This window comes from Choloepus didactylus, assembly GCF_015220235.1.
Source record: "Choloepus didactylus isolate mChoDid1 chromosome 25 unlocalized genomic scaffold, mChoDid1.pri SUPER_25_unloc1, whole genome shotgun sequence".
Taxonomy (NCBI): Eukaryota; Metazoa; Chordata; class Mammalia; order Pilosa; family Megalonychidae; genus Choloepus; species Choloepus didactylus.
The window spans coordinates 1,122,856-1,260,376 of record NW_023637606.1 but is presented as its reverse complement, the minus strand read 5'-3'; the positions used below and the strand labels follow the sequence as shown (position 1 = coordinate 1,260,376).

General features: G+C 53.3%; 4 protein-coding genes and 1 long non-coding RNA gene across 8 annotated transcripts; all 5 read right to left on the bottom strand.

Moving 5' to 3' along the window:
- Positions 1 to 41,931: 41,931 nt before the first annotated feature.
- Positions 41,932 to 66,435, bottom strand: CSNK1G2 (casein kinase 1 gamma 2). 2 transcript variants are annotated; one of them, XM_037823828.1, is made up of 12 exons: positions 66,340 to 66,435; positions 49,844 to 50,275; positions 44,795 to 44,835; positions 44,585 to 44,654; positions 44,362 to 44,510; positions 43,870 to 44,104; positions 43,702 to 43,787; positions 43,532 to 43,616; positions 43,316 to 43,464; positions 43,134 to 43,217; positions 42,949 to 43,055; positions 41,932 to 42,865 (listed from the first exon to the last, which is right to left on the bottom strand). In XM_037823828.1, exons 2-12 carry the CDS (start codon positions 50,028 to 50,030, stop codon positions 42,811 to 42,813), a joined length of 1,248 nt encoding a protein of 415 aa, XP_037679756.1. In that variant the 5' UTR covers positions 50,031 to 50,275; positions 66,340 to 66,435; the 3' UTR covers positions 41,932 to 42,810. The 2 variants fall into 2 exon arrangements, 1 of the variants encoding a protein (XP_037679756.1); XR_005214935.1 differs by having other exon boundaries at positions 42,823 to 42,865; positions 43,341 to 43,464.
- LOC119525206 (basic proline-rich protein-like) lies at positions 65,948 to 81,646 on the bottom strand. Its single transcript, XM_037823807.1, has 7 exons — positions 81,524 to 81,646; positions 79,299 to 79,463; positions 78,884 to 78,947; positions 78,093 to 78,341; positions 66,907 to 67,358; positions 66,340 to 66,785; positions 65,948 to 66,233 (listed from the first exon to the last, which is right to left on the bottom strand). The coding sequence occupies exons 1-7, from the start codon at positions 81,644 to 81,646 to the stop codon at positions 65,948 to 65,950; spliced, it is 1,785 nt and encodes a 594-aa protein (XP_037679735.1).
- Positions 81,647 to 85,142: 3,496 nt separating this feature from the next.
- On the bottom strand, positions 85,143 to 119,248 carry SCAMP4 (secretory carrier membrane protein 4). 2 transcript variants are annotated; one of them, XM_037823964.1, is made up of 7 exons: positions 119,167 to 119,248; positions 105,723 to 105,773; positions 98,768 to 98,896; positions 98,262 to 98,418; positions 96,156 to 96,257; positions 89,352 to 89,469; positions 85,143 to 86,784 (listed from the first exon to the last, which is right to left on the bottom strand). In XM_037823964.1, the coding sequence occupies exons 2-7, from the start codon at positions 105,727 to 105,729 to the stop codon at positions 86,605 to 86,607; spliced, it is 693 nt and encodes a 230-aa protein (XP_037679892.1). In that variant the 5' UTR covers positions 105,730 to 105,773; positions 119,167 to 119,248; the 3' UTR covers positions 85,143 to 86,604. The 2 variants fall into 2 exon arrangements, with proteins under 2 accessions (XP_037679892.1, XP_037679893.1); XM_037823965.1 differs by lacking the exon at positions 96,156 to 96,257.
- On the bottom strand, positions 107,600 to 119,248 carry ADAT3 (adenosine deaminase tRNA specific 3). 2 transcript variants are annotated; one of them, XM_037823962.1, is made up of 2 exons: positions 119,167 to 119,248; positions 107,600 to 108,792 (listed from the first exon to the last, which is right to left on the bottom strand). In XM_037823962.1, exon 2 carries the CDS (start codon positions 108,774 to 108,776, stop codon positions 107,766 to 107,768), a length of 1,011 nt encoding a protein of 336 aa, XP_037679890.1. In that variant the 5' UTR covers positions 108,777 to 108,792; positions 119,167 to 119,248; the 3' UTR covers positions 107,600 to 107,765. The 2 variants fall into 2 exon arrangements, with proteins under 2 accessions (XP_037679890.1, XP_037679889.1); XM_037823961.1 differs by lacking the exon at positions 119,167 to 119,248 and adding an exon at positions 118,023 to 119,042.
- A 405-nt stretch (positions 119,249 to 119,653) lies between these two features.
- LOC119525287 lies at positions 119,654 to 134,978 on the bottom strand. Its single transcript, XR_005214952.1, has 3 exons — positions 134,581 to 134,978; positions 126,136 to 126,195; positions 119,654 to 119,694 (listed from the first exon to the last, which is right to left on the bottom strand). It is a non-coding gene; the product is annotated as an uncharacterized LOC119525287 (long non-coding RNA).
- Positions 134,979 to 137,521: the final 2,543 nt, after the last annotated feature.

The following is a 137,521-nucleotide window of genomic DNA, read 5'->3' as shown; positions in this document are numbered from 1 at the left end:
AAAAACCAAATCAACGAGTTCAGGGAAGATAGAACGAAAGAGATGAAGGCTGTAAAGGAAACACTGGGCGAATATAAGGTAGAAATCGAAAGTCTGAAAACACAACTGGCAGAGGGGCAGAGCTAAGATGGCAGCATAGAGAGGAGTGGAAGCCTGTTAGTCCCCCTGGAACAATTCATAAACATCAGAAAAATTAGCAAATAACCTGGAATAACTGTGGGGAGACCAACGTGACTGTCCACTCATCATACACCAACCTGAATTGGGAGGAATGCCCGAGATCGCAGCATAAAATCTGTAAGTAAAAACTGCAGATCCGAGCGGAGAGCCAAGAGCCCTTCCCTCACAGAAGCCGTGCGGTGCTAGAGAGCAGCACTCTCTCAGCCCAGCTCCAACTGGGGTTTTAACATTAACTGCTCAATACGGACAGTGAATCCTCAACAAGCAGACTGAGGCTTTTGATGACAACTGACCTTGGGAGAGTCGGGGGACATATCTGTCTCAGGATGGGGAGCCCAGAGGATCAGGTGCTATCTCTGGCTGATGGGTTAACTGGGAGCTTTCTGTCCCTTTCTCTTTCTGTGGAGAAAACCTCAGCCGTTTTCAGCCCGCAGCACTTTGCAGTAGAGAAAGCCTCAGCCATTTTTAAATCACCGCACTCTGACTAGCAGAGTCAGAGAAACAAAGAACTTACTGATATGCAGATGACCTCTCTGGAGGGAGCATAGCTTCCCAAGAGGAAAGGGAGGGGCCCAGCTCTACTGCCTGCCTTTCTGGAACCAGACCCCAAAGCCTGGGGGAGGAGAGCCATGGGCCACACCCTCATACACCAGCCGGCGACAGGCTGACAGGTGCACCTGCCAGGCAGAAAAGCACAGGTGTATCAGTCCTCTAAGAAAAACCATCAGAAAAACCAGATACTGAGTATTTCCTCCTTCTGTGGCCTGAGTTTGTCTTCATCAGGGAAAACCTGATTGGGGTGGCCTGGGAGGTCAGATGCCTAGACAACAGAAAACTACAACCTACACTAAGAAAACCGAAGCTATGGCCCAAAGGAACAAACGTACACTTCAACTGAGATACAGGAATTTAAACAACTAATGCTAAGTCAATTCAAAAGTTTAAAGAAGATATGGCAAAAGACATAAAGACTGTAAAGAAAACACTGGGCATACCTAAGGCAGAAATCAAAAGTTCAAAAAAAAAAACTGGCAGAATCTATGGAAATGAAAGGCCCAACACAAGAGACGAACGACACAATGGAAACATACAACAACAGATCTCAAGAGGCAGAAGAAAACACTCAGGAACTGGAGAACAAAACACCTGAAAGCCTACACACAAAAAGAACAGATAGGGAAAAGAATGGAAAAATATGAGCAATGTCTCTGGGAACTTAAGAACAAAATTAAATGTAAAAATGTACGTATCATTGGTGTCCTAGAAGGAGAAGAGAAGGGAAAAGTGCCAGAGGCAATAATAGAGGAAATAATCAATGAAAATTTCCCATCTCTTAGGAAAGACATAAAATTATAAATCCAAGAAGCTCAGCGTATTCCAAACAGAATAGATCTGAATAGGCCTACGCCAAGACACTTAATAATCAGATTATCAAACATCAAAGACAGAGAATCCTGAAAGCAGCAAGAGAAAAGCAATCCATCACATACAAAGGAAGCTTAATAAGACTACATGCGGATTTCTCAATAGAAACCATGGAGGCAAGAAGGAAGTGGTATGATATATTTAAGATACTGAAAGAGAAAAACTGCCAACCAAGAATCCTAAATCCAGCAAAACTGTCCTTCATATATGAGGGAGAGCTTAAAACATTCTCTGACAGACAATGACAGTTTGTCTGAATACACAACTATAGCATGGTACTGTGAACAGTTGATTGTACACTATGGATGATTGTATGGTATGTGAATATATCTCAAGCTGAATTTTTTTAAAAAAAGGAAAAAGGGAATATATTGGTCCAGCTGTGTAAATCCTGACAGAAGTGTCATCCTCCACACCAGAGTGTAATTTTCTACTCAATCTCATATTCAGTTATCAGAAGCAGTAGCACCCCTTTCTGAGCGGAGGCTCTGAAAGGTGGCTTTGTTTTGTTTTTAAGAGCTGTGAATATCAGCTAACCTGTTTACTTCTGAAAGGAGATAGTACTGCCTAGTGTTAAGAATATATAATCTGGATTAAGTTCTAGGTTTGGTACCCAGCTCCAGAACTCACTAGCTTTAAGTCCCTAAGCTAGTAAAACAATAGCTTTTCTGCTCTTGGAATCATCATCTGTTAAACGGGGATTATTATAATGTTTACTTTATTATAGGGTTCTTATGAGGAGTAAATAAGAATTTTTATAAAGAATTTAGTATAACACCTGGCATAAGGTTAAAGCACTGAAAATATCTTATCCATTATCTTCTATTATTGTTGTTGTCATTAATAAAGATATTTTCCCCTAAAAAAAATATGAGGGAGAGTTCAAAATAATTCTCCAACAAACAGACAATGAGAGAGTTTGTGAACAAGACACCTGTCCTACAGGAAATACTAAAGGGAGCACTACAGACTGATAGGAGAAGACAGGAGTGAGAGGTTTGGAACACAATTTTGGGTGATGGTAGCACAGCAAGGTAAGTACACTGAACAAAGATAACTATGAATATGGTTGAAGGAGGAAGGTTAGGAGCATGTCGGACACCAGAAGAAAAGAGGAAAGATAAAGGCTGGGACTGTGTAACTCAGTGAAACCTAGAGTGTTCAACAATTGTGATAAAATGTACGAATATGTTTTTTCACAAGAGAGAACAAACGTCAACCTTGCAAATTGTGAAAAATAGGGGAGGCACTGAGGGAAAAATACAATCAATGTAAACTAGAGACTAAAATTAACAATCATTGTATTTTGCTTCCTTTATTGTAACAAAGGTGATATACCAAGGTAAATGCAGGTAAGGGGGGGGCATAGGGGAGGGGTGTGAGACACTTGGCATTGGTGGTGTTGTCTGACTCTCCATTCTACTTTGATTTAAGGTTATCTTTCCTTTTGCTGCTTCCTAGCTGTCACATTTGTTTGTTTGTTTTTTCCTCTTTTTTCTTTTTCTTTTGCCTCTCTACCTTCTCTGACTCTTCACCAGAAGGAAAGTTGGAGGTCAGAAGATGGGAATGTATAAAACTGAATCCTATGTTGGGCAATGTCTGTGACTAACTGTACAAATATTAGAAATCTCTTCCATGAACCAGAACAAATGTATGACAATACAACTAGAAGTTAATAATAGAGGGGCATATAGAGAAAAAATGTATACCTATTGCAAACTAGATGCTACAGTTAGTAGTATTTCAACGATCTTTCATAAACAGTAACGAATGTACTATACCAATACTACGAGCCAACGATGGAGGTGGGGTGGTTAGGGATATGGGAGGATTTGAGTTTCCTTTTTTTTTCTCTCTCTCTTCTTTGTCTTTATTTCTTGTCTGTAGTAATGAAAATGTTCTAAAAATTGAACAAAAATTGTGGTGATAGATGCACAACTGTATGAGGGTACTGGGGGCAACTGCACACTTTGGATCTTTTGATAATTGTATGGTATGTGAACAATCTCAGTAAAAAATATTAAAAAAAACTGGCAGAATCTATGGAAATGAAAGGCACAACACAAGAGATGAAAAACACAATGGAGACATACAACAGCAGATCTCAAGAGGCAGAAGAAAACACTCAGGAACTGGAGAACAAGATACTCGAAAGCCTACACACAAAAGAACAGATAGGGAAAAGAATGGAAACATATGAGTAATGTCTCAGTGAATTGAATGACAACACGAAACACTTGAATGTACATGTCATGGGTGTCTCAGAAGGAGAAGAAAAGGGAAAAGGGGCAGAAGCAATAATAGAGGAAATAATCAATGAAAATTTCCCATCTTGTACGAAAGACATAAAATTACAGATCCAAGAAGCGCGGCGTACTCCAAACAGAATAGATCTGAATAGGCCTACGCCAAGACACTTAATCAGATTATCAGACGTCAAAGACAGAGAGAATCCTGAAAGCAGCAAGAAAAAAGCGATCCATCACATACAAAAGAAGCTTGATAAGACTATGTGCGGATTTCTCAGCAGAAACCATGGAGGCAAGAAGGAAGTGATGTGATATATTTAAGATACTGAAAGAGAAAAACCACCAATCAAGAATCCTATGTCTGGCAAAACTGTCCTTCAAATTTGAAAGAGTTTAAAATATTCTCTGACAGACAATGAGAGATTTGTGAACAAGATACCTGCTCTACAGGAAACACTAAAGGAAGCACTGCACACAGAAAGGATAAGACAGGAATGAGAGGTTTGGAACACAATTTTGGGTGGTGGTAGCCAGCAATGTAAGTACACTGAACAAAGATGACTGTGAGCATGGTTGAAGGAGGAAGGTTAGGAGCATGTGGGACACCAGAAGGAAGAAGGAAAGATAAAGACTGGGACTATATAACTCAGTGAAACCTAGGGTGCTCAACAATTGTGATAAAATGTATAAATATGTTTTTGCATGAGGGAGAACAAATGAATGTCAGCCTTGCAAGGTGTTAAAAATGGGGTGATATTGGGGAAAAATACAATCAGTGCAAACTATAGACTATAGTTAACAGAAACATTGTATTATGCTTCCTTTAATATAACAAAGGCAATATACCAAAGCTAAATGCCTTTAAGAGGGGGACATGTGGGTGGGGTATGGGACTCTTGCCGTTGATGATGTTGTCTGACTCTTTCTACTTTAGGTTAACTTTATCTTTCCTTTTGTTGCTTTTTATCTGTCATTTTTTTTTCCTTTTGTCTCTACCTTCTTGGACTCTTCCTCCTTTGTGGAAGAAATGGAGATGTCCTTATATAGACAGTGGCGATGGTGGCGAATACATAAATGTGTGACTACACAGGGAACCATCGATTGTTTACTTAGGACGGAAAGTATGGTGGGTAAACAAAACTGTCTTTAAAAAACGGATTGATGAAGAAACATTGAGGACACTACATTGAGTGAAATAAGTCAGACACATAAGGACAAATATTGCATAGTCTCACTGATAGGAACTAATTATAATATGTAAACTCAATAGACATGAAAGGTACGTTACCAGGATATAGCACGTGGTTAAAGAATGGGGAGCGGTTGGTTATTGTGATCAGAATGTTTAACTAGGTTGAACTTAAGTGTTTGGAAATGGACAGAGGTGATGGTAGCACATTATTGTGAGAATAACTAACAGTGCTGAATGGTGTGTGAAGGTGGTGGAAAGGGGAAGCACAGAGTCATGTATGTCACCAGAAGGAAAGTTGGAGGTTGCAAGATAGGAATGTATAACACAGTGAATCTTGTGGTGGACAATGTCCATGATTAACTGTACAAATATTAGAAATCTCTTTCATGAGCTAGAACAAATGTATGACACTATAACTAGAAGTTAATAATAGAGGGGCATATAGGGAAAAATACACCTATTGCAAACTACATACTACAGTTAGTAGGATTTTAACATTCTTTCATCAATAGTAACAAATGTGCTATACCAATACTATGAAGCAATAATGGAGGGGGTTGGTTAGGGGTATTGGAGGATTTTAGTTTTCTTTTTTTGTCTTTATTTCTTTTCTGAAGTAGTGAAAATGTTCTAAAAACTGAAAAAAAAATAATTGTGATGGATGCACAGTTGTATGATGGTAGTGTGGGCAACTGTGCACTTTGGCTCTTTGGATAATTGTATGATATGTGAACAATCTCAATAAAATTAAATTAAAAAAAATCAACAAAACAAAACAAATGAAATACAAAGAAAATCAGCAAAACCATGAATTGGTTCGTTCATGAAACTGTAGCGAAGCTTTGAAAGACAACACAGTTACCATATCAGGACTGAAAAGGGGATATTGCTAAAGAGAGAATAAAAGGGATTCCATGTCTGTTAGGATGTAGACATTCAAGGCAGACCATTACTTCCATCGATAAGAACAATAAAACTAAACAAGAAGAGATACACTGCAGAAATTATATATAAAGTTATCAGAGATGTGAATACAAAGAAATCTGCAGGATCTAATTCCCAGAGAGGGAAGGGCCCTTCCCAGGTGAGCAGACAGTGGGCATTTTCTCCCAGCCCTACCTGCTGAGTCCACGCCCTGCTGAGGGCAGGGTCTGCCACGCTCAGGGCATTCTCTGGGGGAAAAGAAGGCGCTGAAATGTTCACAGTTCCATTGGGTGGCAAAACGGAGTGGGATCTGGAGGTCAGACAGCTCAGCAGATCCCCCATGGGGCGTGGGCTCGGTGCTAGGGTGTGGAGGTCAGCGGGGTGGCCGTGGAAACTCCCTCTGTCTTTCGGGGCTTAGACATAGTCCTGCTGGAATGCAGAGCTGGCAGTAAATGCAAGGCAGGGCTTGACTTGGATGCATTGGATGCAGAAGGGAACTGAAGTGGGAACCCAGCCTAGGGAGCCAGCTCAGCTCCTAATTAGAAAGAAGAGATTAGCCCCTACTCCAAGCTGCCTGAAAAGGGGAGTGCCCTCTCTGGGGGAAGTGATGTCTTGTGAGCCTTTTACACACAATGGGTGGCATACAATGAAGACTGTGGGACATGAGAAGGAGGAAAATGGAACCCATCGTGAAGAGGATGAAAGAAAACAGTCCATAGAAGCACAAGTACAGACAATATCAAATGGTCCTATATGTAAATAACCGCAGTCCTGGGGAAACAGAAAGAAAACGAGGCAGAATATTTTAACAGCTCCAAATACTCCAAAAGCGATGAAAGACATCAATATACAGATCTGCGAAGCTTAGCAAATGCCAAGTAGAATAGATACAAAGAAAACTACACATCACATTCAAATGAAAACCAAAGATGAATTCCTAAAATCAGAGAATAGCACTGAGAACTGGCTTCTCAACAGAAGCGATGGAAGGAGGCAATACAACAATATCTTTAAAATGCTGAATGGCAGAAGCAAAAACCATAGTAAAAACCTGTCAACTCGGAATTCCATTCCTAGCAAAAACATCCTTCATTAAAGGGACTTCTCAGGCTAGAGGGGGACAATCACAGAAGGAGTCACTGATAGGTGGGGAGAAATGAAAAGCATTGGAGAAGGGTTAATAATTGGGTACTTAAAAACTTTTTTTTTAAATGTGTTTAAAAGACTTGGCTGTTCAAAGCATATATATTAACAGGGTGTTGTGGATTTATAACGTAGAAGAAAAATAAATGGCAACAGTCATACAAAAAGTAGTGGGGTCAATGAAATTATATTCTGTGGTGAAATCCTTATATGTATTTTTGTGAAATGGTAAAATATTAAGGATGCATACTGAAGTCAGAGAAACCACTAAAATAATTAGAGGTATAGCTAAAAAGCCAATAGAGGAGATAAAATAGAGTACTTCAAAATACTCAACACAGAAGAAAGCAGGAAATGAGTAAGAAAAGATCAAAGAACAGAACAAATAGCAAATATCAACAATATCCACAATTACATTAAGTATAAATGAGCAAAACTCTCCACCTGGAAGGTTGCGGACTGAATAATGAAGCAAGCCCAGCTATAAGCTGCTAATAAGAGACACACTTTAAAGGTTAACACAGGGATAGGTTGAATGTAAAGGCAGAAAAACGCATCATGCAAACACTAGGCAGAAGAAACCAGTTTCACTATTTGAACGTGACTAAGTGACTTCAAGGCAATTACTAGAGATAAAAAAAAGAATTTCATAATGATAAAAGGACATCAGAGGCCTAAACATGTATGCACCTAAGAACATAGTTTCAAAATGCACAGAGCAAAAATTAATAGAACTAGAGAAGTAAATCAAATGTATTAGGAATGCATCCTAGAGTAAGGCTCATGGCAGAGTATACTTTTTTTCCATTTAGTAAAACTGAGATGGAATGACTTAAGTCAGGTAATTGATTTCTCTATGAACATCTATTTCTGAGCTCTTTCCTGCCTTGAGCTGGCCAGGTCCCAGGTGACCTAGAATGGGTTCTTGAGCACACCCCCCTGGTTCTGGGTCCTCTGCAGTTGGGGCCTGGCTTGGGAGCTGTGCGGGGTCACCTTCCTGACTGAGACCCTCCCAGTGGACAGGTGACTAGAATCCGCTCGCTCCTGCAGTGGAGCGTGGGAATGGAGACTTTGTCTTTATGAGAGCCAGGAGAACAAAGAGAAGAGTACACGCATACTGGAAGAGCCTGGCTGCACCGGGGCTCGGTGTGCACCACCACCTCCCAGCTGGTGGCCCCGAACGTGCGGGGAAGACGCCAGCCACGTCAGAGCTGTTGCGACTCGACTGAGGTAAGAGAGACAAAAATAGAAATCACTTTAACAACTTTAAGTGGGCAGTGCCTCGACATTCAGTACATTAACAAGATGTGGAACCTTCACCCTGATCTGTTTCCAGACGACTTTCATTTAGCAATAACTCTCCACTCCCCCGTGCTCTGTCTCTATTTGATTATTCTGAGTCTGGCTCTTTTCACTCACCACGATGTCTTCAAGGTCCATCAGGGCTGTAGCATGAATCAGAACTTCATTCCTTTTCATGGCCAATTCATATTTGATTGGATGGACATGTTGCTTGCCCAGTCGCCTCTTGACGGACCCTCGGGTGGCGTCCACAGTTTGCTCTTGTGAATGATGCTGAGATGAACAGTGGTGTGCAGGTAAATCTGTCCCGGTCCTCCTTGCAATTCCTGGGAGTGCAGTTGCAGGGCCAGATGGTAATTCTAGGTTTAACTTTCTGAGGAACTGCCAGACTGATTTCCGCAGAGGCTGCACCCTTTTACGTTCCCAGCAATGCTCGTGAGTTCCAACTGCTCTGCGTCCTTGTCAGTGTTTGCTATCTTCAGCTTTATAAAATAATAGCCATCCTAGTGAGTGTGAAGTGGGGTCTCATCGTAGTTTTAATTTGCATTTCTCTAAAGGCTAATGAGGTAGAGCATCTTTTCGTGTGCGTATTAGCACTTGAATATTTTCTTTGGAGCAATGTCCGTTCAAACCCCTGGCCCATTTTTGAAGTGAACTGTCTTTGTTGTTGAGTTCTTTATGTATCTGGATGTTAAACCCTTATCATATATATGGTTTCCAAATATGTTCTCCCACTCTGTAGGTTGTCTTTTGACTTTCTTGATAATGTCTTTTGATTGACTTAAGTTTTTAATTTTGGTGAATTTCGTTTTATCTCTTTTTGTTTTGTTGTTGCTTATGTTTTGGTGTAAAATATAAAAATTCGTTGCCTATTACAAGTTCCTGAAAATATTTCCCTATGTTTTCTTGTAAGTGTTGTATACTATTGATTCTTATATTTAGGTCTTTGATCCATTTAGAATTACCTTTTTTTTTATTTAATAAATTTTATTTTGAAATAAATTCAGTCTTACAGGAACAGTTGCAAAAGTAGTACAAACCCCATACATAGAACTCCATCATACCCCGATCCACCACCTTTAACATCCTGCCACACCACCGTTTCTTTCTTTCCCTCCCTCTCTCCCTCCCTCCCTCCCTATCACCCATCATCTATTGCTCTGTCCTCTGAACATATGAGAGCTAGCTGCACACACCCTTGAACAAACACTATAATTCACGTATACATTTCCCATGGACAAGAACAGTCTTTTATGCAATATCATTAAGTGCAGCTAAGAAGTTCAAGAAGCTCAACATTGATATAAAGCTGACATTCAATGTTTCCTTTTTTTCTCTTGTGTTCCATCTGTGTCCCTTTGAGCCTCCTCTCCTCCATCCTCAGATCCCATCCAGGATCATCCTTGGCATTTAATTGTCACCTATTTAGACTTTTTTTTTTTTTCAATTGTGGAAACATATATAGCCTAAATCTTCTCATACCACCCCCTCCCTAGCATTCCATTAGTGGATTAATCACATTTAGATTGTTGCAATGCTATCACCTTCCCACCATCCATTTCTAGAAGTTTCCCTTCACCCCAAACAGAAACGCTACTCTCATTTCTTAACTCCGGTGCCAGTTTGAATGTATTGTGTCCCCCAAACGCCATTATCTTTGATATAGTCTTGTGGGGCAGACGTTTTGGTGCTGATTAGATTTGCTTGGAATGTGCCCCACCCAGCTGTAGGTGATGACTCTGATGAGATATTCCCATGGAGTCATGGCCCCACCCATTTGGGGTGGGACTTGATCAGTGGAGCCATATGAATGAGCCGACTCAAAGAGAAGGAACTCAGTGCAGCTGTGAGTGACGTTCTGAAGAGGAGCAAGGTTGCTAGAGAGGAACGTCCTGGGAGAAAGCCATTTTGAAACCAGAACTTTGGAGCAGACGCCAGCCACGTGCCTTCCCAGCTAACAGAGGTTTTCCAGACACCATTGGCCATCCTCCAGTGAAGGTACCCGATTATTGATGTGTTACCTTGGACACTTTATGGCCCTAAGACTGTAACTGTGTAGTCAAATAACCCCCCTTTTTATAAAAGCCAATCCATCTCTGGTGTTTTGCATTCTGCAGCATTAGCAAACTAGAACAACTCCCCATTGCCCCTTCCCCCACTTCTTGGAACCCCTACTCTACTCTTCATCTCTATGGTCATATTCTCTGATACCTTCTTTGTATTTACCTTGGGGCTTAAATTTAACATCTTAAATCTATAACAATCTTGTTTTTCTTTGATACCAACTTAACTTCAATATGACACATAAACTATGTTCCTATACTCCATCATTCCTCCACCTTTATGTAGTTCTTGTCAAAAATTACATATTTTACATAGAATCCAAAACCACTGATCTATCTTTGTAGATCCTGTAGGAAGTTAGTAGTGGAGTTATAAATCAAAAATACAGTAGTATTGATATTTATATTTATCATGTGATCTTTACTGGAAATCTTTATTTCTTCATGTAGTTTCAGTCAATTGTTTAGTGTCCCTTCCTTTCAGCCTGTTCAACTCCCTTTAGCATTTCTTATAGGACTGATTACTGGTGATGAAGTCCCTTAGCTTTTGATTATCCGGGAATGTTTTCATCTCCCCCTCATTTTTATCCTCCAGGTGTTTGTGAATTCTCCAAGTCTCTGATGGTTATTGACTTCTATTTGTATTCCATTGTGGTCAGAGAATGTGCTTTGAACAAATTCTTTTTTTTTTTTTTTTATTTTATTGAGGCTTGTTCTTATGTCCCTGCATATGGTCCATTTTGGAGAAAGATCCGTGATCACTAGAGAAGAATGTGTGTCCCGGTGACCTGGGATGTAATATTCTATGTGTCTGTTAAAATTCTCTATCTCTTTCTCTTCTTTCTTTGTTTCTCTGTTGGTAGGGCTCCCTTTAGTATCTGAAATAGGGCAGGTCTTTTATTACCGAAATCTCTCAGCATTTGTTTGCGAAAAATTTAAGCTCTCCCTCAAATTTGAAGGAGAGTTTTGCTGGATAAAGTATTCTTGGCTGGAAATTTTTCTCTCAGAATTTTAAATATGTCATGCCACTGCCTTCTCGCCTCCATGGTGGCCGCTGAGTAGTCACTACTTAGTCTTATGTTGTTTCCTTTGTATGTGGTGAATTGCTTTTCTCTTGCTGCTTTCAGAACTTGCTCCTTCTCTTCAGTATTTGACAGTCTGACCAGAATATGTCTTGGGGTGGGTTTATTTGGATTTATTCTATTTGGAGTTCACTGGGCATTTATATTGTTATATTGTGTAGAAGGTTGGGGAAGTTTTCCCCAACAATTTCTTTGAGTACTCTTTCTAGACCTTTACCCTTCTCTTCTCCTTCTGGGACACCAATGAATCTTAAATTTGGACATTTTCTTTTATCTGTCATATCCCTGAAATCCATTTTTATTTTTTCGATTTTTTTCTTCATTCTTCCTTTTGTTCTTTCATTTTCTGTTCTCTGGTCCTCAAGGAGGCTGAGTTGTTGTTCAGCTTCCTCTAATCTTGTATTACGAGTATCCAGAGTCTTTTTAATTTGGCCTACCGTTTCTTTAATTTCCATAAGATCTTCTATTTTTTTATTTACTCTTGCAATATCTTCTTTATGCTCTTCTAGGGTCTTTATGTCTTTTATATCCTGTGCCATGCTCTTCTTCATGTCCTTTATATCCTGTGCCATGCTCTCGTTGCCTGTCTGTAGTTATTTAATAAATTGTGCCAAGTACTGTGTGTCTTCTGATCTTTTGATTTGGGTGTTTGGGTTTGAGTTCTCCATATCGTCTGGTTTTATCATAAGCTTTAAGATTTTCTGTTGTTTTTGGCCTCTCGTCATTTGCTTTAATTGATCTTTAATTTGTCTGAATTGCAGCTTGGTGACATACGCTTTCTCTAACTAACCAGCAGATGGCATTCATGAGTCACCTATTCCCCTCAAGTCAGTTCTCCCCAGCTTTGTGGTGTGTGGGGATCTGATTCTTGTGGGGTCCACTCGGTGCACTTAATTTGGGTGTGTTGTCGGTGCTGTCCGCCCTGAATGAGGGGCGTGTGTCTGAGCAGTTAGGGAGACAGGGCAGGTTTAATAATCAAACCTCCCAGGTGTTCCTGGAGATCTAAGCCTGTTCTCTGCCACTGACCCAAAAGTCCTTGGTATTGGCGTAGGGTCCCTGGGATTTCCGAGTGGTTCCCCCTTCCCTGCTGTGCTCTTCCAGGACCTCTGCTGAAGCGGGGAGGGCCGCACCGGCCTCCAGGGAAGCTCTGGGATGCTGGGCCGTGCAGGGGCGTTCCCAGCCTGCTTCAAAGATGGTTGAATGGGACACGTTAACTTCCCCCTTCTGCACAGCTCCGCCCTCCCAGCTCCGGGACAATCAGCCATGAGTGTATTAAAGGCCACTGTCCATGGCTGATATTGTGGTGTGTGTGTAGTGCTGCAGGAAAGACTCCGTCACACTGGGTTTCTTGGTGTGGCTCTGTGCTGTGAGTTCAGTCCCAGGCAGGAGTGCCCCCACCCACCGGGGAGATGGCTGTAAGTCGTGCGTTTTTTTTCTCCTTTTGGCTCCCCTTTGCTCCCCTGGGCCTGAGACAATCAGCAGTGGGTGTGGGAAGGGTTATCCTCCACACCAGACACCGAGGTGTTAGCCCATCCCACTCCCGTCATATCTGCAGCTGCTCCCTGGAAGAACTAGTCCATCTCCAAATGCCAGCCCACCATTTCCCCACACTGCAGCGCGGCCGAGGGACTTTCAGCCGGCTCACTCACTCGTTTCAGAATGCAGACTCCTGGTTTCACCAAATGCACGGTCCCTGTAGATTTAGCAGAGCTTGTCTGGCTCGTGCTACTCTGGAAGTGGTGTTCTGGGTCAATTTCTGGTTTTTATCTAGTATTTTTCACAGAGGTGTTTTTTTGCCCTGTCTCACCTAGCCGCCATCTTAGGTTCTCCCTAGAATTCCTTTTTTAATGCATTTTTTATTTTGAACTTTGACATATATACATAACAGTGATAACTTTCAATGTACAATTTAATAAATAGTTGGAGGGCAAATTTCAAAGAATGTTATAGGTTACAGTTCCACAATTTCAGTTACTTCCATTGTAAAATATAACATATATACAGAAAAGTGTTAACTTTCGAAGTACAGCTCAACAAGCAGTTATGTAGGTAATTTCAAAAAACTGTTACAAGTTACCATTCCACAATTTCAATTCTTTCCTTATTGTGAAATATAGGATATATACAGAAAGGCACTAACTTTCAAAGCACAATTCAACGAATAGCTATACAGGAAATTTTAAAGAATATTATGTTACTTTTCCACCATTCAGTTATTTCTGTCTAGCTATTCTAAAACCCTAGCATCTATATGTGTGTGTGTGTTTATATTAAGTGTGCCGGTTTGAATGTATTATGTCCCCCAGAAAAGGCCATGTTCTTTGATGCAATCTTGTGGGGCAGACATAATAGTGGGAATTAAGTTGGAATGTTTGGATTGGGTTGTTTGCATGGGGATGTACCCCACCCAACTGTAGATGATAACTGATGGGATATTTCCATGGAGGCGTGGCCCCACCCATTCGGGGTGGGCCTTGATCAGTGGAGCCATATAAACGTGCTGACTCAAAGAGATGGAACTCAGTGCAGCTGTGAGTGACGTTTTGAAGAGGAGCAAGCTTGCTAGAGAGGAACGTCCTGGGAGAAAGCCATTTTGAAACCAGAACTTTGGAGCAGACGCCAGCCACGTGCCTTCCCAGCTAACAGAGGTTTTCTGGACGCCATTGGCCATCCTCCAGTGAAGGTACCCGATTATTGATGTGTTACCTTGGACACTTTATGGCCTTAAGACAGTAACTGTGTAGCCAAATAAACCCCCTTTTTGTAAAAGCCAATCCATCTCTGGTGTTTTGCATTCTGCAGCATTAGCAAACTAGAACAGATTTTGGTACCAGAGAAGTGGGGTGCTTTTGCTGCTGTGTTTGCAAATACCAAACATGTTGGAATGGCTTTTTAAATGGATATGGGGAAGATTCTGGAAGAATTGTGAGGAGCTTGATAGAAAAGGCCTAAACTGCTTTGAAGAGACTGTGGAAATATGGACTCTAAAGATACTTCTGATGAGGCCTTGAGCAGAAATGATGAATGTGTTGTTGTAAACTGGAAGAAAGGCGATCCTTGTTTTAAAGTGGCAGAGAATTTGGCAAAATTGAGTCCTGGTGTCAGATGGAAGGAAGAATTTGAAAGCGACAACCTGGAATACTTAGCTGAGGAGATCTCCAGACTATGTGTGGAGGATGTACCCTTGCTTCTCCTTGCAGCTTATAGTAAAATGCGAACAGAGAGAGATAAACTTAGAACTGAACTCTTGGGTTCAAAGAAACCAGAAGCTGATGGCTTGGAAAATTACAGGCTTCCAAGGGGTGGAATCCCAGAAGCTACAGCCAATGTGAGGATGTAACCGAACACGGAACCCAGCCGCCATTTCAGTACAAGCCAAGATTGGAGATGGAATTATCCAGAAAGGATTTGTGGAAAGTCCTATTGCCTGACGGCTTTGACCCCTGTGTGCTTCATGCAAAGCCAACAGAATTTTTATGAGATCTTTACCGACAGAGCCATTGCCAGTCTGGACTGGAGAAGACAGACAAGGAACAAACTGAAGGAAAAATTTCTTCAAAGACAGAGCCATGGAGGTTGAGGTCTGGAGTCAAGAGGTCTCGGGCTGGGAGAGCGGAGCAGCCCACATGCATGGAAAGGGTGAGTTTGCCCTGGAGGTTGAGGGTGGGCCTTCCGCCTCGATGCTCAGGTAATGTTCTGCCATCCCAAGCCCCAAAGAGGGTGGAGCACATTCCCAGGGAATTGGGGAGAGCCTGGCTGCCATGCCACTGTTCTGAAGGAGTTGAACATGTGCCCTGGAGATGGAAGGGAATATGGGTGCTGCCCCGATGTTTGAGGAGGGTGGGGCTGAGAAGGTGGTCTCCCCAGTGTGTGGATATGTTGGAGCACTCACCTAAGCATTTGGAGAGGAGAGGACTGCCAAAAAAGCCCTTAGGAAGGGTTAGGCTCCCGCTCTCTCAAGCCCCAAGGATGTAATGTTTCTCTAAATGACTCTCAGACTTTGAAATCTAATGGAGTTTGTCCCGCAGGTTTTAGGAACTGTTTTGGTCCTTTTAACCCTGTTTTCCTTCCTCTTTCTCCTTATGGCAATGGAAAGGTTTAACCTATGAATGTCTCTCCTTTGTATATTGGAAGCAGATAACTTGTTCTAAGTCCACAGATCCAAAGCTAAAGGAAAAGTATGCCTTAGGACTGACCATGCCTGTATTTGATTTTGATGGGATCTTGTACTTAACTATTGTTACTGAAATGATTTAAGTTTCTGTGGTATTGTGGGATGAATGTATTTTGTATTTGGAAAGAATATGTTTTTCTGGGGTCCAGGGGGTGGAATGTGCCGGTTTGAATGTATGTGTCCCCCAGAAAAGGCCATGTTCTTTGATGCAATCTTGTGGGTCAGACATAATAGTGGGGATTAAGTTGGAACGTTTGGATTGGGTTGTTTGCATGGGGATGTGCCCCACCCAACTGTAGATGATAACTGATGGGATATTTCTGTAGAGGCATGGCCCCGCCCATTCAGGGTGGGCCTTGATCAGTGGAGCCATATAAATGAGCTGACTCAAAGAGAAGGAACTCAGTGCAGCTGTGAGTGATGTTTTGAAGAGGAGCAAGCTTGCTAGAGAGGAACGTCCTGGGAGAAAGCCATTTTGAAACCAGAACTTTGGAGCAGACGCCAGCCACGGGCCTTCCCAGCTAACATTGGTTTTCCGGACGCCATTGGCCATCCTCCAGTGAAGGTACCCGATTACTGATGTGTTACCTTGGACACTTTATGGCTTTAAGACTGTAACTGTGTAGCCAAATAAACCCCCTTTTTATAAAAGCCAATCCATCTCTGGTGTTTTGCATTCTGCAGCATTAGCAAACTAAAACATTAAGTTTCAGCGTTTTTAATCCTTGATTAAATCCTATCTTCTCTGTCTTGTCTGTTGCTACCCCTACCTCTCGTTTGATTACTGTCTGAATCTTCAGGGGTGTCTGGGCAGTGACCACCCTAACTTGTTCATACTGAAAGGGGGTGTCGACAGTATGGGGAAGGGGCTGACTTGAGTTGTTGAAGAGGCTATTGCCTCTGGGTTTTAGGACTTGTCTGGCATAGGAACACTCTAGTGGATTTAAGTTTCTGAGAGATAAAACATAGTGAGTGCATCTTTTATAGAATCTCAGGTAGGGATCTAGGTATTTGGGGACTTCTTTTGGTAAGGGCCTGGCATGCTGTGGCCATTTGGGATGTCTAGCTGGAGCTTGCATAAGAGAAACCTCCAGGACAGCCTCTCAACTCTACTTGGGATCTCTCAGCCGCCGTGACCTCAGCTTGTTACCTTTCTTTTCCCCTTTTGGTCAAGTAGGCATTTTCAGTCCCTCACTGCCAGGGCTGGGCTCATTCCTGGGAGCCGTGTCCCGCGTCACCAGGGAGATTCACTCCCCTGGGAGTCATGTCCCTCATGGGGGGAGAGGCTGATGAGTTTGTTTGCCAAGTTGGGCTCAGAGAGAAAAAGGCCACATCTGAGCAACAAAAGGGGTTCCCTGGAGGTGCCTCTTAGTCATAACTATAGGAGGGCTCAGCCTCCTATTTACAGCCCTAAGTTTCACAAGAGCAAGCCTCAAGTTGAGGGCCTGATTTATTGAGTAGTGGGTTCCTAATTTCACACAGCATATATTCCATTCCAAGATAAACAGTTTCTCACATTATGTTCAGTGAGTTGTACAATCATCATCACTCTCAACTTTAAACAATTATAATATAAAACATCACAGAGCTCTTATCAGCCAGTAATTATTCATCCCTAGTATTAGTGTATTGCTGGTAAGATACCCCTATTAATATAGACTATAATATTAATGGGTAGTTTTTCCATATACCACTCTGTTGTTATCCCTCTGACCAGTGATATAACTTATTAGTATATCATGCTAACACTTATTTATTAAATGTTTGCAGTGCTACTCTGTGGGTTACATGCCTTTAAAAAACCATTTTCGAACCTGTCTTTTCATATCCTTTGTGCATTTTATAATTGGGTTGTTTGTATTCTAATCATTGAGTTGTAGGGTTTCTTTATATATGCAAGTTATTAGTTTCTTATCAAATACATGGTTTCCAAATATTTTTTCCCATTGTGTTAGCTGCCTCTTCACCTTTTTGACAAATTCCTTTGAGATACAGAAGATTTTAAGTTTGAGGAGTTCCCATTAATCTATTTTTTCTTTCATTGCTTGTGCTTTGGGTGTAAGGTCTAAGAAGCTACCTCCTAATACTAGGTCTTGGAGATGTTTCCCTACGTTATCTTCTAGGATTTTTATGGTACTGTCTCCTATATTGAGGTCTTTGATACACTTTGAGTTAATTTTTTAAAGGGTGTGAAGTAGGGGTCCTCTTTCATTCTTTTGGTTATGGATATCCAGTTCTCCCAGCCCCATTTGTTGAAGAGACTGTTCTATTCCAGTTCAGTGGATTTGGGGGCTTTATCAAAAACCATAGATCTGGAGGTCTATTTCTGAACTCTTGATTTGATTCCATTGATCAATATGTCTCTGTTTGTGCCAGGACCATGCTGTTTTAACCACTGTGGCTTTATAGTAGGCATCAAAGTCAGGAAGTGTTAGTCCTTCCACTTCGTTTTTCTTTTCTAGAATGTTTTTAGCAATTTGAGGCCCCTTTTCTTTCCAAATAAATTTGATAACTAGCTTTTCCAAGTCTGCAAAGTAGGTTGTTGGAATTTTGATTGGTTTTGCATTGAATCTGTAGATCAGTTTGGGAAGGATTGACATCTTAACCATCTTTAGCCTTCCTATCCATGAACACAGAATCTTTCCATCTCTTTAGGTCCCCTTTTATTTCTTTTAGTATTGTTTATGTAATTTTCTGTGTAGAGGTCTTTTACATCCTTGGTTAAGTTTTTTCCTAGGTACTTGATTTTTTTAGTGGCTATTGGGAATGGAATCTTTTTCTTGAGTGTCTCTTCAGTTAGGTCATTTATAGCGTATAGGAACATTACTGACTTATGTGCATTCATCTTGTATCCTGCCACTTTGCTGAATTTGTTTATTAACTCAAGTAGCTGTGTTGTTGATTTCTCAGGATTTTCCAAATATACAATCATGTCATCTGCAAACAATGACAGTTTTACTTTGCCCTATCCAATTTGGATGGTTTTTATTTCTTTGTCTTGCCGAATTGCTCTGGCTAGAACTTCCAGCACAATGTTGAATAATAGTGTTGACAGTGGGCATCCTTGTCTCGTTCCTGATCTTCAGGGAAGGCTTTCAGTCTCTCAACATTTTGTACTGTGCTGGCTGTGGATTTTTCATGTATGCTCTTTATCATATTGAGGAAGGTTTCCTTCAATTCCTACCTTTTGTAGTGATTTTATTAAAAAAGGATGCTCAGTTTTGTCTAATGCTTTTCAGCATCTATTGAGATGATCATTTGATTTTTCCCTTTTGATATGTTAATGTGTTGAATTACACTGGTTGATTTTCTTAGGTTGAACCACCTTTGCATGCCTGGGATGAACCCCACTTGGTTATGGTGATAATTTTTTTAATGTGTCATTGGACTCGATCTCCAAGTATTTCATTGAGAATTTTTGCATATACATTTATTCAGGAGATTGGCCCGTAGGTTTCCTTTTTTCTACAATCTTTAACTAGTTTGGATATTAGTGATGTTAGCTGCATAAAATGAGTTAGGTAGTGTTCCCTTTTCTTCAATTTCTTGAAAGAGTTTGAGCAGGAATGATGTCAGTTCTTTCTGGAAAGTTTGGTAAAATTCCCCTGTTCTAGTTTGCTAATGCTGCCATTTGCAAAACACCAGAAATGGATTGGCTTTTATAAAAAGGGGGTTATTTGGTTACACAGTTACAGTCTTAAGGCCATAAAGTGTCCAAGGTAACACATCAGCAATCGGGTACCTTCACTGGAGGATGGCCAGTGGTGTCTGGAAAACCTCTGTTAGCTGGGAAGGCACGTGGCTGGCGTCTGCTCCTGAGTTCTGGTTTCAAAATGGCTTTCTCCCAGGACGTTCCTCTCTAGGCTGCAGCTTCCCTCCAAAATGTTACTCTCAGTTGCTCTTGGAGGTGTTTGTCCTCTCTTAGCTTCTCTGGAGAAAAAGTCTGCTTTCAAAGGCCATCTCCAAAATGTCTCTGTAAACTGCAGTTCCTCTCTCAGCTCCTGTGCATTCTTCAGTGTCCCTCTTGGCTGTACCACGTTTGCTCCTTCTGTCTGAGCTTATATAGTGCTCCAGGGAACTCATCAAGGCCCACGCTGAATGGGCGGGGCCACACCTCCATGGAAAGTATCCAATCAGAGTCATCACCCACAAATGGGTGGGGCACTTCTCCACGGAAACACTCAAAGAATTACAATCTAATCAACACTGATACATCTGCACACACAAGATTACATTGAAGATAAGGTGTTTTGGGGTGCATAATACATTCAAACCGGCACATCCCCTGCAAAGCCACCTGGCCCTGGATTTTTATTTATGTTTCTTCTATTTATATTTATTTTCAGGTCAGTTTTGGCTGTTCATGTGTTTCCAGGAAATTATCCATTTCCTCTAAATTGTCTAGTTTGTTGGCATACAGTTGTTCATAGTATCCTCAGACGATTTAAAAAATTTCTTCAGGATCCACAGTAATGACTACTCTCGCATTTCTGATTCTGTTTATTTGGGTCTTCTCTCTTTTTGACTTTGCCAGTCTAGCTAAGGGTTTGTCAATCTTGTTGATCTTCTTAAAGAACCAACTTTTGGTTTTATTTATTCTATCATTTTTTTTGTTCTCCATATCATTTATTTCTGCTTTAGTCCTTGTTATTTCTTTTCTCCTACTTGCTTTAGGTTAGTTTGCTGATGATTCTCTAGAATCTTCAGTGGTTCCATTAGTTCTTTGGTTTTAGCTCTTTATAATGTAGGCATTTAGAGCTATACATTTCCCTCTCAGCACTGCTTTTACTGCATCCTGTAGGTTTTCATATGTTGTGTTCTCATTTTCATTTGTCTCTAGATATTTAGCAATTTCTCTTGCAATTTTGTCTTTCACTGACTGATTATTTAGGAGTATGTTGTTTAACCTCCACATATTTGTGAATGTTCTGGTTCTTTGTTGGTTATTGACTTCTAATTGCGTTACATTGTGGTCAGAGAATGTGTTTTGAATAATTTCCATCTTTTAAAATTTATCGAGGCTTGTTTTATGCCCCAGCATATGATCTATCCTGGAGAACGTTCCATGAGCACTAGAGAAGAATGTGTATCCTGGTAATTTGGGATGTAACGCTCTGTATATGTCTGTGAAGTCTGATTCATTTACCACATTTAGGGTCTCAGTTTTCTTATTGGTCCTCTGTCTGGTTGATCTATCTATAGAAGAGAATGTTTATTGAAGTCTCCCATGATTAGTGCAGAAACGTCTATTGCTTCCTTCAGTTTTGCCAATGTTTTGTCTCATGTAATTTGGAGCACCATGATTTGGTGCATAGACATTTATGATTGTTATTTCTTCTCGGAGAATTGTCCCTTTTATTAGTCCTTCTTTGTCTCTTATGACATCCTTGCATTTAAACTCTATTGTGTCTGAAATTAATATTGCTATTCCTGCTTCCTTTTGGCTGCAGCTTGCGTGGAATATTTTTTCCATCCTTTCACTTTCAATCTCTTTGTGTCATTGGGTCTAAGATGAGTCTCTTGTAAACAGTATATTGATTTTTTGTAATGAGTCGTTGGATTCAATTTGCAAGTACTTTGTTGAGAATTTTTGCATCTATATTCATATTTTTTATTCCCTTCTGCCAATCTATATCTTTTAATTGGGGAGTTTAGGCCATTCACATTCAATTTTTTTTTTAATCATCATTTTATTGAGATATATTCACATACCACGCAGTCATACAAAACAAATTGTACTTTCGATTGTTTACAGTACCATTACATAGTTGTACATTCATCACCTAAATCAATCCCTGACACCTTCATTAGCACACACACAAAAATAACAAGAATAATAATTAGAGTGAAAAAAGAGCAATTGAAGTAAAAAAGAACACTGGGTACCTTTGTCTGTTTGTTTCCTTCCCCTACTTTTCTACACATCCATCCATAAACTAGACAAAGTGGTGTTTGGTCCTTATGGCTTTCCCAATCCCATTGTCACCCCTCATAAGCTACATTTTTATACAACTGTCTTCGAGATTCATGGGTTCTGGGTTGTAGTTTGATAGTTTCAGGTATCCACCACCAGCTACCCCAATTCTTTAGAACCTAAAAAGGGTTGTCTAAAGTGTGCATAAGAGTGCCCACCAGAGTGACCTCTCGGCTCCTTTTGGAATCTCTCTGCCACTGAAGCTTATTTCATTTCCTTTCACATCCCCCTTTTGGTCAAGAAGATGTTCTCCGTCCCACGGTGCCAGGTCTACATTCCTCCCTGGGAGTCATATTCCACGTTGCCAGGGAGATTCACTTCCCTGGGTGTCTGATCCCACGTAGGGGGGAGGGCAGTGATTTCACCTTTCAAGTTGGCTTAGCCAGAGAGAGAGGGCCACATCTGAGCAACAAAGAGGCATTCAGGAGGAGACTCTTAGGCACAAATACAGGGAGGCCTAGCCTCTCCTTTGCAGCAACCGTCTTCCCAAGGGTAAAACTTATGGTAGAGGGCTCAACCCATCAAACCACCAGTCCCCTATGTCTGTGGTCATGTCAGCAACCATGGAGGTGGGGTAGGCGAACACCCCTGCATTCTCCACAGGCTCCTCAAGGGGGCACTACATCTTTTTTTTTTTTTTCCTTGTTTGTCTTTTTTCTTTTTTCTTTTTTTTTTTTTTAACTTTCCCTTCTTTTTTCAAATCAACTGTATGAAAAAAAAAGTTAAAAAGAAAACAGACATACAATAAAAGAACATTTCAAAGAGACCATAGCAAGGGAGTAAGAAAAAGACAACTAACCTAAGATAACTGCTTAACTTCCAACATGTTCCTACTTTACCCCAAGAAAGTTACCTAATATAGCAACATTTCTGTGAACTTGCTCCTACTACATCCATCAGAAATTAACAGACCATAGTCATTTCTGGGCATCCCCAGAACGTTAAATAGCTTATCTGTTCTTCTTGGATTATTGTTCCCCCTTCCTTAATTGCTCTCTACTGCTAGTTCCCCTACATTCTACATTATAAACCATTTGTTTTACATTTTTCAAAGTTCACATTAGTGGTAGCATATAATATTTCTCTTTTTGTGCCTGGCTTATTTCGCTCAGCATTATGTCTTCAAGGTTCATCCATGTTGTCATATGTTTCACCAGATCGTTCCTTCTTACTGCCGCGTAGTATTCCATCGTATGTATATACCACATTTTATTTATCCACTCATCTGTTGAAGGACGTTTGGGTTGTTTCCATCTCTTGGCAATTGTGAATAATGCTGCTATGAACATTGGCGTGCAGATATCTGTTCGTGTCACTGCTTTCCGATCTTCCGGGTATATACCGAGAAGTGCAATCGCTGGATTGAATGGTAGCTCTATATCTAGTTTTCTAAGGAACTGCCAGACTGACTTCCAGAGTGGCTGAACCATTATACAGTCCCACCAACAATGAATAAGAGTTCCAATTTCTCCACATCCCCTCCAGCATTTGTAGTTTCCTGTTTGTTTAATGGCAGCCATTCTAACCGGTGTTAGATGGTATCTCATTGTGGTCTTAATTTGCATCTCTCTAATAGCTAGTGAAGCTGAACATTTTTTCATGTGTTTCTTGGCCATTTGTATTTCCTCTTCAGAGAACTGTCTTTTCATATCTTTTGCCCATTTTATAATTGGGCTGTCTGTACTATTGTCATTGAGTTGTAGGATTTCTTTGTATATGCAAGATATCAGTCTTTTGTCAGATACATGGTTTCCAAAAAAATTTTTTCCCATTGAGTTGGCTGCCTCTTTACCTTTTTGAGAAATTCCTTTGAGGTGCAGAAACTTCTAAGCTTGAGGAGTTCCCATTTATCTATTTTCTCTTTTGTTGCTTGTGCTTTGGGTGTAAAGTCTAGGAAGTGGCCTCCTAATACAAGGTCTTGAAGATGTTTTCCTACATTATCTTCTAGGAGTTTTATGGTACTTTCTTTTATATTGAGATCTTTGGTCCATTTTGAGTTAATTTTTGTGTAGGGGGTGAGGTAGGGGTCCTCTTTCATTCTTTTGGATATGGATATCCAACTCTCCCAGCCCCATTTGTTGAAAAGACCATTATGGCTCAGTTCGGTGACTTTGGGGGCCTTATCAAAGATCAGTCGGCCATAGATCTGAGGGTCTATCTCTAAATTCTCAATTCGATTCCATTGATCTATATGTCTATCTTTGTGCCAGTACCATGCTGTTTTGGCAACTGTGGCTTTATAATAAGCTTCAAAGTCAGGGAGTGTAAGTCCTCCCACTTCGTTTTTCTTTTTTAGAGTGTCTTTAGCAATTCGAGGCATCTTCCCTTTCCAAATAAATTTGATAACTAGCTTTTCCAAGTCTGCAAAGTAGGTTGTTGGAATTTTGATTGGGATTGCATTGAATCTGTAGATGAGTTTGGGTAGAATTGACATCTTAATGACATTTAGCCTTCCTATCCATGAACATGGAATATTTTTCCATCTTTTAAGGTCCCCTTCTATTTCTTTTAGTAGAGTTATGTAGTTTTCTTTGTATAGGTCTTTTACATCTTTGGTTAAGTTTATTCCTAGGTACTTGATTTTTTTAGTTGCTATTGAAAATGGTATCTTTTTCTTGAGTGTCTCTTCAGTTTGTTCATTTCTAGCATATAGAAACATTACTGACTTATGTGCATTAATCTTGTATCCCGCTACTTTGCTAAATTTGTTTATTAGCTCTAGTAGGTGTATCGTTGATTTCTCAGGGTTTTCTAGATATAAGATCATATCATCTGCAAACAATGACAGTTTTACTTCTTCTTTTCCAATTTGGATGCCTTTTATTTCTTTGTCTTGCCAGATTGCCCTGGCTAGCACTTCCAGCACAATGTTGAATAACAGTGGTGACAGCGGGCATCCTTGTCTTGTTCCTGATCTTAGAGGGAAGGCTTTCAGTCTCTCACCATTGAGTACTATGCTGGCTGTGGGTTTTTCATATATGCTCTTTATCATGTTGAGGAAGTTTCCTTCAATTCCTACCTTTTGAAGTGTTTTTATCAAAAAGGGATGTTGGATTTTGTCAAATGCTTTTTCAGCTTCTATTGAGATGATCAATTGATTTTTCCCTTTCGAGTTTTTAATGTGTTGTAATACATTGATTGTTTTTCTTATGTTGAACCATCCTTGCATGCCTGGAATGAACCCCACTTGGTCATGGTGTATGATTTTTTTAATGTGTCTTTGGATTCGATTTGCAAGTATTTTGTTGAGGATTTTTGCATCTATATTCATTAGGGAGATTGGCCGGTAGTTTTCCTTTTTTGTAGCATCTTTGCCTGGTTTTGGTATTAGATTGATGTTAGCTTCATAAAATGAGTTAGGTAGTGTTCCATTTTTTTCAATGTTTTGAAAGAGTTTGAGTAAGATTGGTGTCAGTTCTTTCTGGAAAGTTTGGTAGAATTCCCCTGTGAAGCCATCTGGCCCTGGGCATTTATTTGTGGGAAGATTTTTGATGACTGATTGGATCTCTTTGCTTGTGATGGGTTGGTTGAGGTCTTCTATTTCTTCTCTGGTCAGTCTAGGTTGTTCATATGTTTCCAGGAAATTGTCCATTTCGTCTACATTATCCAGTTTGTTGCCATACAGTTGTTCATAATATCCTCTTATAATTTTTTTAATTTCTTCAGGATCTGTAGTTATGTCACCTTTTTCATTCATTATTTTGTTTATATGGGTCTTCTCTTTTTTTGATTTTGTCAGTCTAGCTAGGGGCTTGTCAATCTTGTTGATCTTCTCAAAGAACCAACTTTTGGTGATATTTATCCTTTCTATTGTTTTTTTGTTCTCTATGTCATTTATTTCTGCTTTAATCCTTGTTATTTCTTTTCTTGTACTTGGTTTAGGATTGGTTTGCTGTTCATTTTCTAGCTTCTTCAGTTGATCCATTAGTTCTTTGATTTTGGCTCTTTCTTCCTTTTTAATATATGCGTTTAGTGCTATAAATTTCCCCCTTAGCACTGCTTTTGCTGCATCCCATAGGTTTTGGTATGTTGTGTTCTCATTTTCATTCGTCTCTATATATTTAGCAATTTCTCTTGCTATTTCTTCTTTAACCCACTGATTGTTTAGGAGTGTGTTGTTTAACCTCCAGGTATTTGTGAATTTTCTAAGTCTCTGATGGTTATTGACTTCTAATTGTATTCCATTGTGGTCAGAGAATGTGCTTTGAATAATTTCAATCTTTTTAAATTTATTGAGGCTTGTTTTATGTCCCAGCATATGATCTATTCTGGAGAAAGTTCCGTGAGCACTAGAAAAGTATGTGTATCCTGGTGATTTGGGATGTAATGTCCTGTAGATGTCTGTTAAATCTAATTCATTTATCAGATTGTTTAGGTTTTCAATTTCCTTATAGGTCTTCTGTCTGGTTGATATATCTATAGGAGAGAGTGATGTGTTGAAGTCTCCCACAATTATTGTGGAAACATCAATTGCTTCCTTTAGTTTTGCCAATGTTTCTCTCATGTATTTTGTGGCACCTTGATTGGGTGCATAGACATTTACGATTGTTATTTCTTCTTGCTGAATTGCCCCTTTTATTAGTATGTAGTGGCCTTCTTTGTCTCTCAAAACATCCCTGCATTTGAAGTCTATTTTATCTGAGATTAATATTGCTACACCTGCTTTCTTTTGGCTGTAGCTTGCATGAAATATTTTTTTCCATCCTTTCACTTTCAGTTTCTTTGTGTCCCTGTGTCTAAGATGAGTCTCTTGTATGCAACATATTGATGGTTCATTTTTTTTGATCCATTCTGCGAATCTATATCTTTTAATTGGGGAGTTTAATCCATTTACATTCAACGTTAAAACCGTGAAGGCATTTCTTGAATCGGCCATCTTATCCTTTGGATTATGTTTGCCATATTTTTCCCTCTCTCTATTAATATCCTTTATTGTACCCATACCGAATCTCTTTAGTACTGAACCTTTCTCCAAGTCTCTCTGTCCTGTCTTTGTTTCTCTGTCTGTAGGGCTCCCTTTAGTATCTCCAGTAGGGCAGGTCTCTTGTTAGCAAATTCTCTCAGCATTTCTTTGTCTGTGAAAAATTTAAGCTCTCCCTCAAATTTGAAGGAGAGCTTTGCTGGATAAAGTATTCTTGGCTGGAAATTCCTCTCACTCAGAATTTTAAATATATCGTGCCACTGCCTTCTCGCCTCCATGGTGGCTGCTGAGTAGTCACTACTTAGTCTTATGCTGTTTCCTTTGTATGTGGTGAATTGCTTTTCTCTTGCTGCTTTCAGAACTTGCTCCTTCTCTTCTGTGTTTGACAGTGTGATCAGTATATGTCTCGGAGTGGGTTTTTTTGGATTTATTCTATTTGGAGTTCGCTGAGCATTTATGATTTGTGTATTTATGTTGTTTAGAAGATTTGGGAAGTTTTCCCCAACAATTTCTTTGAATACTCTTCCTAGACCTTTACCCTTTTCTTCCCCTTCTGGGACACCAATGAGTCTTATATTTGGACGTTTCATATTATCTATCATATCCCTGAGGTCCATTTCGAGTTTTTCAATTTTTTTCCCCATTCTTTCTTTTATGCTTTCATTTTCCATTCTGTCATCTTCCAGGTCACTGATTCGTTGTTCAACTTCCTCTAGTCTTGTACTATGAGTGTCCAGAATCTTTTTAATTTGGTCAACAGTTTCTTTAATTTCCATAAGATCATCCATTTTTTTATTTAGTCTTGCAATGTCTTCTTTATGCTCTTCTAGGGTCTTCTTGATTTCCTTCATATCCCGTACTATGGTCTCATTGTTCATCTTTAGTTCTTTGAGTAGCTGCTCTAGGTGTGTTTCTTCTGGTCTTTTGATTTGGGTGCTTGGGCTTGGGTTATCCATATCGTCTGGTTTTTTCATATGCTTTATAATTTTCTGTTGTTTTTGGCCTCGTGGCATTTGCTGAACTTGATAGGGTTCTTTTAGGGTTTGTAGACCAGTTGAAGTCCTTATCTCTAATTTATCAGATCTACAGCTTCGTGGAGTACACTTTCTCTAACTAACCAGCAGGTGGCGTCCACGAGCCACCTGTTCTCCACAAGCCAGATCTCCCCTGCTTAGCCTTTTTGGTGAGTGGGGGAGTGAGTCTTGTGGGGCCCAATTGGTGTCCCAAGCTTGCGTGTGTAGTTGGTGTTGCCTGCCCTGTATGTGGGGCGTGTTTCTGGGCAGTCGGGGAGGGGGGGTGGCCCTAACAATCAAATCTCCCTGATGATCCTAGAGTTTTAAAGCTGCTGCAATAGTCTAATCCTTCAGTTCAGTCCTGCCACAGTTTGTCTCTGCCACTGACCCACAAGTCTTTGGTATTGGCGTATGGCTCCTGAGACTTGCCAGTGGGCCCCTCTTCCAGGCTGTGCACCCCGGGTCCTCTGTTGAGGGATGACTGTGCTATGTCACAGGTGAGTGCCGTCCGCCCAGGGCAGTTCTGGGCTGCTGGGCTGTGTTGGGAGGCTCCCAGTCAGCTCAAATGATGGCTGAATGGGGCTCTGTTAATTCACACTGCTCCCCCTTCCCAGCTCTGGGACATTCAGCTGAGGTTGCAGGGAAGGCTAATGTCCACGCCCAGTTTTGTGGTGTGTGCCTGTTATTTGAAGCACTTCCGTCACACTGGGTTGTCTGCGGCAGCTCTTGGCTATGGGGCTGGCGATGGGCAGGAGTGTTTCCTGTCCACCAGGATGGTGGCTGTGAGCGGACACCCCCCTTTTCTTGGGAAGTTGTGTTGTTTAGTGAATTTTCTCAGCCACTGGATTATTGCCTTTTGTCTCAGAGCTCTCTTAGTTCTGCTCTTGACTTGACGTGCCCAAATTTCAATTCTTTGAAGCTTTCTGTATTGAGCTTCTTAGAGTAATTGTTTTAGAAAAAGCAAAAAGGATTTAAAAAAAAAAAAAAAAACGGCCCTCCTCAGAGATCTAATGGGTTATTGAAATGCTAATAGACAAAGCAACCAGGGCCATTAAGGAAAGGTGCACAGGGCAGAGAGATCAGCCTTGCTTTGGGATTTGCATATGCGCCTCAAGGCCTGATCTCCGCCCTTCCCCTTTCTGTGTTCACCAGAACTCCAAAAATCCTCTGCTTTTATTTTGGAGTTTTTCGTGTTGTTTTTTTTCTATGCCTGTCTCCTCTCTGCTGGGCTGGCTGCTCTCAGAGTCTCTGGTGTCTGGTCTCAGTCTATCTATGGTTGGAGTTTGAATCAGTAGAATGAGTTTCCTATAAGAGCAGCCACTGCAATTCTCCCTTCTCCTTCCTGGAGCTGACAGCCCCTCCTCCCCCGGGACTGAGCCTGGCAGGGAGGGGCGCGGGTCCCCTGTCCGCAAAAACTTACAGATTTCGCTGATCTCAGCAGTTCCACGTTTTCATGAGTGTTGTATGAAGTATGCCCAAAGACAGATTGCTCTGTGGTGTCCAGTCCACGCAGTTCCTGGCTTTTTACCTACTTTCCTGGAGGAGTAACTAAAACATACAGCTCACCAGTCTGCCATCTTGCCCCACCCATCCTCCCACATTCAATTTTATTACTGTGAATGCAGTTCTTGAATTGCTGTCTTCTCCTTTGGTTTTTAGTTGTCAGATCTATTTTTTCCCTCTATTTCCTATAAGTTACCCTTACTAATACTCCTCAGTTCTGTGCCCTTTTCCAGTTCTCTTTCTTTTTTTCTCAGCCAGTAGAGCTCCCTTTAATATTTCTTGCAGGGCAGATCTCTTGTTAACAAATTCTCTCGGCACTTGTTTGTGAAAATTTTAAGCTCACTCAATTTTGAAGGAGAGCTTTGCTAGATAAAGAATTCATGGTTGGCAATTTTTCTCTTTCAGAATCTTAAATATGTCATACCACTGCCTTCTCGCCTCCCTCGTGCCTACTGAGTATTCACTGCTTAGTCTTAAGTTGTTTTCCTTGTATGTGGTGAATCAGTTCTCTCTTGCTGGTTTCAGAACTTTCTCCTTTTCTTCAGCATTTGACAATCTGATCACCATATGTCTCAGAATGGATTTACTGGATTTATTCTATTTGGAGTTCATTGGGCTTCTTTTATTTGCATACTTATGTCTCTTAGGAAGGTTGGGAAGTTTCCCCCAACAATGTCTGTGAATACTCCTCCTATTCCTTTACTTTTCCCTTCACGTTCTGTGACACCAGTGATTCTTATATTTGTGCACTTCATGTTGTCCCTCATTTCTGAGATCCATTTCAAGTTTTTTGATTTTTTTCACCATTTCTTCTTCTGTGCTTTTGCAGTCCACCAGTCTGTCTTCAAGTTCAATAATTCTTTCCTCTGACTGTTCAAATCTGCTGTTGTGTGTCTCAAGTATATTTGGTTTGATCAACAGTATCTTTTATTTCCATAAGATCTGCTATTTTTTAATTTACTCTTGCAGATTCTTCTTTCTGCTCTTCTGGGATCTTCTTCATGTCCTTTATATCCTGAGCCATGACATTGGTGTTTGTGAGTACTTCTTTGATTAATTGCTCCAAGTTCTGTGTCTCCTCCGGCTTTTTAATTTGGTTGTTTGGCTTGCTAGTATCTTCTGGTTTCTTCATATGCTTTATAATTTTCTGTTGTTTTTGGCCTCTTGGCATTTGCTTATCTTGATAGGGTTCTTGTAGGATATACAGGCTTATTTGAACACTTACCTACAATTTGGCAGAGCAACAGCTTGGTGGAGGGCACTTTCTCTGAGCTATCAGCAGGTGGTGCCCCTGAACCACCTCTTACCCTCAAGCCAGTTCTCCCCAACTTAATCTATGCACTGAGCAGGATCCAACCGGGATGGAAGTTCAATCAGTGCACCAAATTTCCATGTGCACTGGGGTCCACCAGCCCTGTGGGTGGGGAGTGGATCCTTCATTGTTTGGTGGGGAATCCGCTCCAGGCACAGTGGTCCCATCAGTTCCCAGGGCTGCGAGCAGACCGCACCAGGGCTGTGGAGCTGCTCGTCTTCCCCTCCAGCTCAAATACACCGCAGTCTCTGAGCACCGTGCGCCCGTGACTCCCTGGGATTGAGGAGGGCTCCTGGCACTTCCATGCAGTGTCCTTGCCTCTAGGCTGTGAACACTGTGGTATTCTGTGGAGGAAGAGTGGATGCTGTCACAAGTCCACTGAATCCTGAATTCCCTCAAAGGAGCTCTCAGTTTCAAGGCTGTGATGGTGTTTTTCTTCAGCCAGCTGCTGAGAAAGGTGCATGAGGCATAGAAAGCTGCCTCCTTCCATGCTCATCAGCCAGCTCCAACCACCAGTCCCCAGTAGCAGTTCAGGCTGAGCACTCACCTGTACTAAATGCGGTGTCTCTGCCTCTCCAGCTAGGTCCTTACTCTGTGGTGTAGAATTCCGTCTGGCCAGTGGCACCCTGGAACTGCTGTTCTGGAGCGCTTTCTCTCCTTTGTCTAGCGTTTCTCATTTTTCATTTCTCCTAACCTGCCATTTTCCTGGAAGTCTGAAGTTTTGTATATAGTGAGAGGTATGGGTCTACATTCATTCTTTTGCAGGTGGCTCTCCAGTTTTCCCAGCACTATTTATCGAAGAGACTGTTCTTTCCCCATTGAACAGACTTGGCACCTGTGCTGGTTTGGATGTATTATGTCCCTAAAAAGGTCATGTTCTTTCATGCAATCTTGTGGAGGCAGATGTATTAAAGTTGATGAGGTTGGAATCTTTGGATTAGGCCGTTTCCATGGAGATGTGACCCACCCAACCGTGGGTAATACCTTTGAATGGATTATTTCCATGGAGGTGTGGCCCCACCCATTCAGGGTGGGTCTTGATTAGTTCACTGGAGCCCTATGAGAGCTCACAGACAGAAGGATCTCAGAGCAGCTGCAGCATGAGAGACAATTTCAAGACAGCTGTTGAAAGTAGACTTTTGCTAGTTCAGAGTCTGCCTAAGAGAACACCCCCCAGATGACTAGAGAAATATCCTGGGAGAAAGCCATTTTGAAACCAGAACCCCAGAGTAGACACCAGCCACGTGCCTTCCCAGCTAACAGGGGTTTTCCAGATGCCATCGGTGTTCTTCAGTGAAGGTCTCCTGTTTTTGATGTCTCTGGACACTTTTATGGCCTTAGAACTGTAACTGTGTAACCAGATAAACCCCCTTTATAAAAGCCAGTCCCTTTCTGGTATTTTGCAAAATGGCAGCATTAGCAAACTGGAACAGCACCCTTTTATAGTCAAGTGGCCATGGGTGTGTGGGTTTCTCTCTGGACTCTCAATGTATTCCATTAGTCTGTATGTCTATCCTTATGCCATCACCACTGTTTAAATTACTATATTTTTGCAGTAAGTTCTAAAATTGGGATGTGTCCTCAAACTATGTTCTTTTCCTAAGTTGTTTTAGCTATTTGGGGCCCCTTGCAGTTACATAAGATTTTGAGAATTAGTTTTTCCATTTCTGCAAAAAAAGCTGTAGGGATTTTGATAGAGATTGCATTAAACTTGTATTTAGGCAGTACTAACATCTTAACAATATTAAGTCTTCCAAACCATGAACTCAGGATGTCTTTCCATTTATTTAGGTCTTTAATTTCTTTCAGCAACATGTTGTTTTCACCTCCTTGGCTAAAATTTATTCCTATGTATTTTATTCTTTTACATGCTATTGTAAATGGAACTGTTTTTGTGACTTCCTTTTAAGATTGTTGCTGGTGTTTAGATACCCATCTGACTTCTATTCCCTGCAACTTTGCTGAATTCATTTATTAGTTTTAGCAGCTCTCTTGTGGATTCTTTGGGATTTTCTGTATACATTGGAGCATGTCATCTGTGAATAGGGATAATTTGACTTTTTCTTTTCAATGTGGACACCTGATATTTTTTTCCCTTTCCTTATTGCTCTGGCTAGAACTTCCATTTTATCACTTTTCCCTTGTGCTTTGTTCTTTGAACCATTGTTTGTTTAATAGCATGTTGTTTAATTTCCACATATTTATAAACTTCCAATTTTCTTTCTGATATTTCATTGTGATCTGAGAAGATATTTTATAGGATTTGAACATTAATAGTTATTAAGATTTGACTTGTGACCTAACATGATCTACCGTGGAAGATGCTCCACGTGCATCAAGGCTGTGTCCTCCTCCTCTGGGTGGGTGGAGTGTTCTCTAGATGTCCATTAGGTCTGACTGATTAATATGTTATTCAAGTCATCTGTTTCCTGATTGATCTTCTGTTTAGATGTGCTGTCAGTTATTCAGAGTGGTGTCCTGAAGTCTATTATTGTAGGTCTACTTTTCCCTTCAGTTCTGTCAATTTTTGTTTCATTTTGGGGCTCTGTTATGATTAGATGTTTATATTCATATCTTTTTGCTGTGTGTTTATAATCGTTGTAACTTCTTGCTGGATTGGACATTTTAGCAATATACAATGTCTGTCAGTATCTCTTGCAATCTTTTTTAACTTGGGCTCTGTTGTGTCTCAGAATAACGGAGCCCCTCTGGATCTCCCCTGACCACTATTTGCAGAGCCTGTCTTTTTCTGCCCTTTCAGCCTCCTTGTGTCTTTGTGCCTGAAGGAGCTCCTTGCAGACGGCACAGGGGTGTACACCCCGCGGCTTCACCCAACCCACCCGTCCCCGCCTCTTAATGTGATAATGAGAAGGGAGGTTTGCTTCTGCTGCTCAGCATTGGTTTCCTGCCTGTGTTTTATGTTTCTTGTTCCTCAGTTAATCCATTGTATGGTTTTTGTTCCTCAGTTAATCCTTTTCTGCGTTTCTGGGGATTATGTACTTTTTTGTAGTGTATCATGTTGATGCCCTTCCTCTTTCCTTTTCTCCTTATTTTCTGGTTATGTCCTTAGCAGTTACCTTTATTAACATAATTAATACCTGAAACTCATGACAGCCGAGTTTCAGCAGTAGACAAAGTCTGCTCCTATGTGTCTTCCTCCCTCCCTCTTCATTCATATTGTTATTGTCTCCCAGTTCATCTTTACATATTGTAGGCCCATAGACATAGATTTTAAATGCTACTTTGCCCATTTGCCTGTTAAGTCCTATTGGGGGAGGAAAGGTAGTTACAAACCAACAGTACAATAATACAGTATTTTATATTTAGCTATGTGGTTACCTTTACCCATGTTCTTTATTTCTTCTTATGGTTTCGAGTTACCATCTAGGGTCCTTGTATTTCAGCCTCAAGGACCCCTTTTAGCATTTCTGGTGGGGAAGGTCTTCTGATAATGAACTCTTTCAGCTTTTGCTTACCTATAAGTGTCTTTTAATTTCTCCGTTTTTCTTTTCTCTCCATTTTTGAAAGCTCATTTTGCTAGACTGAGAATTCTTGGTTGAGTTTTTTTTCTTTTTGGACTTTTAAAATGCCACCCCACTGTCTTCTGGCCTCCAACGTTTCTGATAAGAAACCTGCTCTTCATCTTATTGGGGATCCCTTGTATGGGACAAGCCACTTCTGTCCTGCAGCTTTAAACACCCTCTTTGTCTCTGGAGCTTGACAGTTTCGCTGTAATGTGCCTTGGTGCATATCTCTCTGAGTCTGGCCTGCTTGGAGTTCATTGAGCTCCCTGGATGTGCATATTCATGACGTTCATCAGATTTGAGAAATTTTTAGCCATCATTTCTTCAAATACTTTTTCTGCCCTTTCCCTCTTGTCCTTCTGGGGCTCCAGTGATGTGTGTGTTCATTCGCTTTATGGTGTCCACAGGCCCCACAGGCTCTGTCCATTTTTCTTCATTCTTTATTCTTTACTCTTCTCATATTGGATCATTTCAACTGTCTTATCAGGTTCCCTCATCCTTTTCTCCTTTTCAAATCTGCTCTTGAATCCATCTAATGAGCTTTTTACTTCAATTACTGTACTTTGCAGCTCCAAAATTTGTTTGGTTTCTGTTTACAGTTCCCATCTCTTAATTTTGGTTCAAACATTTCCTAACCTCCTTTAGTTCTCTGTATATGGATTCCTTTAGTTCACTGAATCTGTTTAAGACAGTTGATTGAAAATCTTTGACTAATTGTTTCAACTTATGAGCTTCTTCAAGGATGCTTTCTGGCAAGTTCTCTTTTTCCTGTGAATGGACCATGCTCTCCTGTTTCTTCGTATGTTTTGTAATTTCTTTGTTGATAACTGGACGTTCTGAGTGTCATGTTGATGTAACCCTGGAAATCTAGCTCTCGCACTCCTCTGGGATGCTAGGTGTGTTTTGTTGTCTTGTCCTTGGGCACTGGAGCCGTCATTTTGTTACTTTGGCAACTATTTTTGCTCCCAAATGAGAAATGGAGACAAAAGAGGAACAGAAGGGACCTGCCTCCTTAGGACTTCTCGGCTGCTTTTGCCCAAGGGGCAGGAACAACAGCTACCCAGGGGCAGCCCCCAACGCCCAGCAGGAGCTGGTCCAGGGCAGTGGTGGGCAGTCTGGCCCCACACCGGATCTGGAGGCCTCGGTCCACACCACACACCCCGGCCCAGCAGCTGCCCCAGGAGCCCAGGCTGCAGGCCCCACTGCCATCGGCCCTGTGGGAGCCCCTGCTCGGAGGGAGCCCCACCGATGTTTCCCAGTCACCAGCCCCCCAGCTCCTCCTGTAACAGCTGCACCTGTTACACTGGACGCCAGAGCTCCAGGACGGCGGATCTGCGCAGCTCCTGCCCGGCCAGCGGATGTTCCCGCAGAGGGACTGACTCCAGAGCCCCTGCGCCGCCGTCTTCCCGGTTTCTCATCATGGCTGATTCTGATGGTTTATTCGGGGTGTGTGGCTCCACCATTATTCCGAGGGATCAAAAGCAGCTGTTCCCAGTATCACTCCGTCCCAGCCCCGTCCTTCCCCTGCCCCCCACCCCGGGCACCGGCCTCTCTCATGTCTGGCTCGTCCTTCCTGCATTTCTTCTGCACAAACAAGCAGGTGCGTGTGCCTCACAGGGTGGCTTTGCTCTCCTCCCTGGTATACAACGGTAAGGAAGAAGGCTCTCTCACCAGGTGGGCGTCCCGTACTTCCCCGCGTCGTGGCACTGTGGCTCACCGACACCTACGGCTCCTGCCCTGTGCCTTTTCCTCTCCCTCCTCCTCATAGAGCTGTGCCCTTTCCATTTTGTCCCAGCGTGTAACATGGGCACATTGGACTTCCACCCCCGTCCTCACCTTTGTCTCAGCCTTGGGTATGCCGTGTGGATTGTTAGCGCTCACTGTCAGTTGCTCTGCTGATGCCTTCCAGCGTGTGCCCCCCCAGCTTCCCCAGGAAGGCCAAGGGCTGCACTCTCCCTACGTTCTTGTATGTGGGAAACACGTTATGCAGCCCTGATGTTTGACGGACATCGTGCCTAAACATGGAAGCCTTGGCTCACACTCGCTTTTACTGTGTAAAACGGCTGAATCCAGTTTTTCCTTGCCTTGTGTGTTGGGTTTCAAGGGCTGGCACGAGGCCTCTGGCATCCTGGGTGAAGGCTGTGACTCTCCGCCACAGCAGATGGCAGTGCGGGCACGTCGGTCACACCTGCATGAGCAGCCGCCACGGTGCCCACTGCCCAGAGCGACAGGAGGAGCGCTGTGGCCGAGCCGAGCTGAGTGTGGCACCGGAGGACGGTGCAGTCCTGTTCCACCCATAGTGGCAAGAACTGACACGGTGAGGAGAAGCCCATTTCTTTCCACGAATTCCCCCGTACTCGGCCCAGTCTCTGTAAAAGCTGGGCGGCAGCTGTGAGAAGGAAGGACCAAACCCACCCAGCGAAGCGGCCTTCGTTCAGAGCACTGCACTCGGCGTTCAGAGGGGCCGCAGCAGCCAGTTGCGGAGAGAGAACTGCTGGGACTCCTTGGTGCTGCGCGCCGTGGCCGGAGGGAGGCTCTCCTGGAGCCGCCAGCACAGCCCCTCTCCTCCAGCCCCCGTCTCCCAGGCGGACGCCGCCCCTGGGTTACGACCGCCTCCCCTGCAGACCCCGGGACCACAGCTACCCCGTGGAGGACGCCGCGCACCCGAGGAAAAGGACTCGTCCGCTGGAGCAGGTTGAAAACTCAGAAACTCAAGATGCCCAGCAGCGATGCCGCAGACTGCAACGGCAGCGTGAAAAATTCCCGCAGGCTGTGCACTTCCAGAGGGAGAAAGACGGCACGTCAGAGGGACGTGTGTGACCACCAAAGGCTACTTGGAATAGTGGAGCAACCAGCATAAAAATTTAAATGTGTCTTGATTTCTAACTGGGCAATACCAAGGACCTCTTCTGCTCCATAAAGGAGTTTCATTTGAAAAACACTTGATTACTAGTATAAAAAAATTCAGAATAGTTAAAAAATAAATACATTAGATATGCACTGTAAAATTGTAATTCTTTTTTGCTTGGAATTTCAGAGTTTTTACATTTGAACAAAATGTTTTAAAAGTTATAAACCAATCTCAGAGCTTCAGCATAAGTTGGTTTTGAGATTGGGTATATTTGTTTTTTAAATTTGAATATTTATAGAAATAATGTAAAAATTAAAGAGGACAGAAACAAGGAGCTCAGAGAAGCTGAGAGAGACATTTTGGAGAGAAGCTAAGAGCCATCACAGACCCAGACACTTGCAGATGCTAAGCTAGGAGATGCAGACCAGAGTTTGCCTCAGAGAAGCTAAGAGAGGACCCCCAGACCCTTGGACAGAAACATCCCAGGAGAACCAAGCAGAGAGCTGAGAGAGAGAAGCTAAGAGAGAGAGAAGCCCAGAGACATTTTGGAGAAAGCCATTTTGAAACCAGAATCCAGAAGCAAAGGACCAACTGATGCCAGCCACGAGCCTTCCCAGCTGACAGAGGTGTTCCAGACCCCATCAGCCTTTCTTCAGTGAAGATCACATTTCTCCTGAGAAGATTTTTTTGTTTAACCCCACATACATGTTATGAGACATGGAAATACCGCTCAAACTATCGTGACCATCCTATCACCAAGATGTACTTAGTTGAATTAAGATGAGGTCGCACTGGATTAGGAAATTACTGGTGTCCTTATGAGAAGAGGACACAGAGACACACACAGAGGACAGCCATGTGAGGGAGGGGGAAGAGGAGATTGGAGCGATGCTGTCTCACCCTAAGGAACGCCCGGGGCCACCAGAGGCCAGGAAGGAAACGCCGTCCCCCCAGAACTTTCCGAGGGAGCAGGGCCCTGCCCTACCTTGATTTCAGACTTCTGGACTCTAGAATATGAGAGAACACATTTCTGCTGTTTTAAGCCAACTAGTTTGTGGGACTTTGTTATGCCAACCCTAGGAATCTAAAAAATAAAAATGCCTCAAGAAGCAAAAAAAAAAAAAAAAAAAAAAATTAAAGAGAATGAGAGCAGTACAGTAAGGATGACTTAAATTTGAACTATAGAATTACTACAGTATATTGAAAGAACTCAGTTATATTTTAAATCAGAAGTATGGGTCAGATCAGGGCCATAACTTATAACTCATTTTTAGAGTAAGAAGGTTCGCCCATCCCTCTGAATCACTTGTCAAGGATGAACTGGCAGGTCACAGCTTAGGAAAAAAACTTGTCTTTAGAGCAGAAAATGAAGTCTTTCCTTACCAAATCAGATACGCTTCAATCAATTCATAAAACCTGCATCTTTATGGAGTGAGCTCAAATTTTTCTTACCAAATAGCATTATAAAATTAGACTGGTGTCTCCAATGGAAGAAACACTTTTCAATAAACAAAGTAGACATTGTTATTCAGGAAGCAATAATAAAAACGGGGGTGTGAAAAAAAAATCAGGTGCCAATCTGATTCTCTGGCCTTTGTAAACTATTTTATCTTTTTTGTGGCTTTTATCATTATCGTTTTCTTCAATTTAGAACAGCTTTGAGATTATGTCATATATCACACAACTCACCATCTGAGATGTGCAGCTCAGGGGTTCTGGTATATTCGGAGGACTGTGCAGCTGTCGCTGCAATCTCATTTTCGAGTTTTCGTCGCCTCAGGAAAACCCCGCACCGTTAGCAGCAGCCTCCCCTGCCGCCCTCGGCGGCACTAACCCACCTGCAGCTCTCTGGGTTTCCCTGGTCCGGACGTCACATAGGAATGCAACCGGGTCCTCCTCTGGGGTCTGGCTGATTTCACCCAGCACGTCTTCAAGGTTCATCCACTTTGTAGCATGTGTCAGGACTTCGTTCCTTCCTATTCCCATAAAGTACTCTATCATAATGATATACCACATTTTATTTACCCATTCATTGGCTGACGGACATTCGGGTTGTTTCTGCTTTTGGCTGTTACAAACGATGACGCTATGAACACCTGCGTATCCGCTTGTGCATGGACATATATTTTCATTTCTCTTGAGTGTATACCTTGGAGTGGAATTGCTGAGTCATACGCTAAACTGCCAATTTGTATTCCAAAGGGGCTGAACCATTTCACATCCCCTCTAACACAGGGTAAGACTTCCAATTTCACCATAGTCTGAACATTTACTCTCTTATTATAGCCCCTCCAGTGAAGTCGCTTCTCGTTCGTTGCATTTTGATTTGCATTTCCCTGATGGCTAATGATGCTGAGAATCTTTTCAGGTGGCTGTTGGCCATTTGTTCTACTGATTTTTGCTCCTTACAAAAACTGCTGACACACCCAGAAACATTTTCAGAATTCAGGTCTGTTTTCCACTGCTGAGGCACCTGTTCTGCCGCTGTGTTCCGGGCTCCCTCCGACATGCCATGCTCCATGTTCTGATGTATTTGCCAAAGTCCTGTGGGTACGGATGGCTCGACTTGGCTTGGAGCTGTCACTGAGCCTGAGCTCAGTGCTCAGTCAGATGTTGCTCAAGCAAGCACTCGTTCTAACTCCTTGAGCTGCATGTTGCCGTGACAAATCTTCATCCAGATTGAATCTTCCTCGGTGGCGCTTTTGTTTCTTTTGAATTCGTCCCTTGCCCAGTCCTTCAGGTGTTTTGTGATCATTTGGAATCTGCCAAATTACTTGCAAAATCCTTCTGTACAGAACGTGCAGCCTTCTCAGGATCTGCTTTAGAGTTAGCGTCGCCGGGGAAAGCGGGAAGCCGTCCTGTCCATCAGACCACCTATCTCTTAAATATATTACGTTTTGCTACTAAGTATCTCGTGGCTTATTGCTCTGCTTTAATTCTCACAGGTTCTCAGTGGGCCCTTTTGATGGGCAGATGCAGGGCTCTTTCTGGAAATTTTTCTAGGGTGATGGCTTCAAACATGAATCGTTCCATTTCAGTTACCCAAATGAGACTACTACCCCTTCTCTGCCTCTCTCCCATTTCCTTGACATCCTTCCTGACCATCTTTTTTTAAAAATTCAATTTTATTGAGATTCCTGACCATTTTCACTCTGTTTTAGCTCTTTGTTCACGCTCCTGGTTGTCTTTCTGCTTCAATGTCTGTTCTTGGGCATCTTGCAATTTATTCTTCACTTGTAAAACAATTTTGCCTTTTTCTTCCATTTCCTTCCTGAATTCAACAGCTATTTTCAGTTCTCCCTGTTTTTCCTCCATTTCTGTTATTAGTTTTTGAATTTCAGAATCAAGGTGACTTTTCCCATCTCCAAATGCCTGTTGCAATATACCTAACTCTACATTTAGTTCTTACTAATTTTATTTACAAACATTCCATGTCCAAATGGTGTACATATCCCCTCCACTCCGTGTAATATATCTCCTTTCTGTTTCTGTGAATTTGCTATTTCTAGACACCTTTGGTAAGTGACACCGTACAATATTTGCCCTTTTGTGTCTGGCTTATTTCACCGAGCATGTTTTCAAGGTTCTTCCATTTCAGGGCCCATTTATCTGAATAACGGTCCATCACGTGTGCGCGTTTTATCCAGCACCTGTTAACGGACACTCGGGTTGTCCCTGCCTCTTCCTGCTGGAGTCACGCGGCGATGCACACTGGGGGGCGCCTCTGTGGAGACGCGCTTTCCCTGTGGGTGCATGCCCACGAGTGGGCTTTCCGGTCCGGCCATCAGGCCACCTGTGACCTCTTGAGGAACCAGCGTCCTGCCCTCCACCGTGTCCGCCGTCCCACGTTCTCTCCAGCAGTGCGCTGGCGTCCCGCTTCTCCGCATTCTCACCGTGACCTGTACGTTCCGTGTTTTCAAGAACAGCCGTCCTTGTGGGCGTGAGGTGGCGTCTCGTGGTTCTGAGCTGCGTTTCCCTAACGGCTGACGATGCTGATGGCGCGTTGCTCCATGTGCGCACTGGCCAGTAGTCATCTGTGAAATGTCTACTCGTATCTTTCCCCTACTTTCAAATCGGGTTCTTTTGGTGTTGTAAAGGTTCTGCATGCGTTTTGGATATTAAGCTCCTCTCTGATACACGGTTCGCCACTCTTCTCCCATTCTGGGGGTCGTATCTATTTCGTGCTATTTCACTGTTTTGGGGGTGAGGGGCAGCACCTTCCTCATTGCTAACAGTGGAATTTTGTGTTCTGATTTTTGGTGTGAGTTTCCCACATTTTTTCTCATTCCTATTTCTGATATTGGGGTGTTTGTGAATCCTGGTTTAACGACAGGCTGACGGAGCTCAGACCTTTCAGCGGGGGGTGGCAGGTGGTTTCGTGGTTCTCGTGAATCCTGCAGAACCCCAAGGCCTCTCTCGCTGCTTTCCCCCTTACCAACAGATTGCCAAAACAGCATTTCTCCCGTATCACGCTTTCTCCATCCCCAAACACGATGCGTTTCTGAAGACACCCTTTAAGTGGCAGCCCTGCGTCCATTCCCCGAAGTCTGCTCCCGGTGGCCTGGGCACAAGAGGATTTTGCAGACTAGGAAGGACTTGCCTTTGCCCTTTTGCCTTCTTGGGAAGTTTGGGCTTGTTTGCCTGTGGACTTCCCGTCCCCTTCCAGGCTTCTGCATTGTCTGGGGAGGAGACCCTGGGAGGAGCGTGGGCTAGCTGGTGGCTGTTGTTGTCAATGGCCCCCTATTAATTTAGGGGGGCTGGTGAGTTCCACCTGGCGCCTTCTTGGCCACCATGGCGCTCACCCACCCCCCCGCTGGTGACGTGGTAGCTGTGGTGCTCCCCCCAGCAGTGCCGCTCCCTCATGCCTGGCAGCTCGTGTTCCTCTGCTGTTTAGTTTTTGAAGTCTTTGTGTAGAATGAGACAAAACAACAGTTTCCGTTTGCACCTTGTGGTTTCTTTCTCATCCTGACTAGTTAACACGCCCCCACCCCCCACCCGTCTCTTCCAGCTCCTCCACCTTGCTGTGGCCCCCCGAGTGCGGGTCTGCCCCCCCACAAAAGGCAGCCGTACCTTCAGAAGACCAGACACCACACTCAGGGTTGGTTTCATTTCCTTTTATTTTTTTTAAAAAAAGCCCCTAAATTCTATGGCTTCCGGAAGCATCAGAGAAACACAAATGCCATTCTGTACACTTTGTAAAGCAAGAACTAGACTCATACGGCCGCCGCCTGGGGACCGCCCAGCAGCTGTGGCCTCGGGCCCCCCACGCACCCCCGGGGGGCTGGGCTTTAAGGCGTTTTGTCCCCTGCTCTCCGGCCTGACGGGGCTGAGCCTGGAGACCGGACCCTGCACCCCAGGCGCCCTGGAGCAGCAGCGCCTGGACGACCGCGGGAAGCAGGTGCCGAGGGCTGCCCCCGGGGCCAGGAGGAGGCAGTGGCAGTGCCTGCGCACAGGCTGCCCGAGCTTTGGTGCAGCATTTTGGTTGGGGTCTGGCTCCCACCACGGCTGTCCCGGCCCCCACAGTCTGGGGAGCCCTGAGCAGGCCCACCCTGCAGATCTCCCCCGGCCGGGCCCTACCACCCCCGAGAAAACGGCCTTTGGACTGAGGGAGACAAGCTGGACTTTATGACACTAGCTGGACAGTGCAGCGCCGCGAGGGGCCGCCGAGCTCCCAGGTCACGGCTGCAGCAGGGTGGGGGACAGGCGGGCCTCGTTTTCTCCTTTTCTCCTTGTTTTAAATAGTTAACGCTCTCAGGGGGAGGACTAGACAGAGGTGTAGAAATTTTGGCCAAAGTCTTACATGAAGGAAGAGACCGCCCCTGCGAGGGCCGTGGGACTCTCGGGGACCCGGTGGCCCCGCAGTCTGCGTCCTGGCATCAGGCCGGGGTTGGGCCCTGGGCTGCGGCAGCCGGGCCGCGTGTGCCCGAGACAAGCATGTGCCCCGAGGGGCTGCAGTGGAAGTTCGCCCGCACCCAGCCTCACTTATGCCGCTGCAGCGATTTCCTCTTTCTCCTCTTAAAGAAGCAACAGCACCTGGGGAGGAGAGCACAGGACGGGCTGGTGGCCTGGGCCCTGACGCCCCAGTGCCCAAGCACCAACACCCCCCGCGGCCTTACTTGGTGTCGTCTGCCACCTCCACCTCCGCGGGCGCCGTGATGGGGGCGTTGGAGTGACCGGCCGTGGGGTCGTCCGCGTTCAGCTCCCCATTGGTGGAGTTCAGCGCCTGGTGGGGAGGATGTGAGCAGTGGTCCTGGCTGCCCAAGCCCTCCCTGGGGTGGGGGCACCCGGCCCGGCCTCTCACCTGGTTTTTGCCGTGCGGCGGGGCCTTGTCCCGGAGCTGCGGCTGCGAAGGCAGGTCGCCGTGGACAGTGCCAATGGGCGTCGGCTGTGGGGGGTGAGTGTCAGCGCGGGCAGGTGGGGGCCGGGCCGCGGTCCCCCCCACCCCCACGGGGCGCCCCGGCCCGGCCCCCACCCCGCGCCTACCAAGGGCTTCCCGGCCCAGTCGTACTCGTAGTCGAGCACGAAGCCGCTGCGGTCGAACAGGTCAGAGAAGAGCTTGCGCAGGTAGTCGTAGTCGGGCTTCTCAAAGAAGTCCAGCCTCCGGACGTAGCGCAGGTAGGTGGCCATCTCCTCTGCCGAGAGAGCCCGGCAGTGCCTTGCGGGGCCCCGTGCCCGCCCACCCCCCCAGCTGCCCCTTACCTGGGAAGTTCTCGCACAGCACCTCGATGGGTGTGGCCCGCTTGGTGTCCCCGATCTTCTGGTACCGCTCCTTGAGCGTGTCAGCCTGCGGGAACCGGGCAGTGCCGAGGGCTCAGGGTGCCTGTGGGTGGGCCATGGCCCCCCCCTGCCCCGCCGGCCCCGCGACCCACCTTGAGCCCCTGCCAGGGGAGGCTGCCACGCAGGAAGTACATGAACATGTGGCCCAGCGCCTCCAGGTCGTCCCGGCGGCTCTGCTCTGGGGGCAGAGGGCAGGGGTCACCCCGGGCCTGCCCCATCCCCTGCCCATCCGCCCCCTGCCCACCTTGGCCGGGCCGCACCCTTGCCCAGGTGTGTGTTGATGCTCATGTAGCGTGCGGTGCCCGTCAGGCTCTTGTGCTCGCGGTACGGGATGTGCTTCTTGGTCTCAGGGTCGATGTACTCCTTGGCCAGCCCAAAGTCGATGATGTGCACCGTGTGCTGCCGCCGGCCCCCCGGCCGCCCCACCAGGAAGTTCTCAGGCTTCACATCGCGGTAGATGAGACTCTTGGTGTGCACGTACTCCATACGCGTGATCTGGGGGTGGCGGGGCCTCAGCGGGGCGCCCTGGGCCCCTGGCCCTGCCAGAGCCCCCCGGCCAGACAGCGATTCTCAGCAGGGCCTGATCGGGGTGCCCCCTGCCCCCCTGGTCCCCCCAGCTGGATGGTGTTCACTAGCCGGGCCTCGGGGGGTGACCCCCTCTGCACCTCCTGGGCCCCCCCAGCTGGACGGCAGTTGCAACAGGGCCTCGGCGGGGTCCCGCAGGCCCCCCGCCCCCGCGCCCCGGGCCCCACCAGCTGGATGGCGATCATGAGCACGGTCTTGAGCGTGAAGGTGCGGTCGCAGAGATCGAACAGGTCCTCGAGGCTGGGGCCCAGCAGCTCCAGCACCATGGCGTTGTACTTCCCGCACGGGCCGAAATAGAAGACCTGCGGCACACCCTCTGCAGACACAAGAGCCCGCTGCAGCCAGACCCGGCCCCACCCTGGCCCCGGCCCCACCCGGGCCCCGCGTTACCTGCCGTGCTGAGCTGCTTGTAGAACCGGTACTCCAGGTGCAGCTGTGGGGCCCGCGACTTGATGGGCTCCTGGAGGACAGGGGGGCCCGGGGGACACGGGTTACCAGCTCGCGGGCACGCGGCCCCTTGTCCCCGGGATGGCTGCACCCAGGGCGCCCAGAGCCCCCAGGCAGGTGCTGGGGGCAGGAGGTGGGGGGAGGGCAACTCACCAGTTTGATAGCTACGTATTCGTTCGTATAGAGATTCTTCCCTGTGGGGACAGAAAAGCACGTCAAGGGCCAGGCCGGGGCGCCCCAGCCCCCTCCCCTCCCAGATGACAGGAGACAGAGCCAGGCCCGTGTGACCCGCCCCTCCCTGGAGGGTGTCTCCTGAGCCCCAGGCAGTTGAGGTCGCACTGGGGGCCCAGGAGGGGCTTGGAGGGCCCCCAGGCTCTGTCCCTGGGGGTTCCAATGCCCCCAGCTCGCCCAACACCCAGAGCTGGGCCCCCAGGCCGAGGGGCCTTGAACCCCGCAGAACCGCCCAGCAGCTCTGTCGGTCTTCCCAGGAGAGACCCCACGTTCACAGGCCCCAGCGCCTCCCTCCTCAAAGACAGGTGCCAGGCACCCTGGGCCCCCACAGCCCCCCTCCCGACCCCTCCCCAGCCTGCGGCCATCACCCACATGTGCCTCCACCCATGGGGCACGGTGGACGCCCGGGCAGACGCACCCCAGGCCCGGGCCCTGGCTCCCCGTCGCCCCGGCAGCCTCCATCCCGGGGGAGGGTTTCAGCCCCCGTGGAGGCAGCACCGGCACTGTGCTGCGCGCAGCGCTGCTTCCTCTTCTTCCGAGCACTGCTCTGCAGCGTTCCGTGGCGTTCCACGGCGTTCCAGTGTTCCACAGCATTCCGGCGTTCCAATGTTCCACAGCGTTCCACGGCGTTTCAGTGTTCCAGTGTTCCACAGTGTTCCATGGCGTTCCAGTGTTCCAGTGTTCCACAGTGTTCCATGGCGTTCCAGTGTTCCACGGTGTTCCACGGCGTTCTGGCGTTCCGGCGTTCCACGGCGTTCCGGCGTTCCAGTGTTCCAGTGCTGCAGTGTTCCAGTGTTCCACGGCGTTCCGGCGTTCCAGTGTTCCACGGTGTTCCACGGTGTTCCAGTGTTCCACGGCGTTCCGGCGTTCCAGTGTTCCACGGCGTTCCGGCGTTCCAGTGTTCCATGGTGTTCCATGGTGTTCCATGGTGTTCCACGGCGTTCCGGCGTTTCAGTGTTCCACGGTGTTCCACGGTGTTCCGGCGTTCCATGGCGTTCCATGGCGTTCCGGCGTTCCACGGCATTCCAGTGTTCCACGGCGTTCCGGCGTTCCAGTGTTCCACGGTGTTCCACGGCGTTCCAGTGTTCCAGTGTTGCAGTGTTCCACGGCGTTCCAGTGTTCCAGTGTTCCACGGCGTTCCGGCGTTCCAGTGTTCCACGGCGTTCCAGTGTTCCCCAGTGTTCCACGGCGTTCCGGTGTTCGTGTTCCACGGCGTTCCACGGCGTTCCAGTGTTCCATGGTGTTCCACGGTGTTCCATGGCGTTCCACGGCGTTCCACGTGGTCTGTGGCGTCCCAGCGTTCCAGCATTCTGCGGTGTCCTGCGGCTGACGCTGTCAGGTCCTCACCTTGGCGCACCGGTGGAGATGGCACAGCACAGGCAACAGAGACCAAGCCCCAGCCCCAGCACTGGGACCCACGGCCCCCGCGCCTGCCCTGCACCGCCACACAGGCTCACGAGCCTCCAGCTCCCCGTCGCTTTTTTCAGCTCGTCGCTGTCCCCCTAAACCCCACAGGGGTGGCGTGAGCTCCCACAGGAATGCGAGGTGACATCGTGGCGAGACCACCCCTTCCATCTGTGAGCTCATCCCCCCACCAGGCACGCGTCACTTCTCAGATGTCCTGCGGCCTCTGGACTCCTTGCTACGGCAGGAGGTTCTGGGCTCTTGTTCGTGGGTCTATTCTTGAACTTTTATTTTCCCACTGTTTCCTGATGGAGAAACACAGTTGAGCTCTGTGCTAACATATCCTCCAACCTCGCAGAGTCTGCTCATTTCTTATGTCCCTGGGGGGTCAGCGGGTTGGGGGTTCTGTACTCTTGCCCTCCCCAGTCCCTGTGCCTCTGTTTCCCCACCTGGGCCTGACTGGGAGCAGCGAGGGCGGCGTGCGCGTGCCTCACAGCCCTGGGGGCCGAGGCCGAGCCCTCAGCAGGTTTGCTGTGTTTGCGACAACAGCAGACGCCCGCGAGCCCGAGGCACATCCTTGCCAGGGCACAGCACCAGCCTCTGCACCAAGGCGTCTCTCACCTGCCACTAGGGGCCACTAGGACAAGAACCAGCTCTGGGGACGCAGAGACACACAGCTGTTCCCAGACCAGGGGCTGCTCAACAGCCCACCAGGCACGTGCCCAGGCCGCCAGACAGGAGGGTCAGAGGTCATCACGCAACCCAGCCCTGCAGCGGTTTAGCTTTCCGGAATCCCAGGCTTCCTTGGCCAGAGGCAACGGGGCTCCCTGGCTGGCATGGGGAGGACCAGGGTGAAGCCAGGGTGAGACCCGGCCCTCCACACAGCTACCCCAGGCCCTCGCACGCACACGTGCCCAGCCCTGCACCTGCCCGGGGATGCTGCACAAACCCCTCCCTTGGTGGCACGCACCCAGGTCGCTCGGCCAGACCCCCCATCTCACCCGAGCCCCACCCCCAGCCCAGGCCCCAGCAGGAAGAAGGCGAGATCCCACCACCTAAGCCAGGTATGCCAGGCGCAGCCACACAGACGCCCGTCGGGGGCAGCTGTCCCCAGGCTGGGCCCTCCCTGGCTCTCCCCAGGGGGGCACCGGCACAACCTGGCCCACGGGGGCCGGGAGAGGCCCACCTGCCCCCTCCCCTCCTCAGCCCAAGACCACGCTGGGCGCACGGACCTGGTGTGATGAACAAACGTCAAAGCAAAGCCAGACCGGGGGACGGAAACTCAGGACAGCCACGGGGCAGCACCCCAGGAACGGCCAGGGTGAGCAGAGAATGGCCCCAGGCTAGAGGACCGCGCCGCGTCCTCAGGGAGGAGGCATGGGTCAACCGTGCTTCACCCGCAACTGCAGCCAGGCGCTCCCAGAGGCAGCGTGAGCTCAGCACCCACAGGGCCGGGTCAGCCCAGACACCCACCCTGTCCCCTCTGCCCTCTGGCCCCTGGTGGCTTCAGCGCCTGCAGAGGGAGTGCTGGGCACAACAGGGCACGAAGCCCGAGGGGCTGGGGGCCGCAGGGGTTGTGGTCCCCCCCACAGAGCCCACATCTGCCCCACCCGGGACACCCACAGCATGGAGCAGGGCCAGGCCGGTGTCCACAGCGGGGGCTCCACGGGGGCCTCGCCCGAGCCCCTGGCGTCGGCCTCCCTGGGTCCTCGGATTTCCCATCCGGGCAACTCACAGGCGGCCTCTCCGAGCTTCCCCTTCTCCGTCGGACTCCCACTCCGCCCAGATAAAGGGCTCAGTGAACGGGTGAAGTCTGCTCTGGCTCGGCGGGGCCACGTGCTGCCCGGAGCAACATCATGAAGAGACAGTGTCTAACACGTGTCTGCACCGTTGTAACACGACCAGGACGCGGCTCAGCCCACCAACACCGCCCGCCCCCACGCCCGCGGCACCAGGACGTCGCCGACCCAGCCCGCAGCCAGACCACAGCTGCCAAGACCAGCTGCGAGTCGCCACCCAGGTTTACGTCCAAGGGCGTATGGACAGACAGCTGTGCTGGCTGGAGCTCCACACCCCAGAACACCGTGTCCTGAAACCCTCCATCCCACGGGTGTGGACCCACGTGGGCAGCACCTTCCGCCGAGGCCACTGGAGGCCCAGCACGGCCTGACTCCGCCAGGACGCACCTTCACCCAGTTCCTGGAGGCCTCGCGAGAGCACAGGGAGAGCCCCGGGAGCCGCTGGAGCGGCAGACAGCGGAGCCAGGACAGACAGGAAGACACCGCCACGCAACTGTCATGACGGGAAAGCAAACGAACCCCAAGGACTGCCAGCAGCTGGAAAACACAATCCCAAAATTCCTGCTCGTGAGCTACCCCGTGGTGCGGGCTTTGTGTGAGCAGCCAGGAAACCAAGACCATGGCCAAAATGAATGAGCAAACAGGAAATCTCAGCAGAGAAATCGGGGGCAAACAGAGATTCTAGAACTGAAAGACACCATCTGTGAAATGGAAAATTCACTGGGCAGATGTGGGCGGGAGAAAAGGGCTCGGCCTACAGCAGGGCAAGAGAAACCGTCCACGGTGAAAGCAAAACGAGCCGAGCTCAAGGGCCGGTGGGACAGTGAGAACTACTCTTCCCACACGTGTAGTTGTGAACGAGAGGGAAGGAGCCAGAAAACACCTAAAGAAATCACAACTCAAGTTTTCCCCAATTTCATGGAAAAACATCAACATACAGATCCAAAAATCTTGACACTGAAGCAGGACAGACACCCCGGAAACCACACCTGACAGAAACCAGAGAGGAAGGAAAACCTTACGAACGGCCCGTGACAGGCAGGGGAACGACACACAACGCCAGGGAGACGCACAGAACCCACGAGCGCCCGGAGCTGAAGAGGCACCGCCACCGCAGGCTGAGGAGGTGGGAGGCCGGGCACCCGGGGCAGCCGGGAGGACCTGTACCCAGCACCAGCACCCACGGTTTCTCCAACCACAAGGCGATGAGGAACGCGCAGAACCAGCCACGGGCCCGTGAGCAGAGGGTATGGCACACACGGTCGCTGTGCCAGTGTACACACGGACGGCTTGCTGCACGGCAGGAGAGCCCAGGGAGGAGAGAACAGGTTCCTCCATGAATGAGAGCTTTATCAAATCCAAGGCCACCGCCCGCTGCCCAAGCAAGGACCCCCAAGGGCCACCTGGACCCCCAAAGCCGCCTGGGGCCTGGGCTGCCCGCGTGCACGGTGGTGGGTGCGTAGGGGGGTGGGTCCCCTGAGGATGCTGGGCAGACGCCTGCACACCGCTCAGGGCTCGTGCTCCCAGCTCGCTGGCAGTGCCCGGGCTGGGTGTGGGGCTGCCGTGCTCTGAAGGGATGGCACGTCGGACGTGACGTCCCCTCCCTGCACCCCTCCCTCGTCAGCAGACATAGGGTCAGGTCCCCATGGGTTAGGGTTAGGGTTAGACGCTGGAGCCTGGGCCCCCCACGGCAGACAGCAGGGGCCGGGGCGTGAGCTGGGGAGAACCCATTCCAAGAGTGGGGTCCCAGGCTGCAGGGGAGGCTCACCCAGGCGGAGCTCCCCGAAGTTCCCGCAGCCGATCTTCTTCCCGACGCGAAAGTTGGGGCCCACCATCAGGACCCCCGAGCTGGTGCCTGCGCCCCGGGCGCCGTGGTTGCTGCGGCTCCCGCCGGCCTTGGGCATCCTCCGGCCCTCCTCCAGCTCCCCTTTCCCACCTTTCTTGTCAAGATCCATAAGTTTGTGGTACCCCGGCCTCTCCACGGTGACTCCGCTGCGAGCCCAGCCCAGCTCTGCGGAAGCCTGAGGTCGCAGTGGCCGCGCTCAGCTCGCCATGCAGCCCGCGGTGGCTCCGCGCCTCCGGCTACTGGCGGGCAGGGGTGCTCCAGGGCCAGGCAGTGCTCCTCTCAGTGGCCTGGGGGCCGTGCGCGGGCGAGGGCATCCTGCTGGCGTCCCACTGTCTCAGATCCCGGGGTCCCCCGCTGCAGGAGAGAGGCAGACGTTAGCAGACGGCAGGGCGAGCGGGCCAGGGGGGGCCTGGGAAGGGCTCATTCCCGGTGGGTCTGTGTTCAGGGACGTGGGTACCCAGGCCACGCCAGGGGTGGCTGGGCGGTGTGGGGAGAGGGGCAGGTGCCAGCTGCGGGAAGGGCTCCCGGGGGAAGCAGCCGCAGCCCCCGCTGCAGGCAGGGAGTGGCTCCCTAGGCCGTGACCTCGCAGTTCAGACCAGGCCCTCGGGGTGCAAAGGGGCTCAGGGAGAGAGTGGGGGTGCCTGAAGCAGCCCCCCAGGGCAGAGTGGCAGACGGCAGGTGCAGGCTGGACACGGTGGGCAGCTGGCACTGCCCAGGGAGGGGACAGTGTGTCCTGGGCCTGAGACAAACGCGGTCCCTGCCCCGCTGGCTGCCTCCAGGCCCCCCACCCTGTGTCCACCAGCTCTCTAAGCCCACCTGGTCCATAAGGGCAAACCAGACCGCACCTGTCAGGCCCCGAAAACCCACCTCCGCAGGGCGGGGTCTGGGCTCTCAGGGCACACAGGCTGAGCTGGAGACACTGTAAGGCAGGCAGGTGGGGGCTTCTGGAGGTCCGCCCCATCTCCCCCAAGCCCACCGCCCCCTGCACCAGCACCCACTCCCATAGAAGTGACGTGGGCTCTGGGCACGGGCCGCCCCCCAGTCAGCAGCCTGCCCTGGGACAAAACCCCCCATTAAGAGCAAGATGGGAGTGTTTAAAACAGCGAAGCGTGTGTGTGGGGGGGTGGGGACGCCCGTGCTTAATGCAGAAATATTAAAAGTTCTCTTGTGGGCTAGAACAAATGTATGGACTGTTAGGAGTTAACAACGGAGGGATATACGGGGAAAATGTATCTTACTGCAAACTGTTTTAACACTCTTCCCACCAACAGTGACAAAGGCACCAGCCCGATGCCGGGGGTCAAGAACGGGGACGAAGGGTGGGAGGATCTGGGTTTTCTTTACTGTTTTTCTGGAGTAATGAAAATGTTCTGAATTTGATCATGGGGTTGGACGCACAGCCATGTGATGATTCTGCGAGCTAGTGATCATACACGTCAGGTGGTTGTACGGTGTGTGAATATATCTCAATAAAACTGCATTTAAAAAAAGTTTTTTAAAAAGAGGGCAATAAATTCATCACCTTCTGCCCGATACAGGACAGGACACCCGAGATGAATGAGCCTTCCTGGCAACGTGGGACATGGATTCTGGGACTGAGCCTGGCCCTGGCATCGAGGGGTTGAGAATGCCTTTTTGACCAAAAGGGGGAAAAGAAAGGCAACAAAATAAGGTTTTAGTGGCTAAGAGATTTCAAATAGAGTCAGAGGCTGTCCTGGAGGTTACTCCTATGCAAGCTTCACCTAGATCTGCCAAATGGCCACAGCGTGATAAGCACAAGTCAACTGTGCTCCTGAAAACCCTAAAGAATATCTAGATTCCTATCTGAGACTCTATAAAATTTCACTCACTAAGTTTATTCTTCAGAAACTTAAATCTTCCAGAGAACTCCTGTGCCAGCTAAGTCCCAAAACCCAGAGCAACAGCCTCTTCAAGAACATCAACCAGATGTGTCCCCTTTTCCCATAAAGTCGACACCCCTTTTCAACATCAACAGGTTAGGGTGGTCACTGCCTAGACATCCCTGAGGATCAGGAAAGTGATTAAACTAGAGGAAGGGAGAGCAACAGACAAGATGGAATTTAACAAAGGATGATGAATACTGAATCGTTATATAATTTAATTTTTCTTAATTGCTGGCATATTAGAGTAAATAGAAGGAAAGAACTGAAATGGTGGAACTGTAACCTGTAACATTCTTTGAAATTTGCTCTACAGCTACTAGTCAAACTGTAGTTTCAAAGTTACCACCTTTCTGTATATATGTTACGTTTCACAATAAGGAAATAACTGAAACCGTGAACTGTAACCCATAACATTCTTTGAAATTTGCTCTCTACTTGCAAAATTGCACTTGGACAGTTATCACTTCTATGTAAATGTTATATTTCACAACTAAAAAAAAAAAAAAAAGAGATGAGCGGAAAGTCCGGGGAGGACCGTGGTGGATGGGGTGGGGGGCCGAGGCGAGGGAGGGGGCGGCGGAGTCCCCCAGGCGAGGCGCCGCCGGGACCCGGGACAAACAGGCCGGCACCCCCACAGCGGGACCAGCTCCTGCCACAGCCGAGACGCCCACCGGGGCTGCTCCCACCACACAGGACCCCGAGGGCACGGCCCACTCCTCCTGAAGCCCCCAGCCGGGAGAGCTGCTGTCCTCGGGCGCCCGCTCACGGCCCTGCACGGGGGCAGCTGGGACACCTGGAGGTTCCCAACGTGCCGTGTGTGCGGACAGGAAACGGGTATCGGCGGAGCCGGGGGAGCCTGGAACACGCAGGGCTGAGGGGGACCGAGCAGGGGGGCAGGCGCAGCCCCCGGGACCCCCACCCTGGAGGGGAAGCAGCGGGGCCAGCAGAGGCCGAGACACTGCTGGGGTTTCTCAGGTCACTTTCACTCTGACCCCGTTTAAAGGTCCGGCTCGCTGGTGTTTGTCGTGTGCAGCCACCATCACCCTGTTCCAGAACGTTCCCGGGCCCCACGGGAACCCCCGCCCCAGCCCTCGGAACCCGCGTCTGCCCCGTCCCTGCGCGTCTGCTCTCCTGGACGTTTCCCTGCAGCGGACCAGGGGACGCGTGGCCTGCTGTGTCTGGCTCTGCCCTGGTATCTGAGATGCCACGTTCTCAAGGCCCCCTGGGCTGTCGCCGTGCCGGGGCCTTGCTCCCTTTTACAACCTACCACCCTCCCATCTGTGGCCCTGTTCTGTCCCCACCTCAGCCAACGGACACGCTGGACGGGCTTCTGCAGGGCGCGTTTTCAGCTCTCGGGTGAATTCCAAGGAGCGGAACTGCAGGGTCTGAGGGAACGTCCATGTTCAAGCATTTGAGGGACTTCTGGGCTGTGGCCCACAGGGGCTGCCACCGCACCAGCCGCAGACGAGGCTCCCCGTGCCCGTCTCCCACTGGCCCAGAGGGCAGTGGGGCCTCACTGCGGCCGGGATGTGTGGCTCCCTGCCACCTCAGGGCTATTTTTAAGCCGTTTTCTCCATCGGACAGAGGCGGGCCCAGCACCTGGCAGGACACCCAGCACGGGAAACGCCCAGAGCACCTGTCGGGACAAGTGGCCGCAGCCGAGGGGACGCCTTCCACCACCCCGTGTCCACTCAGTGGCCGCCGGGCTCAGAAACACCAACTCTCCTGGTTCAGCAGGAAGAGCCCGGACGCCCCAACCCGGCCCCGCCTCACCTGTCACGGCCCCTCCCACATGTGCAGAACACGGTGTACCAGAAAGGCCCAGGGAAATCAAAACCACTCTCTCCCGCTGATCTTTACTGGGACATGGAAAGCGGGGCTGGGAGGCCCAAATGCAGCTGTGGGCAGCAACCCCCTCATCTTCTAGGGGGTCCCGGTCATGGTGGAGTTCTGGAGCAGGCCCCGAAGCAGCACCCCTGGCATTCCTGGGGCCATGAGGCTGCGTCCTGCCCACGCTCTGGTCTCCATTCTCTAGTCTGCCAGCATGGGGGCAGGGAGGGGTGGGGGCAGACACCCCTTGTCCCCCACCACCCGCCCGCAGGCCTCCCCTGGGCCTGCCGTCAGAGGAAGCCACATGGGCAGACCCCGGGAAGCAGCTCAAGAGAGGGACCATGCAGACAAGGGGGGCTCTGGGACGACGGGGCTGTGGGGACGAGGGGGGCCGTGGGGACAAGGGGGTCTCTGGGACAACAGGGCCGTGGGGACAAGGGGGGCTGCGGGGACAAGGGGGGCTCCAGAACGAGAGGGGCCGCGGGGACGAGGGGGGCCGCGGGGTCGAGGGGAGCTCCAGGACGAGGCGGGGCCATGAGATGAGGGGGGCCTCCATGACAAGGGGTCCTCCGGGCCTCTGCTCCCCACCCTCAAGGCTGCAGCTGCAGACCCCGCACGCAGACACACAAGTGCGCACACGTGCACGCACACTCACGCCGCCCGCCCCATCCGAGGGCTGCGCAGCTCTCCCTGCCGCTGGCCCCCCTCCCGAAGGTGGACCCCACAACTCTGCTGAGCTGGCTTGTAGGCGCTGCTTGTTTTCTCGCGGGTTCTCCAAGGTTCCCTATGGAGAACGGTGTCGCCGGCGGATCGGGACCATCTGGCTCTGCATTTCCAACCCGGATGCCTTGCACCCCGTCTTGCCCGACGGCTCTGGTGGGTGGAACGCAGCGGGTATGGCAGGCGCTCCTGCCCGCCCTGACAGCGGGGGGCTTCCCTCTTTCGCGCTGACCTGGCGCCGGCTGCAGGTTTCTCGGCTCTGCCCTCCTGGTGGGAGGGGCAGGGTGGGCTCCCGGCTTGGGTCTGGGTTGCTTTTCCAGCCCTCGGTGTCGCCCACCAGCCAGGCCCCTTTAGGAATCTGCGGCCCGGGCCTGGGGGAGTTTCGGTTAATGCCCCCGGCCCCGTGCGTTCTCACGCTGACCAGGCACGTGACGACGCTCCTCCCGGTGACCATCCGTCGCCTTCTCTCCGCAGCGGGAAGCGCTGTGCGCTCCCGGGAATGAACTAACCGCGCTGCCTCCTGCTGCTTGTCAGCTGATCAAAACTGGGCCTTCCAAGGCGAGGGGTGCAACCCCTCGAGTGTGCTTCCTCGCCCCAGGAGGCACCCGCCGCGGCTCTTTCTTCCTCGGCCTGGGGGCACCCTGACCTTGACTTAGGAAGCGCCGCACGTGTCCGTCCAGTGAAGGGCTGACCGTCCCCGGGGGCCCTGCACGGCTCCTCTCCACCAAGAACCGTCCCGCCAACTCCCGGAAGCACTGCACACGGGGGGACCCATCCCGGCTGCCAGAGGTCGGCTCTGCAGCGGAGCAGGCGCCCCTCCCTCCGGAGCCCCCGTGCAGGTGGAGACCCCCCCAGCGGAAACTGCCTCGCCGGCTGCTGCAGACGGGCCGGCCGCCGAGTGGGCCCCACCCACAGGAAGGGGCGGCTCCCTTCTCTGCACCGGGGGCTGCAGCCAGCAGAGGCCCCGCCCCAGGCCTGTGAGGACCCCTCGGCGGGGGGGACCCACGTGTTCCCCTGAAGTTCCTTCCCTGACCCCTCCTGAGACGCCGCTCTGGAGCCGACCCCAGGACCCTGGGAAATCCCCATCCCGCCCTGCAGCCTCCCGCCCGGGCCGGGGCCGCGTCGGCTTCCAACCACAAGGTGTTCTCGGTTCCCCTGAACCTGGAGCGGAGGGAGCAGCCCTCGCCGAGAGCGGCCATGGGCAGCAGTTCTGGATCGACACGCATGACCGAGGGAGCCCGAGCCCGGCTCACGTGTGCAGCTGTGGGCTCTGTGGGCCAGGGCGCCGCTACACCCCGAGCAAGCACCCCGGGAGCGCACACCGGCCCGCTGAGCTCCAGGAGCCCCTCCAGGGGCCCCTCCCCACGACCCCTGCTCCAGCCCTGGGAGGAGGACAGACACGGAGTCGGCGACAGCTGCTCCGCAGACCCCTCTCTGCCTGCCTCGTCCCCGCTGGCCCCGTGCTGTAGGGAAGGAGGCTGAGGCACGAGCGGGGGCAGCGGCCAGCAGTGCACAGGCTCAGCCGCAGGGCCGGGGACGCGTGCACCACGCTTGGCTGCCCACACCCGGGCAGGACCCTGCTCTCCGGAGGCCGCAGCCACGCCGGACACAGGCTCACCCAGGACGTGGGCAGGACAGGCACTAAGGGGGACGCCTCCGCAGGGGGCCTCTCAGCCTCGCCCAGCGTCTGAACACACCTCCCCCCAGTGACCCTGAGGACCAGTGGGGACTGGGAGGGGGCGTCATTCCCCGGGGATGCTCGGCCTGGGGGCCGCAGCATCTCCCACTGTTTGGGTGCAAGCCCTGGAGGGTCTCACAGGCCCCCCTGCCACAGCCCCACCACCGCCCCAGGCCGTGCTCCCACACTGCCCACCACAACGCGGGCAGAGGTCTCCGACACGGCAAGTGAGCCTGGCTCACATCTGCACCCTCCAGCGAAAAGGGACAGCAGCCCAGCACCTGACCCCACCCCAGGGTGGCCCCTCGGACTGGGCCTCCCCCTGCCCACCCCTGAGTCTGGAGGCCATCGCCTGTCCCCTCGACTCAGCTTGCAGCACAGCCCTGACCATGCTTGTGGAGGGTGGCCGACCCCAGCCCCTACACTCCATGTGAGCCCCGACGGGACAGACGGCTGCCCAAAGCCCCCGCCCTGGGGAGGCCACCTGCCACCACCGCGGGTGCCACAACCCAGCAGCTGAGTCATCTCTCCAGGACCCTCTCCACCCAGCATGACAGAGACACAGGGGACGAAGTGGGCTCCCTCCCCAGGGCAGGGCTCAGAGGTGAGAAGGCTGTGACTCGCTGCGGAGCCTTCCGGAGCAGCAGCTCAAGCTCTGCAGGACCTGCTGGCCGGCCTCACCTCAGAGGCTGGAGACACCACAGGGCGGGGGGAGGCCCAGCATGGGGCTAAGAAACACCCCGACCCTCAGCAGCCCCCGTACCCCACACAGTCCAGCTCCAGGGCCTAGGGCCTCGGCTGGGGTCAGGGGGCACCTTCACGCCCAGGCTCTGCCCTCTTGGGGGAGATGCACCCTGGCAGGCCTGGGGCAAGGGGAGGCGCGCACTGGCCCCTCGACAGCCGAGACCACACTCACTGCCTGGGGTCCCCAGGAGCACTGCCCCCGAGCCCTGCGTGGGCGACTACCTGCCGCGTTCTTCTGAGGCTCCTCCATCTTGTCAGGCCCAGCAGCTCCCCCCAGCGGGCCTGGGCACCCCACTGAGTGACGTCACCACAGCAGCTCCCAGGGCAGCGCAGGACATCTGGCAGGCAGAGGCCCGCAGCCCCCGCCCCTGCAGCCCGGCTGGGACCCCCGCGGACCACCAGACTCAGGCCCACCCGAGCGGCCTGTCCCAGCGGCTCCAGCCACTCCCGTCCTGAGCCTCACTCAGGGCTGAGGCTCCCCTGAGAGGTGGGGATCGAGGACAGTGTCCCCAGGCAGCCTGCTGAGGTTCATGAACCAAAGCCTGCCCAAGAAGCAGCCCTGCACCCCACAGGAGGACCCCAGGCCCCAGAGCAGGGAGCACCCCAGGCCCCGGAGCAGGGAGCACTCCAACTGCAGCCCCACAGCCCCCAGGAGGACCCTGGGCCCTAGAGCCACAGCTGACCCAAGGCTGGACACCCTTCTAGCAGGCAGGGGCTGCTCCCACAGGCGCAAAGGGTTGGCCTAAGAGGGGCCCACGGCCAGTGAGGAGAGGAGGACACCCAAACAACAACAGGGACAGACGCCGACACGCTGAACCAAAAGCTAAAGGATCCACACGACACCAAGAAGACCCAGGGACGTCGGGGAGAGGCGAGTGTGCACCCCTTCCTCACACAGCGGAACAGCTGGAGGGGCCGTGGGAGTGAGGCAGCTGCAAGGCGGGGTGGCCTCCAGGTGATCTCGAGGGCCCCTGGCAGGGAGCAGATCCTCGCCCAGAGGGTGCCCCCAAACCTCCCCACGAGGGCGCGGCGGGTGGTGGCGGCTCTGGGTTGGGGGAAGGGGCTGCGTGGACCGGACAGCGGCAGGAGCCCCGACCTGGCACTGCTCTGCCCATTGGGCTCGGGGTGCAGGGGTTTTACTCAGGGCGGGTGGCAGAGGCCCCCGGGGCCCGTGGGGAGGGCGCGGTGCCCACAGCAGCTGGGAAAGTGGGGGCAGTGGCACCGGCCCGGGGGCCTCGGATGGCACATCAGGTGGAAGCAGGGAAAACACAAGAGGCATTTCTCGAGAAAACTGGGGCCACCTCAACAGACCGTGCTGATGGTGGAGTGAGTGAGCGTGACATGGGGGTTCCGCGAAGACGACAGCACCAGCTGGAAAGGGAGTGACGGCTTCGAGGGCACGAGGATGTTCTGGCCACAGCCGCGCAACATAACACTCAAGAGGTGAACTGGGAAACGTGGCGTCGCACACGTGTTACCACCAAAAAAATTAAAAATCACGACCGCGTGGCCCTCAGAGGGGATCCTGTCGGGAGGAAATGGCATCTGGGGTTTGCCTAAGACGCCGCGTCAGAGCCTCGGGGAAGGCGTCAAGGAAACTCGCGTGGCAAACTGTGGACGTGGCCGGCTGTCGCGCAGGGGCCAGGGCCGGGGCTCGCTGAAGGACTCACCCTCCCTCAGGACACACGTGGACGTTTCAGCAACCAAAAGCCAGAGAGAAAAGCAGAAGGCACCAGAGACTGGGGCAAGGGGCATGGGCGCGATGACCACACATGTGGCGGCCACATCCTCAGCTGCCCATCAGAGGCCAAAGGGGCAAGGGCAGCAGGGCCCTGTGCGGGACGGACAGACCCCTCTTCAGAGGCCGGGAGGAAACGGGGGCCACGCAGCCGACGCCAGCTCCCTCCACCTCCACCCCCCACAGTGCCGCATGACCCGCAGGAACAGTGCAGACGAGCAGCTCGAGCCAGCACAGACCACCAGGACACGCTGCCTCCCTGAGGCCCCGGCCGGGCTCCCACCTGGCCAACAGGTAGGTCTCGGGACGTGGTGTGTCATGGCTGAGGTTTGCACCCAGTGGAGGTGTCTGGGAGCATGTTTGATTGTCACGTCTGGGGCCGAAGGGGACTCTGACTTTGAGGGGGGAGAACCCAGGACACCACGAGGTCAGCCATGCTGAGGGGAGGCCCCGTGTCCAGGACACCCGTTCCCAGACACCCCGTGCAGACACACGATCCGTGAACAGCGTGCACAGGAGCCGAGGAACACATGGCAGGTGGCGTGGCTGTGGCAGGGATGGTCTGCTCTTTCTTCTCTCGGCCTTCTTGCATTTTCCAAAATGAATAGATGGGTCAGGAACTACTTCCACGACAGACTCCAACCCGGTAAAGGTGACCTGAAAAGCACCGGGGCCACTGGCCACGTCCCTGTCACTGCCGACTCCACTGCGTCCTGCAGATGTGCTGGGGGAGGCAGGGGGACGGAGCTGGGACCTGGGGAGACCTGAGCTGGGGTGGGGGGCTGCCCACCTGCCCAGCACAAGCTAAGCCCTGAAACCAGGAAACCGGCCGATCCTGGAGAAGCCCCCCGAGGGCCCCCCCCACGGCCTCCCTGTGGCAGGCATCCAGGAGAGCTGGGGCGTGACAGGTGCAGCCCCCTGTACAGCCTGCTCAGAAATGGGGTCCACCTGACGCGGGGAGCCACCAGGTCGTGGCCCCTTCCACCAAAGTCGGGACATCAGACCCACGTCCCATCCTGGGAAGCCCGGGTCAGACGAGAGCCCACCGGGGCAGGGACACACAAGTGGCAACTCCTCCGCAGCGCAAGCAGGGGCAGTGTGGTTGCCCAGCGCCTCCCACACTGTGAGGGACGGCCCAGCGAGGAGGGTTCCCGTCCCCAGCGTGCCAACAGGCCCTGCCAGCGCAGCCCACGCCCCCAGGACAGATGGCCAGACGGACAGCGGTGACCCCTGGGGCGGACGGCCACAGTCTGCAGTCTCCTGGGGGCCTTCCATAAGGAAATGTCCCTGTTCTTGGGAGATGCTGCGGTTTTGGGGACAAGAGAGCACGTCCACCAGAGACTGAGACTGGCCAGCAGAATGGCTGTGTGCACATGCGTGTGCACGTCTGAGTGAGTGCATGCATGTACAGGTAAGTGTAACAAAAAGTTAACAACTGTTGAGCCAAGATGAAGTTACAAGAGTCTGACAAGTTCGAAAAGTCTTTCAAAATAAAGTTCAAGAACAAAACAAGCAAAAAGCCTTAAAAAGGTAAAAAATTTTAGGGAGACACAGTAAGAAAGTAAGGGAAATCCTACATGTGAGGGCAGAGATGGCACAATCATGGCTCGAAACCCAGACGCCATAAAGAAAATGACTGAAAACCTCAGCCAAAAAAAATTAATAAATCCTGAATTCGTGCCTGATGGTTCCAATTTCAATTAAAAACAATTTTCTAAAAACTGAGAACCTCTGAATGGAAAAACTCCACAAACAACGCTGATGTACGGAAGGCTCCAGAAAAGCTGGCCCAGGACTGAGAGGCCCCCAGCCCGCCCCGCACCCCATGCGCGTCCTCCAGCCCAGCCTCTGGGGGCTCCGGCTACCCTGTGTGCGGGGCCACCTCTCACCTGAGAAGCTGACACACGCCTGGGCGCTGCCCCAAAGCCCTGAAGGTGGGGCGCCAACGGGGCACACAGTGTCACTCACTGCCCAGCGGACACGCCCGAGCCCCCCGACGGGTGGACAGAGGAAGGCGGGCCCCAGCCCTGCCCCGGGCCACAGGCAGCCCCCTGCACAGAGACCATCTCCCCGAGTGCGGTGGCAGGAGCAGGGCCTGGGAACCACTCCTAGTAACTCCCTGACCCCCAAATGGGCAGCTGGGCCGGGGGCAGCCAGTCAGTGGGATGCGGACACCCCACCTACAGCCACAACACGGTAGTATCCGGACGACCCAAACACTGCACGACATCCTCCACCAACAGCCCCAGCGTCTGTCCGGAGCTCTCGCCCCACCGGGCGTCCCGGACTCGCATGGCGGCACCCAGCCTCCCTCCTCCTGGCCGAGCAGCACCCACCTGCCTGTCCCAGGCGCCACTGAGCGCATCTCCCAGTGGGGCGGGGACCCCTGGGGTCGCGACACCCCGCAGCCTGGGATCTGCGGAGCTCTGGGAAGCCCCCTGGCAGCGGCCGGGCAGAGGCAGGCAGAAGAGACGGTGCCAGGGCCCTCGCTGGCCGCCACATGCTGGCACTGCCCCCCACTGCCCCGGAAGGAGGCCCAGCCGGCAGCGAGGACAGCAGCCTCCAGCAGGGCAGGTCTGATAGTGCTCCCTGCCCCGAGGCGAAGCAGAGGCTGGAGACCCCCTGGAGCAGCCCGAGCCCCGGACCCCAGTGTTGATGAGCAGAACAGAGCCGGGGGCTGCACGACACCCCTGCCCCGAGGCCCTGTGGGCTACATCTCCCCCAGGCACCCCTCACCCTGTCCTGCCACCCTAGGGGGGAGGGCCTGGGGTGGAGGACCGGCTCCCCAACCCTGACGCCCCATGGCCAGCCCTGAGCATGAGGGCAGGACTGAGCCTGCTGAACCCCAGAGCCCTGGCTGCGACCCCAAATGTTAACCACCGGGGTCAGGAAGCCCCTCTTGGCCACAGCCGGGGGTGAGCTCTGCAAAGCTCGGGTTCCCTCCACGGCCTTTCTGTTCCCATCCACCACTGACGCTAGACAATGTCTGGGGATGTCTGTGGGTGTCATAACAGGGTGCTCCTGGCACCAAGTGGGGGGAGCGCAGGGATCCCCACCCCTCTAGCCTCGAGACGTGTTGCTCGGGGTCTGTTGCCCACTGTCACCTGGTGCCAATCCTGGGAGCCCCAGGGTGGACACACGGGACCATGTCAGGTAGGGAGGTGTGTCAGGGGGACGCTGGGGCATCTCAAGCCCCAAACCCATCCTGGGCTCCTGAAGTCAACAGACCTGTGCCCACACCAGCTTGGCCGCTGGATGCCACGAGACCCCAAGGAGCCCCCCCTGCCATGGGTGTCACAGCAGTGCCTGTGAGGGTGGACACGAGGACCCTCACTGAGAGGGGCTGCCAGAGAGAGCCAGGGGCCCCCCAACAGCCTGCTGAAAGTGCTCAACCACAGCGAGGTGGGACACAATGGGGTATGCAGGACAAGGGGCTCGGTGGGACTCGGGGGTCACCCGGAGGGCGTGGTGGGGAAGGACCCACGGCCCTGGGGGCGTCCGTCCCAGCACTTGGTCATTGCCGTGCTGGCTGCGTCCACCTCTGCGGCAGGGACCGTCTAGGGCAGCTGCAGGAGGTGGCAGGCATGGCGCCTTGCCAGGCGTGTCCAGGGGCCGGGAGGGGGCCAGCAGGCGATGGGGTGCAGGGGTCCCGACGTGGAGCCAGCAGGGAGTGGCTGCTGGGGTGCGGGGGAGGTGAGGGTTCGGGGCTGCCGTGACCGGGCTCGGGGGCCTGGGACTGACCCAAAGGCAGGCCCGGGGCTGGCACCTCCTCAAGGCCACGGCCCACTGTCCCTCGGCTGGCCCGGAGGGGGACCGCCCTGGGCCCGGAGTGAGGAGGCCTGTGTGCCAGGGCCAAAGTCCTCAGAGATGACGGGGTGGGGACAGCCAGGGACCTGGCCAGGAGCAGTGGGCACAGGGCACAGTGGCAGAGACCTGGGGGTGGAGACACGGGGGGCAGAGTCACAGGGAGCAGAGACGCAGGGAGACAGACATGTGGGGACACAGACGCGGGTGGAGAGACGTGGGGGCCCCGGGGCATGAGAAAACCTGGACACCCACTGCTGACCCGGGGCCCTCTGCACCCACACAGTGCCCCCTCCGGCCAGGACCCTGCCCTTTGTTTCCACACACTTTTAACAGCTCAGCAAACCAGCCTCAGACAGAGACCTCCTCATGATGCAGGCCTGGGGGTGAGGTAATTCCACTCACTATACCTGTTGAGAAGAACCACCTGAACAAAATCCTTTTATCTTCACATACCCACTGAAAGGAACCACGGGAATACAAGCTTCTCTGTTTTGACAAGATGTGACCTAAACCCACATCCGGCTCTCAGTGCAGGGACAACGCCATGCCCCTGGGCAGGCGGTTCCAGAAACAAGATAGGTCCAGGAGGCAGGGGCCCTGGGATGGGGGATGGTCTGGGATGGGGTGGATCAGGGACGGGTGCCCAGGGTGGGGGTCGTCAGGGAGGGAGCCCGGGGTTGGGGTGTCTGGGACAGGGCCCGGGATGGGGGAGGGTGTTGGGAGGGGACCCAGGGTGGGCGGGGTGTCAGGGAGGGGGTCCCAGGATGGGGGGGTGTCGGGGAGGGGCCTGGGCCACCCCAGGGAATGAGCAGAGATGTGGAGAGCGGCTGGGAGGCCCCAGGGAAGAAGCGGCCCAGCTGCGACTCCCCTCAACACTGGCAGAGGACGCGAGGCCTGGCCCTGGGCACGGTGGGCACACCTGGCTTTGAAGTGAGGAAGAGATGAGCCTCGTCAGCACCCTCTCCGCCCAGTGGCAGCTCCAGACCCTCCCTGGAGGCAGGTGCTCACTCCAAGGGGAGCCCAGCACCCCAAAGAGCAGGGCGTCCACGACTAAGGAGCGGGCTGCCCCCAGCCAGCACCCCCCCTGCCCCCCGGCAGCCCCCTTCAGCAATCTCACACCCACTGCCATCGTGTCCAAACAGCCCTCTTCCCCGGCACCTGTCCTGCCCGTGACAGGATACAGGGGAGCCTGGTGGACTCGCACAGGTGCACCCGGACAGCCTGGGGTCCCGCAGGACCCTCAGGAGCACGGTGGGTGGGGCGAACCCAGGGTGAGGAGAAAGTGTCGGCAGAACGTGAATAAATTCAAAAACTGAGCTGGGTCCTGAGACCACAGCCCTATCTGGGTGAGGAGGGCTCTGCTGCATCAGTCGGCGGGGGTGGGGGGGTCAGAAGGTGACACCCATGGGTGCTGCTGCCAGCGACCTGGAGGCCTCGAGCCGAGCTGGCCTCACCCTCGCTCTGTCCAGGCTGGGTCGCTTGGCTGGGGACGGAGGCAGTGGGTGGCGGCAGGGGGCAGAGGGCAGAGGGCAGGGTTTACATCGTGCCCTTACCCCTCCCAGGTGGGGCAGGTGGAGGATTGGGGTCCCCACTCAGGGACCCCTCAGAGGTGAGCCAGCGGTCAGAGAGCACTTCAGGGCAACGGGGAAGGGTCTAGGGAGCCACCTGGGCCAGGCAAGCCCCCCTGGATGAGGCGGCATCACTGCCCCCGGGAGGCCCAGGTGGTCACCAAACACCTCAGGGGCACCTGTCTGCCACTTCCGGGTGAAACCCTGAGCTGCCGGGGACCTGCTAGGGGCCACCCAAGGTCTCGCCTGGACCCCCAGCCCAGCCTCAGGCCCGGCCCAGGGATGGACGGAGCTCACAGCCAGGCGAGGCGGCCGGGACTGCACCCTTCACCCTGCAGCCGCCGACCCCCAGAGCAGCCGTGTCCCTGGGGCCGGGGACCCCTCCGGGCAGCGCACCCCCTCCCCTGAGGGTGGAAACAACAGGCAGCAAACCCAAGAACCCCAGCCCTGCCCACCACACCCCCTCCCGCTCCCTCCTGGGGCTGGGCCTCCTGGGCCCGCCTGGCTCATCTCGGGGTGCTTTAGGGGCCCAGAGCAGACCTCAGATCATGCCCCCCAGACGACGGCCTCGACCATGGCCCCTCCGCGGGACCCAGACGGACCACAGGACGTGACTGGACACAGACGCACGCGCAGACCCGCAGCCGGCTGAGACCCCTGAGCCCGCCCGAGGTTGGCATGTGCCCCCCGCCCCGCATCGGGACCCAGGACACGGGGACCCACGAGTTCACGCACACCGCAAGGCAACTTGCTTCCTTAGCCATCGGCTCGCTCGCTGGCCTCCCGAAGGCCCGGGACAAGCTCGCGGGGACGTTTTCAACGGAAAACCCGTCCCGTACTTCCTCCTGCAGCCCGGAGACAACGCCGCACGGTTAGAAGAAAAAGAAAGTGACGCGACAGCAGGACCATGGTTCAAAGAAACCTCTGCATGCAAAGTTCTGCAAGAGCAGCGGGTCGGCCTGGGCCCCCCGACCCCCGCAGGAACGGACCCCAGACCCTAACTCACATCGCTGAGAGCAGAGCAGCTTCCAACTGGCAGGGAGACCAGGCACCCCTGGCGGGCAGCACCGACCCTGGGGGGCTTCACGGCCAGGCGGTGGAGGTGGGGGTCTCCCTGCCCAGCCCCGCTCGCCCCAGAGCAGCCTTCCCGGGGCTCGCAGGCAGCACCTCAAACATCACCCCAAACATCACCCGAGACTTCTGGAAAACACGGCCCGGAGATGTGGGCTTGGCCGCCCCCCGCGATTCGCCGCAGACAAAAACAAGCGACCCGCGGCCACGCCACGGCCCCCTTCGGACCTGCTGCTGAGCTTCTCCCGGGCCCAGAGCCTGGGGGACCCTCGCACCCCAGCCCAGCCTCAGCCCTGGGAGTAGGGGACCCCACCGGGCCTTTTTGCTCACCTGGGGCAGGATGGAGCCCTGGAGGACGGCCCGACGGAGAGCCCCCCATGCCCAGACACCGCCCCGACCTGCGCCCCGCCGTGGGGGGCCCAGCGGGCAAACGGGGACCCCACCTACCCCCACACCCCGTCAACAAGGCCGGGCGGAGGGAGAGCTGCTCCCCAGCCTGCCTGGGTGCTGGGCGTCCCCCCAGGCCCTCGGCTTCCTTCTGGGTCCCCTGGCCCCCAAACGGGAGTCTTCCTTCCCGAGAGAAAGTTGGGGCGAGCGGGCTGGGGAGGCCTCGCGGCGCCCGGGGCGGGACTGCCGCCGCTCCCGCTCTCCGCCCCCCCAGATGGAGGCTTCCGGAAAACAAAGCCGGGCCGGGCGGAAAGGGGAGGGCGGGCGGGGAGCGGGGCGCCAGAGCGCACCCCGCAACAGGTCCACCCACGACACAGCCCCCCGCTCCTGTCTGCAGTGTGGGCGCCACGGGCGGCAGGGGCCAGGGTGGGGTCCGCGGGGCCGGGGCACAGGGGACAGGCAGGGTCGGCAGTGTGGGGAGCAGCAGGGCAGGCGACTGGGCCTGGAATTGGGGGTTCAGGGCTCGGGGACAGGGTCTGGGTCTGGAGTGTGGGGTCCTCGGGGCTAGTGTAGGAGTCCTCAGGGCTGGGGCCCGGGCGAGGAGCGGGGGGTCCGCGGGGCTGGGACCCGGTGAGGGGCGAGGGGTAAGCAGGGCTGGGACCCGGGCGAGGAGCGGGGTCCGCGGGGCTGGAGGCTCGGGCCCGGGTGAGGGGCGGGGGTCCGCGGGGCTGGGGCCCGGGTGAGGGGCGGCGGTCCGCGGGGCTGGGACCCGGGTGAGGGGCGAGGGGTCCGCGGGGCTGGGACCCGGGCGAGGAGCGGGGGTCCGCGGGGCTCGGGCCCGGGTGAGGGGCGGCGGTCCGCGGGGCTGGGACCCGGTGAGGGGCGAGGGGTAAGCAGGGCTGGGACCCGGGCGAGGAGCGGGGTCCGCGGGGCCCTGGGGGCGCCTGCCGGGCCGTCGGGGGCGTCCTTACCTCTGGGCCTCCGCCGCGGCCGTGGCTCCGCGGCCCGGGCTCGCCTCAGCGGCGCGGCCCCCGCTCCGGGCCCCGCTCGCGCTCCCGCTCCGGCTCCGGCCCCCGCTCCCGCGCCGCCGCCGCCGCCCCAGCGGGCCTCCGCATGTTCGGGGCGGGGGCCGCCGTCCCCCGCCGCCGTCCCGCGCCGCCCGCGTCCCGGGCTCCCGCAGCCGCGTCCCGCAGCGCCGCCGCGCCGCCACAGGGGCCCGCGCGTTTACGCCGCCAGCGTCGGCCAGCGGGGGGCGGCGGCCGTGCGCGGCCCAGTGCGCAGGCGCCGTCCACGGGGCCGAGGCCGTGACGTCCCAGCGCTGGGCGGGGCCGCACCGGCCCGCCGGCCGCTTTGCGACGTCGAGTGACGCCGCGCGACAGGCGCCGTGCTTTGCGGCCGCTCTGGGGCCATAGGGGACCTGTCCGCGGGGCCCGCAGACACACTCAGCCGCGGCGAGAGCGTGCGGCTTTTCCTCCCCGCGGGCGGGGCTTCCGCCAGCCCCCGCCCCGCCGTTGCCATGGCGACGCGTGGCCAGTCACCCGGGCACCGCCCTGCCGCCTCTGTGGCGTCACGGTCTCGCCACCTGACGTCACCGCCGGGCGTGGTCCCGCGTGGGGTGGCCCGTGGGCGCCCGGAGCCGGAAGCAGTGGGCTTCCTCCCGCCGGAGCGGCCAGAACGTGGCGATGCCGGGGCGGGGGCCATGGTGCCATCTGGGTGCCGCGGCCCGCGGGAGCGCAGTGCTGGACGGTGGCGCCCGGAACAGCGCGGCGGGTGGGCCGTTCAGGGGGACACGGTGACGCGGACGAGGGGCCAGGGGGAGGGTCCCGGCCCGGGCAGTGACAGGGGCCTGCAGGGGACCACGACTTCCGGCCAAGGGCACTGCCGGCCTCGCGGGTACACAGCCGGCGCTCACTCGGTGCGATCCGCAAACAGGCGTGGCTGCTGGGGAAGGTCCCCCCGCGCACCCCACGCACGCCCTGGGCCGGGGCACCTTTAAATTCGCAGGAGACGCATCAGTGGGAATATTTAGGAAGCGCCCGCCTGGCTCTGAGACTAGAACAGTGAGCTTGACGCTTGGCCTCCTTGTCCCTGGAGGGCTCAGTCCTGGGAAAGAGGGGCGGGCCGTGAGCAAATAAATGAATGGACACGATGCGGAAACAGAACCCCAAGGGCTGAAAGCTAGAAGCCAAAGTATTGGGAAGAAGACAGCTCGACTCTGGTTATGATCGTGCTGTGCTATAGCCAAATGGGGCCGCATGAATAAAAACGTTACAATGGGAGACTGAATGGCAACATTTGGGGGCCAAAGTGGGGAGCCTTGAATTTCCAGAACGCAGTCCTTGTGCCCCAGCAGGGTGGCAGAGGCAGACAGGGCTTCCCCAGTCCTCCTCCTCCCTCAGGTCCCCCTTGGAAGGTCACCTGCTGGAGGAAGCCGCAGCCGGGTCCCCAGTTATTCTCAAGGTAGCACACACCTCTCCTTCCAGACTGTGACCACGCCGAAGTGTGTCTGTCTAACGTCAGTCTCCTTCACCAGCAACGTCAGGGCACTGCCCAGTTATGCCAGTCAGATGCTATATGCCTTTAGGTGGGTCACTGATTTAGTTTTTCCTTAGTTTCCTTGACTGCTCAATGAACTGGCATAAACAATGGAAATTTATAGGCTCACGGTTTGGAGGCTCAGAGAAAGTCCAAGTCAAGGCATCATCAAAGCAGTGCTTTCTTCCCAGAGACTGGTGTTCGGCTGGCTTCTACGATCCTTGGTCCCAGGCTCCTCTGTCACATGGCAGAGCACATGGTGGCCTCTCCCGGCCCCTCCATGCTCTTTGGGGTTCCACTGACCTTTAACTTCTAGCTGCCTGTGGATTTCTCTCCTCTCTCTGTCTGAATTTCTTTTTGCTTACAATGGACTTCAGTAATAGGACTAAGATCCATCCTGATCAAGCTGGGCCACACCTCAGCTGATGAAGTTACCTCATCAAAAGGTCCTACTTACGATGGGCTCACACCCACAGGAACAGATTCGGTTTAAGAACATGTGTTTCTGGGGCACACACAGCTCCAAACCACCCCTCTCTGGCCCTTCCCTCTTCGTCTATAAATTCTGGCTAACAATAGGCCCCACCAATTATATTGTGGGAATCCTTGAATTAATGAATGAAAGATTTTCAGCACAGAACCTTCTGCCTCAAACGAATGCATTTCTCTCTACTCACTTGGGACCTTTGGAAAAGCAAAAGGCCTTTAATGCTTCCTCATTTCTAACCCACTTCAGGTGTGATCCACACATTCCTGGTTCCTTTTGGCTGTAATCTTGGGAACACCATGGGAAAGCTGGAGGTGGGCAACAGCCTCTTTGGAGCGATCCATACAGTAATATAAACTTTGTAAAGACAACGACCAGTTCCCCCATCACCCGTCCCCCAGAAAGAACAACATCCCAGCTTCCCTACAGTTGCATACCAGGTGTAGAGTGGGAAAAGGAGACGGGCAGCAAGTACCCCCTTCTCTCTCCCCCTCGTGGAGAGACCGTGAGGTTGGGGCTCAGGGCTTCCTCCTGGTTTGCACTGAATTGGTGCTCCCTGCAGCCAGGCCTCTCCCCCCAAGGGAAGGCTCTTTGACTTCTCCATTTCCATTTTCAAGATGCAGAAACTGAGGTTGAGAGAGAAAAAGTGTCTTGCCCACTGTTCCGGCTTGCTAAAGCTGCCGTTATGCAATATACCAGAAATGGATCAGCTTTTGTAAAAGGGATTTATTAGGTTACAAATGTACAGTTCTAAAGCCATTAAAGTGTCCAAACTAAGGCATCAACAAGAGGATACCTTCACTGAAGAAAGGCTGATGGTGTCCGGAACACCTCTGTCACCTGGGGAGGCACATGGCTGGCGTCTGCTGGTCCTTTACTCCCAAGTTGCATTGCTTTCATCTTCTGATTCCAGTGGCTTCTCTTTAAGCACCTATGGGTTCTCACTTAACTTCTTTGGGGCAAACTCTGGACTTCATCCTTTAGATTAGCATCGCCACACATCTTTCTGTCTGCATCTCCAAGTGTCTGGGTCTGTGTGGTGTGGGCTCTGAGCTCTCTAAGAACTCCAGTAAACTAATTAAAACCCACCTTGAATGGGTGTGTCACATCTCCATGGAAATAATCTAATCAGTGGGTCCCACCCACAATTGGGTGGGTCACATCTCCATGGAAACAACCTAATCAAAAGGTCCCACCCACAGTAGGTCTGCCCCCACAGGAGCGGATTAAAACTACATAGTCTTTTGGGGGTACATAACAGATTCAAACCAGCACACCCACCATCTCTTGGATTTGAACCTCCAACCCTGCAGCTCTTAACTCAGGTCCCATACTGGGGGGTGGGGAGCAGCACCCAACCCCAGACCCAGAGTTGGCCTGGCCCCATATGCACACAACCCCCTGTGACAAGCTAAGGCCAGATGACACGTGGGCAAGGCCATGAGGGGTCAGCATTGGCGGCAGCCTCAGGGAAACTGAGCTCCTGGGGATGCGGCAGCTCCTGGGGTGGGGGGGCTGTCCACCTGACCTGCCTCCCCCTCCTCTCTGGCCAGAATTAGCCCAAGGGCAACCATTACCATGTGACCTCCTGGCCGCCTCTGATTGGCCCAGGTTGAGCCAATCAGGAGCCAGCACTGGTACCTGGCTTATGCTAAATGTCCAGGTGATAGACTTCTGCAGTTTGTTTGCTTGTTTAGATACTGCATAGGGAGACCCACTGTGATGGTTCGGAGGCTTTATGGACCCCAGAAAATCACATGCATGCAGCTAATCTGTTGGATCATTCAGTGAGTAGGATCTTAAGATGTGCTCCATCCCATTCAGGTGGGTCTTAAACCTCTTACGGGATCCTTCAGAAACAGGATGAATATGGAGCGACACAGGGAAGCTGAGAGAGGACACACAGAAGCAGAGAGAAACCACAGAAACAGAGGGGAAGCCACTGCAGCCAGAAGCTGGAAGCAATGAGACCCGGAATGGAAGGGCCAGCAGACATCACCGTGTGCCTTGGGCTTTGGGGAGAAACCATCACCTGTTGATCGCTGCCTTGAGTTGGACATTTTCATGGCCTGAGAACTGTGAACTTGTAAGTTAATAAATCGCCATCATAAAAGCTAACCCCTTTCTGGTCTGTTGCGATTGGGCAACTTTAGCAAACCAAAACACCCACCTTCCCAGTCGGCCTGGGACTGTGGGATCTCCCCACACGTGGGAGTTATGGGGCCCAAACCAGGAAAGTCCCGGACGAACCAGGATGCATTAGTCACCCTGAGTGTGGGGATTTGCCACGTTGCAATGGGGAGCTCCTTGCTCACCCCACTCCCTGGGGGCCAAGGCCTGGACGAGTGTGCCACGTTCAACAGTGTCCCCCAAAAACTCACGCCCACCTGGAGCCTCAGGATGTGAACTTATTTGGAAAAAGCGTCTTTGTACATGTGATTTGTTAAGGTGTGAGCTGAGATCCTAACGGAGAAGCGAGGGCCATCACTCCAATGATGGTGACCCTATAAAAAGAGGGACCCACAGAGACCCATGGAGAAGTCGTGTGAAGACAGAGTCAGGGATTGGCGTGATGGGGCCACCCGCCAGGCAGGAGCTGGGAGACGGGGCTGGTACCCGTTGGGCCTCATTTAGTTGCAGGAGGGAAACTGAGTCACACCAGCTGTGGCAGACACACCTTTGTGTCCAGCAAACCTATTTCTTCTTCCTGGCACACAGTTTTAGCCCATGGGATGAAAGCAGAAGCAGCACGGGCCATATCCAGGCTCATTAAAGAAACCCACGTCCACCCTCGTCTCCTCCCCTTCTGCCCGCTGGAGGCAGAGGACATAGATGAGTCCAACAGGCTGGTGAGAGAATCTTCACTTGTGGAATCACCAGGTGGATCACCTGCCTTGAGCAAGAAATAAACTTCTTTTGTGTTTGAGCCATGAAGCTTTTGTGGGTCTATTTGTTATAGCAGCAGAGCCTATCCTGACTGTTCTGGTTTGCTAATGCTGCCGTTTTGCAAAACATCAGAAATGGATTGGCTTTTATAAAGGGGGTTTATTTGGCTACAGAGTTATAGTCTTAAGGCCATAAAGTGTCCAAGATAACACATCAACAATCAGGTACCATCAATGAAGGAAGGCCAGTGGCGTCCGGAACACCTCTGTCAGCTGGGAAGGCACGTGGCTGGTGTCTGCTGATCACAGGTTGTGTTCCAGCTCCTCTCTCAGCTCCTGTGCATTCTTCAAAGTGTCTCTCTTGGCTGCAGCAAGCGTCTGGGCCTGTGTGGCTCTTTTTTTTTTTTTTTTTTTTTTTTTTTTTTTTTAATCATCATTTTATTGAGATATATTCACATACCACGCAGTCATACAAAACAAATTGTACTTTTGATTGTTTACAGTACCATTACATAGTTGTACATTCATCACCTAAATCAATCCCTGACACCTTCATTAGCACACACACAAAAATAACAAGAATAATAATTAGAGTGAAAAAGAGCAATTGAAGTAAAAAAGAACACTGGGTACCTTTGTCTGTTTGTTTCCTTCCCCTACTTTTCTACACATCCATCCATAAACTAGACAAAGTGGTGTTTGGTCCTTATGGCTTTCCCAATCCCATTGTCACCCCTCATAAGCTACATTTTTATACAACTGTCTTCGAGATTCATGGGTTCTGGGTTGTAGTTTGATAGTTTCAGGTATCCACCACCAGCTACCCCAATTCTTTAGAACCTAAAAAGGGTTGTCTAAAGTGTGCATAAGAGTGCCCACCAGAGTGACCTCTCGGCTCCTTTTGGAATCTCTCTGCCACTGAAGCTTATTTCATTTCCTTTCACATCCCCCTTTTGGTCAAGAAGATGTTCTCCGTCCCACGGTGCCAGGTCTACATTCCTCCCTGGGAGTCATATTCCACATTGCCAGGGAGATTCACTCCCTGGTTAGAATGGCTGCCATTAAACAAACAGGAAACTACAAATGCTGGAGGGGATGTGGAGAAATTGGAACTCTTATTCATTGTTGGTGGGACTGTATAATGGTTCAGCCACTCTGGAAGTCAGTCTGGCAGTTCCTTAGAAAACTAGATATAGAGCTACCATTCGATCCAGCGATTGCACTCCTCGGTATATACCCGGAAGATCGGAAAGCAGTGACACGAACAGATATCTGCACGCCAATGTTCATAGCAGCATTATTCACAATTGCCAAGAGATGGAAACAACCCAAATGTCCTTCAACAGATGAGTGGATAAATAAAATGTGGTATATACACACGATGGAATACTACGCGGCAGTAAGAAGGAACGATCTGGTGAAACATATGACAACATGGATGAACCTTGAAGACATAGTGGCTCTTTTTTAAGTACTCCAGTAACCAATCAAGATCCATGCTGAATGGGTGGGGCCACACCTCCATGGAAATAATCTAATCAAAGGTATTACCCTCAGTTGGGTGGGTCACAGCTCCACGGAAACAACCTAATCCAAAGGTTCCAACCTGATCAACACTAATACGTCTGCCCCCACAAGACTGAATTAAAGAACATGGCTTTTTCTGGGGGACGTAATATATCCAAACTGGCACACTGACTCATGCACTGGCTAATCCAAATGAGGTTATTCATTGACGTGTGTAGCTGAGAAGACTGCGGTGGGTCTGGGCCAGCTTCAGTCATGGCTGCAGCTGGCAAAAATCTGAACACCTATCATTTGAACTTCTCTTTCTTTCTTTGCCTTGAGCTCATTCTTTTACCATGAGTGGGTTTCTTCCTTCTTTGGTGGAGGGTGGGGTAGCAAATAGAATTTCCCATTCAGTATCTTTATAAAATCTCAAGAAAGACTCTCACTGGCCAGACTTGGGTGGCATGAGCCACTTCTGAGCCACCGATGCAGCCAATGGATAACCACCCAGGTTGGGTTCCGGGGTGACCCTGGTGGGCAGGGGGCTGGATTTCCTGATGGGCGGCCACATCGGAGCCGCAGGGGGAGGGGCTGTTGCCAGCAGAAGCGGCGGAAGACACTGAGCCAAAGGAAGTGGCAGCTGCGCATAAACTGGACCACACAGCCATGCCCAAGAAGCCACGGTATTCAGGACAGCTCCAATTACAAAGAGCTTTCCCGCCGGATGTGGCTCTGTGCCAGTCTCGGCCCACTGGCCCCAGCACCTTGCCCTCTTAGGGGGCAACAGTCATCACCTCATGGTCACGGTCAAGCAGGAACCAGCCATGGACAGCCCAAGGGTTGAGAGATTCGTATATAGAGCTGAAAATGCACCAGGAAAAAGATCGTGAATCTAATCCCCAGGAAATGAAATTCACAGGCATGATGGCAGCAGGTGGGGGATCTGTCCCTGTGGTTGCCCTTGATCTCAGCCTCATCCGTAAAAGGATGGAATTGGGCACTGCCTGAGCTACCGAATCGGTTTCCTCCTGACCTACACAGGAGGGAGGGGCCAGCGGGCATCACATATTGATTGGTGACGTTTTCCTGGGCGTGGGAGGGAGAGGCCAGCATGACGACGCTTATTGATTGGTGATGTCTGCCCTGGGAATGGGAGGAGGGGGCAGCAGGACATCACTTCCTTATAGATTGGTGATGTCTGCCCTGGGCACAGGAGGGAGGGACTTCACCTATTTACCATCTCAAGATTAGGGCCTCTGACGGTCCCTCCAGCTCCCACATTCTCCCATCGGTGACTCTACACTTTTCCCCTATTTCCCCATTTCAAGTGATTCCAGGACTTTCTGGAGATTAAAGCAGTGACCCCAGCAGGGCACAGACGCTGACTTTAGAGGGAGCAGGCCTGGCTCTGAGCCAGCTCTGGGTCTCCCGTGTCCAGCCTGGGGCCAGGGTGGGGCCCCGGGAAGTGGTGGTGGCTGCAGGAACCCACGGGGAGCAGGGGCCGGCCTCGTCCCATTTCCTATGCTCCATCCAGAGGGGGACTGGCCTGGGGGTCTCCTGCAGGGACGGAGTCTGGGACCTGGGAGTGCAGGGAGGCTTGGTGGTCCTGTTTGGGGGGCACTGGGACCCGCAGACTCGCAGTGGACAGCGAATCCAGCAGAGGACGGAGACTTCTGGAAAGGTGCCCTCTCCGTGCGTGTGCGGGTGTGAGACTGTGCTAGGCATGTTTCTGTGATGGTGTATGAGTAGAAAGATGGAGACGAAAAGTAAGTGAATAACAGGAGATGGGGGTATGGATGTTTTGGGTGTTCTTTTTTACTTTAATTTTTATTCTTATTCTTTTGTTTGGAATAATGAAAATGTCCAAAAATGGATTCTGGTGATGAATGCACAACTATTTGATGGAACTGGGAACAGGTAATTGTACACTGTGGATGATTGTAGGGTATGTGAATATATCTCAATAAAACCGAACCGGGGGAAAAAAAAAAGGTCCCACTCATCATCAAAGGGATGGGTTAGGTTGACAAACGTGTTTTCCTGGGGTACACGCACCCCAAAACCACCAGGCCACCACAAGGAGCGGCCGCCCAATGAGGAGAACCAAGGCCCGAGGCTGACAACCCCAATGAGCCGGCCAGTCTGCCTGTCCCACCAGCCTTCCGGCTCCTTACCAAGAGGGACTGGCTGTTTTTGAAATGCCAGCACCAACACTTGGCCATAGAGTGCGCCATCTTGGATGTTTCCACCCAGTGGAGCCAACCTCCCAAGCATGGGGAGGAGCACGAGAGAGAATAATGAGTCCCCCAGAGCTGCGTGGCACCCTCAGATAAGGGTTCCCTCTTTCCAACCCTCCCCTATGCTTGTACCGGGCAGAACGAAGGGTGCCCAGAGGTGGTGGGGGGTGAGGTCTTTGAGGTCTTCACTGATGGCCACTTGCCCCCGCAGAGCCCCCTCCCTCCAGCAGCCCTGCCCCATCCTGTGTTCAGCCCTATTCTCTCTCCTCCAGCTCAGCCAGCCCCTTCCCATCCCCACCCTTATTAGAAATATAAATTTGGTCCTTGTTCCTCTGGCTTTGGGAGGACGGTGAGGATGGAATTCAAGGTTCTCTCAATGGCTGGTCCTGCTTCGTAGCCTTATCTCCTCCTTCGAGACCTCCCACTCCCCTCTCCAGCTCTCTCCTTCCCAGCCCAGCATCTCCATCAGCCTGTGCTTCTCCGGGCTTCTCCAGACCCAACGTACTCATCCACTGACGCTTAGGCTGAAGGCTACCTCTTCTGGGAGGCCCCCTGATGCATCAGGCAGAGAAACCAACTCCCCCAGCCTCTGGCCTCCCTCCCACCCGTCTTTTTCTTAGTTCCTCTGGGAGATGTGCCCACAGCCGGTGTTTGTGGGGGGTCTGCCCTCCCAAACTCTCAGCTCCTCAAGGACAGGGGCTGAGCCTCTTTTAAAGGCCTTCTAAAACCCCACCACCCGCTCTGGCTCAGGCCCAGCTGGGGTGCCCATTACCGTCGCCTTTCGAGAAGATAACCTGCCAATCTCTATTGTATCCGTCAGCTACCGCTACGTAAGAAATCACCCCGAATGCAGCATGTGCCACCCCACAGTTTCTGCAGGTCGGAGTCTGCACCCAGTTCAGCTGGGTCTTCTGCTCAGGCCCCATGAGATGGTAACTGAGAAGCTGCCGGAGCTGTGTTCTCCCCCGAAAGCTCAACTGGGGAAGAGTCCACTTCCAAGCCCATTTGGCTCGCTGGTAGGGTGCAAATGTTCGTTTTCTTCGGCTGCTTGCTTCTTCAAGATCAGCAGGAGAGAGAGCTAGCTGGCTTGGGGAGACGTGTGTAACATGCATAGCACATAAATTTATATGCAGCATACACAGAGTCTGTTTTCGTAGCTACAATCGCAGGAGTGAGGCCCCAACCCCTTTGCAACGTAATGCCGTCTAATCAAGCTCAACACGGGTGTCTTCGGCACCGGTGTCATATCCCATTGGCTGGAACAGGTGGCAGCTTCACTCACAGCCCAGGGGTGGTGACACCGAGGCCCGGCCCCTGGGAAGCAGCAGCTGTGGGTCTGTCCACCTCCTTCCATGCCCTTGACCCCACCTACCACTAGAAACACGCCTTAGGGACACTTGAAAGTGTCCTGAGACGCTCATCTGAGAACCGTCACTGCAGTCTGGTTTGTCGGGGTGAAGAGACCGGGCAACCTTCCAATGGGCACAGCTCAGAGCGTGGCGTCCGGCAGAATCCTCCTCATCTAGTATTTACGATGCGCGAGTTTAGCCGATGAATCGTGTTCTTGTCTCTCTTGGAAGGAGGCCCAGCAGCCCCCCCTGTGTGACTTCCTTTGAGGAGAGGGGCTGGGGGTGCCACTGGGGGGGCTAGCGTCCAGCTGACTCGTGTCACTGGGTCTCGGTTTCCTCATCTGGAGCACGGGGATAAGAACCCTGCCCAGCCAGGGGCCATGAGGGCCAGGAGGGGCTTGGGGCTCTGTCGCCCCTAAGTGCCCAGGAAGGGAAGTGTGTTGGTAGGTTCATGTGTCAACTTGGCCAGGTGATGGTGCCCAGGTGTCTGTTCCAGCAAGCACTGGACTAACCGTCACTGCAAGGACATTTATGGCTGGTTAATAATTCAGAAGGCTGGTTTATTAAATCATCAGTCAATTGGCTGCACCAGTGACTGATCACATCAATGAAGGGCGTGTCTTCCACAATGAGAGAATTTAATCAGCTGGGTTTAATCTAGACTTTTAAGCAACAAAGACAGAGGACCTTCACTTCTTCAGCCAGCCAGCGAAGCGTTTCCTGAGGAGTTCAAATACTTCATCGGAGGTGCCAGTTTGCTGCCTGCCCTACGGAACTTGGACTCGTGCATCCCCACGGTTGTGTGAGACATTTTTATAAAATCTTATATTCACAGATATCTCTTGTTGGTTCTGTTTCCCTAGAGAACCCTAGATAATACTAGGAGGTCTGCTGGGAAACCCACCCCAGGAAGGCCTTGGAATTGTGCCTTTGTGCTCGCAGGTCATTCATCCTCTTGGAGGTGTTTGGAAAGTGGCTTCTGTGAAGTCACGAATGCATTTCTTCCGTGAGGGGCAAGTGTTCTCTCCGGAGGGGCATCGGGGAAGTGCTGGCTTCCTCACATGGGTCATTGGAGAAGGGGTTACTAAAGGGATTTACCAAGGAGCATGGCGGGAGAAGAGAGACGAAGCGGACGAAGCCGCACAGTTCTCACCTGCCATGGGGAGAAAACGGAAGGGGCTGGAATGGCAACAGGGAGCCACACGGAGCGGGGCGCCTGGTGGGAACGTGGCCTTCAGCAGGGAGGGGGCCGGGGACCCCATGGCACCACTTCACTCTCCCCCACCCTTCGGTCTCCTGGAGCACCCCAGTGGCAGAACCATCCAGAAGCTGGAGGGCTGGGGGGCCTCAGAAAGCTGCCCAGGTTTCCAGGGCACATGTCAGAGGAGAGAGATGGAGAGAAGATCTGGAGGGCCCCATGAAAGAAAAGCAGCTCAGGCTTCCCCACGTCACTTAAACTTAAACTGTAAACTTATAACTGCTCTAAAAGCACTAAGTCTTATCAGACATTCAAGTAAGTAAATAAAGACAAAGAAAACAAAGGCTGGTGTAGGTAGTCCCTGCACGGGGGGCGAACCCCTGATCCCAGCTCCACCCGGAATGGCAGAATGTGGCCTTTGGGAGCAGGGCCATGCAGACGGCACAGCTGGGGAAAGATGAGGTCAGGGTGGGCCTGCGATCCCACGACGGGCGTCCTCGGGAGGGGGCCATGGGGAGCGGCACCCGGGACAGGGCCCGGGATGAGGGGTGGAGGTGGCACGGCGCATCTACCAGCCACGGAGCTCGGGAGCCACAGACCGGAGCCGGGAAGGGGCCCCTGCAGCCTCCGAGCCTCGGGGTTGGACTTCCGGCCTCCAGAGCTGGGGGCATTGGCATCGCCGCCCCATCGTTTCTGTTCGTCTTCCTCCTCCTCCCCTGGTGGCCGGGAGCTGTGTGCACCCCAGAAATCCAGGCTCTCAAAGCCAATTGTCCCTGTGGGTGTGAACCCGTGGATGGTGTCGCTTCGGTTAGGGGGTGGCCCGGCTCGAGCAGGATGGCACTGAATCCTCTACTGGCGTCCTTTAAAGAGAATGAGATTCAGACAGACGGAGAGAAAGCCACCGACAGAGCAGCCAGGAGCCAAAACTGATGGGACGCAGCAGAGAAGGGAGAGGCTGGGTGACGAGCCAGGGACCAAGGGTGGCCGGCAGCAGGCCCCGGAGCCTCAGTCTCGGCGAAGAAGGCATCACCGGGAGACGCCTTGATTTGGACTTTTTTAACCTCCAAATCATGAGCCAATACATTCCCGTTGTTTCAGCCGAACCGTCTTCTGGTATTTGCTAGAGTAGACCAGGAAACTAAAACACCTCCTTCCCTGAACAGTCCCAGGGACCCCTGGGGTGTGGTCATGTGGAGAGGGGCCCCCAGTTTCCATCCTGGCCGGGAGGGAGCCACGGCCGCCCCTGGTGACCAGACTGTCAGTAAAACAGACGCAGACATCAAGCCCGGCCTGGGCTGGGGGTGTCCTGCCAAGCCTTCTGTGTGGGTGACATGGACGGCCTGGTGGTCAGCGGACGGACAGACAGCCTGGCAGCTGCACTAAGGAGGCAAACACGAGAAGCCCGGCCTCAAACGGGGAGAAAATAATGGTCCCGGGTGAGCAGGACGGAGCTGCTAGGGCAAGGCCAGGCTTCCGGGAAAGCGGTGTGGCTGCCACTGAGGCAGGACAGCCAGGGGTGACGGGCCTGGGTCCTTGGTCTGGACGGCCAGCTTGGCCAGACTGTGTTGAGCCTCCCTGCCTTGGTTTCCCCATCTGTGCAAAGGGGAGCTATAACAGTCTCCGCCCTCATTCACTCATTCCACACATTTAGGTCGAGGGCTGGGGGGCAAACAGGGCTCGCCCCAGGGGGGCCTCGAGAGTCCAGGGAGGACAAGCAAGGACACGCTCACCAGAGGCTGAGCGGGGGCTTCCAGCTGGGCCTGAAGCGCCCGGGGCTCTGGCCCGAGGAGGCTGGTGTGGGTGGAGTGGGGACCAGGGGGTGCTGAGGGCAGCGGGGAGCCACGGCAGGCTCTAGCACAGGGCAGGCACCAGGCTGGCGGGACCGAGAGCGCCCCCTGGTGGCCGAGGGGAGAAAGGCCAGGGGAGGGCGGGGAGCTGGAGTTGGAAATGGGCCAGAGAGACCCCGAGAGACCCCGGACGGAGATGATGTGGCCTCTGTGGGGTGGGAGGCCAGGGGGCAACGTGGGGGGAGAAGGGGGCAGATTCCCAGGTCTTTTAAAACTGGCCAGACTTTTGCAAAGGGTCAGCTGCGGTGAGCAACAGAGATAGGACGGAGGGACGGGGAGGCCGTGGGTTCTGGCTTCGCAGCTGAGGGGAGGGTGGTGGGGTCCACTGCGGTGGGGGGAGGGCACGGCGGTCTGGGAGCAGAGGGGTCTCGAGGCTGCCATGCCTGAAGATGCACACAAAATTATACACAAGTGCAAAGACAGACACACAAGTGCACACACACACAAACACAAATAGACATATTCAAATGCAAACACAGGAACACACAGGCAACCCTATATGCAAGCATATACAAACATGCACACGAGACAAGTGTAAACAGAAGCACACGTGTGCACAGCACGCTGCAAGCAAAGCTACACACGGGCACACGTACACATATGCATGCATACACACAAGTACAGGTACACACAGGCACCACAAAGAATGCAAACACACACGTGCATACCATAGACACACACAGGCATGTGTGAACACCAGCACAGACACACAGACGTGCAAACATCTGCACACACACACACACACACCCTGTAAACAGACGTCAAGCCCACACCCACATGCAGACAAGCACCTCGACTTGCTGGCCAAGGGCAGAGGTGGCTGCCCCCCCACCCAGCCCCCCAGCCCAAGCCCTTAGCAGAGGCTGCGTGGGAAGTGGAGGGAAAATACCCCAGCTGCCTCGTGGCTTCTCCTTTTCTCTGTCTTTTTGCCCATGTTTGAAAATATCCATTAAAAAAAAAAAGGTCCATCTGAAACCCTCTCCAAGTCCTGCCAGAGCCTCCCAGGGTCCCTGCCCAGGGGGACCCTGTCCCGGTTTGCTAATGCTGCCATTATGCAAAGCACCAGAAATGGACTGGCTTTTATAAAGGGGGTTTATTCAGTTACACAACTACAGTCTGAAGGCCACAGAAGTGTCCAAGGGAGTGTGTCAACAATCGGGTACCTTCGCTGGAGGATTTTGGTATTTTGCATAACGGCAGCTCCAGCAAACCAGAACAGCGTCCCTTGGGCAAACCAGGTGTGAGGGGTTTACGGTGTCTTTAGAGGAACGGACAAACATTCGCCTTTGAGTCTAAGAAGGGAAATGGGGATAGATATGAGCACACACACCGGAGCTCTTTTGGGGTCCTTGGGATTGACTCGTCCCCCCTAGAAGCCACACTCACACCTTAGCCCATGTTCCTCTGGGGTGACCCCATTTGTATATGGGACTTCTGAAGATGTCACCATCAGCTGAGGGCTGGATTCACTCAGAAGATGGGATCTTGGATGATCCCATTTGGACAAGGCCTAACGGGGTCAGGGTGGTCTTTGTCCAGAAGCGTGTCCTTCTAAGGATGGGGCCTTGGCAGAGAACTGGGCTGGAGGAGGAGCCAGAAACAGACGCCATGAGACGGAGACAGAAGCAAGCCAGGGGACACCAGGGGCTCCGACCAGCCAGCACCGGACGCTACAGACCCCGGGAGAAAGGACGGTCCATCGGGAACGTGGCACTGGACGTCTAAGCTCCAAGGCCCAAGACCATAACCTCCATCGTGTGGCATCTGTAATAGCAGCCCCAGAGAACGGAAACAGTCCTCAATTTTTAAGGATGTGAATGGGTCCTGTGACCAAATCGACGACATTCCAGGACACGGTCTTACCAAAAGACAAAACCAAAAGCCTCTTACGGGCCTCTGCGGAGCCTCCAGGGCCAGCTTCAAATTTAAAGATATCCTGGGATGGAAGTAGAGTCAGCCCCACGCAGGCAGCCGCCCCCGGCTGTGGGACAGTCTTCTGGGTTTCATCACCAAAACAGAGCGACAAGACGAGCCCCGAGATGATGGGACACAGAGGGGCAGCAGCCAGCCGGCCGATGTGGACTTCACTCGGATCCTGCCAAACCGACTTGTGGAAGAACCGGGAGCCGGGAGGGAGAATCTGCACACGGGCTGTGAACCCGGGGCATCTGCGGCGACGGAGGACTTGCTGTTGAAGCTTTTAGTGTGGCGCACAGGGCACCTCTCCGCATCGTCTCCAGTGGCTGCAGGGCAGCAGCCCCTTTTGTCCCCCAAGTTACATCCCCCCAGGACCCGAAAACAGGACATTTGGCAGAAGGGTCTGTGTCGACATCACGAAGCACCTTGAGAGGAAGTCATCAGGGATGACAAATGTCCCCACGACAGACAGAAGCTGGAGAGGAGCCGGGGGCCACCAGAGGCTGGAGCCGGCCGGGAAGGAGGGGCGCCGACACCCTCATTTGGGACCCCTGGCCCCACAGCTCCCGTGGTTTTGAGCCCCCCAGCGTGCACGCATCTGTTTCAGCAGCCGCTGGAAGCAACACAGCGGCACCCTCCTTCAGGGGTCCGTGCAGACTGTTTAGAGGAGAAAGGACAGAAAATCCTGGATTTCCAACATCCACGGGGAGGCGGGCAGTACAGGGCGGCTGAGGCTGGGGATGGGTGAGCAGGGTCACTCTACTTCCCTCTGTACTTTTGTCTCTTACAGAAATAACCATTAGGGGACTGGTGGTTTGATGGGTTGAGCCCTCTACCACAGGTTTTACCCTTGGGAAGACGGTTGCTGCAAAGGAGAGGCTCGGCCTCCCTATGGTTGTGCCTAAGAGCCTCCTCCCGAGTGCCTCTTTGTTGCTCAGATGTGGCCCTCTCTCTCTGGCTAAGCCAACTTGAAAGGTGAAATCACTGCCCTCCCCACTACGTGGGATCAGACACCCAGGGGAGTGAATCTCCCTGGCAACGTGGAATATGACTCCCGGGGAGGAATGTAGACCCGGCATCGTGGGACGGAGAACATCTTCTTGACCAAAACGGGGATGTGAAAGGAAATGAAATAAGCTTCAGTGGCAGAGAGAATCCAAAAGGGGCCGAGAGGTCGCTCTGGTGGGCACTCTTATGCACACTTTAGACAACCCTTTTTAGGCTCTAAAGAATTGGGGTAGCTGGTGGTGGATACCTGAAACTATCAAACTACAACCCAGAACCCATGAATCTCGAAGACAGTTGTATAAAAATGTAGCTTATGAGGGGTGACAATGGGATTGGGAAAGCCATAAGGACCACACTCCACTTTGTCTAGTTTATGGATAGATGAGTAGAAAAATAGGGGAAGGAAACAAACAAACAAACAGACAAAGGTACCCAGTGTTCTTTTTTACTTCAATTGCTCTTTTTCACTTTAATTATTATTCTTGTTACTTTTGTGTGTGTGCTAATGAAGGTGTCAGGGGTTGATTTAGGTGATAAATGTACCACTATGTAATGGTACTGTGAACAATCGAATGTACGATTTGTTTTGTATGACTGTGTGGTACGTGAATATATCTCAATAAAATGAAGATTAAAAAAAAACAAACAACAAACAACAAACAAACAAACAAACAAAAACCCAAAAGCTGCCCCCGGAAAGCAGATGACTTGGGGGGGGACGTCGGAGGGCCCGGGGCACTGGCCCCCACAGAGCAGGTGGGGAAGGGGGTGCTTTGGAGGCGAGCTCCCCGGCCTCGGAGGGGCACCCAGGGCCCGCTCATCGAATTTAATCTTCATCACGAATTCATGTCCCCGGCTGTAGGTTCAGCTGCTTCCTGGCACCTTCCGTTCCCCCTTTCGTCCCCTGGGAAATTTTTCCGTCAGGATCAGTGTTTTCCACGCGGCCACTGCTTGATCCTTTGGCAGGTTTTGTTTTTTTTTTAACTATACGTATCAGTTTTTCTAACACCACTCGATGCTCTTGATTTCTACCAAGGAATATTTTCCCAGGTGAAATTTCAGGGCGATTTGCCCTGGCCACCCCCACTCCTGCCCCCAGGGGACACTGGGTGATGTCCAGGGACATTTTGGTTGTCACACCTAGAGGGGAAGCTGCTGGCATTGAGTGGGGGGAGCCTAGGGGGCCGCTCAGCACCCCGCAGATTCCAGGATGCCCCACATCAGCTGTGCTGGGGAGAGACCCAGGGGCTAAGCAGGCCTGCGCGATGCCAGCCACTCGCCCAGCAGCTGGAGGCCCTCACCCTCCACCCTCCACCCGGACATCGAAGTGGCCTCTCGCGGCCCCCTGGCTGAGGCAGCACCTCCTGTGGTGCCCGGGGCCCCCCGAGGCCCTCACAGATCCCCTCTTCTGGCTCATTCCCCTGGGACTAGCCAGCTCCCACCACATTCCCCCAATGTTGTTCCCCGACCCCCACACCAGTGACAGCCCGCACCTCTGTTCTCTGGAGAAGCCCCCAGGGTCGCCTAGGCCCGCAGTCACCAGCCCATCCCCCCCTGAAGCCCCCTCAGGCCCCAAGCCCCAGACCCCATGGTCCAGCCTCCTGCACCTCGAGCCTCGGCAGGGCCCCCCAAAGGCCAGGCCACGTCCTGCCAGCGTGGGCTAGTTGGAAAGGGGTGACTGTGGAGAGAACTCATTCAGATGAGCTCCTACTGGGACAGGGTGGGTCCTGACCCAACAGGCCCAATGGCCCACCAGGGCTGAGACAGACAGACAGACAGACACACAGAGGGGAATCAGCCTGGTGATGACAGGGGCCGGCACTGGAGGGCAAGAGCCGAGGGCGGCCGTGGCTTCCTGGGGCCTCCCTGCCCGAGGCTCTGAGTCCCGCGTGGGGTCTCTGGCTCAGTGGCCATGGGACACCGAGGTCCTCCCGGCTCTGCCACCTGCCCCAGGCCTGGTCCCTCTGGGAAGATTTGTATCCGGGCCCTGCACCCCAGCCTTCACCCAGCACCGGGAGCCACGTCTGGCCCCTCCGCTTTCCGTGCACTTCCGAGCATGTGCAAATGCCGCAGAACTGTATACGCGCCAGGGGCTAAAGCGGGAGCCGTTAAGGCACACGTGTGTCACCATAGTCAAAACTAACAGCAGAGAGGCAGAGAGCAGCAGTTGGGAAGCCCCCCGGCCCGGGGCCCAGGGCCACAGCTCCACCGTCCCCCCCGGCACCACAGCAGCTGGACTCGCCACAGGGACAAATCCCGTCGTCACTTCTCCAGGGTGTCAAGGCAGCACCGGGGGGGGGGGGGCATACGTGTGCACACTTCCACTCCTGCAGACACATGCACAGGTAGGCACACGTACCTGCACACACTCGTGTAGACACACACAAACATGCACATCCACAGAGGCTCACGTATGCACCACCTCCACACGCACACCTGCACGTGCACACAGGCTCACACACGTGTAGACATGCACAAACATGCACATCCACACATGCTCACGTGTGCACCGACACCTCCACACGCACGCCTGCACGTGTATGCACAGGCTCACACTTGTGTAGGCACACGTACCTGCACACTCACTCATGTAGACATGCACAAACATGCACATCCACACACACACACGTGTGCACAGACAGCTCCACACACACGCCTGCACTGCATGCACAGGCTCACACACGCCTGCACTCAGCAGACACGCATGCACACACGCACCTGCATACATAGCTGCACACACACCTGCACACACACAATGAAGACACACACTCTCACACATGCCACAAGCTCAGCCCACCGTGCTTGGTCTGAGGCAGAAACAGGGTTTATTTCCAGGGTGTTTCCAGGTAACGAAAGCTGGCTGTGTGACGGGGGGAAGGGGCCGATGCTGATGTCACTGGCCCTCCAGAGGGCAGAACCGGGCTACCTGGCACAGGCCCGTGGGCCTCGTCTGGCTGGAAGTGGCCTTGGGGGTGTCACGGGGGACCCCAGTGGGTGTCTTGGCCTTGCGGCCTCTGCTCAGCAGGACACAGGCCTGAGGCGCCTTCTCTGGGGACTGTGGTCCCCTCTGGGCACAGAGCCTGACTCTGCAGGTGCCAGCAGCCCCTCGGCAGGAGTGTGCAGGGAAGGGGCCTGTCCCACCAGGAGGGACGGGAGGAGTGGAGCCCAGGAAGCGGGGCCAGCGAGTGCTACGAAAAGGTTAGTCCTGAAAAAAAGGCTGCTTTTTGGCCCATGTCACTAACAGAGGTGGCAGGGATCCCTACGTGTGCTTTGGACCCTCACGACACGCCGACACGACTTGGAGGGAGTTAGGGCATCGAGAGGAGCGAGGAAAGGCGTGTCCATTACCCGAGACCTGGCGGTGGCTTCATCCTCGATAAGGCACAGAGATTTGCTGTATCTCATCCCCTTTCAGGAGGCTGTCCCCGGCAGGGCTCCTGGGAAACCCGCAGTTGCCCGGCTTCCCGCAGCCGTGGGAGGGGTTATTGGAATTAGGATGCTGAAGAGGGGCCCAGGCGCAGCCCCACAGCCCAGCACCCCGCCCCTGGCCCGGGCAGCCCGCGAGCACAGCGGCTCCTCCGGGGGTCACTGCTGCATCTCGTCGCCCTCGTTGACACCAGAGAGGGGCCTCCGTCCCTTCCTGCCCGAGCCACTGTCCTCTCCCACCTCAGGACGGGAAGGAAATTGCCCCACGTTCCTGCAACGGGGAGGGAAGGGCCCTCGCCCCAGCCAAACTCTGGCCATCAAGCTCCAAAATCCGTTCCCTGCGGGGGCAGAGGGCGCATCGTAAGACGAGAGGCCAGGCCTGGGCCGGGCAAACGGGGGCTTGGGAGGGCGCCAACCTGGGGGGCTGGGCCGGAAACTGGGGTCCTCTGTGCCCGCGGGGAACAGGGAACCACGTCTGCTTGGAGCAGGCAGGGCGGGCGCATGGCTGGGTCGGGGCCAGGACAGGACCGGCTCTGGAAGGAGGGGAAGGGCCGGCTGCTGCCCCTCCCCACGGAGGTCCTGCTGTCAGACCCCACGGACCCCACGGGAGGCAGGCGAGGGGCCCTTCTGTCCGGGAAGCAAAGGCTGGAGGGTTTCTAGGCAGTGCTTGAAAGCGGGAGGAAAGCAGCACGGGGTCCTGCCAACCCCTGCGGCCACCGGGCCCGAGGGACGTCCTCCCGTGGCCACCGAGCCCTCCTGCCATCCCAGCTGGAGAGAGCGCGGAGCCGCCACTCGGGGGCCTGTGGACACGCTCACGGCCTCCCCGGACCAGGGGCCCCTAAGGCCACTGCCCACCGCCGGCCGGGTAGCTGGGCACGGTGGGGTACTCGGGCAGGCTGTTCCCTGAGAAGTTGTTGTACTGGGCCTCTCGCGTCGGCGGGTCCCGCCACGTGCCAGTGCTCCACTCCGTCTGCGCCTTCTGGAAGCTTCCGCCATTCCCCCGGTAGATCCTGTGCACCTGCAGAGGGAGAGTGGGGGGCAGAGGGGAGAAGCCCGTGGGTGTGCGAGAGGGCGGCTGGCTCTTTTCCTTAAGGGAAGCCTCGCTTTTCTTAAACTACTGATGAAGGCGATAAATAGTCATCATGGAAACTTTAGAGAACACCGGCAAGCCCAGGCTGGGAACCCAGGAGTGCCTGTCCTGAGTGTGTGTTTACCACATCTGGGTGCCCACGCACTCGACTGTAATTTTTTTGTTCGTACACGGGATGGCCGGGGGTGGGGGCAGCAGGATGATATGGAAGCTACTTTCTGTGCAACTTTCCTTTAACCCTAAAAGCCTCTACAAATAAAGCCGATCATCCCACCCACAGAATGGGGGACTGCCGTGTGTGTCCCCCTTCTCCAGCCCTCAGGGACACGTCCCTGCTTATCTCTTCAGCAGGCAGAGCACGCCTCTGGGAACCCTGGGCCACCTCATTTCTAGGAACTGAGACAAATTCAAGGGACCAAAAGATGGTATTTTGTTTAAACCTAATGTTCTAGGTTACTGGTGGGGCTTAGCATTCGTTACTTTGCCCTGGAACGTGTCTTTCTTCTGTATAACTGTCTATTTATTTATTTCTCCACCTTTCCTTGGGTGGCAGGTGGTGGGAGGGTCTCTATCTTTTGTTTTGGGATAATTCACTCTTTTTTGAGGCTTTTTATCCTTCCTTTCGTGCCTTATAGTGCTTTCAGTCTGTCCTCGCGTTCCCAGACGGCTGCTGGCTGCTGCCCGTTAAGTTCCTGACGTGTCGTCCAGCTCCCGGAGGCTGTTCTGGAAGCGGCGAAGGGTTTCCATGGTTCCTCTCAACGTCTCCTCAGGGACCGTTAAATCATCCATGCACCTGGGCAGACTTGGGCATCCGGTGCGAGACGGGGGGCAGGCATCAGCACAGCTTCATCCTCCCAGACAGCCAAGTGGGTTTATTAAAAGATGTCAGCTGGGAGATGGGCGCATTTTGAAAATTAGGATCACGTGACAAGGTGGCTGGAAGGGACCCAAAACACAGTGTGTCTGTATTGCTGGCGGCCGTGTACCCCTTCCTCGAGGAGGACCCAGGTCTGTACAGCAGGGCAGAGGCCCAAGGGAGCCCCCAGAGCCTGCCCCAGGCCCCTAAAGCCAAGAGGTCCGGCACACTGGCCTCAAAGGGAGGCAAACAAGGCCAGGGCCTTCTCCAGTCCTCGTCTGGGGAATGTGAAAACGCGTAGACTTTCCCATCCTCAGCCTACATGGCTACAGTCAAACGCCCTGAAAATCTGCCGGAGCCTGTCCTGCCCATGGGGCATCCCCGCAAAGCTCCCGCGGTGCGTCAGCGGGCAGAGCAAGAGACAGCCATTTCCGCGAGGATGCAGGACCGCAGCCCCAGAGCCGGCAGCTCACGCGCCTCATCATCACCTGCTGGGTTTGCCGTGGTCCCCGGATAACCCAACGACGCAGAGAGCATCTGTGACCAGCCGGGAAAGTTCCAGATGCAGTCGATCCTCGTTATTCATGGGTTCCGTGTTTGCCAATCTGTCTACTCACTAAAACTCATCACCCCAAGATTAACACTCACTGTCCGTGGCGGCTGTTCACAGAGGGCAGGAAATCTGAGGTGCCGAGGCACACGTTCCCAGCTGCCTTCTGGCTTTAGCTCCTAGACGTCCACAAGGGTCCTTGTTGCAGGGTGTGGGGTGCAGGTTTCTTGCATTTTTGTACTTCTTGTGTGTGACGAGCTGTTTAAAATGACCCCAGGCAGGCTGCTGAGGGGCCATCCAGTGATCCTAAGCCCCAGACGCCTGTGACGGGCCTCAGAGTGAAGGTCCCGGTGTCTGACAAGCTTCACTAAGGCGGGGGTTTCAGTGCCGTGCCAATCAATTGACAATGTGTACCAAATAAGTGTCTTTAAACAGACCACGTCAAACGAGGTCATTGTGTATTAACCGGTTGATGAGAACGTGAGGAGAGGCTGGTGGGAACCTAGCCCTGTATTTCCCCCCAGGGCAGCGGGGCAGCCTTCGCCACCTCGGTGTCTGTGGAGACTCGTGCAGTCACCGCAAAAACCAGGAATCGACTAATGGGAGCAGCACTGCCCACAGAGCTTTCCACGATGACGGAAATATCCCTCAACTCCGCTGCCCAACGGAAACCTCCAGTCACTAAGGCCTGGAAATGAGGCTACTGCAGAGGAGGGAGTGAATTCTTAACTTAAATGTCAACATGAACAGTGGCTGGCGGCGGCTGCCCCGGGCAGCAGGGACGAAGCCTTGCACACGTCCGGTGTCCTAGGGGCTGCGCACTCAGGGCCTCCCACATTTTGCCATCTCCCCACGCATGTCCCGCTGGGTGGCCACGTGGGGTCTCTGGCTCCACCCAGCACGTGTGGGCGAGACCATTGGAGTGCGCTTCCTCACCAACAGAAACCGCCTCCCTCCACTTCCACAAGGCTCAGGTTCTCGCCCCGGGGCTGGGGGAGTTGGGGAAGGTTGGGGAGAGGACCCCCGCCCGAGTGGCTCCTGGGGGTAGACAACAAAAGTGACCTGGACCTCAGGAGCCCGAGGACTTACCTTCATGATCACGATGGCCATCATGGCGGCTGACATGGAGAACATGATGGCCGGGAGAAGCATGACCACGGCGGCCCCGACACTGGTCTGGAAGAATCCGATCGCCGCCAGCCAGCCACTGCGAGAGGCCAGGGAGAGCAGGGGTGTCAGTGCACACACCAAAGGCCTGGCGTCCTTCATACGTAAAGAGCACCAAAAAGTCAACAAGAAAGCAATACACAGCTAGCAGAGAAACAGGCAATGTATTCAGGATCACCAAATGGAGTAAATTTGGCAAATGGACTAAATTGATTCTCAAACCCACCAATGAAGACACGCAAATTAGAGCAAGATATCGTTTTTCTACTTTCACGTCAGCAACCTTCAGGTGGGTGAGGGGACAGGAAACGAGAACTACACTGTTCGTGGGAGCATACACTCATTTTGGAGGGTGATGGGGCATTCGTTATCTATTAAAAAATCAATTTTGTGCTCATATCTTTTAGCCCAATAATTCTGAGAGTCTGTTCTATGACAATTGTTGATAATGAAAAATTTAAAATAAGCTACACATCCATTGGGAACAACATAAATATAAATTATGCTGCAGCCACTAAAGAGAATAAGATGGGGAAAAAGAAAGGAAAGTTGCACATGAGCCGGTATAGCAAGACGCTATAAAACCTGTTACATCACTAGCCCAGGTAAACAGAAGCTCCACCGTGGTATCCAGGCATGCCTGCGGGAAGGTGACGCAGGAAATGCACCGTGTTCCAGGCTGCCAGAGCTGCCGTGATGCCAAATACCAGAAAAGGACTGGCTTTTGTAAAGGCGATTTATTAGGTTACAAATTTACAGTTCTAAGGCCATAAAAGTGTCCAAACTAAGGCATCCACCAGAGGATACCTTCACTGAAGGAAGGCCGATGGTGTCCGGAACACCCCTGTCAGCTGGGAAGGCACGTGGCCGGTGTCTGCTGGTCCCTTGCTCCCGGGTTGTGTTTCAAAATGGCTTTCTCCAAAATGTCTCTGGGCTTCTGTCTGTCTTAACTTCTCTCAGCTCTCTGCTTGCTTCTCCTGGGGCGTTTCTCTCTGAGTGTCTGGGGGTCCTCTCTTAGCTTCTCCGGGGCAAACTCTGGGCTTCGTCTCTCAGCTTAGCATCTCCAAACGTCTGTCTGGATCTCTGAGCGTCTCCAAGCATCCAGGTCTGTGTCGGCTCTCAGCTTCTCCCAAGGACAAACTCTGGATTATAAATCTCAGCTTCTCTGAGTTCTTTCTCTCCATGAGCTCTCTTAAATGACTCCAGTAAACTAATCAAGACCCACCCTGAATGGGTGGGGTCACATCTTCATGGAAATAGTTTAATCAAAAGGTCTCACCCACAGTTGGGTGGGTCACATCTCCATGAAACAGTCAAAAGGCCCCACAAGATTGGGTTAAAAGATCATGGCTTTTTGGGGTCCATAGCAGCTTCAAACTGGCACAGTTATTTTAAATTTTTTTTCTAATCAAGTAATAAAACTACACGGTATCTATAACAAATGTACCACAGTTTTAATAACGGGGTATCGGGGAATGCTGTATTTTCTACACGATTGTTCTGTAAACCTACAACTTCTCTAATTAAAATTTTTTTTTAAGAAAAACAAAAACAACACGGTATAAAATTCAGGAAACTTGAAGGACGACACCACAAGGATTCTCTCAGCCAACTGAGCCCCCGGCCTGCGGGCAGCCAGCTGTCACGCGTCCTTCCGGAGGGTTTATCCAGCATGTGCGAGGGTGTGGAGCTTTCCTTCCTCGTGAGCCTGGCTTCTCAGAGTGAGCTAGGGCGTGTTCTCTCTGCCTCTACGTCCGGGGAGGTTACAGGGGCTCGGCCTCTTCCCTCCTTCACGCGTTTGCTGAGACCCACGGGGAAGCCGCGTGGGCTCTGGCTGCGGGAGGCTGTTCCTGCTGACTCGGATCACGGGTACCGGCCTCCGGGGGGCTCCGACCTCGTGTGGGGTTTGGGAGCTGGGGGCTTCTCGGGCCTGACTGGTCCATTTCATCCAGGTCATCGAGTCTGTGGGCACCGGAGACATCATCACGCTCCTCCAGGGAAGCGGCTGTGACGGCGCCTCGCTCGTCTGACACGAGTAACTCGTGTCCCCTCCGCTCCCGGTTAGCCGGGCGCAGATGAGCGTGTGAACGACGCCCACGTACACGCCTGCCCTCGCCACCTCCCCCGGCGAGTGGGCGCCTTCCACACACGCTGCCCACCCTCGGCCCGGCTCAGGGGTCCCACGCGGGGCCTCCCGCGCACGCTGCGTCCACGGCCGTCCCTGTCCATCTGTCTTCCCGTCCTCTTCTTCTTTTTTCCAAAGAAGAGTTTGACTCGGAATCATTTTAGATTTACAGAAAGCGTCGGTTCCCTCCGCTCTGGCGCTCTGTGGCCGCACAGCTGACAGCGGCTGCAGGAGCCGCCTCCTGCCCCCACTCCACGCACAGCCCCCGAGGGACCGTCACCGGGCTGTTTCCAGCCTTGAACGTGCCTCAGGCCGCAGGTGGGAAGCCGAAGTGCGGGGTCAGAGGTCGGGGGCTGTCACGCTGCCCCTCACACCAGCACCGAGGGCAGCTCTGCCTCCCCGTCCCCGGGGATCGCTCTCTGCGCCCCCAAAGTGCGGGATCCTCACGGCCAACGGGTGAGGACAGAACCCCACTGTCAGCTCCGTTCACCTTTCTCTCAGGATGCGGGAGGCCGAGCGACCCTCCTTCCGGGCCCGGCCCTTGGGGTCCCCGTCTGCGACTGCCAGTCCACGCCTCTGCGCCTGCGGTTCTCTGGGGGTGCCCGTGAGGCCGGCGCACTGGACTTCTCCCGCCACGACTTCCGGGAACCCGGCCGATGCTCTCACCAGAGGGGAGCACGGCATGTTAGCTTCCCGGCTGCTAAAACAGACACCACACAGCGGTCGGCTCGACAACAGGAAGCTACTGGACGCGCCTCTCCCGGGCTGGCCGGCCCTCTTTGGGGTTCCCTGGCTTCTCCATCACATGACAATGCACAAGGCAGCGTCTTCTTTCTCTTCTGGGTTCCGGTGATTTCTGGCATCTGGCTGCTCTCTCTGTGGCTTCTCCCTTCCTGGCTTTCACTCTGCTTTTAAAGGCCTCAGACACCCAGATTTAAGACCATCCTGCTTCAGCCGGGACACACCATAAATCAAACAACATCCTGAAGATGTCCTACTTACGACCAAGACCGAGAGCCAGAGCAACTGGGCCCCACAATCCCGTCCCCCCGGGACAGGGACCGGGCGAGCAGGGCCTCCGGGGAGGGTTGGGGCACCCACAGGCCGGGATGTGGGTGCAGGGACGTGTACCCCCCAGCAGCTCCTAGACAAGCCCGGAGGAGCCGGTGGCCGGCTGCGAGACCATCTCCTTTACAGCCGTGTTCAGACGCCCCCGTTTGCCGTCACCAAGCTCAGGCTCGAGGACCACCTGCTAACGAATGCTGGTGTGGGGAGGACGGACAGACGAGCCAGCCGCGTCCCGACTGCGACAGGTGGGGGAGGCAGGGAGGATGGAGGAAGATGGGGCGGTCCGAGCCCACACAGCTAGGAGTGTGCGCTCAAGGGCATCACGGGGGTGCCACCAGCCAAATCCAGCTCCAAGGGTGAGACAAGGACACACAGAAGGCCTGACAAATCCACCCCAGGCCTCTGCCCAAGGGAACTGAAAACCCAGGTCCCCACAAAGAGCTGCTGGCGAACGTTCACAGAAAGAGGACTGACTCACAAGAGCCGAAGTGGAGACCACCGGAGCGTCCCTCGGCGGATGAACACACTGATGAAAGGTGACCCGTCCACACGACGGGAGGCCACTCAACCGTGAAGACGACGCAGCTCTGATCCACGCCGCAGCCGGGGGGACCGCGAGGACACTGCGATGAGTGACAACACCCACAAGCCAAAGGCCACCACGTACTGTACAAGCCCATCTAAGTGAAATGTCCTTTCCTGGCAAATCCACGGGGACAGGAAGCAGAGCTGTGGTGGCTGGGGAGGGGGAGTGACGGCTAGTGGGCGCGGGGTCTCTTCCATGAGGGATGAGAACATTCGAGCGTCAGATGGGTGACGAGTGCACACCTCTGAACATACCGAAAACCACAGAACGGCACACCTGTAAATTGGTGGTACATGTACGACATCTCAAGGAAGCTCTCACTCTTAAAGATCCGGCTGTGGGGAACGACAGGACAGCGAGCCTGTGTCTTCCATAAACCAACGACGGCGAGAAGGAAAGGGGGTGGGAGCCGCCGGTGCGTGGAGGCCGGAGCCAGGGCCTCGGAGACCCTGAGGGGCTCTCCACGACCGCTGCCCCTTGTCCGTGCATCTCAAGCGACAGACAGGCTGCGCCTCGGAGTATCTGGCGATACCGAGAGGCTGTGACTATTTTTTTTTTGGGTGCACAACAGCACGGCGGGGATGGGCGTGTTTTAAGCCCTTCTCTTCCGGGGGTGCCGGGGGGGGGGGGGATGGCTGTGCCCAGGGTCTCGGAGCGGGTGCTGGGCCTCATGCCCACGCTCCTTCCACAAAGCAGCCGACTCTCCAGAGCACAACGTTTTTAAAAAACCAGCCCTTACTGTACACCAAGGCCTTACCCACAGCAGTCCCCACACACCTAGGTTGCTACCGGAGATCCTATAAAAGACGCACTCACTATGTTTTATCTCTCAGAAACTTAAATCCACCAGAGTGTTCCCATACCAGACCAGCCCTAAATCCCAGAGGCAACAGCCTCTTTAAGAACAACCACCAGATGCAGCCCCTTCCCCATGGTGTCGACACCCCCTTTCAGCATGGACAAGCTGGGGTGTCACTGCCCAGACACCCCCGAAGACGGAGAAAGAGACTGAGAAGAAGGGGTAGAAACAAACAAGGTAAGATTAAGCAAAGGTCTATGAATCCTGAAACCTTAAACGATTATAGATGATTTTCTAGATGCTGGGGTGTTGGGAGGGCTGGGAGGAGGGGAACGACGTGGAGGAACTGTGGCCTTTGGGATTTGCTCCGTAGCCACCCGTCGAATTGTGCCTTGAAGGGCTTCACCTTTCTGTCTACACCTTCTATTGTGTAATGGGGAAGGCGCTCGGACTGTGGACCCGTAACCCACAGCAATGTCTGAAATTCCCCACAGAACCACTTGCTGAGCTGTGCATCGAGAGAGGATCCCTTTCTGCATTATATCCTACGGTGATGGAAGCCGCTGAAACTGCAGAACTGTGACCCACGACATTCTCTGAGATTTGTTCTCTAACTACTTGTGAAACCGTACACTGGAAGTTATCACTGTTATGTATATGTGTTAAAGTTCACAACACAAAAAATGGGGGGAAAAGCCCCAGCCCCAGAGTGCCCGGGGGTCCTTCTTCTCCCCTCCCGCAGCCCGGGGTGGCCCGCCCCCTGGTGGCTGCCTGCGGAGCTGCGGGGCGGTGCAGCCGGGTGGGGGGCACCCTAGGGCCCCTGCCCCGTCCATCCCCCAGCCGCCGGGGGACTGAGGCTCCGCCGCCCACTGCCACCCCCAGCTCCCTGCGCCAGGCCCGAGGAGACCGAGGGGTCGGGCCACGTCTCCTGTCTCAGGACCCCCGAGGCCCCATGCTGGAGGGATGCAGCAGTGTCCCGGGCACCGACACCCCCGTGCAGGGGCCCCGGTCTGCTCGGCCCGGCCCCCGTCTGTGCTGCGGCAAGACTGGGCGCCCTGGGAGGCCCGCGCACGTGACACCACGAGCACCCAGTGTTGGCAGCTCCTCGCCACCCCTCTAATTCCACCTCGCCACAGCCCGGGCACCTGCGGGTGGGCTGTGCCCACACGGCCTCAGCACCTGACCCAGCCGAGGAGGGAGAGGGAACCAGCAGGCCCCTGGACGCGCAGCTCACGCTGCTGGGCAGGTGTGGAAACGGGGTGGTGGGCGCCAGGGCAGGAGAGGACCCCACGGCGGGTCTGTGCCGGTCCCGCCCCTGACAGTCCGTATGAGTGAGGGGTCTGCGCTGACTCAGCACCCGCTGCCCCTCAGGGACCTGCAGTTCTGGCCGGAAGCAGACAGGTGGCCACCAGGGGAGGGGGGGACGGGCAGTGACAACTTAACAGGTCCGGGGCCTCCTTTGGGGTGAAGGAAACACCTCGGAGCTACATGGCCGTCTGGTGGCACAGCTCCGAGAACGTGCAAACACGCATTCAGCCCACTAGCAGCCACATCTGCGTTCTACTCCAGTTCCTACAGTTAGCACGGCCACCACGCCGCTGGCCTGGTCACTTTTAAACAGCCGATTTTATGTTATGTGAATTTCACCTCTGAAAAATCACCAACCACACAGAAGCCTGGGAAGCCCAGGCCCCAGCATTTCAGGGGCGCCCGCTCTAGAAGGCGGTTTCCCTCTTTGTGGCAGGGCCTGGAAGCCGTTTGCCAAACCCTTCCCCACAGGGCACAGCGCGAGACCACGTCTCCATGTCCACGGTGGCCCGGCCCTGGCCAGCCCCACAGCGCAGAGGGACGAACTCCAGGAAGAAAGTTCCTGCCCGCCGGCCTCCAGCGAGGAGCAGCCCACCGCGGAGGGCAGGGCCTGCGGCTCCCCGGGCTACGGCAGAGACACAGCCCCCCACCCCACCCCACCCCACCACCTGGAACCGGCAGAGCCAGAAGCAAACGTCCACTCGGAGAGCAGGGACACATCCGGGAACATCTGTCTCACACGCAGCCCCCTGCCAACTCACGCGTCCCTCATCCTGACCCCCACGGTGAGGGCAGGTGCCGTCCGCACGCTCATCGACCGAGGCCCCGGGCCTGCCTTACCACGCGCCCCATCCCGAGAAGCCGATCGCCTGGATGACCGTCAGGACGAACTGCGCGCCGAAGATGAAGAAGAACGCCATGAAGTTAAAGGAGCTGTCGGCCCTGGAGAGGAGACAACACCAGCCGTGAGCACAGCCGGCTCCAGGACGACCCCAGGAGACTGCAGGGCTCAGACCCGGCAGCCTGTGAGATGCGTCACCACTCACGGCTCGGACTGCGGTCCGACCACAAGGGGCCACAAAGGAAAAGACACCACAACCCCACAGACTCCGCACGGGGAAGGGTTTAAAAGGTTCTGTCACATCCTAAGGATTCTACCACGTCCAGCGGGGCACACGGACATTGGTGGGGGCTGTCGTGGGCTAAGATGGGGAGACGGTGCATCGTGGAACTCAAGAGGCCCGCCCTGCCGGACCCAGTTCTCCATGTGGCCCTCAGGATGGTTGCTCCTGAGGCCTTGCCCTGTTCCTGCTTGTGGGACAAACCAGCCTCTGAATACCTGCCCCCTTAGGGCCTCAGCAAATACACGGGGATTTCTGAGTCTTGTCCCTAAAGAAAGCCTTAGGGGCCCTTCCCGGCTCACACCACGAGTCTGAGACCCAGGGACACCCAAATAGGAAGCCGCCCAGGCCTGGGACAACAGCAGGGAGGAGGATGGGGGTACAGGCTGACTGGGAATGGGGGGGCCTCTGGGTTCCTCTAACAGAAGGCCGCGGGGCTTCCAGCAGTCCCCAAAGCAGAAGCTCCAGTGAGCTACAAACATGACAGGGAAGACACCAGAAAGACCAGGGCCCAGCATCAACCAGACCCCAGCTCTTCCCCAGACTCTCGGGGGGACCCAGTGAGCCCTCAGCCAGCCTCTCCCAGCCATGAACCCCGTCTGCATCCACTCAGCTCCCCACATTCTGCTATCTGTAGCTGCGTCTGGCCAACAGCAGGGTGGGTCCAGGGTAACACCCGGGGAGGAGCCTCCAGAAGCTTTGGCATCTGCCAGGAAGGGCCTGCCACCCCCTCCCCACACCCAAAGCCCTCCACACCCCAAAGGAGCCAGTGCCCAAACCCAACTTCCCGTGCAAAGCAAAGCGTCAGGCGTGCTGGAGGGACTTCAGAAGGGGGGTAGTGAAGGGATATAAAGTAGGGGTGAGTGGACTTTGGGGAAGGCCAGGGAGTGGACGAGCTCAGCTTGCAAGCCGGACGGCTGCCAACGTGACTGCCTGACTCTGCCGCTGCAGTGGAAGCAGCCGTGGAGAGCATGTGAAGGGACGGGCGTGCCTGCGTGCCCGGAAAACCTTATTTACAAAATGGAGGTAGAAACGTCAGGCGCTGCCGGTGGGAATGTAAAAGGGAGCAGCCACCGTGGGAACCTCGAAAGACTGGACCCGACAGTTCCACCCAGGGAACGAGAACCCTCAGCCACGCAGAAACGCGTGCAGGATTCACAGCCCAGGGGTCTGGCTACGCCGAGTGAGAACCACAGCGGGGCTGTCCGGACAATGGGTACTAGCACCCACGAAGAGGGTGGGAGTCCTGGGACACGCGGCAACATGGACAAACCCCAAAGACTTCACGGTGCAGGAAACAAGCCAGACCGTGAGGACATGTGTTGGGTGGCCCCACTCGCAGGAAATCTCTACAACAGGCAAATCCACAGAGACAGGGAGTGGACTCGGTTGCCAGGGCTGGAGGTGGGGGAGTGACCGATGGTGGGTGTGGGGTTTCTCTTTGGGTGCTGAGAAGGTTCTGGAATTAGATGGTGGTGATGGGTGCAGAGCTCTATGGATACAGTAAAAACCACGAAATTGCACACTTTCAGTGGGTAACTTGTGATCGTACCTCAACACAGCAGAGCAAAAAACAAAACCCAGCAGGGGCAGTGGGGTTTCACCCGGGGACCCTGGACTGCCGAGCCCTGGGATGAATGGTCACCCAAATTGGACAAGACGATGGACCAAGGCAATGGGCTCCTGGGGGGCTGGGCCTCTGCGCCGTCTGCGAGGAGGGGGTGGCCAGGACCACTCGGTGGGTGCTCTGACCACCCTGGGCAGACTCGGCACCAGCAGCTCTGAGCCCTGCAGGGCGCGGCCACGTCAGAACCACGGGACCCACCGGAAGGCCTTGTACGCTGGCCGGAACCAGCACACGTAGCTGCACGGCGAGAAGAGCAGCAGCCAGACCAAGGCCAGGCCGAAGTTGGCACCGGAGCCGCCGCCAATCCACCAGGCCAGGCAGGCGACAAGGTTCACCCCAAGAGTGACGCAGTAAACTGGAGGGCGAGAAAGCGGGGTGAGGAGGCGGCTGGAGCAGGACTGGACGGGGTGCGGGGAGCTGGCCCCCCAGGTCGGAGCTGCCAGGCACCTGGCACTCACGGCTCAGCCCACCCACGCCCTGCCTGGTGCCCACCTCCCCGGAGGCCTCCCCATCCCAGGACCCCCTTGGCCCACCGCACCCAGGGCAAGACCTCGGGCCCTCACGGACCCCGGGTGCTGCCGGGATGGGCAGCCTGACTGCTGGTTGCTCCCAGTGGGCGCTTTCCCAGGCCTGTGGAGCCCATGCCGGGCCCCGGTAGCTGTGGCTGGGCCTGCCCTGCTTTGGGGGGATGCCCCACGGCTTACACATCCACAGCTGGTAAATCCTCTTCACCAGGAGCTGGTGCTCCACGGGGATCTCGTCGGAGAAGTTCTGGTAGAAGCACGGCTTCAAGGGCAGGAACCCAGGCAGGGGGGGGAAGTTGTTCTCCTTCCCTGCGGGGACAGAAAACCCGGGTGAGGGTGGGGGGGACAGCCCCAGGCCCCCTCATGGACCACCCAGGGGGCTATGGCACCACAGGGTGCTGACGAGGAGTGCAGCGGGGCGGCCGGACAGAGCAACCGCGGCACCTGGCCATGCCACTCCTGGGGACAGGATGAGCAGGGGCTCGGCCGACACAGTGCACCAGCCCTCAGGGCAGCGTGAGCCACCCCGGGGCACTGGCAGAAGCACAGAGAAGCAGATGGGGCCTGTCCACACAAGGTGTCACTCAGCCGTCAGAACACTGAGGATGTCGTCCTGTGTGAGCTGAGCCAGACACCGAGACGGAACACGCCACGGTTCATGAGAAATAGCTGGAATGTGCAAACTCAGGGATGGAGAGTATATTCTGGGGTGCCAGGGGAGGGGCGTCACTGCTTCCCGGGCGCGGAGGCTCCAGGTGGGGGGTAGAGGAATTTCGGAGAGGGACGGTGGCGGCGGTGGCACATGGTGAACGTAACTAACGCCACCGAATGGCGTACTTGACAGGGGTTAGAATGAGGAATGTTACCTTGTACGTATGTTGCCACAACACAAATTTTAAGACATAAAAAACAAAACAAACAAACAAAAAACCCCACCCAAGGAGCCGGCTGCACCCCGGGTCTCGGATCTGCAGTCCAGGCTGCCCCTGCTGCTCCAGGGACCGTGGCTGGAGAACCAAGGCTTGAAGACAGGCTGCTTCCACCCGGCTGCAGGCTTTGAACCCGGAGCCCCACCCCCAGGGCTCCACCAGCCTCCCAAGGAACTTTCTAGAGCACACACAGAGCCACACCTCTTCCCCACGCCATCAGGCGCGGAGCCTCCAGGCCCCAGGACCCCAGCCCGCTCCCACGTCCCCTCCTGCCCCTCCGCGTGCTCCGAGGGGCTGGCGGCAGGCGGGAGAACTCAGCAGCCCACTCGCTGGGGCGTTCTCTTCACTGTGCCTCGGTCTCCCCATCTGTTACAGGGAGCCTGAGGGAGGAAACGAGCCAGAGGATGAAGGCAGAGGCCTGTGCACCACGGACACAGGTGGGACACCTGCGGCCAGCCCAGATCCGGCCCCTCCCCCCCACCTCCATCTCACATCTCCGCTCCAGCCCATCAGGGCAAACAAAACCCAGCAGACTTCTGAAAGTACACCAACAAAACCCAAAAACAATAGCCAAATAAATGTACATATGTGGGCAGCCAAGGGGCAAGCTCCAAACCAAGAAAAGACCACTTAAAAGCGGTAGGATCTTGAGGTGCCCTTGCTGGGCCCTTCTGTCCCCGACCAGTTCAGTGGACAGTGGCCTGTGCTCCCAGTGAGGGCCTCGAGTCCGGTTCCGGACGGAGCAGAGTGACCCTCGTGCACGTTCTGGGAGAAGGTACACCTGGCCCCATCTGCCTGGCTCAGAACCTCCCCATGCAAAGAAGGTCATGGCTACCTGGGGCAGGGGTCTGCAGTTGCAGGGCATGAAGAAAATGTCTCCTAGGGAAGAGGGGACATTCAGAACCGTGTAAACGGGAGAATTCCTAGAGCCGCGCACACATCCGAGAAAAGACATGCACAGAAAGAACAGGGAGGCCCGTGTGCCGTGGCCTGGAGCTGTTCTCTAAACTCATCGTATGGATCAGCCCTGAAGGAGAACGCTCTCACAGATCCATCTGCCAAGACTGGGAAAGGTCTTCTCTTTTTTTCCTTCTTTTTGTTTTTGTTAGCTCCTGGTGTTCAAGGAAAGCTCTGTGATAACACTAGCTAGATACAAGTTTAAGGAGCAGATGCCTCAGAGTCTAAATTCCAGACATAACACACCAAAATATCAACGCGTCCAAGTTTCAACAAAAGGTTGCTAAACATACAAGGAAACAGGCAGCAATGGTCCAGCAAGGGAGAAGATTAAAGCCTCAGAAACCATCAACAAGAAGGATCACATCTGGGACATTCCAGAAAAGACTTAAAAAACAGCCTTAAATAAAGTCAGAGAGCAAAAGGAAAACAAGGACAAAGGACTAAAGGAAATCAGGAAAACGACAGGTGAACACAAAGAGAACAGCAATAGAGAGATGGAAATTAAGGACAGGAACCAAACAGAGCTGAAGCCCACAGTAAGAGAAATTAAACTTCCCTCGAGGGGTTTGTCAGCAGATGGGAGCTGGCAGAAGAAAGAATCAGAGAACTCGAAGACGAGACCATCGAAACCATCCGAGGAGAAGGAAGAAAGGACGAAGGGAAGTGAACCGAGCCTGGGGGCCTGGGGAACACCATCCAGTGCAGCGAGATACACAGTGGGGGTCCCAGGAGGAGGAGAGAGGGGGGAGGGGAAACCTTGAAAGAAATCACGGCTGAAAACTTCCTGAATTTGATGACAGACACAACATACACACGCAAGGCACTCAACGAGCTCCGAAAGGATAAACCCCAACAGCCCCACACTGCAGCGTGTTACAATCAGGCCGTGGAAGGCCAAAGGCAGAGAGAAGCAGCGTGTCGTGCACAAGGGAGCCTCAGCGAGATGGGGTGCCGACTTCACACAGGCAACCACGGAGCCAGAAGGCAGAGGGCGACAGATTTAAAGCGCTGAAGGCAAACACCTGCCACCAAAGTTCCTGTACTAGGGAGCCAGGAATTCTCCATGTGCCTTTCAGAGACGAGGGAGAGACAAAGACAGCCCCAGATAAACAGAGGCCAGGGGCTTCGTCACCCCAGGAGCAGCCCCACACGAGACGCTCAAGGGGGCTCTGAGGGTCAGAAGGAAAGAGTGCTCTGGGAGGTGGGGGCAGGAGAAATAGAGGCCAGCGCTGCTGTGCTTACTTCCTACAGGATCTGAGAGGCAAGTGTGTAAAAAGCAAGGGCCTCCCTATAATTGTGCCTGAGAGCCTCCTCCCGAATGCCTCTTTGTTGCTCAGATGTGGCCCTCTCTCTCTAGCTAAGCCAACTTGAAAGGTGAAATCACTGCCCTCCCCCCTACGTGGGATCAGACACCCAGGGGAGTGAACCTCCCTGGCAACGTGGAATATGACTCCCGGGGAGGAATGTAGACCCGGCATCGTGGGATGGAGAACATCTTCTTGACCAAAAGGGGGATGTGAAAGGAAATGAAATAAGCTTCAGTGGCAGAGAGATTCCAAAACGAGCCGAGAGGTCACTCTGGTGGGCACTCTTACGCACACTTTAGACAACCTTTTTTAGGCTCTAAAGAATTGGGGTAGCTGGTGGTGGATACCTGAAACTATTAAACTACAACCCAGAACCCATGAATCTCGAAGACAGTTGTATAAAAATGTAGCTTATGAGGGGTGACAGTGGGATTGGGAAAGCCGTGTGGACCACACTCCACTTTGTCTAGTTTATGGTTGGATGAGTAGAAAACTGGGGGAAGGAGAAAAACAAACAAACAAACAAAAACAACAACAAAAAGACATCCAGTGTTCTTTTTTATTTAATTGCTCTTTTTCACTTTAATTTTTATTCTTGTTATTTTTGTGTGTGTGGTAATGAAAATGTCAAAAATTAGTTTTGGTGATGAATGCACAACTACATAACGGTACTGTAAACAACTGAATGTATGCTTCGCTTTGTATGACTGCATGGTATGTGAATATATCTCTATAAAATGAATTAAAAAAAAAAATTAGCCGATGGGCCATTCTTCAAGCTAGGTTCTAGAATAAATACGGGGGCCTGTCGTAAGGAAAAATACTGGGATTTAGGAGGGTAAGGTTTCAGGACCCCGCTCCCACTTCTACAAATCCACTCCACATTTCATCGGTCTTCCATGTAAGATTTCAAAGTCATCTCTCGTCTACTTAAGAAAAAAAAAAATTAAAAACCTGTTATTTCAGTCAGGATGCTTTTGGCTGCAAGTAATACAGAATGCCAAATGAAAACTGGTTTTAAAAAGAAACATCTCAGAGTGATGATGATTGTACAACTAAATGAAGATAATGTAAGAAACTACAGTTTATCTTGGGATAGAACATATATTAAGTGAAATTAGGAATCCAATACGTAATAAATCAAGCCCTGAATTTGAGGCTTCCTCTCGTGAAACTTAGGGCTGTAAATAGGAGGCTGAGCCTTCCTATAATTATGTCTAGGAGTCACCTCCAGGGAGCCCCTTTTGTTGCTCAGATGTGGCCTTTTTCTAAGCCCAAAAAAGCAAATAAATTAGTTAACCTCCCCCCAACGAGAGACACGACTCCCAGGGGAGTGAATCTCCCTGGTGACGCGGGACACGACTCCCAGGAATGAGCCAGGCCCTGACAGTGAACGACTGAAAATGCCTACTCGACCAAAAGGGGAAAAGGAAGGTAACAGGCTGAGGTCACGGCGGCTGAGAGATCCCAAGTAGAGTCGAGAGGCCGTCCTGGGGGTTTCTCTTATGCAAGCTCCAGCTGGACATCCCAAATGGCCGCAGCATGCCAGGCCCTAACCAACAGCAGTCCCCAAATACCTAGGCCCCTACCTGAGATTCTATAAAAGATGCACTCACTATGTTTTACCTCTCAGAAACTGAAATCCACCTGTGTTCCTTTGCCAGACGAGTCCTAAAACCCAGAGGCAACAGCCTTCAGATCAACAATCAGAAGCAGCCCCTTCCCCATACTGTCGACACCCCACAGTGGTTAGGTTCATGTGTCACCTTGGCCAGGTGATGGTGCCCAGGTGTCTGGTCAAGCAAGCACTGGCCCAACGGTCACTGCAAGGACATTTGTGGCTGGTTACTGAACCAGAAGGCTGGTTTATTAAATCATCCGTCAATTGACTGCATCTGCGACTGATTACATCAACAAAGGGCATGTTTTCCACAATGAGAGAACCCAATCAGCCGGATTTAATCCAGTCAGTTGAAGACTTTAAAGGGGAAGAGAGAGTGAGACCCTTCACTTCTCTGGCTGGCCAGCGTCTCCTGAGGAGCTCACTGAACACCTTCATCAGAGTTGCCGGTTTGCTCCCTGCCTTACGGAATTTGGACTTGTGCATCCCCAGAGTTGCATGAGACACTTTTATAAAATCTCATATTTACGGCTGTCTGCTGCTGGTTCTGTTTCCCTAGAGAACCCTAACTAATACACCCCCTTTCAATATGGACAAGTTAGGGTGCTCACTGCCTAGACACCCCTGAAGACAGAGAGAGGAATCCCTGTGAGAGAAAGGAGTAGCAACAAACAAGACTTAACAAAGGTCTATGAATACCAAAACTTCATATATATATACTTTTGGATGCTGGGGTGTTGGAGTGGCTGGAGGGAGGCAGATGACATGCTGGAACTGTAAACTATGACACCCTTTGAAATCTGCTCTGTAGCTACTCGCTGAATTGTGCTTCCAAAGTCTAACCTTTCTGTACACACCCTGTAGAACATAAGGAAGGGAGTGAGACTGTGGAACTGTAGCTCATAATAATTTTTGAAATTACCTGTACGACTGCTTGTCGAACGGTTCATCGAAGGCTGACACCTTTCTGCATCATTTTACAAGGAAAGAAATAGCTGAAGTTGCGGAACAGTGACCATGACATTCTTTGAAATTTGCTAACTACTTGTTGAATCATATTTTGAAAGTTATCACTGTTATGTATGTATGTTAAAGTTCACAATAAAAAATGCATTAAAAAAAAAAAAAAAACGCTAAGTCAGCGGTTCGGGGCTCCTAACGTACAGATCTGTAACTTGTAAGGAGAACACGAAGGTGGGGGCGGAGGATCCGGACCCGGGTCTGTGTGAACCAGGGAGGTGAAGCTGGTGTCAAAGCAAAGGGGGTTGTTACGGATTTGGGGACGGTAAATCCAAGCCCCACGGTAACTACAAAGAAAATGCCGGAGAACGTGCAAGTTCACAGAGCGGAAACGAGAGTGCCGGCTGCCGGGCGCGGGGGGCACGGGGGGCTCTGGCCACAGGGTTCTGCTGGGGAGACGAGGATGCTGTGGTGCCGGAAGGAAGTGGGAGCGGCTGACGTGTCGCCTGACGATCCACTGGACGGTGTGCTGGGGAGGGATGAGAGGGGAAAACGACGCATACACACTCCCACAGTCAAAAAAAGAAAAGAGGAACCAGAGAGACGACAGTTACACGCCATAGAACATGAGGGGATCCAGCAAGGGAGGAGAAGGGGCCCCAAGGACGTTACTGGGCACGTGGGAAACCTGCAGTGGAGACTGTGAGCTTCCTATCGGCGTCACAGCGCGTGAACTTGACAACCGCAGCTAAGGCGGTTACGGGAGTGAACAACCTTGTTCTCAGGAAATGAACGGGGAAGGGTTAGGTGTTAGGGAGCACAATGCAAGCAACCTACACTCAAGGGGTCAGCGAAAGGATGATAGATAGATGCAGACAGAAAATAGAAGGATGGACGGAAGGAACAATCAGGCAAACATGGAAAAGTGTTAAAACTGGTGGATCTGGGTCTCTGGGGGTGGGGATGTTAGAGCTCTCTGCATGGGGTTTGCATTATTTTTGTAATTATCCCAAACGTTTGAAACTATTTCAAATTTAGAAGATTAAAAAACAAAAACAGATACATGTGTGTACGCCACGTGAAGATTAAATTAAAAATAAACCTCTCCGATTGGGAAAGTCCAGAGACAAAAGTAGCTCTGTGGTTGCCGGGGGCTGGGGCAGGGGAACAGGGAGTGAGTGCTAAGGGGCAGGAGGCTTCTTTTTGGGGTGATGAGAACGCTCTGGAACTAGATGGAGGTGTCGAGAATGTGCTAGAAGCCCAATTTGTGCATGGTAAGATGGTCCCGACAGAAGCTCTGGTGTTATGTGCACTTCGCGACACACACGCAGCCCCCCGCTGCTCCGGGCAGGACTCACCGGACATTTCCGCTGTGGCTGACCAGCGCTGGGCTGGAGCCGGCAGCCCACCTGGAAGAGAAGACAGCAGTCAGGCATCCTGCGCCCCCAGGTGACCCAGGTGACCGTGCGGCCCCGCCCGCAAGCCACCACCTCCCCTCCAAGCCCAGCTGGTGGGAGGGGAAAGGTCAGGCTACAGCCTCCCAACCCCAGAGCCCCAGGGCCAGACCGTCCCCAGGATGAAAACCCAGTAGGAGAGGCAGGGCCAGCAGAGGCGCCGCTCACTGTCCCCCAACCCCCTCCCACCTCCCCGGGCTCCCCACAGACCCCCTGCTGCCTGGCCCTCGGGGAACCCCCCCAGTGGCCCCCCGCCCCTCGCAATGGCTGCAAGGCCTGGACTCGCTGCAGTGTGGCCAAGGGTGCGTGTGGCCGGGCCGAGGGCTTTGTGACAATCGTGCCAGGAACCCGGCACACACCTGGCACCCAGGGCCGTGGCGGGCGCTGCAGCTGGAGGGGCTCCGGCAGCTTGGGGCACCAAGCGGCCCCCCTGCTGGCCCCGCCCATGAACGCACTGGAGTGGAAGTCAGTCGGCGTCTTGAGTCCCCCCCCGGCAGGCCCAGTGCCCGCCCGGCCCCCGGCCCCAGCACGGGCAGAGATGAGCCATGCCCGAGCAGAGAGGTGGCGGCGGTGGGGAGCCAGAGGGGCCATGCTCTCGCCCACAGTGCCCTGGGAAGGTTCCTGTATCCCAGGGTCCGGCCAGTGGCCTGGGAGTTCCCTGTACCCGACACCTTGGTGGCCCTGCCCCGCCTCCTGGCTCCTCCCCGGCCTCCTGCCCACCGAGCAGGGCACACTCACTCTGGACAAGCCCCTGACACCCCTGATCCAAGAGGGTCAAGCCTGTGGAAGGAGGACGGGACCCTGGCCTGGGCCCCACACACTGCCTGGGCCCACTCCCCATCCATTTCCCGACCCAGGCCTGGCCTAGATCACCGCCTGCTACATGGGCTCCCCAGGCAGAGCCCGTCCCCCAGCCTGGGGGCTCGGACACTCGTGGCTGGGGTCCTGCCTGCTGTGGGGGCATGCCGGCCATGCTGGTGGAGCCTCTGGGGAAGGAGAGGCCACAGGATGGCCCGAGGACATCCATCGGGGCTGCTGCCTCCAGGCCCCGCCCAAGCCCTCTATGCCAGTTTGAATGCATCATGTCCCCTGAATGCCATTATCTTTGACGCAATCTTGTGTGGTGAACCAACTGTAGGTGATAACTGATTGGATAATTTCCATGGAGCTGTGGCCCCACCCATTCAGCGTGGGCCTTGATTAGTTCACTGGAGCACTATATAAGCTCAGACAGAAGGCACGAGCTCGCTACAGCCAAGAGGGACGCTTTGACGAATGCACAGAAACTGAGAGAGGAGCTGCAGATGGGAGACAGTTTGAAGATGGTTGTTGAAAGCAGACTTTTGCTCCAGAGAACCTAAGAGAGGACAAACACCCTAAGAGCAACTGAGAGTGACATTTTGAAGAGGAGCTGCAGCCTAGAAAGGAACGTCCTGGGAGAAAGCCATTTTGAAAGCAGAACTCCAGAGCAGACGCCAGCCACGTGCCTTCCCAGCTAACAGAGGTTTTCCGGACACCACTGGCCATCCTCCAGTGAAGGCACCCGATTGCTGATGTGTTACCTTTGACACTTTATGGCCTTAAGACTGTAACTGTGTAACCACATAAACCCCCTTTTAAGAAAGCCAATTCATTTTCAGTGTTTTGCATTCCGGCAGCACCAGCAAACCAGAACACCCTCCTTCCCCCGCCCCGGGGCCCTGAGCCCAAGAAGACCCCCCAGCCCGGCACAAGCCTGAAGGCCACAGGCCCTGGTGCCGTGCTTGCCAACGGACACAATGTTTGCTTATCGTGTTTATTCCCCACACGGGTGCTGGGCTCCGACCCAAGGCCGAAGGAAACAGCGCTACAGAGTGGCTCCATGCTGGGTGGGCCGCCCAGGCAGACCCCCACCCCGCAACAGTCCAGTCCTCAGGGAACGGCCTCGGCCCCCCATCTGCGGCTGCACTACGTGTCGGGGTCCAGCGTGCGGCACTGCGCCTCCAGCACACCGCGGAAGACCTGGAAGCGGTGGTTGAGGTCGGGCCGGGCGTGCAGGCGCAGGCGGGAGCCCAGGGCGCCGTCGGGCGAGGGTGCGCCGTAGAAGACGCGGCGGATGCGGGCGTGCGTGAGCGCCATGGCGCACATGGCGCAGGGCTCCCGGGTGACGTACAGGTCGTAACCGGTGCAGACGTAGGGGGCCCCGTCCCCCGCGCCGTCCCCCGCGCCCGGGGCGAAGGAGCAGGCCGGGTGGGGTCGCAGGTCGTAGGCGCCGCGGCCCTGGCCCTGGGCCACCAGGTCCACGCACACCATGGCGGCGTGCAGCAGGGGGCTGGCCGGCCCGCGGCAGTCGTGGCCCGTGGCCAGCACGCGGTCAGTGGCCGGGTCCACCACCACGGCCCCCACGGCCCGCAGGCCCCGCGCGGCCGCCCGCTGCGCCGCCTGCACGGCCCGCTCCATGTGGCGCTGCATGGCCGCCTGCTCCTGCGGGGAGAAGAGCCGCCCGGCCAGCGCCCGGGCCACCTGCTTGTCCTCGTGGAAGGCCGTGGGCCAGTGGGCCCGTGCCGCCTCGAACTGGGCCCGGGTCAGCGGGGGCCGGGCGGGCACACGCACCAGGAAGGGCTGGCCCAGGCCGCGGGGGTCCACAGCTGGCTGCGGGAGGAGCTCGGCCAGCGAGCGCGAGCCCGAGCCCGGGGCCGGCCCTGCCAGGCACAGCAGCAGCTCCAGGGCAGCCGGGCGCGGCCGCACCCGCTTGAGGTGGGGCTGGGCAGGCAGTGGGTGGGCGGCCGCCACCTCCTTGAGCAGGCGCGAGGTCTGGCCCTTGTCGAGGACGGGCGCAGCGTAGGCCAGCACCAGCTCCACGTCCCCGCTCTGCTGCTCGGACAGGACAGGCGTGGCTTGCCACAGCGAGGGCTCACGCTCCGGGCTTCTGGCCCTCTCGTTCCTGGGTGGCTCCGAGACTCCTGGGGCGGGCTCCATCTTTGGCCAGGCCTGACTGTGGGAGACAGAGACGGGGCAGAGCATCACCGTCGGCTGAGGGGTCCGTGCCAGGAGGTGCGACGGGGCGTGCAAGGGCTCCAGCCCAGGGAAGAGGTGACTGTGGTCACACACGCACGGGCACGCTCCCAACTCTCGCTTGCAGAGTGGCTGTCTGTTTTCTTTATTGAGGTAAGGTTCACCCGCGTAAGGCGTACAGTTCGGTGGCTTTTAGACACTCAGAGTTGGGCAGCTGTCACCGCTCCCAAGTTCCAGAACATTCTCATCACCCCCAACACATTATCAGCCACCCTCAGCCCCCTCCCCAGCCCCCGGCAGCCATGAATCTACTCCCTGCCCCTGGGTTTGTCTGCTCTGGACACTGCAAGTCCACAGAAACAGACAGCAGCTGTCCTTTTGCGTCTGCTCCTCTCACTGAGCCTAATGTCCCCGAGGATGACCCACGTCGTGACAGGCATCAGCACTTTGTTCCTTTTTATGGATGAATGCCGCTCCATGCTGCGGACAGATGACACTGGCTGCAGATTCAGAAGCAACAGATGCAGCGGGCGCTGCAGCAGCCCCTGACCCAGAGACCCCATCCAGGGTCAAGAAAGAAATGCAAAAAAATGTGTGTGTAAGTACATATAACCATCACTGCCGTGAACCTCAGCCGACCGAGCTTGTCCAGCACCTGTGACGATGCCCCAGGTACCCCCCCCCCCCGCCACAGCCCCATCCCAGGACAGCACCTGATTGGCTGAGCTTGAGGCATGTGCCTGCCCCAAGGAGCTGACTGACAGCTCATTCCTGGGTCCTGTTCTGAGGCCTCCCCTCCCGGAGCCCCAGGCAGCCAGGGCCCTCCCCGAGGCCCAGTTCCATTGTGGGGTCCACGGCTCCTTGCACAAGGCCCAGCAGCCACAAACCCCCACCACAAGACCTCAGGTGTGATCAGCAGAGCTCTAAGGGGCCCCCCAGCTCCAGGCCACACCTGTGAACAGGGGGCTCCAGGCGCACCTGTGTGGGCAGCCGCAGCCCCCAGCCCCCTTAGCACAGACAGAGGTGAAGCCCAAGGGGGATTCGGGGAGCGCGGCCGGCCTGAGGATGCAGGGGCCCACGAGGGGATGGGCCTGGGAGTGGTCTCCACCATTGCCCAAGGAAACGGGGTCCACAGTCCCACAGGTGACGCCCAAGGGGGCATGGAGGTGGAGCCGTCCCCAGTGGGCTTGCAGACGAGGACAGGGGCTGGCTGCTGTCACCCGGGACCCCGGGTTGGAGACCCCAGGCCCTTGGCGTTCATCTCCCGTCCTGAGGAACGGGCAGCTGATAAACGGGCAGCGCTTTAGGCCCCTGAGTGTGGGAGGTTTTTACACAGCAAGAGAAACCGAACCCGCAAATTTGGGGACTGCAAGCTGCACCCCAGAATGGGACTCAGCACAGAGAGTGGGGGGGGGGGGCAGGCCCAGACCCCGTTTCTGCAGAAGAGCTACGAGCCAGGTCAGCAGAAGCAGGGCCAAGGGCCCGGCCTTGGAGCGCACCCCGCCCCGGGTTCCCAGAGGGGCTGGGTGGGAACAGGACACTTCACACAGCTGGCCCCTCACACGGAGGACGGAGCATCTGGGGTGGGTTCAGCGTCACCTCCCCATCCCCGAAGCCGGGGGGGACAGGAGATACGGGAGGAGCCTGGCCGTGTCCAGGCTGGTCCCCACCCCACCCGAGCCCCCCAGTCCAGCCCCAACCGCGCCGAGAAGGCCGCCTTCCTCGCTCACACAATCACCTGCCCCACGGGCCCCAACAGCCCTGAGCGCTCCCGTCCCACAGGGCAAGGAGGACGGGGACGCAGGCGGCAGGCAGGGCCCTGGGGACGGGTGTCCTCCCCAGGTCACCTCGCTGCAGGACGGTCACTGTTGGCTTCGAGCCAGGGACCCACCCTCACGGCCTCCCGGGAGCTCCGGGAACGGCCTGGCTGTGCCGCCCCGAGCCTGGTCCGTGCAGCGGCGCCCAGGGTGCGGACAGCAGGGGACGGGGCCAAGGGGGCAGCCAGGGCCACGGCGGGCCCGAGACCACCCCAGGGCCAGGGCTGCCACGGGCGCAGACGCGACAGACACCCCCCCCGGGGCCACACACTCGTGGGGGCAGATGGCCGGCAGGACAAGGCGGGAGGACAGCCAACAAGGGCTGGAAGGACTTGAACCCTCCCTCGGGGACAACCACGCTGAGAAGGGCCCCTCCAGCAGATTCAAAGGAGGAGGGGGTCGCGGGGGTCAGGGGGTCAGGAGGAGCTCTAGCAGGGCCAGGGCGTGTGCCAAGGCTCCAGGTGGGAGACCCTGAGAGGGTCATGGGACGAGGTGACGCGGGTGTGACAGGAACAGGGACGGCCTCGGGCGAAAGGCGGGGCAGGCAGCAAAGGAGTCTGGGGTCCCCAGGACGGACGTGTCCACACCTGGCCCTGCGAGCGTCGCCCTCCGAGCCGAGCCCCCTGGCTCCCCCGGCCCGGCATCAGGCCAGGTGGGCACCAGGAGAGCCCACTTCCTTCCTGCAGGTGCGAGCAGGAGCCTGGGCTGCCCACCCATGCCCACCGGGCCCCCCACAGGCTCCCGGGATTGCGGGAGGCGGGAGAAGGGTCAGAGAAGCTGGTGGGAAGGGTGGCCTACGTGAGGGAGGCCCCCAGGAGCCAGGGAGGGGGCCCTTGGAGGGCCTCAGGGGGCTAGCCTGGGAACCCTGGCCCCTCCAGGCCCTCCCCAAGGCTCCTCCCTGTGGGTGCACGCGGAGCCAGCGTCCATCCTCCAGACGCAGGAGGGGAGGTGGAGGCATAGTGGAGGTGGTCACTCCTGGTGGGAAGCCGGACGGACCCTCAGCCCACGGCCTCGCTGCCCCGGCCATCCAGCAGGAAGGGGGAGCTGCCCCCGGGGCCGGGAGAGCACAGGCAGCAGGCTCCAGATCCCCGGGGTCCCTTCCACGGGCCACACCCCTTGCTCCCCACCGGCACTCGAGGCTCCCCACAACCCAGCCAGCAACTCGGGCAGACCCCACAGGTGGGACCGAGGAAGAGGTGGCCCCAGGGCGGGGGGCCTGGACGCCCACCACCTCCCACCCGGGCAAACGCCCTCACGCAGCAGGCCCGAGGCCGCCATGTTTCAAGTACTAGCTGTATCTGGGTCCAGGATTCCAGAAGCTTCCAACCACCCCGACTGACAAGGGGGCTCCCTGAGCCTCGACTATCCTCGTGAACCACGTGCTTCACGCCGACTGGACGCCCGCTGTCCTTCGGGGTCGGGATTTGGGTCTGTGCCGGGCAGAGGGGCCCACGTCACCAGCCCCAGGGGAAACCCCGGGCGCCGGGTCTCTCACCAGCTTCCCCGGGAGCCGGCGTCTCCTGTGCTGCCACCACTCGCTGCTGGGGAATTAGGTGCGTCCTGACTCCGGAAGCTTCCGCCCGTCTCCCCTGGACGTGGCCCCACGCACCTGCCCCCTTTTGCTGACCGTGCCCCGAGTCCTTCTGCTGATAAACTGCGGCCAAGAGGACAACTGTGTGCCAAGCCCTGGGGTCCTCCGAGAGAATCCCCGAACCCGGGGCGGACTTGGGGACCCCCACACACGCACTGTCTGGGGACGGGAAGATGCCAGATGATGCTGAGGGAGCCCAGGGCCCAGGGAGGCTGAGCCACTCGCCCACAGCCGCACAGCGTGGCCGGGCCTGGGGCCCGGGAGGAGGGCCGGGAGCTCCCACGCGGAGCACGTGCCCCTCGCCCGCCCGAGCGCCTGCAGGAAACGTGGAGGGAGACAGGGAGCTAAACTTCCTTCCGGGAAGGTCCCACAGCCCGGCCGCCCTTCAGCTCAGCAGCACTGTAGCTGAAACAGATCCAGACCAGCCCAGCTGACGCCAGCAGCAGAGAAAGACGAGCAGTGGGAGAAGGAAATAAAGGAACCAACAGCAGAAGCACCAGGGGCCAGAGCAGCGGCTGCCCCGTCGGCACAAAGCCCCCAGGAGGCCCTGAATCACGGCGTCCTCGCTGTGTCCCTTCCAAGTCCCCGCTGCCCCGGTGACGAGCCCAGCCTGGAAGGGAACCTGCAGCGTCCGAGGGGCCAGGACGGGCCTCTGAGAAGGGGTCTGTCCGCAGGCCGCGGCTGACCTGCCTCCTCTCAGGCCTTGCTCACCCACAGCTTCCAGAAGAGAAAACCAGAAATCCTGGGAAATCCAGGCACAGGACTCCAAAAGGCCCGGCAGAGGGCCCCTCGGTGCAGGGACAACCTCCCTAAACGGGGCTCCGTGCTCAGCGACAGCCCCATCCTGTCACACGCACGCCCTTCGCGTGGAGGTGCCGCACGCCCGGCCAGGTGAGAGGAACTAAAGCTCACCAAGGGCCGTGATTTGATCGTCAACTTGAAATCTCAGCACCTCCAGGATACAAACCAGGGGTTGGTGAACGATGAGGTGCCTGTTTCTGTAAACATGTTTCACTGGAACCCCACCACGCCCACTCGGCTACACCCCTGCTACACCACCTGGCCTGAACAGCCTGACACATTCACCCCTAGACCTTTCCTGAGAAGCCCGTTGACCCCCGTTAACAGAAGAACCCTAGGTGTCGAGAGAGCAGCTCCAAGCCCGCTGTGCTGGCTCCCAGGGCCCGGCTTGCTTCTGCGCTCTCAGAGGACAGCGGGAAGTTAAAGAACCACAGATCCAGGGTTTAGGGGACCCCCAGCCTCCCCAGTGGACAGTGGCTCGCGCAGCATCCGTGCTGGGGAGAGGACGGTCTCGGCTGCGGGCGACAGCAGCCTCCAGGAGCTCACCGTTGAGGGCAGTGGTCCGGGGCTGGTCCGCAGACCCCCAGCGGAACACAGCACTCCTACCACAGGGAGAACTACTGCACCACATGCAGGGGCTGAGGCCTGAGAATCTACGGCTCTGTCTCTGGAAACTGGCCACGCATGGAGAGGAAACTGGCTACACCAGAGGACAAGAAGCCAAAGCACCTCAGACTGAGCAGCGGCACCTCCCGAGTCTGACTGACGCCCCCAAGCAACCTGGACAACCCACAGAGGAGACCGGGGCCCCGGGGAGAGGGGCCGGGGCCCAGGCACCGTCCAAGTCGGAGGCTGACCCCTGACCTCCCTCCGCCCTGCGGCAGGTGGGCAGGTGAGCCGGGCCCCGCCTGCCCCAGTCTGGTGAGGGGCCGTCCGTGGGCTCTGAGGAGGCCCCTGGACACCCGGCCCCCGTGCTCACACCCTTCCCTGGGAGGACGGGCGGCCCCTGGGACGGGCTTTTCTTGCCAGTTGGTCCATGTTTTACTGGAGCCGTGGTGCTCAGGCCCTGGCCATGCACCTGTGGGGCAGGCACGGCCGCTCATCCCACCGTGTTCCTCAGTCGGGGGCTCTCCCTGGGCTCGCTGAGCTTGTGGCCCGTGACATGCATTTTCTTGGGCCACAAATACAAGCCTTGGAGGAGCTTCTGGAGATTCTCGGTTAGTCTGATAAGGATGGGGATGTGCAGCCAACTTGGACCCAGGGGAGCCTGGGGGCCGTCCTGCCTGTCACCCTGGGACATGTGGCAGGGACAGCTCCACCTTCAGGTCGTCCGGCCGTCTCAGCCGCGATCCTCCTCCTCGCCACACGGCCCTGAGCCTTGATCTTGGCTTTCACTGCACAAGCCACCCCCACCGCTGCTGCTCTGAGGGAAAGAGCTGGGGCCTGCTTGTAACTGGCAGACCATGACAAGGTGATGGGGGAGTGCTTCAGGGTTGTCACACAGGATCGTGGCCTCATCTTACGACCCCGCTGCCAGCTGTCTATGGGGGGCACGTCACAGGCCGCAGCCCAGGCCAGCACCCCCCTGCAGCCTGCGAGTCCCTGGCACGGACAATCTGTCCCCGTCAGGCCCGGACTCCTGACCTCAGAAATGCAGGTGTTTTAATCTGCCAGGCGCACGGTCATTTGTTACACAGCCACAGCTAACGGATACAGTGTGCAGAGGACCTGAGGTGGAAAGAGCAGAGGGCAGCGGGGGGAAAGGGGGCCTGGCCAGACTATGGGAGGAGAAGCTGCCGGAGAGCGACGTCTGGGTGGCCGGTGAGGAGGGTGCGATTCCAAGCAAAGCAGGAAACGGGGATGGGGGGGTCCCCGGGCAAGTCACGCCACCACCCAGAGCCCCCATCTGCACCCACGGCTGGATGGAGACCAGCGTCCCCCTCCAGCCTGCTCCTTCAGGGCACGGCCAACACCAATCGTGGTCTCTACATCCTGGGCACTGGCAGGGGAGAGGGTGTGGGGTCCCGGCCCCCCAGAGCGCCCGTCTGGCAGGGGAGGCCGGTGTTAAGCACATGATGACAGGTGAGGCAGAGTGAAGGAGACCCTCTCCGCGGAGGCTGTGCTGTGCGCCCTCTCGTTTCCGAGTCCCACTGTACTCTCCTCTCCTGTCACGGCTGACGCACGGGCAAGAGAAGGGAGCCGCAGGTGACACTAAAACAATACGCTTAAGCCCTGCCTGTACCTCCACCCTGGACTTCCAGTCTCCAGAACTGTAAGAGAACGGCTGTCACCTTAAACAAAAAAACAATAACACAGTTAAGTCGTCTGCTCGGCCAGGCCCGGGTCACGCATGGCTGCCGGCCAGGGCCCGAGGCTGCTCGGACCCGAGTGGTGCTGTGGGTGCCAGCCAGGGTCTCCTGGAGATGCCAGACGGAAAAAGAACGGAGACTGTCGCTAGCGGCTTCTTAACCCTGATTACAAGCCAAAGTGAAAATACTTCAAATATTTTTGTTAAGATATTAAAGTGAATTTCACCTGTTTTTTGTACTTCTTAATGTGGTCTAAAAAAACATAAGGTCACGTATGTGGCTCACGTTATATTTTGTTCCATTTCTACAGGATGGTGCTACTTTAGGCAGGAAAGAAACTAGGTCAGGATGATTCCAGTCGCCTCAAACGCCGCAGCCCACCCAGACCCCACCGCCCCAGCCGGCTTCCCTGTGGACGCTCATGGCCGAGTCAGTCATTCATTCCACGCTGACACACCGGCCCAGCTCGCTGCCCGAAGCCAGGGGCCCGGCGCTGTTTATCTGCTGGCCAGTCCCCAAGAGGGGCACACCGGGGCCACCTCCCACGGACACATCCTCTAAGCCCGTGATGCAAGTCTGGCAGCCGTGCAGAAGCACATGAGCCGATGGCAGCTGCGAGGCGAGGCCGGGCGTGGAGGGGGCGCCTCACCCACGGTGGGGACCTGGGGCCCCTGTGGCCACCGCCACCTGGATCACTGAATCTTCCTCCCCCACACCCCCCGCCACCCGGCCACAAAAGCTCCCACTGTCTCCAGAGCAAACAACAAACACAGTCTGCCTTGTCCCTCCGAGGCTGCAACCTCGGCCTGATTAAAATCAAAACAAGCATAAAAAAGAGTAGGCGGCTGCCGGGACCCAGCTGGCCGGCGGCTGGCTCCTCAGGAGGCCGGTGAAGTCCTGGGGACGGCTCCACCCTGCCCAGCCGTCCGCTCCAGGGTACCCCCCACGGGAACTGAGGGCGCACGTCCACACAGAAACCCGCACGGGGCACTGCCAGCAGCGTGGCTCAGAATCGCCAAGAGGTGGAAGTGCCCCAGTGCCCCGCAGCAGACGAATGGAGAAATAAAACACGGTCTGTCCACACAGTGGAACAGTATTCAGCTGTAAAAAGGAATGAGGCGCAGATCCATGCTGGGATGAGGATGAACCGTGCAGACACTGCCACATGAACAGACACAAAAGGTCACATGTTACACAACTCCACACACAGGAAATGCCCGGAACAGGCAAAACCACAGACAGATTAGAGGTTACCAGGGCCCAGGGCCAGAGGAGATGAGGAGTGGCTGCTAAAAGGAACGGGGTGTCTTTTGGGGTGATGAGAATGTTCCAGAATCAGTGGTTACATCTGCACAACTCTGTGAATGTACTAAAAGCCACCGAAATGCACACTTTAAGTGGGTGAATTTGGGGTATGTTAATTAAATCTCAACAAAGCATTTGAGAGAGTAAAACCACAAGGACAGGGAAGGACACACGACCATCCAGCAAGGCACAGCGCTCGAAGAGGACAGCTGATCACCGCCAGCGCCGCGGACGCCCAGAGTGCGTGGGATGCCCCCGACGCCGTCCCCAGAGCTCCCAGGAATCGGCTGGCTGCCTTTGCCAGTCTCCGAAGGAGGGGGCCGAGGCTTCCCCAGGTTGAGGGACTTGCCCAAAGCCTCTTGGCTGGGAGCCGGCAGCGTTGGGTTCTGAGCGCAGCACCGGGCTCTCGACAGCACGGCAACTCTGCCGCCCAAGTTCACACCACAAAGGCTCTCAGCCTCGCTCCAAGACCAGTGACAGATACACAGGTTCTCGGCAAGAGGGCAGACTGCCCGGGACCCCAAAGAGTGCTGACTGCAGAGACTGAGTGGGAGCACCAGCCACCCAAATGTGGAGCCACACCCAGGGCCTGCCCCAGCCAGAGAGGGGGGCTGGCAGGTGGCACCCTCGCCAGGTGCTTTTGGGTGAGGCAGGGGAACCGCCCGGTGCTTCAGAGGAACCTGAACCTCGGCCAGAAGCTTCTGGGCTGCACCCAGTCCTCGCTTCATCCTCAAAGCCCCGAATCCACCCGCAGCCCCAGATCTCCTGGCTGCCCTGACACCCTTCGCAGGCCTCGGTGCTGCCCGGACCCATCCGCTCTGCGGGGCCTGCCCGGCTCAGCCCCTTCCCCGGGCACAGCCTCCTAAAAGAGCCCGTGCTCTGGTCTCGCCAGGAAGGACTTGGAGCACACGGGCTGTGGCGAAGGCCTGAAAATGGCCCATTTTCAGTTATTGTCAGAGCCCCCCGTTGGCCCAGGCAGGGAAGGCCCACCCACTGCAGCCCCAGAGGCTCTGGCCAAACCAGGAGACAGGACCCCTGACAGCCATTCCCCAAGACAGCCTGGGACCCTCGCTCCTTTCCTTGGTGTGCCTCAGCCCCCTCCCCCGACAGCACATGTCAGGAAAATGGGCAGAGGTGGGAACTCCTTGGGACTGGAATACCATCCCCCAGTGCATCCAGCCTGGGAAAGGAGGCTGGGAAAGGCTGGTTATCCAGCTCGGCTGCAAACCAGGCACAACACAGACACAGCCTCAGTAAATGTCAGGCTAAGAGGCTTTATCTTATCCTACAGACAAGGAAACCCAAGTCGAAGAAAGCAGAGGTGTAATCTGGGAGTGCCAGGCCAGAAAATACCCACATGCTCTCCACCCCGCCCTGAAGTCCTTACCCCAGCTCTGACATCTCCTGGCCGTGAGACCTTGCACAAGCGTCCTAACCCCTCGGGGCCCTGTGGAAAAGGAATTCCGTCACTGCAGCACCGCTGCAGAGCTGCCGGGAGCAAACGCCTGGGACGCAGCTCACAAACGGGCCCTACAGCTCCGCGGGCGACCTAGCAGCGTGACTGGAGGGAAGACTCCAGGAGGGCTTCATGGAGGCGGTGGCCCACAGCAGGCCTGGAAGACGGGCACAGCAGGGAAGGGAATCCTCAGCAGAAGGATCGGCCGCTGCAGACTGGTGGCAAAGCTCCAGTCTCGGGGCAGATCCCAGTCTGGGCAGACGCTTGTTTCAAACAGTTTCCAGGACTGAACCTGGAATTTTTAATAAACCGCCCCCCAAGCAAGCAGAGTCACCAAATAAAACACAGGGAACAGGTTCAATGAGAATTTCAAATACGTGAACAATTCTCTAGGATAAGTATGTCCCAGGCAGAATTTGGGATACACTTATAACAAAAAAAAATCCATTTATCCGAAACTCAAATTGAACAAGGCATCCTGCGTATTTATTTTCTACATCGGGCAACCCAGTAAGCGTTCCTTCTGTGCAAGAAAGTTGGAGAACCTAAGACACGTAGGGTGTGGGGGAACCCCGGGGTCAACTGATTTTAAGTTTTTTTAAACTAAACGCTTTCCATAGCTATTAGGAATTACGATAACTTGTTATAATCAATATTATTGTGTAAGTCGCTTGAGGACCTTCGCCTAAAGGCAAACGCGGAGTCTGTGGCGGAAGCGGTTACCAGCCCGCGAGGACAGCAGCCCTGCGGCAGAGGACTGGCTGCGATGACCCGAGCCAGGGCGCACCGGAAGCAGCTGGAGCGCACGCGGCCTCTAGCCCAGGGCCCGCGAGTGCGGGCGCAAGCGCAGAAACGCGATGGGCGCGGGGAGCGGGGTCGCGCGGCTCGCCCCGTCCTCCGCGCACGCGCACACGCACACGCGCCCGCCCGCCCAAGACGCTCTCGAATCTAACGGGGCCGCCCCTTCGCCCCCCGCGGGGCTGGTGACCCCCACAGCCGACAGACCCGCCGCCGCCCTCCCCTCCTCAGGAGCCTGGGCCAGGGGGGCCCCCGAACCCCGGAGCCGCGCGCTTACCTGAGGGACAGGAGCGCGAGCGCTGCGCTTCCCCAAGTCTTAGCAACCGGCCCGCCCCACTTCGCCTCGCCGTCGTCGCCTCCTGGCGCCGCGGGGCACGACGGGAGCGTTAGTTCTAGCGTCGGGGGCGGCGCGAGGCGGAGGCGGGGCCAGGACTACTATCCCCAGGAGGCCACGCGCGAGGCCGTCTTGCCCCGCCCCTCAGCCAGGCTTTCCTCACGTGACCGGCTGGAGCGCGGGGCTGGGCAGAGCCGGGGCGAGCAGAGAGTGGCGGGTTCGAGACCCCTCGCCGGCCGGGAGAAGTCGGAACCCGGAAGCCCTCTGGAAATCGGCGAAGTGGGGAGACTGAGGCAGAGAGAAGACAGACACCTGCGCACAGCCGCTCCGCGGGTCCAGTGTGTTGCGGAGGGGCTGGCCGCGGAGAGCTGGCTGGGATCCTGTTCCCATCCTGTTGGCCTGGGGCCGGGAGCGTCTCGGAGACTCAGTTTTCCCATCTGTTCAGTGGGGGAACGGGACCTCCTGACTCTCCTGGACAAGGAAAATGATGGTTTTATGAGCCATCCAGTTATTTATCCCAGATAAGCGGGGTTAGCCCAGTGACTCTCCCGGAGCGGGGCTGCTGGCATCGAGTGGGGGAACCCCAGGGACGCTGCTCGACACCCCCCAGTGCCCGGGGCTCCCCCACCGAGAAGGATCCCCCCCCAACGTCAGCTGTGCCGAGGGGGAAACCCTGTGTTAATTATTTGGGAAAAGACAATCGGGTTCAGTCCCTACCTCACACGATACCATAATAAATTCCCAATGGGTGAGACGGTATAACCCAGGGCCACCCCCAGCTTCTGGGGTTCACCTCCTCTCCCCCCACCCCACCAACTCAATTTGAATAAAAATGTGTGCAGCCTCCTAGGAGGACAGCAGGTCAAATAATTAGGGATGCAGAGTACCCCAGGGGTCAGTGGGCTTCCTGAACCCAGGGGTTCTCAACGGGGGGTGATTCTTCTCCCCAGGGGACATAGACAATGGGCAGTGACATTTGTGGTTGTCACCACTGGGAAGGGGGTGCCCCTGGCATCGAGCAAGGGGAGCCCAGGGAGGCTGCTCAGCACCCCCCAGAAAAAGATCTGCTCTGAATATAAGCAGCACTGAGGTTAAGAAACCCTGTTTTACTCCCATTGTCAAGTAAGGAAATCAATTCAGGTCTTTAAGGGACCCCTAAAGGGAAAAAACACGATTTTTCATTTTCTCCCTGTGCCCTTGGGCAAGTCACTGCTTCCTGAGGAACCAGTGGATTCCCCGCCCAGATCCATCAGCTGTCTTCCCTGGAATGGGTTGTGGGAGGGGCGCACCCCTCCCTCTGCAGCCCCCAGCCCACCCCAGCCCCTCAACCCCAAGGGACCCCAAGAGTCAAGTTCTCCACGTGTTTCCTCTCTTTCTCGGAGAAGCATCCCCTAGTCCCACGGTTTATCCCAGGGTGAAACACACTCCGGGAAATCATTTTGCTTTCTGTTTGTCACTAGCTCTTTTCTGTACTAAATAAAAACTCATTTGCTTGACATTTTCGTGTTCAGCTTAATTACACATCTCTCCATCTCTGATGTCCCAGTGGAGCTGCCAAGAGGCCCAATTTGGCTGATTGTTAAAATCAACTAAAAAAAAAAAATCACTGCATTTAATTGGCAAGTCTTTAAAAACAAAGCCGTGTTTCCCTGCATCCAAATAATGAATCTCTTCCCTGTATTTTTACGCATATTTTTAACTTCTCAAAATACAAAAAAGCAAAGCGGGTGGGCAAGTGAAAAGATTCATCCACCGTGGAAACCAGCTTGGCAATTCTCCAAAAAGTTAAACATAGAACTATCATATGACCCCACAACTCCACCTAGGTATAGACCCAAGAGAATTGAAAAGAGGAACTCAAGCAAATACTCATCCACATGTGTTCATGGCAGCGTATACACAACCACCAAAAGCTGGACGCAAACCAAATCACAGATGAATGGATAAACAAAATGTGGTTCTGCCATCCAATGGAATATTATTCAGTCATAAAAAGGGATGGAGTCCTGACACATGCTACAACATGAAACCTTGAAAATATTATGCTCAGTGAAAGAAGCCAGACGCAAAAGGCACATAGCATATGATTCCGTTCATAGAAATCTCCGGAATAGGCTAATCCACAGCAGCAGAAAGTAGATCTGTGGTTGCTGGAGGCTGGACAGTAGTCCCGGAGCAGCTGGAGGTGAGAGAGCCGCCAGTTCCTACATTTCTGGGACTCTTACCCGGGTGGGAATTGAAGGGGCTGAAGTCTCCTTAGTGGAAGCCCCACTCAGTGCTCAGCCTCTCTGCTTCTGGACATAGCACCCTAATTTTTCTTGGAGAGTCACCCCTCCCCTCCCTCACTCTCCAGCCACTTGGTTCCTGGCATCCCACTGCCACCATAGCCCTGTCAATCAGAGCATTCCCCACCCCCACCCTACCCCCGACTACAGTGATTGGTTCAGGAATGAACATGTGACCTAAGTCAGACCAATCAGAGTCAGCCTTGGAATTTTGGCTGAAATACCAGCTGTGCGGGTTTGGATTTATTATGTCCCCCAAAATGTCATGTTCTGTAATGCAATCTTGTGGAGGCAGATGTATTAGTGTTAATTAGGGTGGAACCTTCTGAGTGAGTGTTTCCATGGAGATGTGACCCACCCAACTGTGAGTGACCCCTTTGATTAGGATGTGACCTCTTGATTGAATGTTTCCATGGAAATGTGGCCCCGCCCACTCAGCATGGGTCTTGATTAGTTCACTGGAGTCCTACAGAAAGAGCTCACAAACAGAGGGACCTCAGAGCAACTGAGAGTGGCATTTTGAAGAGGAGCTGCAGATAAAAGAGGACAAAATGTCCCAAGAGCAACATTTTGGAGAAAGCCATTTTGAAATGCAACCTGGGAGCAAGCAGACGCTAGCCACATACCTTCCCAGCTAACAGAGGTTTTCCGGATGCCATTGGCCATCCTCCAGTGAAGTGCCTTACCTTGGACACTTTATGGCCTTAAGACTGTAACTTTCTAACCAAATAAACCCCCTTTATAAACGCCAATCCATTTCTGGTGTTTTGCAAAATGGCAGCATTAACAAACCGGGACACCAGTCAAAGAGGATGGAGCCCATAAGCCTGGAGTTGCCAGGAGTCATCTTTGTTCCCAAGGGTGGAGCTTGTCTGAGAAGGAAGCCAAAGCAGAAGAGAGCAGAACCCAGAGAGAAAGAGAGAACTGTACCTTGCCAACATGGTTTAAGCACCTGGATCCAGCCATGCCTGAACCAGATGGCCTTACAGCTTGCCTGTTATTTTTCTGTCGTAACCAGCTTTGAGTCACAATTTCTATCCCCCGTAAACCAAGAGCCTCAACTATGTAGTTCATCACCCAGCACCTTGCCTGAGTCATGTGACAGATTAATGTCCAGCACCCAAAGGTTCCAGCCCGTGAAATCACCTCCACATTGCCTTGTAAGTTCACTGGCAGCAGAAAGCGCCCTGAGCAGCCAGAAGCCGGGTGACATGCAGACAGGCATGGTGCACTGTGGGCCAGTCCATGAAAAGGGCATGAGTGGTGGGACGTGTGTCACACCAGGGGCCTCCCTCCATCCTGTGGGGTGAGGCTGAAATCAAATTTCCTGATGCCAAGTTCTGGGACTCTTTTTTTGTTTAGCACCTCATCCTGTTGATTTTCTAAGTTGGCTGCAGGCAGGTTTTATGGGCTCCAGGTGTTTCCACATCCTTTGGATTGGCTATTCCTGAAAATGGTGTGGAGGGAATGCCATCAACCCTGCATGGATGGTAAATAAAGTCCCCCAGGCTGCTGAGGAGGAGAACGTTCCCATCTGCGATCAGCCCTGCCTTCCTAATGAAACCCAAACAAAAATACTAGACCCCAAAGCTGGAGAGGAACGGCTTCCAAAACTCTTCTATATTCCTGATGAAACGGGATGACAAAAATACAAAACAAAGTGGAAGATGATGTAAAACTGAGAGCATATCATAACTTCACAGCAAACGAGTGTTGAGAGGAAGCATGTGACGAAGGCATTCGGAAACAGCGTACGTAGGGACACAAACGGGCATTTGTCCAGATCATTTGTGCTTGTGCCAGTTTGAGTGTATTATGTCCCCCAAAACGCCATTATCTTTGATGCAATCTTGTGTGGGCAGACGTATTGTTGTTGATTAGATTGGAATCCTTTGAGTGTTTCCATGGAGATGCGAGGCAATCAACTGTGGACAAGACCTTTGATTGGATAATTTCCATGGAGGTGTTATCCCACCCATTCAGGGTGGGTCTGAATTAAACCACTGGAGCCATACAAATGAGCTGACAAACAGAAGGAGCTCAGAGCGGCTGTGAGTGACATTTTGGAAAGCAACATTTTGAAGAACCCACAGGAACTGAGAGAGGAGCTAGAACACAACCCAGGATCAGCAGAAACCAGCCACGTGCCTTCCCAGCTAACAGAGGTTTCCTGGACACCATTGGCCATCCTCCAGTGAAGGTATACTCATATTGATGCTTTAATCTGGATGTTTTCATGGCCTTCAGACTGAAAATTTGTAACCAAATAAACCTCTTTTATAAAAGCCAATCCATTTCTGGTGTTTTGCATTCCAACAGCATTAGCAAACCGGAACAGTGTTCTTGCAAGGAAACCTACCCTAACTGCAGCTCCAGCAAGCCGGAAAGCATGATGACAGTGGTGAGCCACCGTGTCACTGTAACCAAAGCCATGTCCACTAAATATGACACTTGACAATTGTTATGAAGAACCTCAGTGGCCAGCAGAAAACATAAGTAAAACCAATAAAAATTTTGGAGAATCTGTCTACAAAACAAACATAAAGAAGATAGAAATGAATCCCAGTCTCTCTACCTGGAAGTCCTTGATGCTGTACCCAGATTGAGACGAGCCCCTGGCTGCACGACACACGGACACTCGCAAGTTGAAAAGCCACCACCTCTTCATCACATCCTCCAGGCTGGGAAATATTGATTTCCAAAACGCTAACTCAAGCATCCCAAAGCTCTAAAACCCAACCTCTTCGCTCAAAGCCCTTTAGCTCTTGGTTTGCAAACTATCATAACCCACGTGGAATTCTGTTTTCCCCAGTCTCAGAGGCTAAGCGTACTGGTTTGTATATATTATATCCCCCAGAAAAAGCCATGTTCTTTGACACCATCTTGTGAGGGCAGATGTATTAGTGTTGATTAGGTTGGCAGCATTGGATTAAGTCGTTTCCATGGAGACGTGACCCACCCAACTGTGGGTGATAATTCTGATTGGATAGTTTCCATGGAGGTGTGGCCCCGCCCATTCAGCGTGGGCCTTGATTAGTTTACTAGAGCACTATATAAGAGCTCAGACAGAAAGAGCTGCTGCATCTCACAGAGACATTTTGAAGATGGCCGTTGGAAGCTGACACTGACATTTTGGAGAACACCATTTTGAAATGCAACCTGGGAGCAAGCAGACACCAGCCACGTGCCTTGCGAGCTAACAGGTTTTGTGAATGCCCATGGCCTTTCTCCAGCGAAGGTGCCCTATTGCTGATGCCTTACCTCGGACACTTTATGGTCTTAGGACTGTAACTTCGTAACCAAATAAACCCCCTTTATAAAAGCCAACCCATTTCTGGTGTTTTGCAAAACAGCAGCATTAGCAAACCGGAACACTAAGTCTACTGATAACAATTAATAAGGTTTAATATTCACTCAGTTCTTGATTGCACCCCAGCCCTGTCCTAAATGCTTTGTGTCATCTCATTTAATTGTTGCAACAACCTTCTAGGATACTACTACTATTACCCCCATTTTAAAGATGTGGAAACGGAGACCCACACGCTCTCCTTACCACCTGGCTCTTTCTCACTGCGCGATCGTTTATTCTGGGGTGTATGTGCCTGCCTCCTCCAGAGCACCCCAAGGCAGGCTCTGGTCCTGACATAGACAAGGTAGGGGAGCATCCCTTGAACATCACTGAGATTCCCAGGTTCAAAGTGACCCCTTCCCGGGGGCACAAACGAGTGCCAGCGCGGGAGATGGCTCCTTGTGGCTCTCTCCAACGCCCTGGCCACCCGGGGATGGGGTGTCAGGCGGAGACACCCATCTCCAGCAGCCCCCAGCCTCTCCTGGCCCCCCTCACCCCTTTATTTTATGGTCTTTAGAGCACTTTTTCTTACCCAGAGCTATCTTCCTTATCTAGAACGTCCACGCCAGGAGGGCTGGCAGTTTGTTCAGTGCAGTGTCGGCATTGCCTGGCGGGGAGCGAGCCCTTGCGCCTGTGAGCGGACGATGCTATTGATGTTATTATTTTGGAAAGACCCGCGGGACCACCCACCGGTCCTCTAGGGCAGCCGGCCCGGCCGCCTCTCCCGCCAAAAATCAGGCGGGCGCTGTCGCCATCTACCGGCGGGAGGCGGCATTGCACGCGTCCCGGAGCGCGGCTCGGATAGCAAGGATCGGGGTGGTGATTTGAGCCTCCCAGGGTGTCCTTGAGCATCCCTGAGTGTCCTTGAGCTTCCCTGGGCATCCCTCGGCGTCCCTGGGCATCCCTGACTCTCCCTGCACCTCACTCAAGGTCACCCAGGGAGGGGGGCATGGGCGGGTCAGCTTTGGGTGTCCAAGTGTGTTTCCCCCGCCCGCAGCCACCAGCATCATGAGGATCCTGCTGAAAATTCAGATTCCTGGGCTGCATCCCAGGTCTCCTAAGTGAGAAACCCCGCCTGGGCCGGGCTAGCTGTGCCTTAGGGGCCTCCAGGGGACTCCGGAGCAGCCACGATTAGGAAAGTCTGCCCAGACACCACCCGCCACCCACCCCACCCACCCCACCCACAGTGTTCCCAATCACCAACGCTTGCCATTGGCATGGTGCCTCTGTTGCAACTGATGAGCCGCTATTATTACATTGTTACAGTTATATTATTACCTAAAGTCCGACGATTACACGATGGGAACACTGTGCCTTCGGTGTGGTTTTCCTGTAGACCTAAAGAAAAATAATAAAAAGAATAAAAAGAATCTCTGCCCTAGAGCAAGAGTTCTCAAAAGGAGTGATTTTGCCTCTCGAGAGACATTTGGCGACATCTGGGGACAACTAGGGCTGGGGGAGGCTGCTCCTGGCCTCAAGTGGGGGGAGCCCAGGGGGACTGCTCGTCACCCCCTAGTGCCCAGGACGCCCCGCCGAGAAGGACTCGGCCCCGATGTCAGTGCCGAAGTGGAGGTGCCCTGTGTTAATTATACGGGCAAAAATCGAGTTTGATCCCTGCTCCCTCCATATTTCAGAATAAACTCCTGACGGGTGAGCTGGTATAAACTAGGGCAACCCCCCAGCTTCTGGGGTCCACCTCCTCATCCCTCCCACCCACACTCAGTCGGTGAATTTGGGGGGTCTTTTGGGGGGTCATTGGACTCGCCTTACCCAGGGGGTCTTCATCAGGGGTGATTGTACCCAATGGGGAACATTTGGTGACGCCTGAGGACATTTTAGCTGTCGGGGCTGGGGAGGGGGTGTTGGTGGCATCAAGCATGTGCCCAGGCCAGCCCCCCAAGCAGAGAATGAGAGAACGATTCTGCCCCAAACGTCCATGGTGGAGGTGGAGAAAAGCCAGTTGAAAGCCAGGCCAGATATACTTGACCAGAGTGGGGGGGTCTGGGGTTCTGAGCCTCAGTTTCCTTTCCTGTAAACTGAGGATGACGACAGCATCAACTCACCTAAGGTTGTCACAAAGACAGGGACGAGCGTGGCCAAGGAAGGTCCCGTTCCCTGGGCCTGGGGATAAGTCGAAGAGGGCAGCAGACCCCTCCCCAGCTTGGGGAGCTCTACTTAGGGAAATTGGGGGACTGCCTGCGGGGAAAGGCCATGCCCCTATATCAGGGGCTGGGGAAGCCCTCCTTGTCCCCTGAGCCCCACTCTGCCCTCCATGTCCCACACCCCCACCATGTGGGGGACCTGGCCGGGCAGTGAGGCCAGAGCCCAGCACCAACCCAGCACCCCCAGACTCGACTGGCTGGAGTGGGGGTGGGGCAGAGCTCCCCAACCTCCATGCAATCCCCCCGCCCACAATTTGGGGTGAGAGTAGGAGTGGCACTGAGATCTCCCCACTCTTTCCCAAATGGGGAAACTGAGTCTTAGCCTTTTGTCTTTATTTAAAATGCTGCTATTTTGTCCACTGTGAATTTTCTGCAATAATTTTTATTTTTTAATATATTGCAATAAAATATTTTTACTCTTATGTCTGAGATTTTTGCTCTCCCTTAACCTTTGCCCCCAGTGGAGTGCCCGATGTTCCTCACCGTAGATGGGCGGGGAAGGGCCCGGCAAGAGTGCTTTGGGTCCCCGGCAGCTCCTTTGGGCCTCTGGGGACAGGGGCCACCCACTGCTCTGAGCTTCCATTTTAAAAATCATTAGTTAATTAATTGATTATGCAAGACATTATTTTTTGCAACAGCTTTATTGAGCTATAATTCACCTACTGCACAATTCACCTATTCAACATGTGTAATTTGATGGTTTTTTGTACAATCATAGATTTGTGCAACCATCACCACGATCTAATTCCAGAATATTTCCATTACCCTAAAAAAGGTGATGAACGCATAACTATGTTATCATACTGTGGACAGTGGATTGTATACCATGGATGACTGTACGGTGTGTGAATGTATTTCAATAAAACTGAATTTAATAATTAAAAAAAAAAAAAAAAGGAACTGCCCCACTCCCCCTGGCCTGGCAATCACTAATCCACTCTCTGTCACTATGGCTCATGTACCTTTCCACAGCTGAATAACATTTTCATGTATGCGTGGACCACACTGTGTTCATCCATTCATCTGTCAATTGATGGACATTTGGGCTGTTTCCAAATGAATAATGTTACATTGAACATTTGTGTCCAAGTTTTCGTGTGGATGGATGTTTCACTTAGAAGTGGAATTGCCAAGTCGTATGGTAATTCTTGGTTTAACCTTTGAGGAATTTCCAGACCATTTTGCAAAGCAGCTGCACCAGCTCATGTCCCCACCCACAGCAGGTGCACGTTCCAGTTTCTCTCTGTCTTTGCCAACACTTATTATTGTCTGCCTTTCTCAACCCACCCAGCCGGTGGGGTGAGGGGCTCTCTCCCGGTGGTTTTGATTTGCATTTCCCTGCTGGCTTACAATGTGGAGGCAACAATAATTCTTGGATGTTGACTAGGTACCGGGCCCTTTCCTTGCCCCCGGGTGCACATTGCTGGACAACAGACTTGATGTTTGATCTAGTGTAGCTGCTGATCAGCAGAAGGAGATGGATAGTAACCAAGAAAAAAATGCACAGATCAGATCATTTCAGAATGCGGTGAGCGTTCTGGGGAGAATCAAGAGTAGGTTGAGCCCGCTGTCACGACCAAGTGGCTGTCACATGGGGTGGTCAGGGAGGGCTTCTCAGAAGAGTTGACATTCACCCTGATCCCTGAATGATGAGGTGAGGTCTGTGGGAAGAGCTTCCAGCCAGAGGGAACAGCCAACATGAAGGTCACAAGGCTGGGCCTAGCTTGACAAGTTCAGAAACAGAAAGATTCCCATGGGGTTGAAATTCGGTGAACAAAGGGGAGAGTGTAGAAGGGGAAGCCAGAGAGTTTAGGGGTGCCCCCGCCAAGGAGGGTTTTGTGGGCCTTGGGGGATTTTAGATTTTATGTTAAGTGTATCAGGAAGTTACTGGAGGCTGTGAAGCAGGAGGGACTGTGCGTGACAAAGTCTAATTCCCTTTTATGAAACAAAGCAAAGATTTCTTAAACAAGACCAGAAAAAACTCTAAGCATAAAATGAAAGATTGATAGATTGGATTTCATTGAAATTAATTCTTTTCATCAACAGACAGCTTTAAGAGAATAAAAGGCAAGCCACAGGCTGGGAGAAGATAGCCGCCAAACCTATATATCCAACAAAGGGCTCCTTTCCAGAACATACAATGAACTTCCAAAAATTAAAAAGAAAATGATAATTTTTAAACAGGCAAAAAAATCCAAGTGGACACCTTGCAAAAGAGGTTCTCCAGACGGCCTAGAAGCCCATGTAAGGTGGCTCAGTGCAGCTAATCAACAGGGAAACACAAGTCAAAACCATCTAGAGACGCCGAGATGCCACTGCACAGCCACAAGAATGGCTAAAATTAAAGACTGACAATAGCAAGTGTTGACAGGGACACAGAGCAACTGGAACTTTCGCACGCTGCTGGTTGGGATGCAAATTGGTGCAGCCACTTCAGAAATCTGTTGGGTAATTTCAACTAAAGTTAAACCCCTGCCTATTCTATAACTCAGCAAATCCACTTCTGGGTGATACAGGCCCAAGAATCAAGTGTCCGTGCCCAGGAAATAACTCATGCTCCTGCTCTTTGTGGCGTTATCCATAATAGCCCCAAACTGGGAGCAACCCAAATGTCCACCGACAAGAGAACGCACAATGGAGATGTGGTATGTTTATGTGATGGAATACTATGCAGTGATGAAAAGGGATGGTGGGTGGCTGTGTGCAACAGCATAGAGGAATCTCACAGGCAGGATGTAGACAGAAATAAACCAGCACAAAAGAAAACTCATGGATGGGCTCCTTGTATGCAAAGCAGAAAAACAAGCAAAATGAACCAACAGTGGTAGACATCAAGTAGTGGTCATCTCTGGGTGGGTGGGCCTGGTACAGGGCAGGAGGGGGTCTCCTGGCTCTGAAAATGGGCAACACTGCCCAGAAATGTGTGTATATAGCATGTAATTTAATTGAACTACTCAATGAAGACTTGTACACCTCACTGTGGATGTTATATCTTAATTAAAAAATAAAATAAAGGCCCAAGAGTTGTCACCCCATCCCTTATTTGCTACTAAACCATATTCCTGGGTCTGGCAGGGCCAAGGAAAGGAGAGGGCTGGGTTCTGGGGACAGGGAGTCTCCGGCAAGTCCTGTGCCCCCTGGTTCTGCTCACTCCCAGCCACTCCCCCTCCCTGCCCCCAACCTCTGATCGGCCAGGCAAGCAGTGCTATTTTAAGATGCCCCCCCACTTCCTTCCGCCTCTTATCAGGAACCCACTTCCTGACCAGGTCATGTGCTCTCTCCCCTTCGGGTGGGGTGAAGGCAGATTTGCACGCTGGGGTGACCCTCCACCACCTGCAAAATCCCAAGACCCTGAATTAGGCTCCCCTCCCTTTCCCCCCGACCCAGGACCGGCCCCATGATTTGCGAGGCCCAGTGCAAAATGAAAACGCAGCCCCTCGTTAAAAATTACTAGGAATTTCAAGGCAGGCTTAAAAGAGCATTAAATCAAGCATTGGGTCATTCCCAAAGCCCTTCCCACGAAGCCAGCCCTGCCCCAAGTCTCTGGCACTTCACCAGCACCACCGGTTTCATAAACATTTATTTTTAATAGGCAGTGTTTCTTTCAATAGACTTTTTTTAGAGTAGTTTAAGGTTTACAGAAAAAATGCGCAGAAACTTCCCATATGTCCCCTCCCCTTCCCTCCCCCTCTCCTCCCCTCAGCTATTGTTAGCATCTTGCATGAATGGGGTGCAATTGTTGCAACAGATGAACTGATATGGATGAATTTCAAAAATTATTTATTTAAATTATTTTTATTGCTGAATATAACATATATACATAGAAGTGATAACTTCCCAAGTGCAATTTAAGAAGTAGGTAGAGAGCAAATTTCAAAGAGTATTTTAGGCTACAGTTCCACAGTTTCAGGTATTTTCGTTATTGTGAAATATAACATATATACAAAAAGATAATATGTTTCAAAGTATGATTTAACAAGTTATAGAGGACATTTCCTGAGTTGTTATGAATTATAGTACTATAGTTTCAGTTATTTCCTTTTGTGAAATATATATACAAAAAGGTGATAGCTTTTGAATTACAATATAGCAAGTACAAAGTACTTGTATAACAATAAAACAAGTACAACAATGTAGAAATGTTCCTATATCTCCACAACCTCTCCAACACTCATTATTTTCAATAATTTTATTATTATTTTTTGACAATAGCCATCCTAGAGGGTGTGAAATCTATCTCGCTGTAGTTCTAATTTGCATTTCTCTAATGACTAATGAGGTTGGGCATCTTTTCATGTGCTTGTTGACCATTTGCATATCTTCTTTGGAGAAATGTCTATTGAAATCCTTGGCCCATTTTAAAAATCAGGTTGTTTGTTTTTTGTTGTTGAGTTGTAGGAGTTCTTTATATATTCTGGATAGTAAACCCTTATCAGACACATGGTCTTAAACTAATAACAACCCAGTTTCATTAGTACAACCTAGTTTCAGTTGTATATGAACTCTAATCCTAAATACATTTGTTTTCCCCTTTAAATTATTATTGGCTCAGATTACATCTTTATATATTGTAGGCCCATTAACATAGATTTAAAATGTTATTTTACACATTTGGCAGTTAAGTCATATGCTGTTAATCTTATTGGGGATCCCTTGTATGGGACAAAATGCTTCTCTCCTGCTGCTTTCAAAACCTTCTCTCTGTCTTCGGATTTTAACAATTTTGCTGTTATGTGACTTGGTGGAGAGCTCACAGGGTCTATCCTGGTTGGAGTTTGTTGAGATTCCTAAATTTTATCAGATTTGGGAAGTTTTCAGCCATCATTTCTTCAAATATTTTTTCTGCCCCTTTCTCTCTCTCTCTTCTCTCTGGGGCTCCAGTGATGTGCGTGTTGGTTGACCTGATGGTGTCCATAGGCCCCACAGGCTCTGTTCATTTTTCTTCATTCTTTTTTTTCTTCTGCTCCTCACACTGGATCATTTCAATTATCTTGTCTTCAAGTTCACTGATCCTTTCTTCTGCCTGTTCAAATCTGCTATTGAATCTGTCTAATGAGTTTTTTCATTTTGATTATGGTACTTTGCAACTCTGAAATTTCTGTTTGGTTCCTTTTTATAATTTACACCTCTTCATTTTGTTTGAAGCCATTTCCCTAATTTCTTTTTGTTCCTTATATATGGATTACTTTAGCTTGTTGAATATTTTAATACAGTTTATTTATTGTCTGTTTTTTAATTTTTTAATTTTTAAAAATGTTTTCAAATTTTTGTCATTAAAAAAAAAATTTTTGTTTGTTGGTTTAAGATGGTTGATTTAGGGTTTTGACTAATAGTTCCAATGTGTGAGTATGCTGGTTTGGATGTATTATGTCTTCCAAAATGCCACGTTCTTTGATGCAATCTTGTGGGGACAGATGTATTAGTGATGACTGGGTTGGAACCTTCTGGTTGAGTATTCCCATGGAGATATGACTCAATCAACTGGGGGCAAGACGTTTGATTGGATGATTTCCATGGAGACGATACCTCACCCACTCAGGGTGGGTCTGAATTAAATCACTGGAGCCATATAAAATTGCTGACAAAGAGAGGTATGAGAATGAAATTAAGTTTAGCTTTCACACAGAATAGGTGTGCCTTGCAGGGTGGGGCAGTTAAGGAATTGGCAGAAGGTTAAAAAGACAAACTGTAATCCACAGTCAGTCCCCCTGCTTATCTACCCACTATCTACTATCCTTGCAAGGTGGAGACTCGGGGTAGAGGTTCCCAAAATAGCCTCATAACTTGTTACCAAACTAGCCCAGACTGGCTCTAAAGAGGCCTGGGCATAACCATTATAGTCAGGGGTGGAGATTTGTTCCCACAGTTCCTAATGTTGCAAATTTGCATGGGAAACGTATTTCAAATGTTTCCAATTTGGGCAGGTTGCATGTTTCAAATTTGTGTGAGCTAGTTAGGCTTGTCGAATAGAATGTAACCTCTGGAGTATCCAGCCAATGGAAAAACAGGGGAGGGACTTGCAGTTAGGTGTAGGGAATAAATACTGCTGGGTCTATTGTTCTGGGTGCCAACCCCCACATTTTGGTTGGGCGCCTGTTCTTGCAAGACCGTGAATAAATTATTTTCTTCTCCACAATCGGGTGAGTGTTTATTCCTTTTTAGGAATAGTGCTTCTTTCTCACAGAAGGAACTGAGAGCAGCTAAGAGTGACATTTTGGAGAGAAACTGAGAGTGACATTTTGGAGAGAAGCTGCAGCTGAGACAGACACTTGAAGACAGCCATTGGAAGCTGATGCTGACATTTTGGAGAACGCCATTTTGAAATGCAACCTGGAAACAAGCAGACACCAGCCATGTGCCTTCCCAACTAACAGAGTTTTTCCGGATGCCAATGACCTTTCTCCAGTGAAGGTACACAGTTGTTGATGCCTTACCTTGGACACTTTATGGCCTTAAGACTGTAACTTTATAACCAAACAAACCCCCTTTATAAAAGCCAATCAAAAAAAAAAAAAAAAAAGCCATCCATTTCTTCCATTTCTGGTGTTTTGCAAAACGGCAGCATTAGCAAACCGGAACACACATAAACATGTAAAGGTGGCAAAAAAGAAAATAATCATCCAGAATCACAGCATCCAGCTTCACTGCCACCCCCCACTGAGTTCTGCTTCCACCATGTGTGTCTCCTGTGCCAGCTTTTCTTGATCCCAAGACACAAGCAACATAAATGTCCATCTAGAGGAATCTGGGTAGGAAGGACTGGGCTGGCCCTTGGGATTTGTGAGAAACAAGCACTATTCCAAAAAGGAATAAATGCTCACCCGATTGTGGAGAAGAAAAGAATTTATTCACGGTCTTGCAAGAAAGGGGTGCCCAACCAAAATGTGGGGGTTGGCACCCAGAACAATAGACCCAGCAGTATTTATTCCCTACACCTAACCACAAGTCCCTCCCCTGTTTTTCCATTGGCTGGATACTCCAGAGGTTACATTCTATTCGACAAGCCTAACTAGCCTGCACAAATTTGAAACATGCAGCCCACCCAAATTGGAAACATTTGAAATACATTTCCCACACAAATTTGCAACATTAGGAAGGGTTGGAACAAATCCCCACCCCTGACTATAATGGTTATGCCCAGACCTCTTTAGAGCCAGTCTGGGCTAGTTTGGTAACAAGTTATGAGGCTATTTTGAGAACCTCTATTCCGAGGCTCCACCCTGCAAGGATAGTAGATAGTGGGCAGATAAGCAGGGGAACTGACTGTGGATAGTGGGTGGATAAGCAGGGGGACTGACTGTGGATTACAGTTTGTCTTTTTAACCTTCTACCAATTCCTTAACTGCCCCACCCTGCTAGGCACACCTGTCCTGTGTGAAAGCTAAACTTAATCTCATTCTCACAGATTCACTCTCTTTGAGAAAGAGGAAAGGATTGTGAGACAGACCAAGGCACAGAGGCAGAAAAAGGGACAGCCACTGTCCCTGCAACGTTTGGGAAAAGATGCTATTTATATCAAAAAATAAAAAAATAATAAAAGCTGACAAGGATCTGTCCTCACCTCCTTACTGTGTCTGGATTTCTCAGCACAGAGACAAGAAGCTGCTGGCTACTGTCTTCCTGCCCCAGAGCTGCTGAACGAAGACCACAAAACACGACAGAAATGCATCATCTCTCAGCTCTGGAGGCCAGACATCCAAAGACACGGTGTCGCTGTGGCCATGCTCCCCCCAGAGCTCTCAGGAGCTCCCTGCTGCCCGTCCCGGGTCTGGTGGCAGCTCCTGGCTGTGCCTCCCAACCTCGGCCTCCATCGTCAGCGAGCCGTCCCGCTGGCCCGTGTCCCTGTGTGCTCTCCTTCCTTACCAAGGCCAGTCCGCTTGAGTCAAGGGCCCCCGATTGCTACTCCAGTGTGACCTCATTTCAACTCAACTAATTCTGTCTGCCTCGACCTTATTTCCAAATAAGTTACCGGGGTTAGGACGTCAACACATCGTTTTTTTTTGGGGGGGGTGTTACAATATCAGGGGGACACGAGAGTCTCGGAGAGCCCTGGGGAGCTCACAGTCTACGGGGGGACACAACAAGTGAGAAACCACTCGATTAAATGATCAGGGAGTGGTTAGTGCCGTGACGGAAATAAATAGGGTGACAGGGCGGAGGGTGGGGTGGGGTGTTTTAAGGTTGGTCAACCAAGGGGGCACCTCTGAAGAGGTGATGTTTGAAGGGGTCTGGGGATGGGCATGCCAGAAAGAAGGCTTGGAACGTGCAAAGGTCCTGGGGTGGGAGCAACCTCACAAGGCCAGTGTGCCCGAGGCAGAGTGAGGGGGCAAGGGAGAGATGGTGGGCAGGGAGGGGGAAAAGGACCTTTGGGGAGGAGAAAGAGGCAACGGTCATTCTGAGACATTCAAAGGATTGCAGCCGTGCCTTTATCTTTTCCGAGGCCAGCGGGTGGAATTCTGCGAGAGGGTGGGGCAGGATGCATTTGGGTGGGGAGTAGAGCCTCACCCCCACCTCCTGGGCCCATGGACACCCCTCTTTGTGCTTGTGGGCCCCGTGGGAGCATAGGTGCAGGGTGGAGCTGGGCTTCCCAGGCTGTCCCTGCCACGGCCTCTTCCAGCTCAGGGCAGGAGGGAGCTGGACGGGGAGCTAGGACAGGCCCTCCCCAGCCCACACCCAGCCTCGCCTGGACCTCTGGACCTCCAGAAAACTGCAGCTGAGGAGTGCCGCTGTGGGGGTGTGTGTGTGGGCTCTGGGGGTGTCCCTGGGCAGCCCCCCACCACCTAACTGGAGGAGGTAGACACTGAGTCTGGGGTGGGGGGAAGGGGAGCAGAGTTTCTCCAACACCCCAGGAAACCGGAAAATGGGCCGGAAACCACTCTCTTGGTGGCAGCCTTCAGTCTCCAGCCGGCTGTTCTGTCCTGACCTCAAAGAGCTGGGGCCCTGGGGGAAGGGCTGCCAAGGAACTGAGCCTCGGGTTTAGCTCTGTAAAATGGAGCCAAAGATGACAGCCCCTGGAAGGAAGGGGGGCTGGGGCAGTACAGGAGGGAAGGGGTGCAAGCTGGGTGTCCAGACTTGGAAAAGGCGGGTGGGCAGGCAGGCAGGAGGAGGGCCCGTGCAAAGCAGCCAGGCCTGGAAGGTGAAGCAATTCTAACTAACTCCCCAGGCCCACCTCCTGTTGGCTTCTGCAGCCCTCACCTCAGAGGCCAGCCCTGACCACCCTCTCAAGAGATTCCCGAAGTCATCCCTTGACCCCATTTCGTCCTGATCATCATCCTTCTCCCATCTCCCATCTCATTCCCTTTCTTGTGTAATGATCCACGGCCCCTGGGCCAGGTTCAGGGTGACGTGCATGAGGCATTTATTTGCCTCTTGCACAAAATTTAAGGGGTGCCAAAACAACCCAGACCCCAAGATAGAAAATATTTTAACGGAATAGCTTTTTTTCCAATTCAGTTTTATTGAGATGTATTCATATACCATACAATCATCCAAAGTGTACAATCAGTTGTTCACAGTACCATCACACATTGTGCATTCATCACCAAAATCAATTTTTGAAACTTTTCCTTACTCCAAAGAAACAAATATTAGTAAAAATAAGAATAAAAATACAGGTAAAGAACACCCAAAATATCCAGTCCCCCCCATCCCTTCCTGCTATTCATTTAATTTTTTTCTCATTTTTCTATTCATCTCTCCATACACTGGATAAAGGCAGTGTGAGCCACAAGGTTTTCACAATCCCACAGTCACACCATGTTAGCTACATAGTTATACAATCGTCTTCAAGAATCAAGGTTACTGGGTTGCAGTTTGACAGTTTCAGGTATTTACTTCTAGCTATTCCAATACACTAAAAACTAAAAAGGGATATCTATGTAACGCATAAGAATAACCTCCAGAATGACCTCTCGACTCCATTTGGAATCTCTCGGCCACTGAGCTTTATTTTGTTTCATTTCTCTTCCCCCTTTTGGTCAAGAAGATGTTCTCAATCCCACAATGCGGGGTCCAGATTCATCCCCGGGAGTCATGTCCAGCGTAGCCAGGGAGAGTCACACTCCTGGGAGTCAGGTCTCACACAGGCGGGAGGGCGAAATAAGTTTTTATTTATTTATTTATTTTTTATTAAATTCAGTTTTATTGAAATACATTCACACACCACACAATCATCCATGGTATACAATCCATTGCCCACAGTATGATAACATAGTTATGTGTTCATCACCACAATCTATCTCTGAATAGCGAAATAAGTTTTTAAAAAATCAAAATCAATTCAAAAGAATCCAAGATGAACAAAATTATCAACCTTTTAAATAAAGGCAGTGTGGGAACCCTGCACTTGCCATGACCTGGCCCTGCTTCCAATAAAACTTTATTTACAAAAGCAGGCAGCCAGTTCGTGTGCCCTGGTTTGCCAAATTTATTTTTTAACAGGGCATTAAAATATTCTTTTCTTTGTTTACTGAGTAAACTGCGCACTCGCCTCGTCCTGGAGC

What these genes read in the sequence shown, in the direction of transcription:
- LOC119525206 (XM_037823807.1), bottom strand. Translation starts at nt 81,646, where the DNA reads ATGCGGAGAGGTGCCCTGTGCGCCACACTAAAAGCTTCAACAGCAAGT. An exon ending in GGCGGCAGGGCGGTGCCCGG is followed by an intron (nt 66,786 to 66,906) that starts GTGACTGGCCAC and finishes CCCCGCGGACAG; the next exon opens with GTCCCCTATGGCCCCAGAGC. An exon ending in GCCGCGGCGGAGGCCCAGAG is followed by an intron (nt 66,234 to 66,339) that starts GTAAGGACGCCC and finishes ACCGGGTCCCAG; the next exon opens with CCCCGCGGACCGCCGCCCCT.
- SCAMP4 (XM_037823964.1), bottom strand. An exon ending in CCAGCGTACAAGGCCTTCCG is followed by an intron (nt 96,258 to 98,261) that starts GTGGGTCCCGTG and finishes TCTCCTCTCCAG; the next exon opens with GGCCGACAGCTCCTTTAACT. An exon ending in TGGCCATCGTGATCATGAAG is followed by an intron (nt 86,785 to 89,351) that starts GTAAGTCCTCGG and finishes CTCCCTCTGCAG; the next exon opens with GTGCACAGGATCTACCGGGG.
- CSNK1G2 (XM_037823828.1), bottom strand. Translation starts at nt 50,030, where the DNA reads ATGGATCTTGACAAGAAAGGTGGGAAAGGGGAGCTGGAGGAGGGCCGG. An exon ending in CAAGCAGCTCAGCACGGCAG is followed by an intron (nt 44,511 to 44,584) that starts GTAACGCGGGGC and finishes TTGTGTCTGCAG; the next exon opens with AGGGTGTGCCGCAGGTCTTC. An exon ending in TCATGATCGCCATCCAGCTG is followed by an intron (nt 44,105 to 44,361) that starts GTGGGGCCCGGG and finishes CGCCACCCCCAG; the next exon opens with ATCACGCGTATGGAGTACGT.